The sequence below is a fragment of the Dipodomys spectabilis genome, unplaced genomic scaffold (genome assembly GCF_019054845.1).
Source record: "Dipodomys spectabilis isolate Male_0828 unplaced genomic scaffold, ASM1905484v1 ptg000586l, whole genome shotgun sequence".
Taxonomy (NCBI): domain Eukaryota; kingdom Metazoa; phylum Chordata; class Mammalia; order Rodentia; family Heteromyidae; genus Dipodomys; species Dipodomys spectabilis.
The window spans coordinates 289,076-400,759 of NW_024871263.1; the positions used below are offsets into that span (position 1 = coordinate 289,076).

General features: G+C 39.0%; 1 protein-coding gene across 2 annotated transcripts; it reads left to right on the top strand.

Annotated features, from left to right (window-relative positions):
- Positions 1-21,469: 21,469 nt before the first annotated feature.
- Positions 21,470-107,709, top strand: Heph (hephaestin). 2 transcript variants are annotated; one of them, XM_042670910.1, is made up of 21 exons: positions 21,470-21,628; positions 30,446-30,647; positions 33,193-33,437; positions 38,128-38,340; positions 41,087-41,269; positions 42,980-43,234; positions 45,820-45,988; positions 48,315-48,451; positions 50,501-50,632; positions 61,396-61,607; positions 62,626-62,776; positions 65,432-65,644; positions 73,269-73,482; positions 77,102-77,241; positions 78,756-78,887; positions 92,484-92,590; positions 95,968-96,193; positions 98,812-98,951; positions 99,779-99,941; positions 103,760-103,804; positions 106,722-107,709. In XM_042670910.1, the coding sequence occupies exons 2-21, from the start codon at positions 30,472-30,474 to the stop codon at positions 106,952-106,954; spliced, it is 3,486 nt and encodes a 1,161-aa protein (XP_042526844.1). In that variant the 5' UTR covers positions 21,470-21,628; positions 30,446-30,471; the 3' UTR covers positions 106,955-107,709. The 2 variants fall into 2 exon arrangements, with proteins under 2 accessions (XP_042526844.1, XP_042526845.1); XM_042670911.1 differs by lacking the exon at positions 21,470-21,628 and adding an exon at positions 30,255-30,321.
- The last annotated feature ends 3,975 nt before the right edge of the window (positions 107,710-111,684 follow it).

Sequence of the window (111,684 nt, forward strand, 5' to 3'; positions counted from 1 at the left end):
ACAAATTCCTACTTTTTGGCCTTTTGATTAAGATCAAATGAGAAACTGAATCTCATTGTGTGTATGTGGATTTTTCATTTCTTCTTTTTTTTAATATGTTTTCCTAAGTATTAAGCTCATAGCCTGCACACACTAAGCATGTGTTTAATCTCTGAATTGCATCCACAGCAGCTTTATTGTGATTCTAAATGCAATATTTCTTGAATCTACTTCTTTCTATTCTTAACCTCCACCATTGCATTTATCATCTTAATGTTTGTATATGGCCTTTTCCACAGACTGGTAGTAGGGTATCCAATATCTCTGATTAAAATTACTTTTTTATAATATTAAAAATACTAAAGGTGACAGGCACCAATGCCTCATGTCCATAATCCTAGCTATTGAGGAGGATGAAATTTTAGGATTATTGTCTGAAGCCAGACTATGCAGAGAAGTCCATGAGACTCAACTCCAATTAACCACCAAAAAGCCAGAAGTAGAGCTGTGGCATAAGTGGTAAAGTACCAGCATCAAGCAGAAAAGCTAAGGGACAGTGCCCATGTGATGAGTTCTAGCCTTAAGACAGACACATTCAAAATGCTAAAGATATACTAATTAAATCATTTTTAAGACAGGCACTGGTAGTTTACAATGTAATTTTAGGAGTCAGAAGGCTGAGATCTGAGGATTGCAGTTCAAAATCAGTTCAGGCAGGAAAGTCTGTGAGAGTCTTTCCTTCAATTAGCCACCAAAAAAAAGCCCTAAATGGAGATGTGGCTCACATGGTAGAGTACCAGCTTTGAGTGAAAAAGCCAAGGAACAGTGCCTAGGCTCTGAGTTCAAATCCAGTACTAACATGAATGAATGCGTTAATAGATAAATAATTTCCTTTCAAAATAAGTGTACACTTGTATGGTTTGTTTTCTGCTATGGAATAATTAGTGACTGCTTATTATGACAACTTGGAAAGCCTTAGACTGCATTCAAAAACCCTTAGCTCTTGCCCCAACATTACATAGCAAAGTTACTTTGCTTCTTCTGCCCTCAAATCCCCAAAGGCATTTGAATTTAGTGGCTTTGTCGATTTCATCTCCAAATGTCTTCTGAATTTCATTTCACTATCCCAGTCCAGTTGCTAAATCCTAGTTGCAAATTAAGCCCCATAAATTTTTCTAGGCCTTCTCTAACAGGGACATACCTCTGGTTTTCATTCATTACTTCTGTCTGTGATAGGCCCCTACCCTTCTAGAGAGATCTCTTTTTAATTCATTGTTCACCAAGTTAATTTTCATTAAGTACTCACTAATTGACAAAAAACCTACTTAGGTCTTAGTTATGATCTAACCTAAAAGACAGTTTCACAGGCATTATCAAATTGTTCCTGAGTGTTTTAACAAAGGAAGTGAAGCTTACCTATCAGTGGATAGGTGCAGAGGTGTTCTGTAATAGCTACAGAGGTGCAATAATTCCCCTGGAGTCTCATGTTAAGGTCAACACACACATACACACAAGAAACAGACACAGACACACACACACACACACACACACACACACACACACACACACACATGCAAAACACATCACTTTTTAGAATAGTTTCAGTTTTCTCAGATATTTGATTATCATGTCTTTGGGAGTGTTTATCTTTAGCAGCCATTGAAGTGACAACCAGCCTAAACTGTTTCTCTCTCTGTGTAGATCTCCATCTCCTTTGCCCTTCCCACTCTGGATTTCCAGGAAAAGAAAACTAGACATGTTCCATGGCTAGCCCCACAGGCCGAATTAGTTTCTGGCCAGATTATGGAAATCACCTTAGTGAGGAGTTAGAGCACTGTATAAAGTGTAAAGGAAGATCTTAGTTCCCTGTCGAGCCCCACAGAACTTTTAAGTAGGAGATTCCAAGCCCCTCAGCTTCTGCCCATTGGGAGACAAGCAGAAAATTGATCCCATCCTTTATGTGGCCAAAATTACCTACTTCTTTGGCTTGGATGGTGGGAGCAGAAAATGTGACTGTTTTTTAACATTGAGTTTGGCTAAAGGAAGGTTGGGTGTTTGTAGAAAGATTTTCTGTTCTTAAGTGATTCTTAAGAGATGGGAAAGAGAATTATCTTGGAGCTTTTTTGATTTCTTGTTTTTGGTGGGAGTTTGGGGAGTACACCGCAAAGATAAACTTAGAGCAATCACTATGCTGTCTTTCCTAGGGGCTTAGAGATCCTGTTCTCCTTTCCCCCATTCAGACACTTCCTGTGTTTGTTATGTCCAGGACTTTTTAGTTACAAGTGAGTGGATTTAGGAGGAAAGGGTTTCCTTTATCTGGTATGTTATCACACCATTTTCTAGGGAAAAATGTTTCATTACCTGTTCATCGTTGGTAGTCAAAAGGATCTAAAAGAAAATGAAAAGCCAGTTAAATTGTCTTATCTGGTTATCTATCAGTGCATGGAACTCCAGAGCTGCAAGATTTTGTTTACTTTTATTTTATTTTAGGACTCAAGCTTAGTACCTGATGCTTTCACTCATTGTGAGGCACTCTATCAGCTGAGCCATGTCTCCAACCTCTGTTTGCTTGTTTTTGACAGTACTGGGGCTTGAAATCAGGCCGGAGCTTTTTAATTCAAGGCTAGCACTCTATCAATTGAGCCACAGCTTAAATTCTGGGTTTTGGTGGTTAATTGGAGGAAGAGCCTCATGAAATTCTCTGTTTAGGCTGGCTTTGAACCACTTATCTTCAGATCTCAGCCTCCTTGAGTAGTTAGGTTTACAGACTTGAGCTGCCAGCATCTGGCTCAGAAGGAAATACTTACAGAAACTAGTCTCATACTTCTTTTTTACAGTGTACAGTCAAAAGATGATAAAACTTGCTTTAAATCACAGAGTCAATCAGAAGTGATGGTACTGGGAGTAGAAACTAAGTATCTGAACTCTGAGTTCTTTTCACAAATCCATGTGGTTTACATTCCTTACTATATTCAAATAGTAACATCTTTTATTTGTGTGCTAATCCTGAGGTTTGAACTCAAGGATTGTGCGCTGTCCCTGAGTTTGTTTGTTTTCTTAAGGCTAGCATGCCACCACTTCAGCCACATCTCCACTTCAGGTTTCTTGTTGATTAATTTGAGATAATAGTCTCATGGGATTATTTTTTGCCTGGACTGGCTTTGAACTGTGGTCCTTTTGTTTCAGCACCTTGAATAGCTAGAAATACAGTCATGAACCACCTATACCTGGCATAACCTTTTTAAATTTTTTTGGAAATTTTGTTGTCAAAGTGATGTACTACAGGGTTACAGGTACATATGTAAGGTATTGAGTACATTTCTTGTCGAACTTGTTACCCCTTCCTTCATTTATTTTTGTCCCACTTTCCTTCCCCTAATCCCTTCCCCAAGTTGTCTTGTATTGCTGTTGCATTGGTTTGGTGTAACCTTTTATATAAGTGTATATATATATATATATATATATATACACACACACACACACACACACACACACACACACACACACACACACACACACACACACACACATAGTGCCAGTCTTAGGGCTTTAACTCAGGACCAGGGCACTGTCCTTGAGCTTTTGGTGTTCAAATTTAGAGCTTCTACCATTTGAGCCACAGCTCCACTTCTGACTTTTTTTGGTAATTAGAGATAAAAAAAAAATCTCAAGAACTTTCTTACCCCAGTTGCCTTGGATCTGTGATCCTCACATTTCAGTCCTGAGAAGGTAGGACTATAGGTATAAGCCACTGGTGCCTGGATATCATATTATTTTTAGAAACTTACTCTTGTTTTATGTTGTAAAAAACCATAGGACACATGCATGTGAGCCTGGCTTGATATGATAACAGAGAGTACAAGATATATAATTATTGCTTTTTAATGATGATGACTAGGATGCGTTCAGAAGAGAGGAAGAAAAAAGCACAAAAGCGTACTTTTCAATATCAGTTTCAGGAAGTCATTTACTATACCATCAGGCAATCCATCAAAGACACCAGGGAGACTTGCAGTGTTCCAGCCTGAGTATGAAGCCAGTCTTGGAAGTTTGCTCAGTTCAGAGTTGATTTACCATTGGCTCCCTTTCAAAATCATTTCATTTCATGTCAGTGATGGTGATCTTTAAGTTTTTAGGTAAGAATATTGGAGTTTCTCTAAATTTAGTGAGCCTAGGAAAATCTAGAACCTTTCATTAAAAAAGTTTTATTTTCTCCTAACACTTTCATAAGTATTTTCTTATTTGATTTGGAGAAATCCTGGAATATATGTTTGCTGGGTATGGTTTGCTATTCCTTATTTAGCAGATGAGGACTGCAAGACTCAGGTTCTGTGGTAATGAAGAAAACAATAATTCAAAAGCCAGAATTGAATTAAGGCAACCTGGCTTTCCACTCCAGTGCAATGGCCCAGAAAAGAGAAAACAAACCAAGAACACCCAAATCCTACTTCTCAGTATATATATATATATGGAGAGAGAGAGAGAGAGAGAGAGAGAGAGAGAGAGAGAGAGAGAGAGGCAGTCTTCAGAATGATTTGGTTCAACTTGGGCAGCTGTTTCCTGTTCTGCTGTGGTGACACCCAGAGCAACTTCATTTAATATCACACTTTGCAAAAGTATAAAAGTAAATGCTCAACCTCTCTAGCCATAAAAGAAATACAAATCAAAACAACACTGAGATACCACCTCACCCCAGTTAGAATGGCTATAATCAAGAATGCTAATAACAACAGATGCTGGAGGGGATGTGGACAGAAGGGAACCTTACTTCATTGTTGGTGGGAATGTAAACTTGTTCAACCACTTTGGAAAGCAGTACGGTTCCTCAAAAGACTCCACATAGAGCTCCCCTATGACCCAGAAATCCCACTTTTGGGCATTTACCCAAATGATCACAAACAAGACCACACTAAAGCTACCAGCACGACTATGTTTATGGCAGCATTATTTACCATAACTAAGATATGGAACCAACCCAGATGCCCCTCAGTAGATGAATGGATCAAGAAAATGTGGTATATATACACAATGGAATTCTATGCCTCCATCAGAAAGAATGATATTGCCCCATTTGTTAGGAAATGGAAAGGCTTGGAAAAAATTATATTAAGTGAAGTAAGCCAGGCGTAAAGAAACATAGGTCCCATGGTTTCCCTTATTTTCAATAACTAGTATATGTCTGAGTCAAGTAGAAAAGCTCAGATAATTTGATGTTAGGGGCATGAACCCCAAGATAAGTATTCAAAATGTTCTTTTTTCCTTTTATGCAATTGTTTCTAACATATTTATAAGATGATTTCTTTGTTGCTTTGTATGTCCCTCCTCCACGGTATAACCCACGCTTTCACTGTATTTGATGTTGGTATAATTTGTGGAGGGGAAGGGAAAAAAATCGTTTAACTAGGGATACAGGTGGACCCATTGCAACAATGAGATGTACAAGTCCTTATGTGGAAAACGAACTTTACAACTTTGCGGGGGGGGTGAGGATCTGGTGGTGGGAGGGGGGAGTATGGGAAAGGATGGGAAGGGGAAAAAAAGAGGAGGCAACAATACTTGATAAGAAATGTACTCATTATCTTGCCCATGTAATTGTAACTCTTCTGAACGATATTCTCACAAAAAAAAGTATTAAGTCACTGTAAATAAAACCAGGTAGCTTTGTAAAGCGTAGACTGCCACTAAATATTACAAATGGATATGATACAGTCTGAAGCATATAAGTTTGAGACTACCATTCATAGTCCCTTAGTCTAACATTTGGGATTTGAGCTCACCTGGGATTGTGTTAAAATGAAAGTCAGAGACAGGTAATCAGGGACACACACAGGCCACCAGAATAACAGAATAACATATGTGAAGATGGAACAGAATGGTGTGAAAAGATGGAGAGAGGAGGAATGGGATTCCAAAAGGCTTAAGAGAGTCCAGTGAGATTCAAATGATAAAGAAAGAAGACAAAGATAAAGATGAGAAAATAATATAAAAATGGGACAGGGAATAAGATGAGTGGGAAGGATGAATGAGAAGACAAAAATGGAGGAGAGAAATATGTAAGTAAGAGAACAACACATTACAAATAGAGCCCATTTTAGCAGGGTGCTCATGCTTGTAATCCTAGCTCTCCAGAAGGCTGAGATCTGAGGATCATGTTTCAAATTCAGCACAGGCTTATGAAGTAGAGCATCAGCCTTCAGAAGAAAAGCTAAGCAACAGTGCTCAAGCCCTGAGTTCAAGCCCAGAAGTGGTACCAAGAAAAAAAGCCATCTTGATTCTTTTTATTTTATTTTTGTGCTAGTACTGGGGCTTGAACTCAGTCAGGGCCTTGTGCTCTTGCTCAGCTTTCTTGCTCACAAAACTTTGGAACCATTCCTTCAGTCCTTTATTATTTTAACTTCTAACAGAAAAACTGTAGAATCAGGTCTTGTATTATGGTTATCATGGTCACTAACAATTGGAAGTTATAGGTCTGGGGGGTTGTAAACAGTGAAAAATAACCTAACATTTCCTTGCATTTGTATAGCAATGGAAGTTACCACATTCAAACTTACAAAGCTCTTCAAGGAGATTATCTAATAGAAATGAGCTACTTAAGCGCCCAGAGTTTAAAAACATTTTCCTTTATTTTTCTAGTTGAAAGTTCTGAAAAGAAAAACTGAATATGGAGGCATAGAAGTCGATCGTGTGTGTGTGTGTGTGTGTGTGTGTGTGTGTGTGTGTGTGTGTGTGTGTGTGTGTGTGTGTGTGTGTGTGTGTGTGTGTGTGTGTGTGTATGTGTGTGTATGTGTGTGTGTGTGTGTATTACATTATCTTGCTCCATTCATCTACTGAGGGGCATATGGGTTGGTTCCATATCTTAGCTATGGTAAATAATGCTGCAATAAACATGGTTGTTCTGGTAGCTGTAGTATGGTCTTGTTTGTGATCATTTGGGTAAATGCCCAAAAGTGGGATTGCTGGGTCATAGGGGGCTCTATTGTAGTTTTTTTGAGGAACCTCCACACTGCTTTCTAGAGTGGTTGAATAAGTTTACATTCCTACCAACAATGCAGTAAGGTTTCCTTTTGGCCACCTCCCCTTCTAGCATCTGTTATTAGATCTCTCGATTATAGCCATTCTAACTGGGGTGAAGTGTAATCTCAATGTTGTTTTTTTTTTTATCTTTTAGGGTCTTTAATTATTTTAATCAATAGGTAGTCCCCAGGTGAGTATACTTTTCTATTTCTTCATCATACTTTATTAATCTCCTTCTAATGGCCAATTTCTTTTTTTTAAATAAGACTGTTATTGTGAAAATACTGTACAGAGAGGTTACAGTTACATGAGCAAGGTAATGAGTACATTTCTTTTCAATCATTGTTGCCTCCTCCTTTGTTTTTTCCCCTACCATCCGGTCTGTCCCACCTGCACAACTACACTCCTCCTTCCCCCCTGCCTAAATTGTAAAGTTCATTTTTCAACATAGTGTCTTGTACATCTCATTTTTACAGTGGGTCAACCTGTATTCCTATTTAAACATTTTGTTTTTTCCCTTCCCCTCCCCAAATTAGACCATCAAATATAGTGAAATCAGGGGTTATACCGTGGGAGAATAACAAAAAAATCACATGGATTTGCATTTCTTTTATGGCTAGAGAAGTTGAGTATTTCTTCATGTGTCTATTGGCCATTCTTATTTCCTCTTCAGAGAAGTTTCTCTTTAAGTCTTTAGGCCCTTATTTATTGAGCAGTTGTTTCTTTGAGGATTTTTTGTTGGGGTATATAATTTTTTGAGTTCAAAGTATATTTTAGTTATGAGACCCTTGCCCATTGTATGACTAGTGAAGATCTTCTCCCAATCTGTGGGCTTTCTGTTGATGTTGCTTGCTATGGCCTTTGCCATGCAGAAGCTCTGCAGTTTCATGCCTCCATCAGAAAGGATGACACTGCCCCATTTGTTAGGAAATGGAAAGACTTGAAAATATATTAAGTGAAGTAAACCAGGCCCAAGAAACATAGGACCCACAGTTTCCCTTATTTGCAATTACTAGTACATGTCTAGGACAAGCAGCAAAGATCAAAAGCTATGTCCATATGACTATATAAGATGATGTTAAGTGAAATGAAGCCCAAGACAGGGACAGAAGTGGTTTTTTCTTTTTTGCTATTTTCTTAACGTATTTACAGTATACTATGTGATTTTTTTGTTTCTTTTGTATGTTCTTCCCCCATGGTATAACCCCTGTTGTCACTGTCTTTGATTCCCGTGCTCTGCATCTTGTATATATACTTTTCTAATTTTGGGAGGGGAAGGGAAATAACAAAATGCTTAAATAGAGATATAGGTTGGCCCATTGTAACAATGAGATGTACAAGACACTATGTTGAAAACGAACTTTAAAATTTTTGGGGTGGGGGAGTTGGGGAAGTGGAGATAGGAGAAAAACAAAGGAGGAGGTAACAATGCTTGATAGGAAATGTACTCATCACATTACTCATGTAACTGTAACCCCTCTGTACACTATTTTTACAATAAAAACATATGTATAAAAAAGAAAAGCTGATTATTCAGGAGACTTGCAAGAAAATTTGCTTCGTGGCTCAGTACTTTCAAATACTACATCATTTTTTTCTCCATTCTAATGAATGAAGGGTTTTGTTTAATACTAAGTCACTTGTATGTAGGATGTGAATTTGGATTTTGTATTTTACATTGATAAGCCTTCCTCTTTTAGATCATCACATAGCACTTTTCTTCCTAGAAAATTCCCTGTGTTGATGAAAATTATCATGTATGGAGTCTTTCAGAAAGTGAAACTCTTCACCAAAAACCTCTCTCAGTTAAAACTTATCTGATAAAATGTTCTTTATTTACAAAAATAAATGGGAATTTAGGCCACACTTCTAATCTCAGCACTCAGGAGGCTGAGAGTGGATGGTTGAGAGTTTGAACCTGGAAAATGCAAGACTCCAGAAACAGGTAGCCACCCTAAACTTTAAACCAGTGCTTGGGACAGAGTTGCTGTAGTTGTATCCTCTAAATAGTTCTTGTTGTTTGGGAAGAGTTCCTTTCAGTCTTCCTTACTCAAGTCTTTCATGATGCATTAAAGGAGTGGTCTTTCTCTAAAAAATGATTTTTTCTGATTTCTTAATCTTTGTAGACTGTCCCAAGGTAGATATATTAGTGAGAAGTCGGCACAGCCAGGCAAGCCTTACATGAGGACAACTGAGAGTAACATTCTAAAATGAAATTCAGATTTCAGTAGCACATCATTCAAACCCCTGAGCAAGTGGAAGCAATAAAAAAAGGCCATGCTCAGATGAACAAATAACAAGTGTGGAATTAAAATATCTATTTCCTTAAAGCAAGCACTTGGTAAACTTTCATCAGGGAGTGAAGAAATGATGAAGGACAAGAACATTGATGAAATAAAGGTTGGTACCTCATGATAAATAGTGGTATATTTTCAGGGCCTACAAAGTCTGTTTATTTTCTGGAGGACCTACTTCCCATGATGGGATGAAATATTGGAGTTTCTGTAGAGGAATATTAGTCTATTTTTAGCCCAAGAGGACTATACAGTAGAAGGAGTGTGTGGACTAAATGGATGCTGGAAAAGGTGGTTCTGTGTAGACATGCCTGGTATTGAAGTTGTCACTTCAGTATATGCTAAACTTCCAGAACTTAGCTGAGTAGAAGCGAATAGTGTATTGCTAAGTAGGTTCACAGTGTTTGGAGAAGAGAAGGGACTTAATAAAAATTGGAAATTATGGGATGTGGTGAGAATTTGTTTAGCTGTAATTGTCACTATGACCATGAGGAAAGTTGGGCCCATGTGGTGGGCTAGTCTTGGACTGTTAATGCCAGAAAAAAAGAAGGGGGGGTGGGAAGCTATGACTATCTCAGAATTCTTAGTAGTGTATGGAGGAGTGGTGGCTTTACTACTGTGAGCTTTTGTTTTGTAATTGTTTTCAATTTGGTATTTCAGGGTCAGCAAGTGAGGTATGCTTTTGTGTTATATTTTTATTATTTTAGTCATTGTACAAAGGAGTTACTATTCAACAAATAAGTTTATGAGTACAATGTATCTTGATCTATGTTACCCCTTTCATCATTCTCATGCATCCTCCCAACCCAACCTGTCCCCTAAATTTTCCTAGTTTCATGGAATGTGTTGACTATTATGACTGTGTTCTCCCACATTTCTCTCTTCATTTATTCATACTTATGAAATGCTAGTTTCCTGGTACTAATTTTGTGGAACTGTGTGTTCATTTTTCTAAGGAATTATGGCATTTTAATTTTCCCCTGCAAATAACATACTTCAGTTAATACATTTGTGTATATTTTCATGTCACTCCATATGTGTTCACTTGTATATTTACAAATTAGTCCTAGAATCAATTTACAACAGAGAACATGAATACTTGTCTCTCTGGGTCTGATAGTTATCAATACTTATATAATGCTTCTTTCCTTGAGTTGTTATCACTTGAACAACATTTGTTTGTTATGATTGAAATGTTTATTAAAGACAAGTAAAATATTCTAATTTTAGATTTAATTACAAACACCACATTTTATTTTTTTATTTATTTGCAGTACAGTCACATTAACACCCATTTACTTCTTATACCTGAAAAATTTCTGAATTTTATGTCCTATATGGACATGTTGTATTTTACAACTCAAATGAACGTTACCTTTAACTTTTATATAAAGCCACAGTTATTGTTAGGTAGAATGTGTTTTACTTTAACAATGTGTCAAAACTGTCAATAAAAAAATACTGTGAGCTAAGCATGAGTGGCTCAAATTTGTAATCCTCGCTACTCAGGAGGCTGAGATCTCAGGAGGATGGTTCAAAGCAAGCCAACGCAAGAAAATGTGTGAGAATCTTATCTCCAATAAACCATCCCCAATGTGGAAGTGGTACCATGAGTCAAGTGGTAGAGTACCAGAACAAAACAAGCTCAGGGATAGTACTCAGGTCCTGACCTCCAGACCTAGGTCTGGTTAAAAAAAAAGTACTTCTTAAGTTTTATTAGTAAAATAAAAAGCAACAACAAAAATTATAGCCAAGTCTTTGCTCTCTGTGGAAGTATACCTGATGTTCAGATAGTCATTTCAACCTAATCCTTCATTAGTCCATTTGACTGTGAATCTGCTTTGTACTTTTGTACTGTGTGTGATGCCGTTATTATTCCTCGGACAATCCATCCAACACACAAGAATTATCTGCAGAGCAATATCCCAGGTTACAGGAGATCCTAGAAATGAGCCCAGTAAACCTACTTTAAAATGGTACTCATATTTTCCTTCACTGGACTTGGAACTCAGATCTCTGCATCTGCAATGGAACACAGCTTTTCTTTATACCACCAGAAGAAAGGAAGGAAGGAAATGTACCCTGCTGTGTGAGTTCATGTGGCTCAGTCCTTGAGAAGAGACAGACAGCTCAGCTAGATCACCCTGACACCAAAACAAATATTAGAAAGTGATTGACATGCCAGGCACTGGTGGCTCATGCCTGTAATCCTAGCTACTCAGAGGCTGAGATCTGAGGATTGTGGTTTAAAGCCAGCCCTGGCAGGAAATGCCAGGAGACTCTTATCTCTAACAAGGTACTCAGAAAAAGCCAGAAGTGGCACTGTGGCTCAAGTGGTAGAGCCCTAGCCTTAAACAAAAAGAAACACAGGGAGAGGTACTAGGGCATAGCCCAGTAGTATAAAACCCCTGCCCAGCATTCGCAAGGTTCTAATTTTGATGCTCAGCACCACAAAACATAAAATTAAGTTTTAGGAATATGAATATGTAGATATGTTACTCAGGAATCTGAGAGAGGGAAACTCATGAGTCTGCAAGTTTGAGACCAGCCTAGGAAACAGAGCAAGACCCGTCTTAAAGAAATGTTGGAGGAAAAAAAAAGAAATGTTGGAGGAATTTGAAGGAGGAAGCAATTGATGAAGACTGGAGTCAAAGATTTTTCAGGGAAAAATGGGACTTCAACTTGTTTGTGAAGGGTAGGAAGGATTTGGAATAGTAGAAATTGAAGTGAAGCTGAGTGAGAACATTGAAGAAAATATGCTACATTTCTAAACTAAGCTTTAGGTATAAATTGCCTTTTGGCATCTATGATTTTTAATAAGTTTTTTAACGTGAAAATACTGTACAGAGGGGTTACAATTACATGGGCAAGGTAATGAGTACGTTTCTTATCAAGCATTGTTGCCTCCTCCTTTGTTTTTTTCCCCTACCATCCCTACCCTCCCATCTCCACGACTACACTCCCCCAACCCCCTGCCAAAGTTGTAAAGTTTGGTTTTTCGACATAGCATCTTGTATATCTCACTGCTGCAATGTGTCCACCTATATCCCTATTTAAACAATTTGTTTTTTCCCTTCCCCTCCCCAAATTATACCAACATCAAATACAGTGAAAACAGGGGTTATACTGTTGGGGAGGGACATACAAAGCAAAAATAAAAAATCACCTTATAAATACATTAGAAGCAATAGCAAGAAAGAAAAAAAACACTTGTGTCCTTATCTTGGGGTTCATTTCGCCTAACATCATCTTATCTGACCTTTTCTGCTTGTCTCAGACATATACTAGTTATTGCAAATAAGGGAAACCATGGGACCTGTGTTTCTTTAGGCCTGGCTTACTTCACTTAATATAATTTTTCCCAAGTCTTCTATAATTTTTTTTTGTCTTACACTGTTTCTTTTTTTCTGTTACTAGGGATTGAATCCTGGGCCTTGTATATGAAAGTGCAAGTACTTTAACATTGAGCTATACCCTGGCCCTCATAAGCTACTTTTATGTCTAATCAATGCCTAAGAAGAAAAAATTCCCTGAAAATTCCTTCCAACTTGAAATCAGTCAAGGAGTGGTGGAGCATACCAATAATCCCAGCCCTCCAGAGGCTGAGGCAGGAGGATAACAAATTCAAGGTCAACTTGGGCTATCCTGTCTCATAAATAAATAGCAGAACTTGTATTTTCGCCTTTAACATTTCTTTGAGTTTAAAAAAATGTACTATGGTTTAGACTCAGGGCCTTATGTTTGTTAAGCCATGCCTTGAGCCCTCTACCACTTACATTTCATTGTGCCAAATTTACTACATCTATAAATGCATGAATCAATCCACCATTAATATATCTCCATAATACTGTGATAACATAATTTGTCCATAGCTTATTTATTACTATTGCAATGCCACTTTGAACATCTTTGTACATTTTTGCTCATTTTGGCGAATATTTATGAGCAGAAATACAGTGATATAATGATATAAAAATATATACAATATCTATAGTGATATAAACAATATATATATTAAAACATGGTTCTATAGTAGTTCTTTCAGTTTATGCTTCTCAAAGTACTAGAGAATTTCTTTCCTCACAAATTTTCACATAGCCCCATCAATTTCTAAATGCTTATTGAACTGCACAAATAATCCAGGCAACATTGGCTTACACCTGTAATCCTAGTTACTCAGGAGAATGACATCCAAAGGACCTGAATTATAAGACATCAAAGGCAAAAAAAAAAATCTTCAAAACTAACACACAAAAAGCTGGGCAGGTGCTGGGAAGGTGGCTCAGTGGTAGAGCGCTTGCTTTGCATGCATGAGGCCCTGGGTTCGATTACTCAGCACCACATAAGCAAAAAGAAAAAAGCCAGAAGTGGCGCTGTGGCTCAAATGGTAGAGTGCTAGCCTTGAGCTGAAGAGCTGAGGGACAGTGCCCAGGCCCAGAGTTCAGGCCCCCCCCCAAAAAAACAAAAAAACAAAAAAACAAAAAAAAGCTGGACTGGACATGTGGCTCAAGTGGTAAAGCATTAGTCATGAGCAAGAAAGCTGAGTCAAAGCATGAGGATTTGATTTCAAGCCGTGGTATCAGCAAAATAAACTAAACTAAAATATAGTGTTTTAAAAATGTCAGCCAATACAGTTGGTTGGTTTAAAATGCGTACCTTTTTTTGTTGCTCAGAAATGTTCATTTTCTAAGTACTACTGAGTTTGGGTATTTTTCCATGTGTTATGTGTTCATTTGGGTTTTCTTTTACTCTTTCTTTTGACAAGTTTTCACTGGATTGTCTGTTTCATAAATGTCTGATTAGTGATTGCTTATCTACTGCCCATGTGGCAAAAACGAATCACTTTTTGTTGAATTTCTACTTCTGAACTTCTCTTACTCCTTAGATTTGGTACTCTTCCTTCAGCTGACCTTCAGTGCTTCCTGTGATGCTAAGCAAGCAAAATGATTGTACTTCCATTTTACCATTGAAGTATCTAATCTTAGAGTGATACTGATATCAATTCCAAATATCATACAGATAGTATGTGGCAATAGCAGGACTTAGAGTTCTTGATTCTTATATTAATTTTGTGATAACTGCCATCACAAAGTATTAATGTGTTAACTGCTTTGCCCAATACATCATATCATTATTTTACTGCTGTGTTATGTTAATAGCCCAGGGGCTAGAGGAGTGGCTCAAGTAACAGAGTGCCTGTCTAGCAAGTATGAGGCCCTGAGTTCAATCCTTTATACTGAAAACAACAAAACCGCTGAACTCTGTGCAGGCATTGAAGGCTTTAGGGAATAATCATGAAATTGGGTTCTGCAGCTTTTGTGAAAAAAACTTTTATAGATAATTCCCTGCCTCCTGGCTTTTTTTCTTCCATATTTAAAGCTAGCAAATAGTCAACTGAATCCTCTGACAATTCATCACTAATAATCTCCTCTGCCTCCCTCTTCTGCTGTGACAGAACCTTGTAATGACATTGGGTTCACCTAAGTAATCCAGGATAATCTTTCTGTATTTTTTATTTTATTTTTTTATTATCTTTAAGTAGTTATACAAATGGGCTTCAATTCAGCATGTCAGTTTATGAGTACAATGCAATCTTCCTGCTTTAAGACCATATGATTAACAACTTTAATTCTATCTATGACTTTAATTCACTCTTGCCAAATAATGTACTATATTTAAAGGTTTCAGTGATTAGAGCATAAATCTCTGAAGGAAGCATTATTGGGCCTACTTCAGCCTCTGATCTATTATTCTCTCTCTCTCTCTCTCTCTCTCTCTCACTCTCTGTTTCTTTCTCTCTCTTTGTCTCTCTGTTTCTCTGTTTCTCTCCCTTCCTTCCTTCCTCCCTCCCTCCCTCCCTCCCTCCCTCCTTCCTTCCTCCCTCCCTCCCTCCCTCCCTCCCTCCTTCCTTCCTTCCTCCCTCCCTCCCTCCCTCCCTCCTTCCTTTCTTTCTTTCTTTCTTTTTTTTTTCTTTCTTTCTTTCTCTCTCTCCTTCCTTCCTTCCTTCTCCCTCCCTCCCTCCCTTCCTCCCTTCCTTCCTTCTTTCCTTCCTTCCTCTGAACCTAGGGCTTGAACTCAGAGCTTGGGTGCTGTCCATGAACTTTTGCTCAAAGCTAGTGCTCTACTGCTTGAGCCACAGAGCTACTTCTGACTTTTGGGTAGTTTATTGGAGATGAGCCTCATAGACTTTCCTACAAGGGCAACTTTGAACCATCATCCTCAGATCTTAGCTTCCTGAATAGCTAGGATTTACAGTTGTGAGCCATTGGTACCCAGCTACACTGTCATTTTAAAAGACTCAAAGTTTGCCAGAAAAGTAATAGAGACAAGATGAGTTAGTTTGGAAAATAGAGCTGAGTAGAAATTCACTTTCTCCTGCCTGGAGTTGATCCTGAAATTTCACTTTACTCATACTATATAGAAGAACAGTTGCATTGGAAGGATCTCTGCATTTTTGGCCTGTTAAAAGAAAGTCAGAATTTGAAGTTGTACATGCTTCATTGTTGAACTTGCTATAAAGTTATTTGTGCAGACACAGAAGGCCCATAAATTGTGTTCAGACACTTGCATATGCCTTCTACATATTTCTGGGCTCTAATCCAAAACCCCGAGTCAAAGAATCATGGGGTGTGAAACCTTGAAAGGGCCTCAAAGACCAGCTAATAGGATCCAAATTAAACTGTCAGTTTTGGGGGTAAAGTGGGTTTTTAGTCAATTAGATCATATCATGAATATGACCACTTCCTTCAGGTGGTGGTTAAGCCAGCCACCATAGTGGGATTTTGTACCACAGGATTCTGTGAATGAAAAAAGTATTGCATATGAGAATAAAGAAGAGATGGAGTTTGTGAAGCAGGATTGCATCGTAGGTGCCCTTCATCTGAAGGCTGCTTCTTTTGCTGTTATAAAAGAGTGGGACAACTGGGTACCAGTGGCTCACATCTGTAATCCTTGCTTCGCAGGAGGCTGAGATCTGAAGATAGTGATTCAAAGTCAGCCTTGGGCAGGAAAGTCCATGAGACTCTTATCTCCAATTAATCAACAACAAAAAAGTCAGAAGTGGAGGTGTCGCTCAAATGGTAGATTAGTATCCTTGAACAAAAATGCTTAAGGACAGCACCCAGGCCATGAGTTCAAGCATCAGTACTGGCACAAAAAAAAAAGTGGTATGAATGGCAGTCATTTTTACTCAGGAATCCTGAATTTTCCAGAAAAGACAACAATGAAGGCACATGTTTGGTCAGTCAATATAAAGAAAATTCATCTAGAGTTGGAATGACTTGTTTGGGAGCTAGTGAGCTTTCAGTTACTAGATATCCAAGCAGAGTTGCAAATGATGCTGTAGGCAGGTTTCCCCCTGCCTGAGTGCCAGGGATCAAATCCAAGGTGAAGTAGGTAAACATTACCACTGAGCTACAAATCCAGCCTTTATTTCAGGGGATTTACAATTTTATTTTGCCAAGAATTTTCTCATCAAGTACAAGTTGACCTGGTTTTCTTACCCAGAATATAAACCCTTTAAATGTAACCCTTTTAAGAACCTTGGGAGGCAACTGAAATACCGTCCATGCTTTTCTGATTCCAGACTTGAACTCTGGGCCTCATGCTCATTCAGCTTACGAATGGATGGAATTCTTTTTTTTTTTGTATATATTTTTATTGTAAAAATATTATACAGAGGCGTTACAGCTACATGAGTAATGAGTACATTTCCTATAGAGCATTATTACCTCCTCCTTTGTTTTTTCCCCACCATCCCTTCTCTCCCCACCTCCCCAACTCCTCCTTCCCCCCCCCAAAGTTGTAAAGTTCGTTTTCAACATAGTGTCTTGTACATCTCATTGTTACAATGGGTCAATCTGTATCCTTATTTCAGCATTTTGTTATTTCCCTTCCCCTTCCCAAATTAGAAAAATGTATATACAAGATGCAGGGCACCGACATCAAATACAGTGTAAACAGGGGTTATATTGTGGGGGAGGAACATGCAAAAGAAACAAAAATAATCACATGGTACATTATAAATGCATTAAAAACAACAGCAAGAAAGAAAAAAACACTCGTGACCCTGTCATTTTGCATAGCATCATCTTATATGCTCATATATACATAGCTTTTGACCTTTGCTGCTTGTCCTAGACATGTACTAGTTATTGCAAATAAGGGAAACCATGGAACCTATGTTTCTTTAGGCCTGGCTTACTTCACTTAATATAATTTTTCCAAGTCTTTTCATTTGCTAACAAATGTGGCAGTGTCATTCTTTCTGATGGAGACACAGAATTCATATATATGTGTATATATATATATATGTATATATATCACATTTTCTTGATCCATTTATCTAATGAAGTGCATCTGGGTTGGTTGTATGGATGGACTTCTATCACTGGAGCCACACCTCCAGCTCCTTCCCATTCTTCTAAACCAGTGTGGCACAAGAGATTTTGGGCATAGGAACAGGATTCAGTCAGTTGTTAATTTGAACAACCCAGGGGCATGGCAGTGCCATATACATATGCCTTGAAAACATGGCTTGTTGGCCAAACATTAATATTGTCAGGCCATATATATATATGTATATATATATGTGTGTGTGTGTGTGTGTGACATATATATATATATATATATATATGTATATTCTTTTCTACTAAGATTTTAGTGTCCTTGAAGTCCAGCCATCTCATTCATGCTGGCATTCATCATGCATACATGTATCCATCAGATAAATATTTATTTATTTCTATTTGTATTTCAAATTCTGTACTAAGTTAGGAGACTACAGTGGAAAGCAAGAAATATGTGATCTTTGACCCCAGCGCTTTGCTTATAGCCTGTGGACAAAGGCAGATAAAGAATTTCAGTCAATTATATTTGATGAACAGAGTGACTCAGCACATGACAGCAGTATGTAAACCAGACCCACAGGAAGTCAGTCAGGGAACATCTCTTGGAGAGGGAATTTCTAAACCGAGAACCAAAAGAAGAATGAGAGGAGAAATAGGAAAAAAGTGTTTGAGCTAGATGGGACAGTATATAAGGAGGCATGGAGGTAAGAGGAAGCATATAACACACTGAACTCTGGCAAGAGAGGCATACATTTTAGGCAAGGCCTAAATCAGTTGCACTGAAAAGATTAGAAGGGGTCCTGTCACTCTTAAGGAGTTTAATATTTGCTCTACTAGAATAACATCACTGTGTGTGTGTGTGTGTGTGTGTGTGTGTGTGTGTGTGTGTGTGTGTGTGTGTGTGTGTGTTGTAGGGGGAGGTGTGAAATGATAAGTCTGTGGATTCAGAGATGTGGTCTGGTCTGTGATGCCTCTGGATTCAGAGGGTTAGCTCTTGGAGACCCCTTCTCTACATCTTCTCCTTTCCCTTTGTTTTCAAGAACTGCTCAGCACAAGCTCATCTGAGGGTCCTGAGAAATCTGAGGTGCACAGGCTCTGCGGTGTTTGTGATGAGTACATGTGAAGGGAAGGCACACCATCTGGGAAGGTCGCTGGGTCCTCTCAGCCATACTCGTTTCCCCTCCCTGCCCTACAGTTGCTTAGAACAGCTTCACTTTCATCTTCCATTAGTGGTGAGTGTTTGCTAAGATACTGATGGGGGAATGGGTTCTGCTGCCAAGGTTAATTTGGGAAAAAGCAAATGTAGATTCCCTTCCCATTCTATAGAAAAGGAAGTGATTATCAGAGAGACAAAGTTATTTGTTCAGGATCGCTGAAGGTTCTTTAGTACTACAATACTACAATGTAAAGCCAGGATTCGTAATAACATTTTGCTATGAATTAATACAAGTTATATTATATAATTTCAATTTATTTATTAAAAATTAAAATAACCCTCAATTTAGTCTATTGCTATATGCCAATGTGTCAATATATGTTTCATGTGTATATTTATTTCAGTCCTCATTGAACAGGCCTCTAATCACTATTTTACAGAGATAAAAATGGAAAGATTAAAAATAAATAACCAGGCACTGGTGGCTCGTATCTGTAATCCTAGCTACTTAAGTGGCTGAGACCTGCAGAATCTCTGGTTGAAGCCAGCCTAGGTAGAAATGTCTAAGAGACTCCATCTCCAGAATAACCTGTCAAAAATGTAGGCTGAGCGGGGCGTCGGTGGCTCATGCCTATAATCCTAGCTACTCAGGAGGCTGAGATCTGACGATCACAGTTCAATGCCAGCCCAGTCAGGAAAGTCCATGAGATTCTTATCTCCAATTAATCACGAGAAAACTGGAAGTGGAGCTGTGGCTCAAGTGTTAGAGTACTAGCCTTGAGCTGAAGAGCTCAGGGACAGCACTCAGGCCCTGAGTTCAAGCGCCATGACAGACAAAAATATGTAGGCTGGAATGTTACCCAAATAGTGGAGCATAAGCTGAGTGAGCAAGTCCAGGTAGTGGGAGGCACCTGAGTTCAAGCTTTGGTATACGAAAAAAAAGTAAATATTATTCTAAGGTTGTCAAATCAGGAAATGCTACAGTTGAGATTTTAATCAAGAATATTTTATTCTATTTTCCATGCTTTTAAAAATGCCATATTTCAGACATTATGTTGTAAAAAGAAAGTCTGTCAGCAGCTGTTGAGCTACTTAATTCATGGACGAAATCTTGCCTGGTGTTTGTTTTATTGAAATGATATTTATTGACATACAGGTACAAATGAAGAGCTACAACTACAGATTGGAGTGGTTACAACTTACAGAAACTGTATAATCTGCAAACAAAATATTTATTGTGATGCTTACCAGAAAACCTTGCCAAGCTGTGGTCTACAGGAGTCAACTTAAAAATGTTTTCTAAGTGACCTTCAAGAGAAGTCATCAGAAATGCATCCAAGGTGTGCAGGAGAGGTGGATACTGTGTGTCCTCTCAGTGAAATTTGGTGAATAAATAATAGAGGCCAGGAAATCTAACCTAGCTGGCCTCCTGCAGTCTTACTGTGTTGACTCAAGAGCGTCTGTAATGACCTCTTTTTGCTGTGCTTCATGAGTCAGAGTAGAGCCCTATCCCTTCCCCTCCCTGTCATAAATGCCTTAGAGCCTGGACTTGGATCCCAGGTTAATGGGTTTGGATCCACCTTTTCCCTCCAGCTTCAAGGTCCACATCTGTGCCAGGCAGATAACCCCAGGTGCTGTGGTAGCCTTATCCAGCTTCCCTTGACCATGATCTGCATGATCAGGGCTGCATTGTGTGTGGCAGTTCCTTAGTGTCTGAGTGCCCTAAACTCTCTAGAGGTTTATGACCCAGACTTTGCCCTATCAGCTTTGTGAAATTTCCAGTCTTCTGACTATCCTCTTTCTTGGGCCCTGCTCCAGGCAGTTCATATGCATGAGAGGAAAATGTGTCCAGCCTGCCTGAAGAACAGTATCTCCTCCTAGTCAAGATCTCTTCACAAAGTAAGGATGTCAGGTGATAGAAACGCCATCCTCCCTGTCCTATACCTGGGCCTGATGGGTGGATGTGATTCCTTATCTTCAGGAATTACTCTCTACTCATTCTTTTTTTCTACTCTGCATCTTAGTAAAGCCTTCCTCTTCAACTCCTCACATTCAGACTGTGCCTTCTTCATGGAATGAATCCTAGGTATGTAATTTTACAGAGATGGGAGGATCCATATCCAGTTCAAGGATGTCATGTATAAATAGAAAGAGGCCCAGAGCAAAGGGTCTGGCCACAGCTTTATAGATCATTGGGAAAGAGAGCCAGGAGAGTTGGGATGTAGGTCACTTCAACCAAGCCTGAGACTTTTCACTGCTTTTTCTTTCTAGCAGGATCAGGATGGCCTTTGACTTTAAAATTCCAGACTCCTGTCTCACCCTACATTTTTAGGGCCCTTAAAAAATAATTTCTACCACTGAGCTAACACATTCAGCCTGCGAATTTCTTCAATGGAACTGTTTGAATCGCTTGCAGGCTTTGGCTGGCCACTGAGGGACCTTGCATTCTCAAGCCTGCTTAGCAAAGGCTCAAGCAGCAGAACAGAAATGCAGCCCACCCCCCTTGTAATTCCTCTGGAGATCCAAACCGGGATTTGGAACACACCCGGATATGGTCAAAGAACCATCCCAGGTTTTGTGCCAAACCGGGGCCCCAGAACAGGACATTCCAGTAGTTTTGGTTTCAGGAAAAGAGGGCACCCAGCACTGTCCCCTCCCCCACCCTGTCACCCCCAGTAACCCTGCCAGACGGGAGTCCCGGAGGATTTAATTCATGAGGAAGTCCCGGTAACCCAGGATACTGAGTACACAGGGCTGGCAGGCGCAGGCCGGGGTCTGCAGTTCAGCACAGTGGGCCGCTGACATGAGTATGGAATGAAGGGTTTTCTCTGGCAAAGGTAAGCTTTCTCTTCTCTTTCCAAACCGCATCACCTGGCTTTCTAGGCAAACCTTTATTCAGCTGGTTGCTGGAGAGCTCTAGGAGGCTTAGACTCAGTAGCCATGGCTGAGAAGTTTCAGGAAGTCTGGTCGGTGCACTGGGAAGTTACAGGAGCCCACAGGCTCCTTTTGTTCCCTGTCGCCAAAATAGCCAGGATCACACTGGCTGCATGGTTTCCAGGATGATCCTAGGTCTGAGTGTAGTTCGCTGTCCCGTAGAAACAGCTTGCTCATCTGTCCCCCATGTTGCAGAGGCTTTTTGTGTGAAGATTACATAAATGGAGAACTCCGACCCTTAACAGCAGCCAGGTTTGGATTCCTATTTTGAGGCAAAGTTAGCACAGAGTAAGCAAGTAAGTGAAAGCTGAGCTAAGCAAAAAATTTGAAGATAAGGACTCTTCTTTAAACAGGGTTTAGATTCTGGCATGATTTTGAACAAACCCCTTCCCTTCTGTCTGTTTTCTACATATTACTAACGATGGTTTGTAAAAGTTTTATAGATGTGAGTCTACAATATATTCAATTTCTCATTACTGATTATCAGTTGTATGCCAAACAAGCCCTTCCTGAGGCAGAAATATCCATTATTTGTGTTTGATATTGTAAATAATCCTGTGAAATAAATACCCCCATTTTGGCATGAGAAAATTGAGCACAGGTACTTGGAAATAATTTCTTGAAAGCCTTGTCATACCTGTTACAAGGTTAGGTTTGAATCAAGGTCTTTGACTTCACTATGTTTCCTACCACAAGGTAAAGAAAGAGCAACAACAACAACAAAACCCCTAAGACTTTGTACAAGTACTGAAATATTGTTTTAATGACTAAATCCTAAGAAAGCAGTGAAGTGAAAATGTTCATCTTGCCAGAGGCTTCTGTTAGGAAATCTAGTGAGATGTTGGAGGTTGGCTACAGGGCAGCTCAGTATTTTGCGGCTCAGATGAGTGGTCTTTATCTGGGTGAACTTTTTCGTCCTTGTCTAGCTGACTTTAAAAGGGAGATGGGGTGAGGGAGAGCATTATTACATTAAAGAACAACTTGTAAATTCTCAGGAATACAAATTAGCTGAGGAGGCCCAGGTGATCTTGGGGTGACCTGAAGGTAAGGTAAGGTAGAGGAGGCTTGACTTATGGTACCTCACCTTCTCTGGTTAAACTAAGGTCTTAGTGTACATGAACTAAACTATGCCTAATTCCTCGTGGCCCAGAAACTCTATCTTTTCCTACCTGTGAATAGTTCTTCTGTCTGACTTCCTTCTTATTTTTTGTATGTTTTTGATCGTAAAAATGCTGTACAGAGGGGTTATAGTTACATGAGCAAGGTAATGAGTACATTTCCTATTGAGCATTGTTGCCTCCTCCTTTGTTTTCCCCCTACCATCCCTTCCCTCCCACCTCCAAACTTACCCTCCCCTCCCCCCAGCCAAAGTTGTAAAGTTCACTTTCAACATAGTGTTTTGTATATCTGTTACAATGGATCAATCTGCATCCTTATTTAAGCATTTTGTTTTTTTCCTTCCCCTCCCCAAATTACAGAAGTGTATATACAAGAGGCAGGGCACCAACATCAAATACAGTGAAAAAAGGGGCTATACCATGGGGGAGGAACATACAAAGCAACAAAAAAAATCACATGGTACAGTATAAATATGTTAAAAACAATAACAAGAAAGAAAAAAGATATTTGTGTCCCTATCTTGGGGTTCATTTTGCTTAACATCATCGTATACAGTCATATGTACATAGCTTTTGGCCTTTTCTGTTTGTCCTAAACATATACTAGTTATTGCAAATAAGGGAAACCATGGGACCTATATTTCTTTGGGCCTGGCTTACTTCATTTAATATATTTTTTTCCAAGTCTTTCCATTTCCTGACAAATGAGACAATGTCATCCTTTCGGATGGAGGCATAGAATTCTATTATACATATATATTATATATCTATATATCACATTTTCTTGATCCATTCATCTACTGAGAGGCATCTGGGTTGCTTCCATATCTTAGCTATGGTAAACAATGCTGCGATAAACATAGTTGTACTGGTAGCTTTAGTTTGGCCTTTGTGATCGTTTGGGTAAATGCCCAAACTTCCTTCTCATTTTTAAAATTTTCCTTTTCATCTTCTTTTCTTGGCCACCTTTCTCCTTTTTTGCTCATGTTCGCTCTTTCATTTCTCTTTTTTTTTCTTTTCCCTTCTCTTTTCTTTTCTCTTATCAGTCTGGTTCTTCTCTGTGGGCTCAGCAGAGACAAACCTCCTTGCCTAAGTGAAAATTTACACTAGGATTTCTTATCCTTCATTTCAGTTGATCTTCATAGCAAACTAACGCAGGACCCAAGGCAGAAATTAACACCATTCAACAGATGAGAAAACTTAGCTTCTGGAAGTTAGGTGACTTGCTGAAAGTAGTGTAATGAGTAAGAGATGTGCTTTTCTGGTGCATGAATCCTTTCCACTTAAGAATGAAATAATCAATTGGTTTTAAACACAGATTATGGGTTCTCCTTTATTCTGCTCTTCAAGTATTCTATAAAACCAAAGTAAACAACATGAATAGCCATGACAAATTATTCCTGGGGCTGGGGGAAGAAAGAAAGGAAGTTGGTAATTAGAAGGAATGAAAACTAGTATTTATCAGGCACCTACTCATTCCAAGTTGCTACGTAACATTACACCATTTAAACAATGGAAAACAGTGCTTACACCTAAATTTTTCTGGCTTCAAGTTCTCCTTCCTTACATTGAGCCATGTTACTTCCAAGGAGAGACTTTTGTATGCATGAACAAGTGCCCCTGGGTTTGGAATGTGTCACTGTGTATTGGAACTTCAGAATATATATGTTATGACTATCCATACAATGATAAATCCTTGAGATGCAGGTACAGCTCAGTGGTAGAGCACTTCTCTAGCATGCAGTACATGACAGTTGTCAAATACATAGCCTACTAAAAGAAAAATAGAAACAAATAAGGAAAGATGGAAAGAAGGAAGGGAAGGTGGGAGGAAGCTTTATGATCATAGTATGTTTCTTTTTGTGTATCCCAGTACTAGGGCTTGAACTCATGGCCTCGTGCTCTCTGGATGATGGCTGATGTACTACCACTGGAGCCATATCTCCACTTCTGGCTTTTTGCTGGTTAAGTGGAGATGAAGAGTCTCTGGATTTTTCTGCCCAGTATGGCTTTGAAATTCCATCCTCAACTCTCAGCCCTGAGTAGGTTTATAGGTATGAGCCACTAGCAACAGAGTGGCATGTTTCATTTATAAAATTATTTCCTAATTGGTAATACTAAAATAATAATAAGCTGAGCACCAGTCACTCATGTCTGTAATCCTAGCTATTCAGGAGGCTGAGATCTGAGTATCCTGGATCAAAACCAGCAGGAAAAAAAGTCTGATACTCTTATTTTCAATTAACCACCAAAAAGCTGGAAGTTGAACTGTGATTCAAGTAGTAGAATGCTACCCTTGAGCAAAAAAGCTCAGACCCTGAGTTCAAACCCCAAGACTGGCAATATTGATAAAGTAATAAAAGCCACATTTTGAAATCTATGAGGCAGCTAATAATATTAAAGGTAAAGACTATGGATAGAGAAATGAAGCAATTTCCCAGGTCATACAGTTGGAATAGGGGAGCCAGGATTCTTTTAGTAGGTGTGATTCCCAAAGCTGTGCCCTGGATGCAAAATGCAGAAGCAATGCTTATCTCACAAGATTTTGAGAATCAAATAAGATGGCAGATATGAAAAACACACTGTAAAATGAGAACTACTAGGTGAAAACCAGGTAACATTGTTGCTCAGTTTCTGGAGCGTTAGCCCTTTGAACCATTAGTCACCACTTCAGTGTTTTAATGCTCATTCATTGTAGGCTAAAGGTTTGTACTAGTCTCTCCTGAGAACATTTCCAAGCTTACCTTTATTAGTAGAATTTTAAAGCTCTTATTGGAGGATAGTTTTCTCTCTAGAAAAAACAGATCAAGGCACAACTGCCTTGCTGATACTTCTTTGAGGACCTTTGGAGGAGGTGCACCTACATTCAGATTTGCAGTAAACAAAGGATACTCCCTTCCTGTTGAGGGTTCCAAGGAATTGATATTTGTGATACCATATATGAAACTATAGTTAGGTGTATATGAGTGGCCCTGTGTTTTATTACAGGATGTGAGTATTGGAATAGTGAGAGAGCTGGAACGAGTCTTTTTTGTTTACTTTTTGAGATAGAGTCTTGCTGTGTAGCTTACGCTAGCCTTGATCTTGCAATCCTTCTGCCAGTTTCCTGAGTTCTGAGAATATAGGCAAGTACCATCACACCCAGCTGGAATGATTCATTCATAGTTCTTTATATATGAACTTTGTGTAGTTATGCATTTATGTGTTTTGTCAGGTTATAAAAATTCCATGACTCCCAAAAGATAAGAAATATATATTCTATCTATATGTGTTCCATTACTTTAGACGGTGGATACAAGCCCTTCAAGGTAATGAAACTCACCTAAAGTCATTCTTCAAACCAATGGCAGAATTTGAATTAGAACCAGCTAGTGGTTTATTTGGTGGTATGAATTTCATTTGGTCTTAGATGTTGACATATTTTGAGAAAAATGTAAATTGCATGCACTACTATTTTTTGTATATTGAATACTTGGAATGCATTCTCTTTGTTTCAAGAAAAATTCAAATTTGAATTACTAAAAAAAAAAGAACCAGCTAGTGGGGAAAGGCATGCTTATGCCTCTTCTACAGTACTTTAGCGGTTGCTGCTAGGACCCACCTTCTGGCCCTTCTCCACCCTGGCTGGACCCTTTTTTTAAAATAAGTTTTTTTAATTGTGAAAATTCTGTACAGAGGGGTTACAGTTATGTGAGCAAGGTAATGAGTACAGCATTGTTGCCTCCTCCTTTGTTTTTCCCCTCTCATCCTTTCCCTCCCCGCCTTCCTGACTCCTCCTCCCCCCACCAAGTTGTAAAGTTCATTTTCAACATAGTGTCTTGTACATCTCATTGTTACAATGGGTCAACCTGTATTCCTATTTAAACATTTTGCTTTTTCCCTTCCCCTCCCCAAATTTGACTGACATCAAATACAGTGAAAACAGGGGTTATACCATGGGGGAGGAACATACAAAGCAACAAAAAAAATCACACCTGGCTGGACCTTTATGGCATAAAATCCACCCTGAAAGCATTTTCAATGTGGGAAGTAAAGACAGTATACCAGCCAGATACTGGTGGCCCAAATCTGTGATTCTAGCTACATCTCAGGAGGCTGAGATCTAAGCCAGCCCAGGAAGGAAAGTCCAAGAGACTTATCTACAATAAACTACCCAAAAAAGCCAGAAGTGGAACTGTGGCTAAAGTGATAAAGTGCTAGCCTTGAGTAAAAGAAGCTCAGGAATAGTGCACAGGCCCTGAGTTCAAGCCCAGGACCAGCACATGGACACAAAAAGACAATATACTAGGCAGCCCAGAAATGTAACAGTACTACAATGTCTGATTTGGAGAGGTGGCCTTCTGGAGTCGATAGGATTTAAGTTAGCCCTTGGAGTAGAAGTACAGAAAGTAAAGGTTTTCATGGGAGATAGTAAAAGTAAAGGAACCAACCAACTTACAGGAGAAAAAAGAGGATGAAGGAAATCAGTTGACTCTACTATATTCCAAACACTGATATGATTGGTGCACTTTCATTTCAGTTTTTTAAAATTTATTTCTCCAAGGCTATTATCATACTCACTTTACAGATGACAAAACAATTTCTGAGGTGTGAGTAAAACTCAAGGCTACACAAGTGATCAATGGGAGAGCCAGGTTTTAAAATCAAGATCTCCCTAATATCAGGACTTTCTCCAAAATGTGTGTGTGTGTGTGTGTATGTATGTGTGTATGTATGTATGTATATATGTATGTATGTATGTTTGTTTGTATATGTGTATGTATGTATGCATGTCTGAATGTATGTATGTAGATTTGGGATTAAATACGTGAATGATTGTTGTGCAGGTAGAAGCCTGAGTGATTGTAAGGAAGTCTATAGGTTTTGTCTTTTTGTATTCACAGTAATATCTAGGATTTTCTTATAGGTGAGTTTGCATATCCTTTTATTCTTTTGCCAATACTGGGGGTTAAACTCAAGACTTTGCTGTTGCTCAGCCAGCACTTGGCACCACTTGAGACATGCCTCCATAGAGCCCCACTTTTTGCTGATTATTTTGGAGAGAGAATCTCTTCAACTTTTATCCTTGAGCTGGCTTCAAATCTCCAGATCTCAGACTCCTGAATAGCTGTGGTTTCAAGTGTGAGCCACTGGTGCCTGGTATATCTATTCATTTCTTTAATTTTTTTCTGTAGTACTGAGTATTGCATTTAAAATTTTGATCAATAGCCTGTATTTCATGCCCTTTAATTGAATATGTAAGGAAATAAATTATATAAATCACTGAACATATTATTTATGTGTGGTGTTCAATGAATAGTAGCTGTCATCAGCATCCCCGTTGTCTCTATCTATATATGTTTGAGGACATGTTGGTTTCTTTTTTCTCTCACATTTGTTTTGCTGGTCCTTGGGCTTGAACTCAGGGCCTGGGCTCTGTCCCTGAGCCTCTTTGTGCTCAAGGCTAATGCTCTACTACTTGAACCACAGAGCCACTTCAAGCTTTTTTGTTTATGTGGCTCTGAGGGCTTCATGCATGCTATCCAAGCATTTTACCACTAAGCCACATTCCCATCCTCAGTGGTTTCATTTTTAACTTATGTTTTTTATTATCATTAGGTGGTTGTACAAATGAATTACCATTCACCAAATCAGTTTATAAGTCCCATGCACCTTGATCAATAATATGCCAGTTTTTAAGGTGATCATAATCATGTATAATTACATGTGGTTTTTCCTAGTTATAGCTGTAGCTGTGGGCCTGTGCATATTTTCTATGTGCATCCACATAAGTGTGTAAGTATGTTTGGGGGAAGGTAGATATAACAGTGATAAAAATCATAGGTGCCAGAGTCACATTTCCTGGGATCAAATCGCAGTTCTACTGATTGTTAACTAGGTGGCCTTGGGCAAATTAATTTACACACCTGTTTTGCAATTTCAGCACTGTAATATGGGGATAATAATGGTGTCTACTTCCTAGACTGATTCTGAGGATTAAATGATTTAATCTGTGCAAGACACTTAGAACAGTGCACTCCTTGGATGCACAATAAGTGCTGATTTATTATTATTATGAAGGCCATTAAGGCTCTGAGAGGCAGTGGTTGTATGAATGCAAATGTTGGTATCCATGCCTGTAAGAACGTGTGTGCCAATGTATGCAAATGTGTGTATTTGTGTTTATGTAATGTTTGTGTTTCTGATCTTACTGTGTATGGTTACAGCAGAGTGCCTCATGCCAGTCCCAGGAAGCCTAATTTCCTGATTATTATTCTGAAATGAGAAGTTACAAGTTTGGGTCTGATGATAATTTAGAGTTAGACCTGTGAAATGGGTTTGTACATAGCCTTGAGGACCATTTTAGAGCATTTCTTCTGAAAAGTTCAAAATACTTTCCTCACAAACTCATTGTTTTATTGTTAGCTTTTTGAAATATAACATGCATGTAAAAAGTACATAAATCCTAAGTAATACAGTGCAGTGTATTTTCAGAAACTGACCACACCCATGTATCTAGCATGTAGATCAAGAAAGAACAGTCTGTCTTCCCTTCTTAGTCATTGATCTATACCACCAGGATCAATGTGGTCCTAACTCAATTGAGGGGCCCTTATTCATGAGCTGCCTTCCCACCCATGTCACTCCTTCTTGTTTTGTGTGTATGCTGCTACTGAGGCTTGAACTCAATATTCGGACACTGTCCCTTAGCTTTTATGCCCAAAGCTGGTGTTCTACCACTTGAACTATACCTCCACTTCAAGCTTTTTGCTGGTTAATTGGAGATAAAAGTCTCAAAGACTTTCTGCCCAGGCTGGCTTCTAACTGCCATGCTCAGAGCTCAGCTTTCTGAGTAGCTAGGATAGCAGATGTGAGCCACTTGTGCTAGGCTCTGTTCTAACTTCTAATAGTAGGATTATTTTTCTCTGATGTTTTACTTCACATAAATTAAATTAAACAATATGCATACATTCATAGTTGGTTTTCATCTGTAGCCTCACATTTGTGAGGCCTATCCATACTGTTGTGCATAGCCATAGATTGTTCTTTATCATTGTTGTGTAGAATTTCGCTATATGAGGAAAATTTAATTTACTCATCCATTTGAGTATCCATGGACATTTTGGGTGACTCCATTTTGAGTGTATGTATATCCCAGTAAATGTCTTTTGATGAATTATCATTTCTTTCTAAACCAGTTTTTAGGTGATGGGAGGTGGCAGCACTGAGTCTCCTTCTTTGCCTACAGGAAAACGAGCAAGAAAAGTGAGTTGCTTTAGGCACCAAGTGAGTCAGTGTGACATAATCAGCCTTCTGCTACCTGTTTCCTGATTCTTAGCCCAGACTGCATTCTTTCTCCTATACAGCTGAAGGAACAGGATTCAAATTTCTCTTCTGAAGGAAGTGATCACTAATTATCAGTACAGGTAATTTAACTTTGCCTTCCAAAGTCCTGTGGGTGGAGATCATTAAACACTTGCTGAACCAAAAGAAATCTGGTAGGTGGAGAAAAAGAATGTGCTGATTGGGTTTTGCTTTTTCAGCCACTACATCTGGCTTTGGCCTCTGCAGTATTCCAGATGCAAGTAACGTCCCTTTGTTCTCTTTTTCTCATTCCAGCAGATTCCGTTTGCCTATTTCTCAGTGTTATGTGGGTCATGGAGCCAGTCCACTTCCTCTGGGCACTGCTGTTTATGCAGTCCTTATGGCCGCTACTGACTGATGGGGCAACTCGAGTCTACTACCTGGGCATCCGGGATGTGTACTGGAACTATGCTCCCAAGGGAAGGAATGTCATCACAAACCAGCCTCTGGAAAGTGACACGTAGGTTTAATCTCATTTGGTATTAGAGCTGAAGTTGGATAAGGGTACTCTTAAAGTTAGGCAGTAGCCTCTTCTCTTTTTTTTGTATGCTACTATATGGCCTTGAACTCAGAGTTTCTTTTCTTAATGTTTGGCCTTTTTTTGCCAAAATCTGGCACTTTACCACTTGATCCACAGCTCTACTTCTGGCTTTTTGGTGGTTAATTGGAATAAAAGAGTCTCATGGTACTACAACCCTCAGATTTTGGCTTCCTGAGTAGCTAATATTATAAGCACAAGTCACCAGCACCTGGATAGCAGTAGCTTTTTGATGATTCTTTCCCAGAGTGTGGTTACAGCCAGCTCCCAATTTCTGTCCCAGATTTCTCTTCTTTCATAAATCAGCAGGTTTCCTAGGAAGATGGCTGCTTGACTTAGAAGCTAACATCACATAGGGTATCTGTCCACACTGAAGTACTGTAGTGCTTTTAAAGTGTCTTAAAGACAATTCCATATTTTCTTGATTCCAGGATGGTATATACAATGTTGATTAAATAGCAATTGTTTAGCTTATAAAAACCATGATGTGTGGATAGTGTTTAAAAGATGTGTGTAGTGGAACTACGCATGCATTGTCTGATAGAACTACCTTGATTTTAGATATTTGAAAAGTTGAACAGGTAAACTGAGTCATAGAAGTAAGTAATGACAGTAATGGCTATCATTTAGTAATACTATGTGGTAAGTACCATAGAAATTACAAACTTTGTCTCACTTTATTCCTATAAAATATCTAGGAAGTGAACATGAATATCCTCATTTTCAAATTTTTAGAGTTGAGGATCAAACCACAGGCCTTGCATAGATCAAGCATGTGCTCTACCATTGATATTTACAGCTATTCCATGTTCCAGATGAGAAAAACTGAGACTCCTGGAGATCAAGTGACTTATCCAAGTCCCCATAGCTTGTATATGCAAGAGCTAGGATTTGAACCTGGGTAATATGAATGCAAAGCTTGTACTATTATCACCACTGTGCTGCTCACAGTATTCACCTTACTTGATTTTTAAAACTTGGTACTCCATAAATTCCTGTGGAATAAATGAATGAATTAAATAAATGCATTAAAAGAATCTTTTGTGCCACATGCCAGTAGCTCACACCTGTAATCCTAGTTATTCAGGAGGCTGAGATTTGAGGATTGTAGCTTGAAGCCAGCCCAGGCAGGAAAGTCCCTGAGACTCTTATCCCCAATTAAGCACCAGAAACATACAAGTGGCGCTGTGGCTCAAGTGGTAGAACATTAGTCTTGAGCAAAAAAGCTAAGAGACAGAACCCATGCTTGACTTCAAGCCTTAGTACAAGCACGCATGAAAAGAAAAATCTTTGTGATAATGACTCAGTTTATCTCTCCAAAGCCTCAGAGTTTTCCACAGTTGGTTGTAACATCTCTAGGAATAATTATAGTAAGAATAACATCTCTTTTTTCCCCTCCTCCCACCTTAGAGTGCTGAGGATCAAACCAAGGCCTCATACATGCTAAGCGAACACACTACCATTTAGCTCTGTGTCTAGCCCAAGCGCTATTTTGTTATTGACAGAAACTATCCATGTTGTTTGAATCAGAGTCCTTATATTAAAATTAACTTTGAAAGAATATTTTAATTATCTCCTGTTCTTAATTCTTTGAAATAAATCAGCATTTACTGATAAAATTATCTTAAGTTCTTTATGTATTTAAATATTCCATTTTTGTTTCTTGTGATTCTGAGAATCAAGCCTAGGGCCTCTTCCATTCTTAGCATGCAGTCTGTCCCTGGGCTCTACCTCCAGCCTGCCCTACATTGCAATTCTTTTAGTCACCAGTAACAACTGTCCGAGTTATTATGTTCATTTTCCAGATGGGGAGAATGTGCAGAGAAGTAATGTAGCTTGCTCTACATCCCACACATTTGGAAGTGGCAGAGTTGACATTTAATTCTTGGTGGCCTGGCTCCAGATGCTGTGGTTATAACCACTACCTATAGTTGGTATTACAGCAGTATGATGCCAAAGCCACAACAAATAAAAGAGTCAGTACTCAGTTTCCTTTTCCCCCTTACTATATATTGGATTGAAGCATTTGAAGCTGGCTTTATGGAGATTCAACATGCTCAATATATAAAATTTTATTTGTTTTAATGTACTATCTCCTACTCCCTTTTGTGTCAGTACAGACTTGAACTCAGGGCCCTGTGCTCATGCTTGGAATTTTGCTCAAGACTATCATAATTGGTGGTAAGACTGTCATGGATTTTCTTGCCCAGGTTTACTTTAATCCTTAGTCCTCAGATCTCACCCTCCTTAGTTGCTAGGATTATAGGCCTGAGCCACCTGGCTCCCCATTGTCAAACCATAAAACCTAAAGCTTTTGTGTTTTCATGAGCATATTGTCATTTCCTAAACCATGATGTTTTGTCCTGAACCATGAGGGCACATTTTTGTCAACCTCCTCTGGAAAAGAGACTTTTTGTAGTTTGAAAATAGTAGAAAAATTGGAATTCTTTTTTTTATTTTGCCCCAGAGTGGCTTCTAGCTTTCTAAAGTCTGACAAGAACCGGATAGGAAGCAACTATAAGAAGACCATCTATAAGGAATACAGAGACAACACATATACTGAAGAAGTGGCCCAGCCTGCCTGGTTGGGCTTCCTGGGGCCTGTGTTACAGGCTGAGGTGGGAGATGTCATTCTCGTTCATCTGAAAAATTTTGCCACTCGTCCCTATACCATTCATCCTCATGGTGTTTTCTATGAGAAGGACTCAGAAGGTAAAAGACCCTATTCTTTTTTCTCTTTTACTAACACATTTTTTTTTCTAATATCACTTTTCCTTTACTCCTGCCTGAGAAAGAAGAACTGGAAGAAAGAATAACAGTTTTTACAGGTCAGGGTCTTTCTATGTATCCCAGGCTGGCCTCAGATTCATAATCCTACTGCCTTAGACTCCTCAGTGCTGGGATTACAGGTGTACACCACTAGGCCTAACCAAGAAAAGGATTTATTTATGTATTTATTGTGCCAGTACTAGGACTTGAACTCAAAGCCTTCAAAGTGTTTTTCCTTAGTGTCTTTGTTTGAGGCTAATGGTCTGTCAGTTAGACCATGCCTTTACTTCCGGCTTTTAACTGGTTGAGGATGAGTCTCAGAGATTTTTTTCTGCCGTAGCTGGTTTTCCACTGCATTCCTCAGATCTAAGCATCCTCAGTATTTAGAATCACAGGTGTGAGCCACCAGTGCCCAGCAAGAACAGCTTTTTAAAAATATATTTTCCTTGAGTTAGTGAAGACTTTAGTCAGAGTAAGCACAACCGAGTTCTGGTATCAGTTCTGTTTTTCATATACTATATGACTGGGGCAAGTCACTGATCTTTATCAGGAATGTGAAGATACAATTCACTTTGTACCACAAGGAACTATTTGACATTTCCATTGAATATTTGAATATGCTTTGAAAAGGAAAGTGTGTTATGAATGTAAGGTGGTATTATGCCACAAAAAATCTTACAAAAAATTCCATGCCTGTAACCCTAGCTATTCTGAAGGCTGAAAAATGAGGATCATAGTTTGAAGCCAGCCCTGGGCAGGAAAGTCCCTGAGATACTTACCATCTAAACAAGCTGGAAGTGGAATTGTGGTTCACATGGTAAAGCACTGGCCTTGAGCAAAGTAGCTCAGGGACAGAGCACAGGCTCCGGGATCAAGTCTCACACACACACACACACACACACACACACACACACACACACACACACACACACACATCACAACATTTTGTTTTTCTTAAGGGGCATTATGCCAGACATTGGTGGCTCATACCTATAACCTAAGCTACTCGGGAGGCTGAAATCTGAGGATTGAGGTTGGAATCCAGCTGGCAGGAAATTCTGTGAGACTTTTATCTCCAATTAATGAGCAAAAAGCCAATAGTGGAGCTGTGGCTTAACTGGTAGTTAGGGCTGCTAGCCTTGAGCAAAAAAGCTCAGGGACAGTGCGCAGGCATTGAGTCTAAGCCGTTAGTACTAGCACACATACACAGAAAAAGAAAGCATTTAGTTTACTTTTCTGGACTCCCTTTATTTCAGGTCCCTTGGCCTGTAATACTTAAAATAGTAAGTGATGAAACTGAAGAAGGTAGTCAGAGAATCCTAGCTAATGATGAGGAAGCAGAGAAAAGGAAATTTTTATACACAGTTGTTGGAAGTGCAAAGTAATATAGTCATTACATAATTGTATGAAAGTTCCTCAATAAACTGGAAATAGAACTGTTCCCAATGTTACATATTTGCCTAAAGGAAATGAAATTAGCATGTTGAAGTGACACCAGGATGTCTGCAATACTAGTCACAATATTCAGAGTATTATATTCTCCTAAAGGTTCATCTGTACACAAGTAGGCAAAGAAAATTGTTATAGGCCTGGGGATGTGGGTATAGAGTGCTTGTGTAGCACATATAAGGCTTTGGGGTCCATCTCCATGATTGAAAAAATGTGGTGTACATACACAATGGAATGCTATATACCCTCTATTTTTATTCCAGTGCTGGGGTTTAAGCTCAGGGGCTGGGCCCTAACCCTTAGTTTTTTATGCTCAAGACTGTTGCTCTACCAGTTGAGCCACAGGTTCACTTCTGGCTTTTGGTAGTTAATTTCAATCTTTAGATCAGTCTCCTGAGTAGGTAAGATTACGGGCATGAGCTTCCTCTGACTCTATTCATTGTTAAAAGGAATAAAATTACAGCTAGATGCCAGCTACACTACAGTGCCTGTAATCCTAGCTACTCAGGTGGCTGAGTTCTGAGGATCACAGTTCAAAGCCAGCCAGGGTTGGAAAGTCTGTGAGACTCTTAATCTCCAATAAACTACCCAGAAAAGGCTGGAAGTGGCTCTGTGGTAGAGCACTGGCCTTGAGTACAAAAAGGCTCAGGGACAGTGCCTAGGCCCTGAGTTCAAGCCAGTGGCTCATGTAATCCTAGGTACTCAGGAGGCTGAGATCTGAGATTTGCTGTTCCAAACCAGACTAGGCAGGAAAGTGTGAGAATCTTACCTATAATTAATTACCAAAAACCAGAAGTGGAGCTATAGCTCCACTTGGCAATTAGTGGCCTCAAGTAGTAGAGTTATAGCTTTGATCTGAAAAGCTGTGGGATGGTTCCCAGGCCTTTTCCCAAGAACAGCACAGACACACAACATAGATTAACCAGGGGATGTTGTGGTATTTTAAATAAGTCAGACACAGAAAGATAAACATCATATGATTTCACTGGTGCAGAATCTATAACATGCTGATTTCATGAGAAAGATTACTCAACTGCAACATTGGCAAAATCAGATAAGAAGAACAAGTTCTGGTGTTATATGACATAACCAGGTGAATATGCTCATTAATAATGCATCATGTATCTCAAACTAGTGGTTTGATGTAGTTATACACACCTATAATGAAATCCCAGCACTTTTCAGGCAGAAGGATCAGCCAGACTCAGATAAGAAGGCCTGGTCTCAAAACAGCAAGCAAAACATAGTTTCTAGAGAAAATTTGAATTTATGCACAAAAATGGTGTGTTAAGTCAGGTGCAGGAGGCCCATATCAGTGATCCTGGCTACCTCAGGACACTGGAATCTGAGGATCACTTTGAAGCCAGCCCAGACAGGAAAGTCCAAGGACTATTATCTCCAATTAACTACTCAAAAAAACCCGGAAGTGGAGCTCTGGCTTAAGTGGCACAACACTAGCCTTAAGCAAAGTGCAGAGACAGCTCCAAGCCCAGAGTTCAAATCCCAGGACCAACACTAAAAAAAAAAAAAAAGAGTTAAAGGTAATAGATAAGGGACAAAGAAAGAAGACCTAGTTTGGCCATGAACTTCACATGACCTGGGGCTAGTTATGTCTCCATTTTCTCTTTAATGTGATTTTTAAGTTACCTTTAGACTAGAATTCTATGAATATTTTTTCTATAGCAGGTACTTGAAGAAGGCAGTTTTTTTTTAAACATAGTATCATTCTGCAGAATGGCCTAGAACTCACCTTATAGTTTCACACACTAAATTATAGATCCTCTTTCTTCTGCTTTCCCAGTGCTAGGATTACAAATGCGTACCTCTCCTCCTGATTCAAAGGGAGGGAATGCTGTCTTTCCCTTTGCTTCCAGGGCACCAAGTTTGTACTAGAGCACTGCAAGCTTAGTCCAAGTAACCTTTCGCTTAGCCAGTTGGCTTACACCTCTCTGTTCATTGCTTTTTTTGTGGTTTTTTTTTTTTGTGTGTGTGTGTGTATGTGTGCTGGTCCTGGGGCTTGGTTGCTGTCCCTGAGTGTTTGTCCTCAAGGCTAGAGCTCTATAACTTGTACCACAGCTCTATTTCTGGATTTGTGGTGGTTAACTGAAAATAAGAGTCTTGGACTTTCCTACCCTGGCTGGCTTCTGTAAGGGTTGCCAAAAGGAAATTCCCATGGGGTTCAAGGGAAAAGAAAGAGAAAGAGAGGAGAGATGAAAAGGGGAGATAGAGAGCAGAGGGAGACAGAGGGATTAGAGAGAGGGGAAGAGGAGAAGAGGAGAGGAGAGAGAAGGCAAGAGACAGGGGAGAGAGAGAGACCAGAGGGAGAGGGGAGAGGGAGATCGGGGGAGAAAGGGGGGAAGATAGAGCAAGGAGAGCTATTAGGGACAGAAAGGGGACAGGGCAGAGAGTGGAGAAGGAAGATAGGGGAGAGAGAGGGAGAAAGGGAGGAGAGGGGAAAGTGGAGAGAGGGGAGAAGAGAGTGGGAGGGAGAGAGAGAGATCAAAGTGCCACATGCACAAGATGGAGGCGTGTGGAGCAAGAGAGTTTATGTAGGGAGGAGAGAGATTGTATAGGGGAGGGCACATATAGAGGTAACCTCTGACCTCAGATCCTGGAAACCCAAATGGGAGAGAGGGGAGAGAGAAAGAGGGGAGGAAAGGGAGAGAGGAGAGAGAGAGACGAGGGAGAGGAGAGACAGAGACACAGAGAGAGACAGAGAGAGAGAAAAACTGCTATGTGCACAAGATGGAGGCGTGTGGAGCGAGAGAGCTTATGTAGAGAGGAGAGAGATTGTGTAGGGGAGGGCACATATGGAAGTGACCTCAGAGGATGAAGAAATGACCTCATATCTTGGGAACCTTGCACTTCCCCCAGCACCAAGAGGTGCTGGGCGGGGACTTCCAGGGAACCAAGGGAAGTGAGCATTTCTCCTGGGCAGACCTAACAGCTTCAAATGGAAAACCTCAGCCTTCTGAATAGCCAGGATTAAAAGTGTGATCCACCAGCTCTTTGCTCTCCACCCATTAGTGATGTGAAGTCTGGGATGAGAACACTATTGTGAACCTTAGAATCCTATGTTCCTCAAGAGTGGACTCAAGTATCCTATATGTTTGCCCTCTTTGGACTTCTTATCTGCCATGCTTCTTCTCATCTGAGTATTAGGAACATGTGATTTCATTTTTAGGATCCCTATATCCAGATGGCTCTTCTGGACACTTGAAAGCTGATGATTCTGTTCCCCCGGGAGGCATCCATATCTATAATTGGACTGTTCCAGAAGGCCACGCACCTACTAGTGCTGACCCAGCGTGCCTCACCTGGATCTACCATTCTCATGTAGATGCTCCACGAGACATTGCCACTGGTCTCATTGGACCCCTCATCACCTGTAAAAGAGGTACAGTTTCCAAGAATGAGCTATGCTATGTAGTTTGGGTTATCTGGGGGAAGGAGTCATATAGTTAAACTACTTTCATATTGGGCAACAGCTGGAGGACTGTTAATTCAGTACCCTTGTTTGTTAGCAAGGAAAACCCTGTCAAACTCCCTGTGTGGGGCTTGAACTCTGGGCCTGAGTACTGTTCCTCAGCTCTGCAGCTCAAGGTTAGCACTCTACCACTTGAACCACACTGCCACTTCTGGTTTTCTGGTGGTTAATTGGAGATAGAGAGTCTCACAGACTTTCTTGCCGGGGCTGACTTTGAACCATGACCTCGGCCTCAGATCTCAGCCTCCTGAGTAGCTAGGATTACAGGCGTGAGCCACTGGTACCTGGCTATACTATTTTTTTTTCTTATTTCATTACCTTTTCTTATTTAAGCATAAAACAAAATGAAAAACCATACAAAATATTTTTCTGTTTTCTTTGTCTGTGACTGTGTTTCTCAGGGCCTGAATGCAATCCCTTAGCTTTTCTGCTCAAGGTTGGTACTCTACCACTTGAGGCACAAGTCCTATTTTCTTTTTTCTTTTAATTTAATTTAATTTTATTTGTGAACATACTGTACAGAGGGGTTACAATTACATGGGCAGGATAATGCGTACATTTCTTACCAAGCATTGCAGCCTCCTCCTTTGTTTACCCTTCACATCCCTTCCCAGCCTGCCCCCCCCCCCCCCCGATGTTATAAAGCTCGTTTTCCACATGACAACTCGTACTTCTCATTGTTGCAACAGGTCCACCTGTATCCTTAAACGACTTGTTTTTCCCCATCTCCTCCACAAATTATACTGAAATCAAATATAGTGAAAGCAGGGGTTATACTGTGGGGGAGAGACATACAAAGCAACAAAGAAATAATCTTATAAATGCGTTAGAAACACATGCATGAAAGAAAAAAACATTAAAATACATATCTAAGGGTTCATTTTCCTAACATCACATTATCTGACCTTTTCTGCTTGACTCATACATATACTAGATGTTGCAAATAAGGGAAACCATGGGGCCTATGTTTCTTTGGGCCTGGCTTACTTCACTTAATATAATTTTTTCCAAGTTTTTCCATTTCCTAACAAATGGGGCAATGTCATTCTTTCTGATGGAGGCATAGAATTCCATTGTGTATATATACCACATTTTCTTGATCCATTCATCTACTGAGGGGCATCTGGGTTGGTTCCATATCTTAGCTATGGTAAATAATGCTGCAATAAACATAGTTGTGCTGGTAGCTTTAGTGTGGTCTTGTTTGTAAACATTTGGGTAAATGCCCAAAAGTGGGATTGCTGGGTCATAGGGGAGTTCTATGTGAAGTCTTTTGAGGAACCTCCATACTGCTTTCCAAAGTGGTTGGACAAGTTTACATTCCCACCAACAATGAAGTAAGGTTCCCTTCTGTCCACATCCCCTCCAGAATCTGTTGTTGTTAGAGCTCTTGATTTTTGCCATTCTAACTGGACTGAGGTGGTATCTCAATGTTGTTTTGATTTGCATTTCTTTTATGGCTAGGGATGTTGACAGCTCCTATTTTCTTACTTCTTATTTTACTTTTGAGACTTAAATTTTGTCATGCACCTAAGTGCTTGTGGTGCACATCTGTAGTCTTAGCCACTCAGGGTGTTGAGATCTGAGGACTACACATCAAAGCCAGCCTGGGCAGAAGAAAAGTCAGTGAGACTCTAATCTGCAATTAACTACTCCCAAAAGTGGAAGTGGAGCTGTGGTTCAAAGGATAGAGTACTAACGTTGAGCAAAAAAGCTCAGGGACAGTGCCCAGTTCAAGCCTAATGACTTGCACCTAAAACAAAAACCAAAACAAAAAATAACCAACATTGTTATGCTGGATGGCAAATCACTTTGAAGTGAGGCATATGGTATGGATTTAGGTATGGATTGAGAGTCCGGCCACCAAGTTTAGCAGAGGATTGAAAACTGAACTTGGGATGAGATATACTCAAGGAGTCATTAATTAGTCATGCCTGAAGATCACAGTGTTGCAGGTATGTGGCTAGGTTCAAGTACTAGGTTGAAGGCAGGCAAGGACAGTGGGAAGGAAATACTCTAGGTCTTATATGTTCCCACCTTTAAGTCATGGGTTCAAATGTATTGTTTCATCTAGAAAGTTAAGAAGTAGTATAAGGAGCCCCATCTGCTTTTCTGTTGCTGACAGATTTTTAAAGCTCCCTCTCCTTTCTTTCTATTCATTGTTAGGTGGCCCCTTGGAGCTTATATTGCTAAAGAAAGGACATTCCCAAGGGTACCATTCTTTTCTTTTTTATTGTTAAATAGTTTCCCACAGAGGTTTCAGTTTAATATAAGTTTATAAATACAGTACATCCTGATCAATTTTGCCCCTTTCATCATTTTCTCCCATCTCTACCAACCCCACTCATCCTCTTGAGTTAGCTGGTTCTATTTTCACATAGGTATGTTGAATGCATTGAATACTACGACTGTTATCCAACTCTTTCTACCTCTATTCATCTGCCCCTCTCACACTCTCAGCTTTCCAACCCATGGTTGGTGCATATTTTGATAAACTATAAGCTAGTTGTTCAAAGGAGTTGTACCATTGGAATCTTCCTCACTCCAAGTATACTATACTTTAGCTAATATGTTTGTGTTATATATTCATGTGATCCTATGTATGTTTTTATATATGTTCATAATTTATTAAGGGTACCTTTCATGTGTGCCCTAGGAACCTTGAATGGAAACTTTCCTCCTCGGCGACAAGATGTGGACCATAATTTCTTTCTGCTCTTCAGTGTGGTAGATGAGAACCTTAGCTGGCATCTTGATGAGAATATAGTTACTTACTGCAAAGATCCTGCCTCAGTGGACAAAGAAGATGAAGCCTTTCAGGAAAGCAACAGAATGCATGGTGAGCTAGGAGAAAGTAATCACATTCTGACTGTGGACCTTGGTCGAGAGTTTCCCCTAGACCCAGTATTGGGTGGGTGTTTTCACATAACTGGTCCTTTTGATATGTATAAGGATCCAAACTCAGTGACATTTCTGTTTTATTTTGTGAGGACACAGATTTTCAAGATTATGGATCAGTAAATGGTACAGCTAAAATTTTAACCCTTGCTTTTGCTTTAAAAATGATGCAGACTGAATTATCTAACTCTGGAAAGAAATGGATGCTTTCAAGTTATCCTGCTTACAGGCTTCCTATAGTACATTTGGTTTATGTCTATATTAAATAAATTAAAAACAAAGTAAAGGCACAGAAGCCCCAAGGCATGAGCAGAGAACTGGTTTTTTTTTGAAATAGAAATAAGTTGATTTTGTTTTTATTAATAAAGGAAGTAATTTGCTTACCTTTGCCAACAGGAGTAGGCTCAAAGTCAGACAGCCCCAAGGATTACTGAAAACTCAGAGGGAAGACATAAAATATGGTTTATACAGCTCAAATTTCTCTTAGGTTTTATAACAATTGATTATGATAGCTGAGGTGATTAGTCAACTAGTGTGACATTTGTCCTGTGGAAACTTCTGAAGGAAACCAGCCAGATAGGAAAGATGAGTCTGCAAAATAACCCCATTCCCCAGTGAGTTTCTATGATTTCTGGTTTTCAACATTGACTTTACCACATAATAACTCTGTGGTCTTCAGAATGAACTAATTTCACCTTTCTGACCCTAACTTTTCTCATTAAAAAAAATAAGACCAATGGTATTTGCCTATTTCCCAAAGCTATTTGTAAACTTAAATGAGAGAATGTCTAGTCAGCTCCTAGAGAGTCATCCCTGAAATCATAGCTCCTCAGGGGGATGAGATCTGAGGATCATAGTTCAAAGCCATCCTGAACAGAAAATTCCCTGAGATTCTCATTCCCAATTAATCAGCAAAAATGCTGAAAGTGGAGATGTGGCTCAAGTTGTAGAGCACCATCCTTGAGTCAGAAAAGCCAGGTGAGCACAAGACATTATGAGTTCAAGCCACAGTACCATCACAAAAAAATGAGGTAATGTATATAGTTAGCACAGCATGCTGTTTAAGCTCATTTAAATATTATCTTTTTTGATATATGGTAAGGTTTTTCTCTTTTTTTGCTGGTTATAGGCTTGAATTCAGGGTAATTCAGGGTCTGGGTGCTGCACTTGAATTTTTTTGCTTAAGGCTAGCATTTTACCACTTGAGCCACAGCTCCACATATGACTTTTTGATGCTCATGGACTTTTTCCACGTGACTTCAAACCAAAGTCCTCAGATCTCAGCATCCTAAGTAGCTAGGATTATAGGTGTGAGCCACCAGTGCCTGACTTCTCCCATTTCTATGTGCCATTTTCTTTCTTCTTCTTCTTCTTCTTTTTGTTGGTTGTGGGGCTTGAACTCTGGGCCTGAGCACTGTCCCTCAGCTCTTCAGCTCAAAGCTAGTGCTCTACCACTTGAGCTACAGCACCACTTCTGGTTTTTTGGTGGTTTATTGGAGATAAGAGTTTCATAGACTTTCCTGCTCGGGCTGGCTTTGAACTGCGATCCTCAAATCTCAGCCTCCTGAGTAGCTAGGATTACAGGTGTGAGCCACTGGTGCCTGGCTGTGCCATTTTCTAATACTTTATTTTCTTTGGGTTTCTTTTGCAGCAATCAATGGCTTTGTCTTTGGGAACTTACCAGAGCTGAGTATGTGTTCACAGAAGCATGTAGCCTGGCACTTGTTTGGAATGGGCAATGAAGTGGATGTCCACACAGCTTTTTTCCATGGACAGATGCTGACTACTCGTGGTCACCGCACAGATGTGGCCCACATCTTTCCCGCCACCTTTGTGACAGCTGAGATGGTGCCCCAGGAGCCTGGCACTTGGCTAATTAGTTGTCAAGTGAACAGTCACTTTCAAAGTAAGATCTAATATTTATGATCTTTAGAGTGTAAGTGGAGTCAGTAAGGTCAATAGGATGCTGGGCTTCTGGCTTGGAACAAAAAGAATATCTTCCAGGTCAGGTTCTGGGTATAGTGAAACACTAGACTTAAGTCAGGGTACTTCTTGGCACTGCCACTAACTTTCTGGCTTATGTTGGACACATTTTTCTGGATTTAGTTTCCCCCTCTTGCATACAAGATTGGCTAGGAATGGACAACTAGACATTTAAATTACTTTTTCTACTCTGAAAATTCTAGTAAATTGAGACCTGGAGGTCTGATAAACAGAAAGTGAAGGAGAAATTTAAGGAGAGTAGATTAAATAGTGAAGGAGAAATTTAAGGAGAGTGGATTTAAGTAAACATGGATTAATGTAGCTAAGTAATGACACTGTGGTTGAGATCCAAAAGCAGTAGGGGCAGAAGTTGCATTTTTTTCTCCCAGAGGGAGAATGGTGAGAGTAATGGCTTATTGTGCATTGCCTTTTTTATATAGTGCAGAAGTTTTTTTTTTTTTTCCCCCACAGAGCGAGAATGGTTAGAATGATGGCTTTATATTGCATTGTTTTTTGTTTTTGTTTTTGTTTTTTATAGTGCAGAAGGGTTTCCCCCCAGAGGAACAGTGGTTAGAGTGATGGCTTATAGTGTATTGATAGTTTTTAGAACATTGAGGAACATCCAAGGGGAGGAAAAACATGTGAGGCAATGGTAGAGTAGTAGATAAGTGGTTAGGTCTGACATGTAGTCTCACCTGTGATCAACACACTACAGTATACCCTTGGTACCCATATGTTGATGACTCCAGGGAGAATGCCATTGAGAAAAATCCATGGATGTTCATAATGCATAAGGTTTAGTAATATTTTTTCCCATAATGCTACCTGACTTCTGCTAAAGACATGCCACTTTATAACAAATCTGCAGTTTTCATTACTTAAATTAATTACACTATGCATCCATTTTGGCTTGTGAGGATCATTGTAAGTTTTGCTTTGCTGTTAAGGCACCATTTGCTCTTTGGGAAACAGATTTTTCACAGAATTAAATAAGGAGAGGGAAACACTCAGCACATCCCACCAGGATTTAAACACAACTGACAATAAGAACTGAGATTTTTCCAAATCAATTGAATTGTGTAATGCATGGTAGGCATTTAAAAAAATTAAAAAAAAAAACATTTTAACTGTGGTTGGTCAGAAGCACATGTAGTAAATCCATGAATAAGATAGACTTATTATATATGACTCTAGACAAGTCTCTCTCCATTTCTCTGGCTCATTTGTCATCTCTATAAAATGGATCTCTAAACTCCTCAGCTCTTACTTTCTAGAATTATTTGATATATGGTGAATTAGGGTATTGGATTAATATTATGTGAAAGTGAATATGTGAGCAGCTAAGGAGTTTGATTGGATAATGAATCTTGGGGTAGTAGGTTTGAGTCAATAGAGGTCAGTTAAATGTACTTTATCAGCTGAGGTTTGTACTTGGTCCCAAATATGTCTGGGTAAGAGAGTAGATATACTACAGTTAGTGGAACAAACATCAGTATTGGAACTAGGCAACCCTACATTCAAATCATTTTTCTTCTTCTTGCTTACATGCCTTTGGTAAGTCTTGAGGATACCTATCTCATAAACTGTAATGAGGTTTCAGAGACTTGTGGGGAATTTAAATCTTAGAGACTGAAAGTGTGATATGACCAAGATAGTGGTTAGAAAACCTCTCAAGGTTTGTACTTAAAAGATGAGAACTTAATTGTCAACAGTACCAATAACTAACTACAATCTTGAACAAGTCACTACATAATTTTGATTTCTCATTTTATTCATCTTCAATAGGGGATGTGAAAAGTGTATTTCACAGGATTTTGGGAAAGATGGATTGAGATAAAATGTAGAGCACTTGACATAGGACTTGACACCTCTGTTCTCCTCATCCTTCATGCCATAGACTTGTAACAGAATTTTTATTCTCCTTCAGGTATTGTGAGAGTCAAGTGAAATAATACAGCTGAAAGACCTGCATAAGTTCCTAAGGAAATATAGACAGTACCACCTACCTATTAATATTATGGCATTCCACATTTGATGACATGTTTGTTTCCCTCAGTCAAAGCTTGGAGTATCATCTCCACATGTGGCAGATTACTCGTTTTAGGAACTTCTCAGTTTATAAATATTTCTCCTCTTTTAAAATCAATGTTCCCATTAGCCCCATGATGTGCATTTCCCAAGGAAGAAAGCTCAGATCGAGGAATTGCCATGCCTGAGGACTTACAGATAGTGGTCATGGTCAAGTTTGAATTCAAGTTCCTGACATAGGTCTCTGAGATTGTTACAATGTGAGCCTTTTGTGGAGGCAAGACTGAGGAGGTACTGAATTCTTAACTGCTTGCTTTCTCCCAGTCACACACTTAAGCAGTGAGAGGAAGTGGTCTATTTGGGACAGGGTAAAGAGAGTAGTGGAGGATGTGAGGAGAGAATACTAGGAGAAGGAGTATGCTGAATCCTCTATGTAGGAATTCTGGTAGAGTGGGACCAGCCATGATGTTTTTCTTCCAGGTGGTATGCAGGCACTCTACAAAGTCACATCTTGCTCCACAGCCCCTCCTGTGGGCCACCTCACAGGCAAAGTTCGGAAGTATTTCATTCAGGCTAATGAGTTTCAATGGGACTATGGCCCTATGGGGCATGATGGGAGTACTGGAAAGAGTTTGAGAGAGCCAGGAAGGTAAGAGGCAGAGGGCCCTTCTCCCTACTCCTGCCCAAATGCCAATTCATCTTCCCCCAAATCTCATTTCACCAGAGGATCATACTTATTGGCTGACTGGTTCACTATCATCCATGTTCATATGGTCTTCTGGGAAAACTTACTCTCTGGTATAACAGGTAGCAAAGTTTATTTTTTTGTTTGTTTGTTTGTTTTCTTGGATGGTCATGGGGCTTGAACTCTGGGCTTGGGCACTGTCCCTGTGCTTTTCAGCTCAAGGCAAGTGCTATACCACTTGAGCCACAGTGCCACTTCCAAATACTATGTTTTTTTTGTCAGTCGTGGGGCTTGAGCTCTGGGCCTGAGCACTGTCCTTCAGCTCTTCAGCTCAAAGCTAGTGCTCTACCACTTGAGCTACAGCTATTGGATTGTTTTCCCAGTCCTGGGGCTTGAACTCAGGCCCTGGGCACTGTCCCTGAGCTTCTTTTGCTCATGGCTAACACTCTATCACTTTAGCAAGAGCACCACTTCCAGCTTTTTCTGTTTATATGGTACTAAGGAATCGAACCCAGGGCTTCATGCATGCTAGGCAAGCCCTCTACCACTAAGTCACATTCCCAACTCAATATATTGGATTTTTAATCGTTATTATAAAGGTGATGTACAGACAAACTACAGATTCATAAGTCAGATAATGAATACATTAAGTTTTGGACAGTGTCACCTTCTCTTGCTCTCTATTCCCATCCACAAGTTGCATAATTCATTTTCAACATAATGTTTAGTTAGTACCACTCACTGTTGCATTTGTTCACCCTTTGTCCCTCCATTTCTATGCTTCTGTTTAAAGTTTATTTTTTGGAAGTTATATCTCCAGTAAGAGATCCAAGCACTGGTTGAGGTTGATCCTGTTGTAATCCATGACTGTGTTCAGAAAGGAAAGCCATTAAGGTGGCTATACTCCAGCTGTTCTTCATTGTATCCATCACTTACCTCCCTGTTTTTTTTTCTGTAATCTATGTCTTTTATTTGCCATTCCTGGGGCTTGAACTCAGGGACTGGGCAGTATCCCTGAGCTTCTTTTGCTCAAGGCTAACACTCTACCACTCAAGCCACAGCACCACTTTCAGCTTTTTCTGTTTATGTGGTACTGAGGAATTGAACCCAGGGCTTCATGCATGCTAGGCAACTACTCTACCACTAAACCACATTCCCTGTCCCTGTAATCTGAAGGAGACATTTGAAAAGGGGTTTAACAAGCACTCTGTCTTATGGCTATTCCACATATTCTTTTGGAGGAATTTCTCCAAGTTCTCCTGGGCCATCTATGACTCAGATGTGGAGATGATATTGCAGGAAGGCAGTGCTTTACTCAGTTGCTAGGCTTTAGATTATATCAGTTCACTGGAAAACTGGTGAGGCCAGTTCCTTCACAAATGAACACTTGATAGATGATGAGGGGGAAGACCCTTGGATTCTTTCAACAGTCAGAACTGAGTGAATTTACAGGAAATTTAAATTGGTACTTGCATTTTAGGGTGGCATCTAGAATCTCTATGCTGGTTTATCCATTTAGTAGGCTTTCATATTCAACTGAAGTTTATTTTGTTGAGATTGAATCTCCCTATATTGCTCAGGTTTTCCTTGAACTCCTGGGCTCAAGGTCCTTCCCGCCTCAGCCTCTCATGTAGATGAGACTATGAGGAGAAGTCTAGGTGTGGGTGGATTAAAGGTGTTATGAAGAGTCACTCTACTAATTAAAATTACTACGTTGCTTGTCAGGTGGTTCTCTTCTCAGGTTCTCCTTGATTCAGGCAGAAAGACACCAGGCAAGGTGAGGATGGAGATCATGATTATATAAAGCTCTCTATCCATAGATTCATCATTGTCTGTAACAACAGCAGTCCATATAATAGCAGCACCTCATCACATCCTGTCCTCCAGTAGCCATACCCCATTCATCAGTGGTATCACCCCATTAATTTTTCTTGTCCTTCAAGGATGCCTGTTTATACCCTTATCTAGAAAAAAAGTGGCATTTGACCAAGGATGGCCACAAAAGGCCATGCATGCATACTCAGTCGCAAACTTAAGGTAGCACATGTGCACATGACTGAAGATTACCTCCTTGGAAATAACTTCAATGTCTTTGGAACGGCTCAATGAGAAGCTGTAAATCTCTTAGTAGTGGTGTCACCAGAAGCAGTATCTTCCCTGTTGGGAGTTATCCAGGACAATCTCAGAAATTCCCTTAACCATAATGATCCATAACCTGATGACACTAAGGGTGAAATGCGTGTCTGTTTGAAACTCAGTAAAATAACTTATTTTTGTCCTTATGTGCCAGTGGCTCAGATAAATTCTTCCAGAAGAACTCTACCCGGATTGGAGGTAGTTACTGGAAAGTTCGATATGAAGCTTTTCAGGATGGATCATTCACTAACAAAGTGCAACTGGAAGAAGATAAATATCTTGGAATCCTGGGTAAGGATGATGATGATGATGATGATGACGACAATGATGATTATGACGACGACGACGACGACGACGATGATTTATCTTTTTTGTGTTCCAGTCTTCGGGCTAGAACTCAGGGCCTGGACACTGTAGCTGAGGTTTTGTGCTCAGGGCTAGTGCTCTACCACTTGAGCCACAGTGCCACTTCTGGCTTTTAGTAGTTAATTAGAGACTTCACAGATTTTCCTGCCCTGGCTGGCTTTGAACTATGATCCTCACCTCTCAGCCTCCTGAATAGCTAGGATTACCAGCAAGAGCCACTGGTGCCTGGCTTATTATTATCTTTAAGTAGTTGTACAAAGGGGTTTCAATTCAACATGTCAATTCATTTATCAATTGCATCTTAGTAGGGTATGGAATTTATAACTCATGAAACTTACTAAGCAGAGCCAGAGAAGTGAGAAGGACTGAGAAATTTGAGCCTAGGATGATTAAGGGGCACACTGGACTTCAGCATCTCCCAAAGTGAGCCCCAAGAGATGAAAAAATGATTATGTATCTGTGTGTGTTTGAAAAAGGTTAAGCATAGTCAAGTAATATTCTTTAGTGTAGGACTTAAGACAACCTTGGATTTATTTTTCTTTATCCTGAATCTCCAGGATGGAAGTAGAGTATGCAGTGTTTCTCATATTTCCATTACTACTGGAACATTATGGTATCATCTGCTATATTAGCAGTATTGTTTCTCTAGGGCATTCTTGTAGAGCTATATGAGGCAATGAGAATAGTCAGACTCTTGGCAATCTGAAGCCAAGAGCAGATTGATATAGACAAGTTTGCTATGATGCGAGATAGAGACATAGGCTTGGACTCTCACTTTGGAGAAGTATGCTGAAGGTTGAAAGCACAGTATTAAAGAGCATAGAAAGTTTAGATGTGGTTTAGTTTCTGGGTGAAATGGGCGTAAAATAGATCAGACAGGATAAAATTTGGGAATGAAAGTAATGTAATGTACTCTGGAATAGGTATGTGCCAATTGATTGTAGTTCTGAAAATGGATACCAGGTTTTATGTTAGTTAGACAGGGAGCGGTTATGAAGAAAAACAGTCCTCTCTGGTAAAGAGAGATGGTGATGAGTAGGACGGACTTTTTAGTTGACTGGGGTTCAGTGTGGGTACCCAGTCCTTGAGCAGAGGTAGAAGTAGTAGGTGTAGAAACGAAGGTATTAAGTCTGACCTATAGTTAGAGCCAATATAGAAACCCAGAGCATTGCCTTAGTATTTTTGGTTGGCCTTGAAGTGACTCAAAATAGGTTAGAGGTGAGTAGTGTAGCACAAAACAATCTCAAAGTTATGGCTAGGTGGCTGAATCCTGACCCTAGAGAGAGGCCATAATAATTGTCCTTGCTCTGAATAGGGTTAAGAGTGAGGTGAGCTGAGATCTTAGATGAGACCTGTCAGGAGATACAGCTAAGGGAGCTCAGACAATGAAGTCAGGGGAAATGGGAGCAGACCTGACAGTCTGGAGAATGTCCTGCCCTTAGGTTATGACTCTGCAGCCATTTGAATTTGGTCAGTTCTACCTCTCTGGACTTAAATTTCTTCATCTGTGAAATGGACATAATGACTCCTGCCATGTATGCTTTAAAATGATTCTTGAGGGTCAATATGAGATAATTTTATAGTACTTTTAATAACTCTAAATAAATATAGTTGGAATGGATTGTTGTTATTCTGAAGAGTATTCTAGTATATCTACCTTCACTTATATTTTCTTTCCTTCTCTCCTGTTTCCTTCCCCCATCATTGTCATTTTCTTTTCTTTTACTTTTTTCTTTTTAACTGGTCATATTACTTGAACTTGGGCCCTGGACATCAGAGCTTTTGTGCTCAAGGCTAATTCTCTACCACTTTGAGCCACAGTTCCATTTCTGGCTTTTTGGTAGTTAATTGGAGATAGAGTCTCACAGAACTGTGATTCTCACATCTCAGCTTCTGAATAGCTAGGATTACAGGTGTGAACCATGGGCATCTGGCTCATTCTCATTCTCATTCTTTCTCTTCTCCATTCTTTAGGGCCAGTGATCCGGGCTGAGGTGGGTGACACCATTCTAGTGGATTTCCACAACCGAGCCTCACAGCCATTCAGCTTGCAGCCCCATGGGGTTTTTTACACAAAAGACAACGAGGGTACAGTATACAATAATGGTGAGCAGACAAAGTTTCCACAAATGGGGGCTGTTAGTGGGTGCAGATGGCTTGAGGGGAGAAGGGAGGTTTTGGAGGGAGAAAGAGTGCTATGTGTGATAGGGTTGACTGAAAGATGATGTCATAATGAATCAGAGCTAGGTTCAATAATAAGAGAAAGCCTTAAAAAAACATGTTCAGAAGCAGGACATGAGGCTCAGTAGTAATTTGTACCTAACATACCCCACATCCTGTAGTCAACTGTCAGCAACAAATTTAAAAAATATATTTCCATGTATTCATACTAGAAATTGCCATGTACATTTTGATGTATCTTTTTTCTGTGCTTATAAAAATGTTTATATTTGAATTTAGGGGATAATAAGGTTATGTATAGTTTGTAGGCATAAATTAATTGTAAGGGGTGTTTCAGAGGTGATATTTCCATACTGGTGTAAAATGTATTTAAATGAAATTCACTCCCTCTTCATACCAACTTAACTTCTGCAACCCCTCCTCCCCCTTTTTTTTAGCAGTGCTAGGAATTGAACTCAGGACCTCACACTTGCTAGGCCATTACCAGTACCACTTCAGTCCTGTTTTGTGGTAGTTATTTTTGAGATGTGGTTTTTGCTTTTAGTCTGGGCATGTGCAAGGACTGAAATCTACTTGTTTTAGGCTTTCTATTGTTGCTTAGATGACAAGTGCTTGACATCCATCTTCCCTTGAGATGGAGTCTTGTGGACTTCTTTGCCCAGGTTGAACCTGGAACTCTGATCCTCCCTATATCAGCCTCCATTGTAGCTTAGAATGGCAAGCATACACTACTGCATGCAACTATGGGTTGAGAAAGAGTTTTGTGAGCTTTCCAACCTGGTATGGTCGTACATCATTATCTCCCCATTCCGTTGTTGTCACGTAACTAGGATTACAATTGTGAACTACTGATGCCTAACCCTCACTCCTTGTTTTTTAAAAAATTATTTTTTTGGTGCAAGTCTTGGGGCTTGAACTGAGGGCCTGGGTGCTATTCCTAAGCATTTTTGTTCAAGGCTAGCACTCTGCCATGTGAGCCACAGATCCAATTCTGTTTTTTTGGTGGTTAATGGGGAGATAAGAATCTCATGGACTTTCAAGCTTGGGCTGGTTTTGAACTGCAACCCTCAGATCTCAGCCTCCTGAGTGGTGTGAGCCACTGATGCCCAGCTCAAAAATGATTTTTAGTGTACATTAGTTGTACAAGGAATGTTTCATTGTGACAATTCCATATATGCATCCAAAGTATCCTGTACAAATTCACCCCCCTTGTTACTCTTCCTTAACTTTCTTCCTTTAGAGCAGTTCTAATACATTTTCTAGTTCCATTTTCACTCATGCAAATAAACAACTTTAACCATATTCATCCTCATTTGACCTCTCCATTAGCCCGGTCCATTCCTGCTGCTACCCATCCAAACAGAGTCTGTTTTGCACTTCTGTCATTAATTTTTAATGTGCATTAATTGTACTAAGGAGTTTCACCATGGTTTTTCAGCTGTGCCTACATTACACTTTAATCAGAATAGCCTTCTCTATAGCTTTCCCTTTTCCTGCCCACCTAAACTCACTCCTGTCAGCAGTTATCACTGAAATTCCTAATTTCATATTCATGCATAGTTACAATGTATTTCAGAATTATTTACTCTCCATCTTTCTTTATCCTCCTGTTCCTTGTCCTCATTCCTCTACAAAGTCCAATAGGTAGAATAAATTCCTATTTATGTATATTGTTATATATACATATATATGCATATCTATGAACATGTATGTATTTTAGGTATTGTTTACACATATAAGTGAAAACATGGTATTTACATTTTGGGGCATGGTATCTTTTTCAACATGATGTCCCTCAATTCCATCCATTTTGCTGCAAATGATATGATTTCATTTTTCTTTATGGCTATAGAATATTTCACGGTACATATATATATATATATATATATATATATATATATATATATCTCCTATCTTTATCCATGTGTATGTCATCATTGAGGTCTTGTTCCCTTTATATAAGCAGCATTAGTAGATTTCACTGTGCTATTTTTACACGTGCGTGTGTGCACACACACACACACACACGCACACACACTTCAATCACGTTCATCTCTCAGTACCTTCTCCTTTCTCTTTTCTACTTCTACTAGTTTTCTCTGCCAGAAAATCCCCTTTTTGTTTATATACTTTTTCATTTTGCTGTCCTCAAAATCATATCTTTTTTCATATCATTATCATATTATAAATATGTTAGTGACTGTATGGTATTCTTTTTTTATTGTGAAAATACCATTTAGAGGGGTTACAATTACATGGGCAAGATAATGAGTACATTTCTTTTTTTTTTCATTTTATTTTATTTTATTTTGTGAACATACTGTACAGAGGGGTTACAATTACATGGGCAGGATAATGCATACATTTCTTATCAAGCATTGCAGCCTCCTCTTTTGTTTACCCTTCACATCCCTTCCCAGCTTCCCCTCGCCCCCCTACCCAGTCCTTCCCCCACCTCCCCTCACCAACGTTGTAAAGCTTGTTTTCGACATGACAACTTGTATTTCTCATTGTTGCAACAGGTCCACCTGTATCCTTAAACGACTTGTTTTTCCCCATCTCCACCACAAGTTACACTGACATCAAATATAGTGAAAGCAAGGGTTATACTGTGGGGGAGGGACATACAAAGCAACAAAGAAATAATCTTATAAATGTGTTAGAAACAAATGCATGAAAGAAAAAAAAACATTACAATACATATCTAAGGGTTCATTTTCCTAACATCACATTATCTGACCTTTTCTGCTTGACTCATACATATACTAGATATTGCACATAAGGGAAACTATGGGACCTATGTTTCTTTGGGCCTGGCTTACTTTACTTAATATAATTTTTTCCAAGTTTTTCCATTTCCAAACAAATGTGGCAATGTCATTCTTTCTGATGGAGGCATAGAATTCCATTGTGTATATATACCACATTTTCTTGATCCATTCATCTACTGAGGGGCATCTGGGTTGGTTCCATATCTTAGCTATGGTAAATAATGCTGCAATAAACATAGTTGTGCTGGTAGCTTTAGTGTGGTCTTGTTTGTAAACATTTGGGTAAATGCCCAAAAGTGGGATTTCTGGGTCATAGGGGAGCTCTATGTGAAGTCTTTTGAGGAACCTCCATACTCCTTTCCAAAGTGGTTGAACAAGTTTACATTCCCACCAACAATGAAGTAAGGTTCCCTTCTGTTCACATCCCCTCCAGCATCTGTTGTTGTTAGAGTTCTTGATTTTTGCCGTTCTAACTGGAGTGAGGTGGTATCTCAATGTTGTTTTGATTTGCGTTTCTTTTATGACTAGGGATGTTGAGCATTTCTTCATGTGTCTATTGGCCATCCTTCTTTCTTCTTCAAAGAAGTTTCTCTTTAAGTCTTTAGCCCACTTATTTATTGGGCAGTTGTTTCTTTGAGAATTTGTTGTTGGGGGATTTAATTTTTTGAGTTCCAAGTATATTTTAGATATGAGACCCTTGTCTGTTATATGGCTAGTGAAGATCTTCTCCCAATCCGTGGGCTTTCTATTGATCTTGCTAGCTATGTCCTTTGCCATGCAGAAGCTCTGCAACTTCATGCAATCCCATTTGTCCAACCTTTCTTTGATTTGTTGTGTTTCCGGGTCTCTATTCAGAAAATTTCGGCCTGAGCCAAGGAGACCTAGGGTTTCTCCTATTTCATCCTGTAATGTTTTCAGAGTGTCTGCTTTGACTTCGAGGTCTTTGATCCATTTGGAGGTGATTCTGGTGCAGGGTGATATATAAGATCTAGCTTTAGTTTTCTACAAATAGTTAACCAATTTTGCCAGCACCATTTACTGAAGAGGCTGTCTTTGTTCCATTCTATTGTTTTAGCTCCCTTATCGAAGATTAGATGGCTATAGGTCTGTAGGTTCATTTCTGGGTTTTCAATTCTATTCCATTGGTCCTGAGGTCTGTTCTTATGCCAGTACCAAGCTGTTTTGATTACTATGGCTTTACAGTAGAGTTTGAAATTTGGTATTGATATTCCTCCAGCAATATTCTTTCCGTTGAGGAGCGTATTTGCTATTCGGGGTCTTTTATTGTTCCATATGAATTTTTAGATTGCCTCTTCTATTTCCTTGAAGAATGAGGTTGGAATTTTGATAGGTATCGCGTTGAATTTGTAGATAGCCTTGGGAAGTATTGCCATTTTCACGATGTTAATCTTTCCAATCCAGGAGCATGGGAGGTTTTGCCATTTTCTAAGTTCTGTTTTGATTTCCTTTTTCAAGATTTTAAAGTTTTCATCATAGAGGTCCTTCACTTCTTTGGTTAAGTTAATTCCTAGGTATTTTATTTTTTGTGGGGCTATTACAAATGGAGTTGCTTTCCTAATTTCAGCCACACTTTTCTCATTGTTGGCATACAGAAAAGCCATTGATTTTGGGGGGTTAATTTTATACTTTGCTACTTTGCCAAAGTTTTGAATCAGCTTGAGTAATTTGGGAGTGGAGTCTATGGGATTCTTTAAATACAAGATCATGTCATCTGCAAAGAGGGAGAGTTTTATTTCTTCTTTCCCTATTTGGATCCCCTTTATGTCTGCTTCTTGTCATTGCTGTAGCTAGGCATTCTAATACTAGATTGAAGAGAAGTGGGGAGAGTGGACATCCTTGTCTTGCTCCTGACTTCAGAGGAAATGGCTTTAGTTTTTCAACATTAAGTATAATGCTGGCTGTAGGTTTGTCATACACAGCCTTTATTGTATTGAGGAATGTTCCATGGATTCCTAATTTTTCCAATACCTTCATCATAAAGGGGTGTTGGATCTTTTCGAATGTTTTTTCTGCATCTATTGAGATAACCATGTGGTTCTTATTCTTGCTCCTGTTGATGTGATGAATAATATTAATTGATTTGCTTATATTGAACCAGCTTTGCATCCCTGAAATGAATCCTGTTTTATGAGTACATTTCTTATCAAGCATTGTTGCCTCTTCCTTTGTTTCCCTTTCTCATCCCTTCCCATCTCCCACCACCCACCCCCCCAAACACTTCCCCTGGCCAAAGTTGTAAAGTTCGTTTTTCAACATAACGACTTGTACATCTCATTGTTGCAATGGGTTCACCTATATCCCTATTTAAACGATGTGTTTTTGCCCTTCACCTCCACAAATTGTACCAACATCAAATACAGTGAAAACAGGGGTTATACTGTGGGAGAGGGACACACAAAGCTACAAATACATCATCTTATAAATATGTTAGAAACAATAGCAAGAAAGAAAAAATATTTGAGTCCTTGTCTTGGGGTTCATTTCACCTAACATCAACTTGTCTGACCGTTTCTGCTTATCTCAGACATATACTAGTTATTGCAAATAAGGGAAACCATGGGACCTATGTTTCTTTATGCCTGGCTTACTTCACTTAATATAGTTTTTTCCAAGTCTTTCCATTTCCTAAAAAATGGGGCAATGTCATTCTTTCTGATGGAGGCATAGAATTCCATTGTGTGTATATACCACATTTTTCTTGATCCATTCATCTACTGAGGGGAATGTAGGTTGGTTCCATATCTTAGCTATGGTAAATAATGCTACAATAATCATAGTCGTTCTGGTAGCTTTAGTATGGTCTTGTTTGTGATCATTTGGGTAAATGCCCAAAAGTGAGATTGCCGGGTCATAGGGGAGCTCTATGTGGAGTCTTTTGAAGAACCTCATACTGCTTTCCAAAGTAGTTGAACAAGTTTAGACTCCCATCAACAATGAAGTAGGGTTTCCTTCTGTCCACATCCAGCATCTGTTGTTATTAGAGTTCTTGATTATAGCCATTCTAACTGGGGTGAGGTGGTATCTCAATGTTGTTTTGATTTGCATTTCTTTTATGGCCAGAGAAGTGGAGCAATTCTTCATGTGTCTATTGGCCATCCTTCTTTCCTCTTCAGAGAAGTTTCTCTTTTCTCTTTAAGTCCTTAGCCCACTTATTTATTGGGCAGTTGTTTCTTTGAGGATTTGTTGTTGGGGGATTTAATTTTTTGGGTTCCAGGTATGTTTTAGATATAAGACCCTTGTTCATTGTATGGCTAGTGAAGATCTTCTCCCAATTCGTGGGCTTTCTATTGATCTTGCTAGCTATGTCCTTTGCCTTGCAGAATCTCTGCAATTTCATGCAATACCATTTGTTAAACTTTCTTTGATTTGTTGTGTTTCTGGGTCTCTATTAAGAAAATTTTGGCCTGTGCCAAGGAGACCTAGGGTTTCTCCTACTCTGTCCTGTAATGTTTTCAGGGTGTTTGCTTTGACTCTGAGGTTTTTGATCCATTTGGAGTTGATTCTGGTGCAGGTTGATATGTAAGGATCTAACTTTAATTTTCTACAATTGATTAACCAGTTTTGTCAACACCATTTACTGAAGAGGCTGTCTTTCTTCCACTGTATTTTTTAGCTCAGCTCCCTTATCGAAGAATAGTTGGCTATAGGTCTGTGGGTTCATTGCTAGGTTTTCAATTCTATTCCATTGGTCCTGAGGTCTGTTCTTGTGCCAGTACCAAGCTGTTTTGATTACTATGACTTTGTAGTAGAGTTTGAAATTTGGTATTGATATTCCTCCAGCACTGTTCTTTCTGTTAAGGATCGTTTTTGCTATTCGGGGTCTAGTCAAAAGTATTTTTAAAACACACTAAAAGTATAAAGAAAAAAGCTGTAAAGTAAAGGAAACTTGCACAAGCCCCCCCGGTCTGCTCTTTTTAATGAAGTTAGTACAATTAACTAAGGCAGGATGAATAAGAGTTTGAGACTAGCCTGGGCTACATAATGAGACTATGTAAAAAAAAAGAAGAGAGAGATCTTGGAGACCACTGAAACTTTCAATATGAACTGGACATTAGATGATATTAGGGAAATATTTTAGGTGTGGTAATGGTGTTCTGATTACATGGGGGATGCTTGCTGATTTATTTGGGAATAAAATTTTATATTTCCAATTAAGCAAACAATCTATCTCTTTTCCTTTCCATATAGGTAGACATAGATGAGATAGTATTTTTTCTTAGGCTGGGGACTGAACCTAGGATGCCACACATACAAGTACTTTGCCACTGAGCTCTACCTCCTAGGTAGGTATAGATAAGTCAAGGATAGCAAAACATTGACAATAGATTCTTGGTGGTAATGTGGTCATTAAATCATTTTAAATTTCGTTTCTATTACTGTATATTTTTTGTACAAAATAGTGGGCTTCATTATACCAGATCATATATGTATGTGATAGACTTTGATCATATTCACCTCCTCCATTAATATGTTTTGTTCCCTCTCTCCTTTCCACTGTGATATGGAATGTTCTCTTTTGCTTATGGAGGGCAGAACCCACACAGCCCTTTTGGCCATGGGTAGAACCCACCAAACCTTTCTGGCTTTGGAACAGACAAAAACCACTAGGGTTGCAGCCCCATGGCAGGCAATGCCTGCCACTGTTGCATGTCATGAACCTTGTCTGCCAGTGTTACAGCTATGTAGCCTTCTCTGTTCTTGTCTCAGGAATTTAGGGAATGATTTCCAGGGCAACTGTGGGTGAGTGTAAAGAACTTTTATCATGTTGCTTTGTGTGTCCCTCCCCACAGTATAACCCCTGCTTTCACTGTATTTGATGTCGGTATAACTTGTGGAGGGGAAGGAGAAAAACAAATCATTTAAATAGGGATACAGGTGGACCCATTGCAACAATGAGAAGTACAAGTTGTTAAGTCGAAAACGAACTTTACAACTTTGGTGCGGTGGGAGGGGGGGGGAGGATTGGGTTGGGGGGTGGTGGGAGGATGGGAAGGGATGGGAAGGGTAAACAAAGGAGGAGGCAACAATGCTTGATAAGAAATGTACTCATTATCTTGCCCATGTAATTGTAACCCCTCTGTACAGTATTTTCACAATAAAATAAAAAAAGAACTTTTATCAGAGGAGAAGTATCTTGCTCAAAGGACACAGACACTCACGCATGCACATGTGCACTGGCCTTGGGGCTTCAACTCAGGGCCTGGGCACTGTACCTGAGCTTTTTTTTTTTTTTTTGCTTGTCTAGCTAGCATTCTACTATTTGAGCCACACTTCAACTTCTGCTTGTTTGATTAATTGGAGATAAGAGCCTCAAGGACTTTCTTCCCCAGGCTGGCTTCAAACCACAAACCTTCACATCTCAGTCTCCTGAGTAGCTAGAATTAAGGGCATGAATCACTGGTGACCAGCTGTGTTTCCATTCTTATATCTATGTTTCTGTCTAGGTGTCTGAGTCTAAGGGTTCTTATACCCTGGGCTGTGCTCTGATTGGTTGCCCCTATTACAATTAGATGTTTTGGAAGATTATTGGTTAGATCCCACAGTATTCTGATTGGTTGGTAATTCCTGATAAGGTCCCTTTTACAAATCCTTTCCCCTAGGGAAGGGCTAGGAAGGGGCACAAGCAAGGTATTTTAAAACAGTGTCTCCCTTGTATTTAGTTTCTGCTTGGTAGGCCAAGATGCTATCCAAGAGACTTTGGTCTTAACTAATTTATCCTTTCAACTGGCCTTCTTCCTTTTTTGCTATTGTCCATCTTCTACTTTCATGTCCACTTAAATATTGTTTAAAGTTTTCTTTGTGTCTGGATATTTAAAGAATTAGAAACCATGAATAAGTAAGCATAGGTAAGTTAAAATAATTCAGATGCATACCCCTTTGTTGTCAGTCCTACCTTAAAAGCACTAGTGTTTTTCTGTAGACTTTTATGACTATTTTTCAGGATATATTGTAAGGTGTGCAGTAGATATGTCAGAGAAATACATTAAAATTTTTGTCACTTATATCCAAATTGCTCTCTGGGCAGCCAACCAGACCTGAGAAATTCACCTCTTTCCTCACACACACATACCAGCAGTCTGGTAATCTTTTTCCTTTTGTGCTGGTACTTGAGCTGGAACTCAGGGCTTTGCATTCTTCCTATTTTTCCCCTTAAGACTGATACTCTACCACTTGGGCCAGGCTATCACTTCCAGCCTTTTCTGGTTAATTGGAAATAATAGTCTCTTCTGTTTGTCTACCTGGGCTGACTTTAAACCTTGATCCTCAGATTTCAGCCTCTTGAATACCTAGGATTATAGGTGTGAACCAACATCGCTAAGCCTGGGAGAGTGTTTTTAACATTTTTCAAAATGATAGTCTTGTAGGCAATAATATCTATAACACTCCAGGTATTTTGATTTACATTTATTTGATTGCTATGTTAATATTCCTTTATGTGTGGGAATGAACTTGTTCAAAGCTTTTCATGCATTTTGCCAACAATGATATTTTAATTTACTTTATTATCATAGAAGTGATACACAGAGGGATTACATTTACATGTGTCAGGTAATAAGTATGTTTCCTTTTATATGGTGTCATCTATTCCCTCATTCTCTCCCATTCCCTCCCTCCCATCTCCACCCACGAGTTGTATAGTTGACTTACATCCATGTCCAGTGTACTCCACTGCTGTACTTTTTCACCCTTTTTCTTCTGATTCTGTGCCCTACCCACACCCTTCCACAAATATGTATGTGAATGCGCCATATATAAGCTAAAGAATGCAGAGTCATAAGCAAAACAAAAAACAAATTAAGAAAAATGTCCTTTGTTTCCATATCTTTAGAATTCATTTTAGTATATTATTATTATTATTATTAGCTGTTCTTGGGGCATGAACCCAGGGCCTGAGCTCTGTCCCTGATCCTCTGTATGCTCAAAGCTAGCACACTTGAGCCACAGTACCACTTCCGGCTTTTTCTGTTTTTGTGGAACTGAGGAATCAAACCTGGGGCTTCATGCAAGCTAGGCAAGCTCTACCACTGAGCCGCATTCCCAGCCTGGATGTTATTTTATATACATATGAAGAGGCATTTGGATATTGCTCCTAAGACTATCCTCTTTGGGTCTCACTGTATGCCAACACTGATTTTTGAGAAGAGTTTTCCCATATATAGTTAATCTTGTTAGAGTGGGGTAGATACTAGCTAAATCATGTCTCAACAATATTGATAGCACTGATTACAATTTTAAAATATTAGCCTATTTGACAGGCAAAATGTTATTCAGGTATGTTAATGTATAATTACTAATGAATTTTGCAATTAAAAAGCTGTTTTGATTGTTTAGTGTTTCTGTTTAAGTGATTATAGCCTTAATGTTTTTTCATATATGCACACACATACATTCGTAACATATACATACCTAGCTCCTACATATATATATATATATATATATATATATATATATACACATATGTATATGTGTACAGAGAGAGGGGGGCTTAAAGCATTCAATAATACATCTGTTCTCAAATGTGAAATAGGCTATGACAGGTTATAGAAAGTTTTTAAATAGAGGTAGAGATATAAGAGCAGATGAATGTGTGGTTTCAAGTAAGTGGTATGCCAAAAACATTTCTAAGTCCCTTTTAATCCAGAGGTCTTATGATTTAAGAAAATTGAACTCTAACCAAGTTTAAATTCCCCCAGGTGAAATAGCAAGTAGTGGTAAAAGCAGAAATCAAAGTCTAATATCTTAATTCCTAGACCAAGTATCTTTTCAATATTCAGTATCCCATGTTGCTGCTGTTCCTGCTGTTCCAAAAATTTGCAATCTTTATCATATGTCTTTGGATCTGATAATCCTCATGATAGCCAGTATGAATAATGAATCTCATGCTTTTCCCTGCAGGCTCATCCCCCTCAGGCTTGGTGGCCAAGCCCTTTGAGAGAGTAACATATAACTGGACAGTCCCCCCTCATGCTGGTCCCACTGCTCAGGATCCTGCCTGTCTCACCTGGATGTACTTCTCAGCTGTGGATCCTATAAGAGATACAAATTCTGGCCTCGTGGGCCCCCTGCTGGTGTGCAAGGCTGGCGCCTTGGGTGCAGATGGCAAGCAGGTGTTGTAGGGGTCTAGCTGGGAAGGGCATGCAGCTGGGTTCCTGGATATGAATTAAAATGGATCTGGATTCTAGAGGAAAGGGAATAGAAATACAATCCAAGAAAGCCATTTTGTCAGAAATTAGTAATTGGTGACTTCCTGCTCTTTGGGCCTGTTATTTTTAAAATTCATAAACACATCTTCCTTAGCCTGGTATCCTTCCTATTTCTTATCTTCCTGCAGTCATCTACCTCACCACACTCCTTTCTTTCCCTTTGCTTTCCTGCCTCACCACTTCAGTGACTCTTAAAAGCTGCCCCTAATCCCTAAATCTACTTTGCTGTTTGTTTCACTCCTTAAAAAATTATAAACAGAATAGGTTTATTTAGAAGCAAAGAAAGAAAGCTGAGTTAGAAGTGCAGACTCTCCTGAGAGCTGTTTCTTTCCATTTGTATCCACTATTTCTAATTCTGTAACTATATTCCAGTTACTAAATCTTTACCACACTTTCTCATCTGTAAAAATAAAGGGTTAATAAAGGAAGAAGGTACCTTGTGTTTCTGTGAGATTAATGAGAATTATCCATATAAAATGCTTTGCACAGCATCTGGCAAATAGTAAGCACTAGGTAACTGCTAGTTGTGATAACAGTAGCTGTTATTATTTTTTTCTAATTATATTTGAGTTTCTCCCCTAAGCCATCCGTGGATTTCCCAGTCATCTTTTCCTAGTCCTCTCCCAGTGCCTGCAGGTTTTTCTCTTGCCACATTCTGTTCATCTTTCCCATTCCCTTTCTGACATTCCTCTCCTTATTCTTGTTCTTTCACTCTGACTTCCTTTTTCCATCTGCAATTTGAATCTCCTTGGGGGGAAACCTGCCCAGCAACAACTGCAGCTCTGGCAGGAGATGTAGGCTTAGCTTTGAGTCTGGAAAAGGAAACAGGAAAGGATCCAGCATCTGGATCTGCAACTACACAGTGCACCACTGCTGAACCCACTGTCATTCCTCCCTCTGCTTTCTTCCACGGGACCTGCAGAAAGGGGTGGATAGAGAATTCTTTCTTCTATTCACTGTGATGGATGAGAATGAGAGCTGGTACAACATTATCAATCAAGAGGCTGCTATGTTGGATTCCTCATTGCTCTCATCAGATGTCAAAGGCTTCCAGGACTCCAATCGGATGCATGGTATGGGGAATACTTTTGTCCTGGGTATAGCTAAATGTTCATAAGGAAAATCTAACCCTGACAACAATTATAAGTGATCCCTGAAACACTTATGCCATTGATCAGCTTTGTCTCAGATACAGTCTAGACTGAGGGATTCAAACTAAAAGAATAGATATTCTTAGATTTAGTGTATTCCTATGCTGTACCCTGTGTTCCATAGTATGGTGAGCACTACAAGAAAATACTCTGAAATGAGAGCTGTGTGCAAGGAATCTTCTAGACAATGTTGAGAGTAAGCTGAGTTAATACCCTTCAAGTATTTTTTTCATTTTGTTGTTTCTGGCAGAGAACCAAATATCTTGCACCTGCTAGCCATGTACTCTACCACTGAACATGCCCAGCCCCCCTTTTAGATTGTTTTCCCTCTCTTCTTTGGCATAGAACCAAATGCCTTACACCTACTAGGCATGTACTCTACCACTGAGCCACACTCCTAGCCCCCCTTTTAGATTGTTTTCCTTCTCCTCTTGCTCCCTTATCCCGTACTTCAACTAAGTATGGAATACTTTTTGTTCCCAAATGCACACTTTGTACTAAGCTGATTTCATACTTTGGTAAGTGCTGCGCCCACCACTTGAAAAGTCTCTTGTTACAGATTTGGCTTCAGCCTGTGCAAATTTGTCCATTCTCTGAGACTGAACTCAAAAATTACCTTATCTATGTTACCATTTCTTGTCAGTCAAGTCTTGAGTGAAGCCCCCCTCTTCTGAACCCCATGGCACTTTAAGCAGGTCTTTTTAATAGCAAGTTCCAAACAGTGCTTCATATTATAATCATGTGTGGCATGGCTTTTGACTTCTACTAGAGTATATTTTTCTAAAGTGAGTATTATGTGTTGCCTATCTCTATATCCTCTACACTGTTTAATACATCATAGATATTCCTTGAGGTACTAAACAACTAAATGAGTGGGTGGGTGGGTGGGAGAATGAATGGGAGGGCATTCATTCTTGGATGGGTGAACTTCAGTGGGAGCACCAGCACTTTGCAGTGAAATGCAAGTAATAACACCCATGGAACAAATGTAGAACAATCTAAGACATACTATAATTAAGTGCTAAATTGTGTAGAACAGCTTTTAAGTTCAGAGGAGGAGAACATTAATGAGGAACAATCAAATTAAAAGATTTGTAGAAGAAGGGAGCACTTGAGCTGGGGCTCAAAGACTGAATAGTTTTGCTATTAGAACATTCTAGGCAGGGGAAGCATAATTGAGTTTAGTGACATTCTTATCAACATCCTCAGGGATTATTAAATAGGCTGACTCCTGCGGAGTGGAGACCTTGAAAAGCTTGTGCTTCAAGCAGCCCTCCCTGTATTTTGTTGGGGATTATGGTTACAAGGTGGGAGGGGGACAAGAACATGTGTGCTGTCTTCTGGCTGCATCTCTTAGTTCACATCTCATGTAGTTCCATCATTGGATAAATAAGACAGTCTTCTGAACCAAGTTAATTCCCATTTATTGACCACTGAATTGGTACCGAGAACCATTCCAACTACTCAGGCAGTCAGACCATGAGAAATTATCTTCTTCCTGTTAGGACAATCTAGTGCATAGGATTTGCTGTAAATAACTGGTTTTGGGGGGTAAGTGATAGTGCAGAAATTTCCAGGCTAAATGGTTCGTGAAAATTCAAGGTCAGGGAGGGACTTCGTGTCACAGAGATGTTTGAGCTGGTTCATGATATCTGAATATCAAATTGCCATAGAGACCAGAGGTGAAGTTTTTTCCAGGTAGAGGGAACATCTGAAAAGTCAACAGGTGTTTTCTAAGCACTTTCAGTGTTTAACATCTGGAGGTAGAGGCAAATATCAGTGATGGGCTGTTTGTGAGAGAGGGTGGAAGCATAAACTTCAGGAGGGAGTACCAAGGACAAGACTTTCACAAGAGTTCAGGCCAGAGAAGATTAGGGCCAAAGCTTTAGCATTTGTAGAGAAGGTGAAGATGATACAGACTGATGGCTGAAGATAGAATCTAAGGGACAAGAATGAAAACAGATGGATAAATCGGGTGCTGCCTTTATGCTGTGATCCTAGCTCCTCAGGATGCTGAGATCTGAGGACTGCAGTTTGAAGTCAGCCTGGGTAAGAAAGTCTCTGAGATTCTTATCTCCAATTAACCAGCAAAAAGACATTAATGGAGGTATGACTTAAGTGGTAAAATGCCAGCCCTGAGTGCAAAAAAGCTCAGGGGCAGCACCCAGGCCCTGGTTTCATGTTCCAGTACACATGATAAGGAACAATCAGAAGTTGTATGAGAAGCAGAAAGTATAATGTCACAGAAATCAAGGAAATTTGTAAGAGAGTGGGGCTTGTAAAAGGTGGTGTGTGTGTGTGTGTGTGTGTGTGTGTGTGTGTGTGTGTGCAAACACATACAAGCTCTAGTAATGTCTGTTGTTAGGAGACTATGGTGGAGAGGAACGACCTGAGACCAGATAAGCCAGTTGGGCCCTCATCCACAAGATGGGAATTCAAGTAAAGTTGCAGATGAGTTGAGGTATATCTGCTCTAAGTTGTGGGAACTATCGTGTAAAGCTGATGCCATGTTGCTGGCCAATGCTTGAGTAGTCTGATCTCATCTCCCCATCTTGTCTTTTGTGTTTTGTTTTCCAGCCATTAACGGGTTTCTGTTCTCTAACCTGCCCAGGCTGGACATGTGCAAGGGTGACACGGTGGCCTGGCACCTGCTTGGCCTGGGCACGGAGACTGACGTGCACGGGGTCATGTTCCAAGGCAACACTGTGCAACTTCAGGGCATGAGGAAAGGGGCAGCCATGCTCTTTCCTCACACATTTGTCACAGCCATCATGCAGCCTGACAACCCTGGTAAGTAATGCCTTAGCAGCTCCCTAGGTCTAGAGGGAGTAGGGAGTAGAGGGTGAAAGGTCCAGGGTTGAGAAGAAGCAGCATTTGATGGATGCTGAGGAGGTTCCCAAAACACTTGCCTACTCCATCTTTGTGTTCTGGTTTTGTGGACTCTCCTCAGAGAGAACAGAGCAAGTAGAAGGTAAACGAAGTGCTTTTATGGAAGAAAAGGAGAGAAGCTATCCAGCTTCAGTGCAGTTTTTACAAGGTAGAGCATAGACATGGTCACAGAGACCTTGACATCACACAGCTTTTATAAGGAAGAAGCTCAGTGAGGTGCATCTATAACTCTCTCTCTGTCTCTGTCTCTCTGTGTGTCTCTGTCTCTGTGTCTCTGTCTCTGTCTCTCCCACCACCCCCCCCCCCCGCCTCTCTGTTGCTGGAACAGTTTCAGATCAGAATTCAAAACATAGGAGCTCCAGACCAGGAGCATTCACTGACTTGCTATGTAAGCTTGGTCTAATAATTCCCCTTCTCTGTAGGTAGATTCCTCCCTCCCTCCCTCCCTCCTTTCTTTCCTTCCATCCTCCTCTCCCTTCCATCCATTATTTGTTCTTTATTCCCCTCCACACCCTTTCACAAGTTTGATATTTTACTCCCTTTCTACCTCCACCCTTTATTTTCTGAAGAAATCTGACCAGAATAGTTCTTCAGATTCCCTTTCCGGCATTCCATAATGCAGCAGTATTTTTTTTTCTTGCACTCTCCAAGTGTATTCTTTTTTCAGCCAGTAGGTGGCAATAGTGTTTGTAAGAAAAATCATCAAATCTACGCAATTCCTGCTAAACATTTTAGTCATGTAAAATGCCATTCCTTAATGAAAACAATGCTTCTTAAAAGTTTAAAAGTGTCAATCTGGACCTGAAACACAACCTAAAGGTGATCTTCTCAGACCTTAAGTCCTCATTATTTCTGACCTGGAATATTTTCTTGATCAATTTTAGAAATGTTGACTAAGGGAGCTGAAAGAAACATTTTTTTTCCAGTGAGTTAAGAGTGAGGAATCTCTATGTAAGAGATCATGCTCTCCAACGTTAACCCTAAAGTCCAACCTTAAATTGAATCGCTTTTCTTTAAAGCCAGCCAGGCTCCCAAGCTAGGTATATATGCTTTCACAGTGCCCATACTTTAAATGAATGAAACTAGCCTTGAGCAAAAGAAGCTCAGGAATTGCATCCTGGCTCTGAGTCTAAGCCCCAGGACCAATACAAATACACAGTAAATAATAAACAAACAAACAAATAACATTGTGGTGGGTAGACTGGTGGAAAAGGGGAGGATAGATTTCTTAATAGTGAAGATGGAAGGGTTATTGTTGGTTTTGTTTCTGAATTTTTTAGCTAGCAAAACAAACCATTTCCCTTTTCCTTGCATTTCTAAACCTTTAAAAGTCTTTCTCACCTTAAAGAAGGAGATCCCAGAATGCAGAGAATCAGAACTGATCAGGTCTCTTTTCAATCATTTCAATTCACTTATTTTACTAAAGCATTTAAATTTAAGGCACAGATATCTGGACAAGGGAAAATGAGTTGCTCACAGTAGAGATGTTGCCTCTATATTTTCTGTGTTTCTCTTACTCATTTTTTCATTAAATCCTACTGATATTCCTATATGACCTTTTGAATCTGAAGTCTCCATTCTTTCCCTGGAAATTTGCTCCATGATTAAGATGAGACCACTGTGAATAGTTTTTTGTTTGTTTGTTTTTTTTAAATAGGTGAAGTACCCAATTCAGCAGACAAGCCAGGATCAGAATCTTTGCAACTAGGTAGTGATGAGCAGTGATACACACAGATATGTGTGTGAGCAGCTTGACAGGTGTTTTATAAACATCATTGTTCCCAAGTAAGGTGGTGAATGTCTGTAGTTCTAGTTATTCAGGAGTATGAATTGGGAGGGTAGCTTGAGCTTGTGAGTTTTGAGACCAACCTGAGCATATAGCAAGACCCATCTCAAAAGAAATCCCTAAATATCAGCATGTTATATGTTGGGTGGTTATGATTATGTTTAAAAACACATGTGGAAAAATACCCAGCAAAATGTTAGCAGTTTGTTTTTGGGGTCTATTGGTGATTTTTAAAATCATTTTTATTGGCAGTACTCGAGTTTTGACACAAGGTCTTGCACTTGATATGCAAGTGCTCAATAAGTTGGGCCACATTCCAACCCAACACATATTTTTTGCTCTAAATTTTAATAAGCTTATATTATGCTTAATAGAAAATGACATGCTGTGTTTATAAATATTCTTCTGTGCAGTATGCCTTAGCTCTTTCAATGGAACGACAGATACTAGAGATTTCAGAGACAGGGAAAGTGGCAAATAAAAAGGTTAGAGCTCTAATGTATTCTTTTCTACCAAATCCACATTAGATTTTTCAGCAGCAGAGATAAATTTGATTACTGGTGAAGCCACTTATTACTTCTTTCCTCTCTTTTGGCATTGGGATCTCTCTGTGCTCATTATTTCCATGTTTTCTCTCCTTTCTTGCACATTGTGGCCTGTGGCTAGGATGTGAGAATGAATGAAACAGCTCTTAGACATGGGAAAGGGAGATAGGTATGCCAACATTGTTCATAAGGCTAAAATGAGGTTCTCTGGAAGAGCTATGTAACATACTAGGAACTGAGGCAACCTTTTCCTGACTTTCAGTTTAAGGCCTTGCTAGGAAAGCAGATGTTACTCAAAATGAATTTTTACTTCCCTAGTCACAGAATGTACTTTTAAGAATGATTAAAGAGGTTCTAGATGAAGAGGGAGGGGTGGTGAGGAGAGCACCAGGGCCAGAAGGAACTACATGGGCAGTGGTTGGGAAGCAGCACCTGCCTAGAGTGGGTTGACTCTGCTGATTTCATTCAGGGGTTCTCAGCACAGCAGTGTGCTAAAAAGTGTTTGTAAATGTGAAGACATGTTTCCTTGTCACAGTGTCTGAGTATGGAGGATATGGTACTGGTATTTAGAGAGTAAGAGTCCAAAAGTCAACCTGGACATCGCCAAATGATTATTACTTTGGGAATGGGGATAAATGGAGGCTGAATTTGATCAGTGCATTCTATCTGCATGTGTGGAAATGCCACACTGAGCCACATTAATACATGTTAATCAGATTTTTTCAAGTTTTTTCTTTGTTTTAATTTTGATTATCTTTAAATATTATAAAGCATAATGGAATTCAATTCAGCATGTCAATTTCTGAGTATAGTTCATCTTGATCAATGTCACCCTTTTCATCATTAAGTATGATATATGCAGGAGAGAAATTCAGTGGTGCAACTCTTTTGAACAACTAACTTATGGTCTAAAAACATGAATACCAGGAAGCTGCAACTTGTGCTGTCAAGGAGGATGAGGTTAAGGGAGAAGGTAGATGAATGAAGCAAGAAGGAGGATGGGTAAATGTGGTCATAAAATTCAATGTACATATGTAAAAATAAAACTAGGAAAACTGAGGGGATCACTGGGGTTGGAAGAGATGGGCAGTATCAAAAAATAAAAAAAAATTGTTGGAAATAATTTTGCAGCATGTTTGACATAAGGAAGAACAATTTCACCTCAAATAGTGACAGCATCGCCAAGATGTCGTTTTTTTAAAAATTATTTTATTGTAAAGATACTGTACAGAGCAGTTACAGTTACATGAATAAGGTAATGAGTACATTTATTGTCGAACCTTGATACCTCCTACACTGCCTCTTGAACAGTGTCACTGCTTTCAGCATTGTTTTATTGAGATAAGGGTCTCCCTAACTTTTTACCTGGGCTGGCCTTATATAAATACTGAGTGCTAACCGACTGTATTACTGCAGCCTCTCAGCTGGCCTTAAACCACAGTTTTCCCAATCCAAGATGTCAAGTTTAAAGGAGAAAGGAAGTGGCCAAAGACCCAGTTAGAGGGAGCAGTCCGTGCTAAAGAGCACGGGTTTTATCTTCTAGGTTACAGGAAGCTGTCAAAGGTTTTGTTGCTTTTATTAAGGTGAGAAGAGACAAAATGGGTTTTTATTTCTGTAAGTTTTTTTTATTGTCAAGGTGATGTACAGAGGTGTTACAGTTACATAAGTAAGGTAATCAGTATATTTCTTGTAACCTTATTAGAGAATAGTCCAGATAAAGCCAGGTGCTCATGGTTCATGCCTGTAATCTGAGCTACTCAGGAGTCTGAGATGTGGGGATTGTAGTTGAAAGCCAGCTTGGTCAGGAAAGCGCATGAGACTTTTATTTCCAATTAACTACGAAAAAGCCAGAAGTAGAGCTGTTACTCAAGTGGTAGAACACTTGTCTTGTACTCAAAAGGGACAGCACCCAGGTCTTGAGTTCAAGCCCCAGGGCCAGCATTAAAAAAAAAAGACTATGGGCTGGGAAGGTGGCTCAGTAGTAGAGTGCTTGCCTTTCATGCATGAGGCCCATGGTTTGATTCCTCAGCACCACATAAACAGAAAAAGCTGGAAGTGGTGCTGTGGTTCAAGTGGTAGAGTGCTAGCCTTGAGCTGAAGAGCTGAGGGACAGCACCCAGGCTCAGAGATCAGGCCCCATGACCGACAAAAAAAAAGGAAAAAAGAGTAGTCTGGATAATAGTTTTGACTCGAAAGGACACAGAACCAATAAAGCACAGCAGAGAGATGATGAGAGGCTGCCAATGGATTGTGGCAGTGGAGAAGGAGAGATGGCAGAGCTAAGGAATACTGAACAGAGAAATGACATTGTGGAGAAGCTGAGGAAGAAGCAAGGATGGATGACCTTTCCAGTTTGTATAGTAGATAGATTGTCGTATCATTAGCCAAACAAACAAATGAATGGATTTGGGCTCATCCTAGTTTTAAATTCTCAATGAATTCTAGGTTTTTACATTAATTATTTGTGGGTAGAAATCCCAAGTGTAGAGGAAAAACTTGGGCTCCCAAGGAGTATTTGGATGGCTTTATAATTCAAATCCATAAAGCATAGACTAATAAGAAAGAACATTTAAGGCAGAAGTTGATGTTAAGGATATATAAGGAAGCAGAGAGGCCACAATAATGAGAAAGCAAAGGCTTGGTAAGTGATGCAGGAGGAGACAAGGAAACCAAGAGCAGAGGGTATGTTGAGAAAGAAGTGGTATAACTAAGTTTTCATATGAGAAAAGTCCAGCGATGTTGCTACACAAGGTCATATGACTCTCTCTCATAATGTTTCCACTTGATTATCAGACTTCTTTTTTACCCCAACCCTAATGAATGAGTTTTGGACAGTGTGTACAATCATCCCTTTGCTGACCTGTTCATTTACCAACCATATATTTATTGTATGCTTACTGTGTTGTCAGACTTTGATAGTGAGGTAAATATTTTTGCTGATTTTTGTTCAATACATACATTCATAAATGAACAAGATAATATCAGATAGTGATGCATGTTGTGAAGATAATAAAATGGTGGAGGCACCATATTGGAGAAAGGTGTTCAAAAACTAACTCTGTATGAATGTGACATGTAAATGAGGAGGAAGAGCTATGTGAACATCTCTGAATACACCATTCTAAACAGGTGCAAGTCCTGTAAGGTGGGAACAAGCATGGCTTGATCAAGGGTCAGGAAGAAAGCCAGTAATATGGTTTGAGCATAGAGATCTAGGCAGAGACTGACATAATAGAGGTCAGAGGTTGGTAAGAGTCATATAAAGATTTATAGACCATAGTCAGTAGCTTTGATTTTATCCTAAGGATGAGTGGAACATTTAAAGCAAGATGCCATTGTACTTTGAACTCTATTCATTAAAGATCATCCTACATACTATGTGGATGATGCTTGAGACAGTAGGAGAAGAAGCAGAGAGAATTGGGAAGCTCCTTCAAATTTCCAGGTACGAATTGATGGTGGCTTGCTTGGACTGGAAATGAAAGAATAGGCTTCCTGCTATGTTTACCAGATAAACTAGGATTCCTGGACTCAAGCAACCTTCTTGCCTCAGACTTTTTTCTTTTTGGTTAGTTGTGGGGCTTGAAATCTGGGCCTGGGCACTGTCCCTTAGCTCTTCAGCTTGAGGCAAGCATTCTATCACTTGAGCCACAGTGCCACTCGGTTTTCTGGTGGTTTATTGGAAATAAGTTTCCTGCCTGCACTGGCTTCAAACTGTGATCCCCAGATCTCAGTCTCTTGAGTAGCTAGGATTACAGGCATGAGCCACTGGTGCCTGGCTGTACCTCAGACTTTTAAGAAGCCGGGACTATAGGTGTACACTACTACAACCATCTCTGAAAGGGTAATTGTGAACAAATGTAAGGGGTAATGGAAACAGATCTCTTGAGAAATAGATATACAAAGAAAAGAAAGAACCTTTTTTGAAAGGACAGGAAGACTTAGTGCTTAACTATGTCACTTAGACATAAGTGAATTAGGAATAGAGAGGCCTAGCACATAGAGTAATTTGGGGCTAGAATAGTCAGGGAGGGAATTTGGAAAGAGATGAAATGAATTGGCTCTGAGAAAATGAGTAGACTCTCGTAGATTTGGAGGGTGATATGGGACAAGGGCATTCCAGAAAGGGGGTAATAACATTCCAAAATCAGAATGAGAGTTCGGAGGAACCACCAGAAAAAGATTTAGACTGGACTTACATCTGTAATCCTAGCTACTCAGGAGGTTGAGACCTGAGGTCATAGCTTGAACCTCTTGGCAGGAAAGTCTGTGAGGTTCTTATCTCCAATTAACCACCCCAAAAATGGAAGTAGAGGTGTGACTCAAGTGGTAGAGTGCAAGTCTTGAGTGAAAAAGCTAAAGGAGATCACGATCATCAGTCCCTGAGTTCAAGACCCAAGACCAGCGCCAACAAACAAATAATGAAACCAAAAAAGAAATAAATAGATTTAGTTAGAGTGGTAGTTCTAAAATTTGAATAATGTATGGGAAATGGGGCTGGGTCAATAGTTTATGCTAGCTCACAAAAAGGTTTGAAAGAGAGTTTTGTAGCAATAGGATATTCAACAGTAGGAATAATGGTCCAAGACACTTGGCTTCTTTTGGTCCACACTCTGAGCCTGAATGGCTTCAATGTAGTAATCTGGAGCTTGAGATTAGTCTAGGCAGCTCCATGACACAAAATTCATGACTGGTATTTGAACATTTCACTGTAAAATTCTAGGGTAAACCCTTTCATCAGTAGGTTGCTTTTTTGGTGCCTGTCCTGGGGCTTGAACTCAGGGCATAGGTGCTGTTCTTGACCTTTTCTGCTCAAGGCTAGTGTGGCTAGAATCAAACCTCTTCTGAACTTTTGCTTGTTAAATGAAAATAAAATCTCTCGGATTTACCTGCCCTAACTGGCTTCCTACCATGATCTTCAGATCTTAGCCTCCTGAGTAGCTAGGATGATAGATGTGAGCCACCAGTGCCAGACTCAAGTTGGTTACTTTAGTGGAAGACTACTTTAGCTTTAATTTAGACAGTGAAACTTTTTAGCTAGAACTCTTAAACTCTGAGCTTGTTATTCCATGAATGGATAGAAGATCCTTTTCCTAGACTACCTGTTCTCTGCTGTATGTCTAGGGAGAGCAAATTCTGCAGAGACTTCCTATGTATGTTCTAACTCTGGTTTTGTTTGCTGATCCTTCCTAAGGGACATTTGAGATTTACTGTCAGTCAGGCAACCACAGAGAAGCAGGGATGAAGGCAATATATAATGTCTCTCAGTGTTCTGACCGTCAAGCCAGCCCTCGCCAATACTACCAAGCTTCAAGAATCTACTACATCATGGCAGAAGAGGTGGAGTGGGACTATTGCCCTGACAGGACCTGGGAACTGGAATGGCACAACCAGTCTGAGAAGGACAGGTAAGACCTCAGTAAAGGGGATAGCCCACTTTTCATAGATGATGATACCGAAACTGAGTGGGAAGTGGCAACAACTATCTAAGTTCACCTAATAGGATAACAACAGAAATGAAGACCAGGAACTAGTATGCAGGTCTTCTGAATTCTAGTTCAATGCTTCCTATTTGTTTGATTATTGATTTATTTAGGTAGTACTGGGATTTGAAATGGGGGCTTTTTGCCTGCTAAGCAAGCATTCTATCACTTGAGCTATGTCCTTTAATCCTTTTTGCTTTTAGTTATTTTCATGTATTATCTCATGCTTTTTGCCTGGGCTAACCTTCATCTGTGATCCTCCTACTTTTGCATCCTGCATAACTGAGGTTATAGACATGAACCACAATACCTCATGTGTTTATTGAGATGGAATTCTAACTTTTTGAAAAATCTGTCCTTGAACTGTGAACCTCCTGATGTCCATCTCCTACATACCTGGGATTGCAGGCATGTACCATCATACCCAGCCCTTATTCTGTATTTATTTACTCATAGCTAGAGTAAAAGACCTAACCCACATCCTTGCCCTTCTAGTTAGTTGGAAGTGCTTACCCTGGGACTTAAATTTTATAGAATTTTCTCAAGGAATTAAATGCCTCAAGCTCAGTCATTAGCATACAGACTAACTTGTGTGTCAGAAGAGTCTAAAATAGCTGGGTACCAGTGGCTCATGTCTATAATCCTAGCTACTCAGGAGGCTAAGAGATCTGAGGATTGCATTTGAAGCCAGTCCCTGGCAGGAAAGTGTAGGAGACTCTTATCTCCAATTAACCACCAAGAATCCAGAAGTGGACGTGTGGTTCAAATGATAGCGTGTTAGCCTGGCCCCGAGTTCAAGCCCCAGGACCAGCACACATACAAAACTCTAAAGCAATCTTTAAGTAAGATGGTATTTTATTTATTTACTTAATAGTATATATAAGAATAATCCTGGACTGATAGGGGAACTCTGTCACCATCAACACATCCTTTCATCTCTGAGACCTAGAAGCCCATTATATCTGTAGTCATTCCTAGCATTCAAATCAGGGCAAACAGCATTGCTTTCAAATAGATGACCAGGAACTTATACATGTTTCTTTTTCATGGCCTATTGTCCCAAAGATATCCATAATGCCATCTTCACTTCAGAGAAGCCTGTAGAGATAGGGACATGTAATGTGTGGCTGGACAGCCATGTGCTCAACTAAATCCTATAACTAAGAAAAAAAGTAGAGAAGAGAATCACGGGGACAGATTACTAGTCTCTGCTAGTTTGCTTTACGTGCTTTCACTGTAGTTTGCCAATTCCTTTTTTTTTTTTTTTGGTTGTTTGAGGCTGATGTCTTCTTGCTAAAAAGTTGGATGCTGGTGACTCATGCCTGTAATCCTAGCTACTCAGGAGGCCGAGATCTGAGGATGGTAGTTCAAACTCAACCCAAGCAGGAAAGTCTGAGATTCTTACCTTTAATTACAAAAAAATAAGCTGGAAGTAGAGCTGTGGCTCAAGTAATAGAGTACTAACCTTGAGCAAAAATGCTCAGGGACAGCACTCAGGCCCTGAGTTCAAGCACACACATACACACACACACACTGCTTGATGTGGGAGTTATGAAAAGTGAATTCAATTTCCTTTTCTGAGCCTAGATTTCTCATCTACAAATGTATAGTCAAAAGAACATGACTGGAAAACAGAGGGAAGGAATGACAAGCTTCAACCTAAATCCTGATTATCTTTTAGAATGATATCTTTAGAGATAAATCCTTTTGCCTTTATGCTAGTGATTATACCTCTGAGAGCCATCTACCTTTTAGGCCTATTGGGAATGTCCAGTGATAAAGTGAATAACAAACGCTTGGAAAGCTGGACATCAATGATTAACATCTATAATCCTAGCTACTCAGGAGGCTGAGACCTGAGAATCACAGTTGAAGCCAGCCCAAGCAGACCAATCCTAGAGACTTATCTCCAATTAACCAGCAAAAGGCTGGAAATAGAGGTGTGGCTCAAATGGTATAGCACCAACCTTGATGGAAAAAGCCAAGCAAGAGGATGAGACCCAGAATTCAAGCCCTAGTAGTGACAAAATAGTAATAAAATAAACTCTTTGAACTGGAAATTATCTCATAAGGAGAGATCTGTAAGATCCCATTTCCTATCTGCCTTTCCCCCACCCTGGACCTCTAGCAGCTGAATTTGACCATCTTCTACTTTGTCCTTTAGTCAACATAGTTTTAGGTAAGCCCTCATTAAGACTGTAACTGGGGCCCAGCACTAGTGGCTCACACCTGTAATCTTAACTACTCAGGAGGCTAAGATCTGAGGATTGTGGTTTGAATCCAGCCCGGGTGGAAAGTCTGTGAGACTCTTCTCTCCAGTTAATCACTTGAAAACTGGAAGTAAAGGTATGGCTCAAAGTGGTAGAGCATGAGCTTTGAGCAAAAAAGCTCAAGGATAGTGCCCAAGCCCTGAGTTCAAGTCCCACAACTGACAAAAAAAATGAATGCAACTGGAGCCAAGAAGTTCTTAGCCAAGTGTTCTTGCCATATGATGTATACTACAAAATTTCTCTCTGGGTATTGAAAACCCAGAAGCTTAGATGCTGAAACTATCTTTTTCTTTCATGCCAATATTAGGGCTTCAACTTGGGGCCTCATGTGTTGCTCACTTAGCTTTTATGCTCAAGGCTGGTGCTCTTCCACTTGAGCCACACCTCTTCTTTCAGCTGTTATTTGGAGATAAGAATCTCTTGGAAATAAGAATCTATGTGCTTGAGCAGGCTTTGAACTGTGATTTTCAGATTTCAGCTTCCTGAGTAGCTAGGATTACAGGCATGAACCATCATCTCTAAGTTGACACTTACTGTCTTTAACTGTGGTTATTCTGTTCTGTAATAAATAGTATCTCTACTTTTTTTTTGGGGGGGGGTGGTCCGGTCGTGGGGCCTGAACTCTGGGCCTGGGCGCTGTCCCTCAGCTCTTCAGCTCAAGGCTAATGCTCTACCACTTGAGCCACAGTGCCACTTCCGGCTTTTTTCTTTTTTGCTTATGTGGTGCTGAGGAATCGAGCCCAGGGCCTCAGGCATGCAAGGCAAGCGCTCTATCACTGAGCCACCTTCCCAGCCCCAGTATATCTACTTTTAATTATCTTAATCACCCTCTCTTCATTATTGAGCTGACTCTATTTATATACCTTAATGAATTTTCATAGATTATTTTAATCAATTGTTTTTGTTAAGTAACTCATAAATTCTGACTGATAAAAGGATGCATGGTGTAATTAGTTAGCTCTTTTTGTTGTGTGCCAGCCCTGGGGCTTGAACCCAGGGCTTGGGCAGTGTTGTTGAGTTTCTTTTATACAAGGCTAGTGCTCTATCACTTGAGTGACGGTTCTTTTTATGTGAATTTCTAGTACTTCTATAATGAGTAATTTAAGATTAATGGGGGACAATTGTTATGCAGCCAATGTGTAGGACAGTCTAACATTAGAAGGATTTAGAGCCATATCTTTCATATGTGATATTTGAATGGTTTTAACTTAAATTACTCATATCTAAAAATGATAGCTGAAGTCCAGGTACTGATAACACTTTAATTCTTCCAGTTATGGTCATGTTTTCCTGAGCAATAAGGATGGGCTCTTAGGTTCCAAATACAAGAAAGCTGTCTTCCGGGAGTACACTGATGGTACATTCAAGAACCCTCAGCCAAGATCTGGAGCAGAGGAGCATTTGGGAATCATGGGTAGGGAACCTTCACTTCTGTCTTAGCCTCTAAAAGCCTGAGCTGCTTCTAGAGTTGCTATGTCCTATCAGGATGGACTGCCCCTTCCCCATTCAAACATTTGTTTATGATATACTAGAACAATGGCTCATTGTCCAAAGGAGCCATAAAAATAAGCACTAAAGGAGAAGCTGATTCTGCTGCAACCTGATCCAATGTTTTGTATAACTTTGGAGTATGAGGTCCCTCCTGCCTAGAGGCAGGAAACCTTAGGAACATCCAAAATGGAAAAGTAATAGGGAAACCAGTATTACCCCTATACTGCAGGTTAATTACCATGGTAGTTCTTTTGCTTTTGTATTGCTTTTGTAAGGCCCAATGAGTTTCTTTATGTTCATTCTGATACACAGGGATGCACTGGGCTCTGAAAAGACCTCAGCTCTTCAAAGTTCTATAAAAAAAAAAAACAAACTCATTTCTTACTGGAATGCTTGCACAGAACTTGGAATCTTGACAGCCTTGGTTTATTAGAGGTAGATCACTGGGGTGGGAGAAAGTGGGAGTAATTGAAGGCATAATTGTGTTGTTAGAGTTCCCTCATGATAAAGATGGTAACGTAAATATAAAGACTAATCTAAAAATGGAGCCATGCCTTTCACTCTCAGAAGGATCTTGGGTCAGGGCAGACATAGTTCACAAGTATGCCCTTTACATTCTTAGCATACATTAGATTTACAAGGGGGGATTCCATTGTCACATTTCTATGCATGTTTATACTGTAACCCAATCAGTTTCCTAACTCTATCAATCACTCTGCCTTAGCTCCTCCTTGCTTGCTACTACAAAGTCACCAGGTTTCATTGTTCTGTTTTCATACATGCAATCAATCTACTTCAACCATATTGATTCTCTTTCATCTTCTCTGTTATCCCAACTCTGTTTTTCAAATATCTACTCCTCCAACTAAGCCTGTTTTTTTTTCTCCTTCCCCCAGTCCCTACTGATCAACAATTTCATGGGGTTTTTTATGCTGCTTTCATGCATAGTTGCAGTGGATTTAAAAATTATTCACCCTTTTTCTTTACCTCTTCTTCCTTCATCTTTTCCTTCTAAGTAGTCCTTTAGTTAGATTCATGTTGTGATTACCCATATATATTTATACATATAAATATATGCTTATATATAATTGTGTATGCATGTATATATACACATATGTTCATGCTCATGAATATATATATCTCTTTTAGGTGTAACTTCCACATATAAGGAAAAACATAGGATAGTTTGTTTTTGGATCTTGACATGTCTCATTCAATATGGTGTCCTCCAATTCCATCTATATTTCTACAAGTGACATTTTGTTTTTCTTTATGGTTGTATAATAATCCACAGTGGGTACACACACACACACACACACACACACACACACACACACACACAAAACACACACATCTCTTGTTGATATGACTTTTATGTAGTGCTTCCTAGTCCACTCCCCCCACTAATGAATGGTTTTCTTTTTTTGCATGTATTAGGTCCACTTATCAGAGGAGAAGTTGGTGATATCCTGACTGTGGTATTCAAGAACAATGCCAGTCGTCCCTACTCTGTGCATGCCCATGGAGTTCTAGAATCTAATACTGGCAGGCTGCAGGCTGCTGAGCCTGGTGAGTAAGGACACTTAGTGAAGGGACAAAACACTTTTGCTTCAGTATTCAAGCTTATTTCTTTAAAATTTATTCTCTTGGGCTAGAGTATAAGGTAAAGTACTGGCCCAACAAGAATGTGAACTTGGGTTTGGTCCATAGCATAAAAAAACAAAATCCCTTGGTATAATATGCTGTGGTAGAATGCATTATTGCATGTGTAAGGTATTTGGTTTGATCACTAGGATCACATATGCAGATGAAGGTGTGTGCTCAATCATTAGTTTGAAAACACTACTAAACTTTCAGATTCATGTGTTTGTTAAAAGAGATTTCTAGCCTCTTGCTCCAAAGTCTGATTCAGTGCTTCAGGATTCCAATTTGTTAATTAAGTTGTCATGCTTTGAGTTCAGGAACTACATGTTGAAGACTACTGACATAAAGCCCCGGAAGGAAGCTTTTAGGAGAAGGGAAGTATGAAGGAATAAGCAAAAGGGAATTGTTGATGAAGGCTAATATGTAAGAGGGGTGGAAGTTGGAGTAGGGTAGAACGGATATATTTTCCAAAGATCAATAAGGCAAAATAGAAAAGGTTTGTGAGCAATTGGATACTGAAAGTAAGAAAGATAAGAATTCTTTTTTTTTGGGGGGGGTGGTTCGGTCGTGGGGCCTGACCTGAGCGCTGTCCCTCAGCTCTTCAGCTCAAGGCGAGCCCTCTACCACTTGAGCCACAGCGCCACTTACGGCTTTTTTCTTTTTGCTTATGTGGTGCTGGGGAATCAAGCCCAGGGCCTCATGCATGCAAGGCAAGCGCTCTACCACTGAGCCACCTTCCCAGCCCAAGAATTCTTTTTTTTAAAAAAAATTATTGTAAAGGTGATGCACAAAGGGGCTACAGTTACATAAGTCAGGTAATGAGTACATTTCTTTTTGAACAGTATTATCCCCTCCCTCATTTTCTCTCATTTACCCCCTTGACTACCCTTCCCTCCCAAGTTGTAAAGTTTATTTCCAACATAGTGTTTAGTAAGTACCCCTCTCACATTGGTTCATCCTTTGTATCACTGTTTCTGTAATTCTCCTTCCCTTCCCCAAATCAGATAAACTTATATATGAGACAAAGTATACAGAAATAAAAAACAGTGACAACAGGGAATAAAACAAAGGGAGGAAAAAGAAAAAAAGCAATAACAAAGCAATACACTAAAAAAACCTCTTGATTCCATTTCTTGGAGTTCATTTTGATAATCATCATTTTATGTCATCATACACACATATTTATTGAGCTATTGTGATCCTCTGCTAAGAATACCCTAGACATATTCTAGTTATTACAAATGAGGGAAACCATGAAGCCTGGCTTGCTTTACTTAATACAATTTTTTTAAAGTCTTTCCATTTCCTTATGAATGTGACAATGTGATTCCTTTGATGGAAACATAGAATTCATATATATATATATATACATATATATATATGTATATATATATGTATATATATATACATATATATATCTCACGTTTTCTTGATCCATTCACCTACTTAGGGGCATCTGGGAATGAATTGCACTGATAGCTCACAACTGTAATCTAGTTCTCAGGAGGATGATATCTGAAGATTATGATATAGAGCCAGCTTGGGAAGAAAAATCTGTGAGACTCATCTCCAATTAACCACCAAAAGCCAAAAATGGAGCTGTGGCCAACTATGAGCAAAATAGCTAGGGAGCAACACCCAGACTCTGAGTTCAAGCTCTAGTTCTGACACAAAAATAATAGATAATAGTTCAAATCATTATTATGTATGCTATCAAGCAGTGATTAACATATAGTGACATAAACTTTGAACTAGAAGTGAAACTTAGAGAAAAAATTCTACCATCATTTAAGAGTAGATAATTTACTGTAAATAGATATACAGTAATTCTAATCAATATTGCAATTGGATATTTTTGTTATGAAACACAATGTTCATATATCAAGTTCATTTAGGAAGACAAAAAGTTGCTTAGCATGGACAAGATCCTGAGTTGGAACCCCAGGATCACACAAAGCAAGAAGGAGGAGGAGGAAGAAGAAGAGGAGGAAAAGATTTTTTTTATATCGGTCATAGGGCTTGAACTCTGGGCCTGGGCAATGTCCTTCAGCTCTTCAGCTCAAGGCAAGCGCTCTACCACTTGAACCACAGCACCACTTCTGGTTTTCTGAGTGGTTTATTGGAGTTAAGAGTCTCACAGCCTTTCCTCTCCAGGCTGGCTTTGAACCACAATCCTCACATCTCAGCTTCCTGAGTAGCTAGGATTACAAGTTTGAACCACCAGTTCCCGGCTAAGACTTTCCTTTTTAATTTAATAAAACACTGACTAGCACAATCTAATAGTATGACATTATTAAAAAAGATACAACTAGAACACCAAAAAAGTCAACATAATATAAAAGACCTTGATACCAAAACAAGCTCTGCTTTTGTGATTAACAATGAGAATGTTACTCCTTACATCATTGCTCACCCCATCTTTTACTTTTCTACCTCCTCCTCCTCCTCCCACAGTAGCTCCACAATGGGAGAGATTAGTAATCTTAGTGACAACCCAAGATCTTAGCTGGTCAGTATCTTATTAGTAGGAAGGTTTTTCTTCCCATCTCTTCCCCTTCCCTTCCCATTCATCCAACCCTTTCTCCTTCTGTTCCTTTCTCTTTTGTGTACTGGTATTAGGGCTTGAACTCAGTGCCTCCACTTCTTTTGACACTCTTGCCATTTGAGCCAGTCTATTTCCAGCATTTTGGTAATTAATTGAAGATAAGAGACACTGGAATTTTCTACCTGGGATAGCTTCAAACAAAAATGATCAAATGTCAGCCTCTTGAGTAAGATTACAGTTGTGAGCCACCAACACTTGGCTGGATTGATGTTTCTTTATCTCAGAACTCCTAATTATGCTGCCCAGCTGCTTGCATTGTGATCTGTTGACCTGTGCCTGCAACTGGGTGAGCTGGATGTGTTTATTAACACAGGTTCATGGCACACCTAATTATCTTAGTTTAATGGAATCAGAAAGAAGAAGTCTTGATTAGGCCTCTACATCAAAGTTTTGTTCTATAATTCATCTGTTAGCAAAGTTCTGCAGCAGGGGTTAGTAGACATTAGCTTAGCTATTAAATACTTTGGTTCTCATTTGACTACCATTCTTCATCGTTTCCATAGTGACTCAAATGAGAAGGAGCCATTTAACTAGACTTTCTTACCATCATGGAATGACACCATCATAATAGCATTGAAATTTTGACTCTCATATTTAAGTCTCTCTCTCTCTCTCTCTCTCTCTCTCTCTCTATATATATATATATATATATATATGTATATATATATATATATGCTTAATATTATAAAAAGTTAGCATTTCAAGGGAAAAGGGAAAAGTTGATCAACATGATTTTAGGACAAGTAGTTATCTACTAGGGGAAAATAAAACTTGTTCTCTGACTATTACCACATGCTAAAATAAATTGCATATAGATTAAATGTAAAAGTATCTTAAAGAGAACTAAAAAATGTAAGTAAACATTTACTTGGATTCTGTGTGTGGATAAGTTTTTACAATTTGGGGGAAGGTAGGTGGTCCTAGGTGAAATCATCTTGCTTGCTTATGGCTGACTATCACTTCCGGTGGAGTTTTGTGCCTTTTCTTTGGCTGAACTGGCCTTGAACCTCTGGATCTCAGTTTCTTGAGTAGCTAGGATTTCAGGCATAGCCACTGGTGCCTGGCTTGTTTCCACAACTTTAAAATTCACTTTACTTTAAAAAAATTGTTGTTGCTATTCCAGTTCTAAGGCTTGAACTCAGGGCTGGGTCACTGTCCCTGGGCTTGTTTTGCTCAAGGCTAGTGCTCTACCATTTGAGTCACAGCTCCACTTCTGGCTTTTTAGTGGCTAGTTGGAAATAAGAATCTAATTGGCTGGGTATCAGTGGCTCACGGCTGTAATCCGAGCTATGTAGGAGGCTGAGATGTGAGGATCAAGGTTTGAAGCTAGCCCAGGCAGGAAACTCCATGATACTCTTACCTCCAATTAACTATAAGAAATCAGGAATTAAAGCTGTGGCTCAAGTGGTAGGGCACTAGCCTTGAGAAAAATGCTGAGGGAATGTGCCCAGGCCCTGAGTTTAAGCCCCAGGACTGGCATACACATACAAAAAGAGTATCATGGACTTTCCTGTGCAGCCTGGCTTTGGACTACGACCTTTGGATCTCATCCTCCTGAGAAGCTAGGATTACAGGCATGAGCCACCAGAGCCTGCCTGGCTCCTTTACTTTTCACTTGTATTTTCCTTTACCAGTTCGAGTATGTTAAAACAGATACTGTAAATAGTTTGTTTAGTGGATTATGAGAACATGAATCAGATTATATGGACAGAAGTATAGAAAGAAGTTGTGGAAATGAAAATCAAGAGTATCAACCACTTAGTTTTGAAGACTTGTCTGTGGAGTTGGAGGGGGGTTTCAGAATTTAGGATCCAGGGAAGATTTTTAAGTGTATTCTAGACTTGTCCAGTGCCATAGCCATTAATCACATGTGGGTATTAACATTAAAAGGAACTGGCCAGAGGAGATGGCTTAGTTCTGTAAATCTTAGTTCCTTTTGAGGTAAAGATGGAAGCATTTCAGTTCAAGATCAGCCAGGTTCACAAAAAGTTGTCAAGACCCTATCTCAGGAATAAATGAGGGATGGTAGTTCTTGCTTGTAATCCCACTATGTAGGAAGCATAAGTAGAAGGATTATCTGAGGCTAGCCTCGATATAAAGTACTCTATCTAAAAAAAAAACAAACTGAAAGCAAAAAAGACTAAAGGTATGGCTTAGGTGGTAAAATGCTTGTGTAGAAAGTAAAAGGCCCTAAGTTCAAGTCATTACCAAGAAGTTAAAATCAGTTTAAAAATTCAGTTCCTTGTTATAGTTGCACATGGGTTTGATATTGTCTTGCACAATAAATCTCTCTGATCTGCACCAACTTCAGTATTTTTTCTTCAGTGACAAATGATAAAGCCTCATCAAGTATCATTTTTCTTTATTCAGGCTCTGAATCCCATTCCTTCTTCCTTTTTAATTACCCTACTCCTTTGATTACTGTTTTTCTTACTCCCAATAGTTTCTACATCTCTGCTGGATCACTGAGATTAGCATATGTTCATGCTCTAATACCGTCAAACAGAGGGGTTTTCCTGGTTTATGGGAGGAAAGCAAATTTGTGGATTCATATGCAAGCAAGGCCATAGGTGTTATGAAGGTAGGTATTATAGCAGAAGAGTTTGGAGCAAAAGAAAACTGGAGCAAAAGAGGTTTTGGAGCAAAAGAAATTACTAACTCAGAGTGTGGAAAAGCAAGCTATTTGTTTATCTATGTTTTCATTGACACACAATAATTGTACATATTTATGGGTTACAATGTGCTACTTTTATCTATGTGTGTATTATACAATGTTAAAATCATGGTAATTAACGTATTCATTACAATCAAACATTTATAATTGCTTTGTGGCAAGAGCATTCAAAAATACCCTCTTCTAGCTACTTTAAAAGATACATTACATTATGGTACAAAGTTACAATTAGATAGGAGGAATAAATTCTGATGTGCTATTACACAAGCTTTTCTGCTGAACAGTGTAAAGGACCCATCTGAGGTTTCTTATAATGAATTCAAACTCATACCAGTCTTGTTTATTATATCTTTGAGGTTTTTATTTTTTAATTTTTAAATTGGCAATGTTTTTTTAAATTATATTTTCAGTGTTACTAGAGATATGGTGTAATGTGTATTAGTCATAGGGGGTTTAGATTTTCCTTTTCAGAAGGGCAATTTGGCAATGCATGTCAAGATTAGAACTTTCTATCCCCTTTGACTCATTAATTCCACCTTGAGACTTTCATTCCAAGGAAATAATCATAGATGTATTTAAAGATTTATGGGCAAAACATTATCCATAATAGGAAAATTTACAACCCAAATGCCCAATATGGGAAAAAACAGTTAAATTATGGTAAATTCATAAGATGCTGAATTACATAGCTATTAAGCTCATATCTGTGAAATATCTAATGATATTGGAAAATACTAATGATGTAAAGTTAAATCAAATGTCAGGCTTTAAAACTATTTCAAAATATTGTAATTTTATAAAATGAGAAAATATGTACATGTATGCATAAATACATATACCTATGCATCTATGTAAATCTGCATATGTACATATATCTATATGCAGCAAAAAGAAATAGCTAAGTATTGATTTTTATGTAACAGGATTTCAATGGCTTTAGTACTCTGTTTTTATAGATTCTGAAATATTCAGTATTGCACATGTTTTATTTGTACATAGTTTTAAAAATTTATTTTTAATCATAGAAGTAATACACGAGTGCATTCTCATAATAAAATATTCAAATGGTACAGATAAGCGGAATTCCCCTTTGGTCTTACTCTCTTCTCAGAGGTAACGCATATTTCCTTCTGGACCTTTCTCTCTACATTTATGCACATTTACACTTAAGTTACTTTATATTACTAATAAACAATGGCTATTGGTTTCTCTCATTTTCAAAAAAAAATTGAGTAGAGAAATATAAACTAATGAAAAAGACCAAAAGGACATGCCTGAATGATGTCTGAACCAGAGGCAGAGCAATATTTTGCTATCAAAAACAATTTAAATAGGGTATCAGAAACTGCAAAGGATAAAATATTACTTTAATTTCAGCTCCATCCTCAGTCCCAACTTACCTTTAGGTAGCCAAGTAGTCTTTATGTCCATGACTAACAAGACAGGTTGACTTTGGAAGTTGTTTTGAGATAATGAAACTAGACTGGAATGCAGTCCAATATGAGAAATGCCAGAGAAAGTGTGTGGGAAATAACATGCTTTAATTAACTCATAATCCTTCAAATACAAAATTTCTTTAATTACCAAGCCACCTGTTACTCTTAAGTTCTTCAGTGCAGCCAGACCCAATAGTTTTAGATACTTTTCCTTGATGAGGAAATGGGTGTTTAACATTAGGACAGGTGGGTATTAAAATTCACAGGATTGCTTTCCTAGCTTGGAACATATTAGATGTAAATGTAGGTTGCAGCAACAAAAGGAATAAGACCAGGTTTGGGGCCTTCAGTGAATATGGAGAAGTCAGACACAGCTATTTCTGTTCATTAAGCTATGATATGAAAGCTGGTTTTCAAAGTTCAAGTGCTAAGCTGAATTATGAGATAGATCAGGTCTCAGAGGCAGAAATATAGCAGATAAAAAGCTTGGAAAAGAGTAACACAGTATCAGGAGCTAAGTGAGGAGGTTCCTGGGGATATTATCAAGGTGGGAAACATTTGTGTATTTTTCCAGTGGTTAGATAATAACACTTTGGTTTGGCTTGTTTTTTTTTTTGGTCTGGTCGTGGGGCCTGAATTCTGTGCCTGGGCGCTGTCCCTCAGTTTTTCAGCTCAAGGCTAGCACTCTACCACTTGAGCCACAGCGCCACTTCTGGCTTTTTTTTCTGCTTATGTGGTGCTGAGGAATCGAACCCAGGGCCTCATGTATGCAAAGCAAGCGCTCTACCACTGAGCCACCTTCCCAGCCCCTGGCTTATGTTTTGAAGTACAAAACCACGTTAGACCCGGTAGGGTTCCCAATTGTGCGTGTATGTGTGTGTATGTGTGCTACCACTTGAGCCATAACTCTACTTTCAGCTTTTTGGGGGTTAATTGGAGGTGAGAGTCTCGCATCTATCTGTCTGGACCTCCTTTGAACAATAAGATCTCAGCCTCCTGAGTAACTAGCATTACAAATGTCAGACACCAGTGCTCAGTTTGACTTATTCTTATAGTTTTTGGACATCATGTTGTTTTATTAGGGCTGCTATAATAAAATATCACAAACGTGATGTAAACAACATAAATTCATTTACTTATGATTCTAGAGGCTTTTCTTGTTGTTGTTGTTTTTGAGGGCTGTGAGGGAAAGCTCTAGTTCACTCCTCTCTCTTTGGCTTGCAAATGATCATCTTTCCCCTGTGTCTCTGGTCTTTTTCCTTGGGTTTGTCTCTGTTTACAAAGTTCTCTTTATAAAGGCAGCATTCATACTGAGTTGGGGCCTGACTGCATTTAAAATTGATTACCTCTGTAAAGACACAATTTTCAAATGTGGTCAAAGTCTGAGCTCCTAAGGATTAAGTTTTTGGCATATAAATGGTTTTGAAGAGAAACAATTAAATCCACAGCAGAGATTATGCCAGCAGCAATTCTGATGGATTGGTGGAAATAGAAGCCTCCTGTGGAGGATTAAAGAGTGAACTGGAATTGAGGAAATGAAGACAGAAATGTTGACCAACCTTTAAAAAATAACCTTCCTTTGTGAAGGAAGGTAGGTACTAGAGAGGGTAAGCTTGGAAGGAGGAGAGTCAAAGAAGGAATAAGAGACTTCAGCATGGTTTAAAAGAGGAGTGAGGACCACCTGGCTCCCAGGACGTATAAGGTCTTTGAAAATCATTTGGTGTGATTCTAAGGCAGTCACAGGTGGGAATCAAAATTCAATATATCTAGCTGCTTTTTTCATAGCAACGTATTCTTCAGTATTACCTAAGGTTACATGCCAAATAATCTTTGGAAGAATAAAGGTTTCCTGTCACTGAATGGATAGAAGAACCCACAGAGCACAGATTAAAGTTCCAGGTGGGAGACGGAATCTGAGTCTGGCAGGACATAAGATGAAGTAGAATTAAGAGCTGTTCTAGAATCCTGTAATCCTAGTTTCTCAGAAGGCTGAGATATAAGGATCATGGTTTGAAGCAAGCCCAGGCAGGAAAGTTTGTGAGACTCTTACCTCTAATTAACCAGCAAAAAGGCACAACTAGAGCTGTGGCTCAAGTGGTAATCCTGAACAGAAACTCCACACAAGGGCACAGCACTCCGTCACATACACAAAACAACTGACCTAAACATAGTAGAGCCTTGAGCTAGAACAGAATCCTTCTTTCTCCTTCTGAAGATAGAGGGCTTGTTGGATATGAATATAGAAGACGAAAGAATGAGAACCCTTAGAGTTGGTAGTAAGATGGCTAATCTTGATTAGTCAACTTGATTGGACTGAGAATTTTTAGGAAGTTAGTATAGCAAACTTCAATGTATGAGAGAGCATTTCCAGAGATAAGTTCCTAAGGAGGATGAAATGTGCCATCATTTAGGCACAGATGAAATAAAAGGGAAACAAAACAAATGGAACTGTGATACTCACTAGACACTATATTGAAAATGAACTATAAAACTTGTGGGTGAGGACAGGAGGGAAAATGGGGAGAAAAGGAGAGAAGGGGTGACATTGTCAAAAAAGAAATGTACTTTTTTCTCTTGAGAAGAAATATTTTATTCAGTAATCATTTTTGAAGGTATTTTAAAGTAAATTTTTAAATATTTTTATTGTAAAAATAGTATACAGAGGGGTTACAGTTACATGAGTAAGAAAATGAGTACATTTCCTATGGAGCATTGTTACCTCCTCCTTTGTTTTTTCCCCTATCATCCCTTCCTTCCCACCTCCCCACCTCCTCCCTCTCCCCCAAATTCATTTTCCACATAGTGTCTTGTACATCTCATTGTTACAATGGGTCAACCTGTATCCCTATCTGAGCATTTTGGTTTTTTCCCTTCCCCTCCCTAAATTAGAAAAGTGTATATACAAGATGCAGGGAAGGTCAAAAGCTATGTATATATGACCATATAAGATGATGTTAAGCGAAATGAACTCTTTATATGACTTTTTAACTGTAGCCCCTCTGCTTATCACCTTTACAATAACAATAAGAAAGGAACAAAAAGAAACAAGGTGAAAGCTCCCAGATTAGACATTTTCTCCTGTATATTCTGGCCACCATGATGTGAGCTACCCCAATCCACCAAACCCTCATTGTTACTGTGAACTGACATCACTAAAACCATGAGACCAAATAAATCTTTCCTTTTTCAAGTGTTGATATCATACATTTTGTCAGAGGCAAAAAAATGTAACTAGATGGGAAGGGGAAACAAAGGAGGAGCCTACAATGCTTGATAAAAAAAATGTACTCATTATCTGGCTCATGTAATTGTAACCCTTCTATACAGTATTTTCACAATAAAAAAATTAAAATTAAAAAAATGTAACTAGTACAAATAGCAATGGCAGGAATTCTGGAGTTAGGCTGTTTAATTTCAGATTTCAGCTATACTGTATTACTTTTTAATTATATTTTCATCTTTAAGTAGTTGTACAAAGGAGTTACCATTAAACATGTATCACTGAAAATAATTTAGTTATTCATGAGCTTTAGTTACATTCCGCTATACAATGGAATTAATATCTATTTCATAGGGATTTGGATGAAGGTAATACTGAGATTTGATCTCAGGGCCTGATGTTGTTCAACTGGTATTCTACCATTTAAGCAACACCTTCAGTCTTGCTTTTGGCTATTTTTGTGATGGAATTTCATGGACGTTTCTGCCCAAACTGGCTCCAAATCACGATCCTTTAGATCTTAGTCTCCTGAGTACCTAGGATTAGAGGTGTGAACCACCAGCATTCTGTTCACAGGGATCTTTCAGATTAAAGAAATAAATGCATTGTTTACAAGCATTTGCCAATATTATTTTGTGAGTTTCTAGATGAAGTTACTCTTTGAGGGTGAAGATATATGAACAGATGGGCATGATGAGTGTGCTGAGAGTTTGAATTTTCACCAAGGGGAATGTGATATGGAACTAATGAAATAACAGGAAAGACAACATAGCTATGACTGGAAATAAATTTAAAGGAGCTGTAGTCCACAGGGTTGAGCAGCTATATTTAACATGCCCTTTTTTTAACAGGAGAAGAGGTAGACTGTAAAATAATCTAAGGAGTTTAGTGGCATTCTCATACCACTGAGCATAAGAATTACCTGGAGGGCTTATTAGCAATACATAAACAATGATATCGCATGTATGGGTCTAGGGGGGTAGCAGTGCTGGGGCTTAACCTAGGGTAACATGCATCTAGAAAGCACTCTCCCACTGAGCTCATTTTGGATTGTTTTTTTTTTTTTTGGACTCAGGGCCCTGTAATTGTTGGTAAACATTCTATTATTTAAGCCATACCCCTATCTAGCATTGTGTTATGATTTGCATTTTCACAGTAGATACTGAGGACGAATACCTTACATGTGATTTTTCTTTATTTGTTTATTCTGGTTATGGAGCTTGAACTCAGGACCCTAGTGCTGTCTCTTAGCTTTTTTACTTAAGGCTGGTGCTCTACTACTTGAGACACAGTTCCATTTCTCTCTCTCTCTTTCTCTCTCTCTCTCTCTCTCTCTCTCTCTCTCTCTCTCTCTCTCTCTCTCTCTCTCTCTGTGTGTGTGTGTAGTTAAGAGTCTCTTGAATTCGTATGCCCAGACTGGCTTCAAACCACAATCCTCAGATCTTAATCTCCTGAGTAAATAGGATAACAGATATGAGCCACTGAAACCTGGCTCTTATACATCTTTAATAAAATATTTGATTAGAGTTTGACTCATTTTAATTGAATTTTTTCATTTTGTTGTTTTGAGAATTATTTATTATTTTGTTATCAAAAGTCTCCATATAGTCAAGTTAAGAATAAGCAAATGATTTGAATACTTATTTCTCCAAAGCAGATATTTAAAAGAGAAGATACTCAACACATTACTCACCAGAGAAAAGCAAATCAAACTCAAAACAAGACAATATGTATCACACTCTAGAATGGCTAAAATTAAGACAAGAACACTGTAACTAGTTATCATAAGATACTGTTTATGGGAATACAAAATGACAGCTACTTTGGGAAACTGACAGTTCCTTAAGTGATTAATTGTAAGATATGCTTTATAAGGTAGTAATACTATCCAACATATAAGCCAAAAAGAATTGAAAACATGAATTAACACAAAAACTTGTACATAAATGTTGATGGCTATATTTTTGGTGTGGAGTTAGGCTTTTAATCTAGAGACACACAATTATCTCAAAGTAGAAATGACAAAGTGTCCAACTGATGAATGGATGAATAAAATATGTTCCTAAAATAGATATTCTTTAGCAATAAAAAGCAGTTAGGTACTGATATACAGTTGGGAGTAGTGCAGGTACATATCTGTAATCCCAGAACTCATGAGGCAGAGGCAGGAAAATTGTGAATTTCAGGCTGATTTGTACTCCATAGGGAGACTGTCTCAAAAAATGTACCAATATGTGCTACAACAAGAGTGAACCATGGAAACATAAAGCAGACGAAAACTACTAAGAAAATATAACATAGTATATAATTCAATTTGTATCAAAAGTTTAGAATGAGCGTGAATACATGAGTAGTTGTCTTTGAGTGGTAGATAAAGTGAGACATTTTCATGGTGGTGAGTCATTCTAATATAGATTATGGTGCTGGCTATAAAATTTTGTGAACATACTAAACCATTGAATTTTGCACTTTATTTTCTTATTTTTCCAGGTAATATTTTTAATTTGCTTGTTTATTATAATTTATTTAGTTTTTGTTAAGGAGTTGTATAAAGGGATTTCAATTAAATATGTTAATTGTGCATATTGATGGGTTATAGTGTGGTACTCCAATACATGTATGCAATGTGTAATGATTAAATTAGGGCAGTTTGCAATTTATAAATTATATAACATGTGAACTATTTCTCAAGAAAGCTATTATAAAATAATCTGGAAGTGATTGGAGGCTGGATTGGAAAGGACAAGGCTGAAGGCAGAGAGCCTTAAGAGGTTTTGTAACTAGTTGAGAAAAGTCTAAACTAGGGCAGTAGCAGTGGGAATTGCACAGAGAAGAGGATGTCTATAAAATATAGTGTATAGAGAGGGGATCAATAAGACTTTCTTTTTGGTTGGATGTTGAATGGATGAGAGTATAAGAAGACTAAAAGTTTCAGTGTGGGAGAATGATGTTATTTCTAAACACAGAAGGTACAGTTTGAGAAATAAGATGTTTTGTCTGTATGTGTGTGTGCTCATACCTGTTAAGCACTATCTCACTGCACTAGACTCCCTGCCCAACAATTTCAGGGTTTGAGCTGCTATCAAGACAATCTTCAAATTGTGCCTAGCATCTAACTGAAAATTTTGAGTTGGGGTTTATTATCAAGGGAGTTTTGCTAGAAGCATTTAAGATTTATCAAGACATAGATCATAATTTATGTCACAAAAGTGACTAGAAGCTTTCATAGAAAGAGCATAGAAATAAAGGCATAGGGGATGGATGGAGAGTCTCACTGAAATGGTTTGCTAAAAAAGTAGACCAAAACACAGCTATAAAAATGGTGCAGAATTTTAAACAGGGTAAACACCAGCAGTGCTGCCTTACCAAAGGACTGCACCTAGGCTTTTAAGAATTGGAAGAGTAGCAGAGAGTATTGAGGGTATTCCATGAGGGAAAAAACAACAACAATTACCAAGATAAAGTGGAGACTGATATGGGAGACATTAAGAGCTATCTGACCCATTACAGAAGTTTCAAGAGACCTACAAGTTGAGAGAAATTTCTGACCTGGTCCAAATTGAATTCCATTTTTTACTTGTTCTAGGTGAAGTGCTTATTTACCAGTGGAACGTTCCAGAGAGATCTGGTCCTGGACCTAACGACTCTGCTTGTGTTTCCTGGATCTATTATTCTTCAGTGGATCCCATTAAGGTAAAGACAACATTGACTACCTAGATATAAGTCTGAGAAATGGGAAAACTACATGGAAAAAAACAGATATAGGAAGAAGTAAGCCCTTAAACATATAGCATGGTGTTTGGAGAGAAAATCCTCAAATGTTGAATTTACTTTACTAGGAAGGGGGAGGGGGGAGGTGAACATAACGGCTAGCACCAGATATTTGTCCTGAGAATTTCCTTTCTCATCTCTTCTTTTTTTAATCATATTAAACAAATACATTAGCATTCAAAAAAACCCTAGGTATTGTTGCCTGGAAGCTGGAGTTCTAGTTCCAAATGTGGGTATTTGTCTTTGGAGTCATTTTAGGAAATTTGTTCTACCTCTGTTTCCTCATCTGGAAAATGGCTTTATCTATTTAGCCATTCATGCATAGCATGCCGTTCACAATCATTTATTGAATATGTACTCTATACTGGTCATTTTACTTGGTACTTTAGATGTTGAAAATGTAAGATGCATTTCCTAATTTCAAAGAGTATGGACTAATGAGTAAAAGGGAAGTGGAGATTCTATTAGATTGGAAGGAACATGCATTTTGGGCCTTGAAATTAGATATGGGATATGGTGGATAGGAGAACATTGCAGGGAGAAGAAATAGAATAAAAGAGTATTGAGTTTTGTAAGTGCTTACTGGATTTGAAAATAAGTGAGTAGTTCAACCTTGCTCTATACTTCCTGGCCACCATGATGTGAGCCACTGTGTTTTACTACATCTTCCCTGCCATGATGGACTAAAACCTCAGAATGATCATCACCAGATCAAGACTTGATTCCTGCTTATTATTTTGGAAATGGAGTCTCTCAGGCATTTCTACACAGGTTGGCTTCAAACTGCAATCCGCTGATTTCAGTCTCATGAGTAGTTGGGTTTACAGGCATGAAACCACCAGCATCCAGTGCCAAAAACCTTCTACATGTAACTTTACATCTTAGGGTATGTTTCCAGAGGACCAAAAACAGATGGTGCCACAAGTTAGATTACTTGCCAACCAAGTGATAGTGAGAACACCATCACTAATAGAAATGACAGATGCAATGGAGAACCATGATGAAGACGTAATCATAAAAGCAGTGGAATTTTGCACCAAGGATTGTTTCAAATACCCTAGAAACAATGCTAATGAGAACTTTTTGAACTTGGAAAAAATATGTTGATTGTGCTAACTAAAGAAGAACCAAAAGACAACTGTGCTAGAGGAAAGGATCAAAAAGCTCCAGAGAAACCCTTGACGAATAAGTTTCAGAATTGCATGAGGGAGTTTTTCTCAATAAGTCTCAGATTTGCATGAGGGAATTTTTCTCAGCAATGACTGCCCCTCCCCCCCCCCCCCACAATTCCAGTTACTTTATGTCAACATGCAGTAGAGGTATCAGAGGACAGAAAGCCTTAAGGAAGACAGAAGTTTAGAAGATTATTCATTTTGTCTTGTAAATTCTGAGATGAGTCTTAAAATGCTAGGCAAGTGCTTTGCCATTGAGCTATATTCTTAGTTCTGGATTAGATTACTGTTTTTTCTCTCTTATAATCCTTTTTATTTTTCAAATTAGCACACATTAGTTATACAAGAAGGCACTTCATTGTGACATTTGTACAAATACTTACAATGCATTTCAACCATTCTTACCCAAATTCAGCTCTCTTCCTTCTAGTCCTCCAAGAAGTCTTAATGAGTGCGCATAACTCCAATCATGGAAATTATCCTATCCTTTTTTTCTGACCTTCCAACATTGTTCACTATCCACGTCCCCTGAAAAAGTACCCCAAACTTGTGGTTTTTGAAAAGGACATTTTAGTATTGAATTTGTGACAGATGATAGCACTTAGTTCTTATTCATTTTTCTTTGAGCAGTTGCATTTTTTGAGTAGCTTTCAGTTGAAATAATTAAATGAGACTAGAATTCTCTATTTTGTAACACACACACACACACACACACACATATGTATGTATGTATGTATTTGTCAGTGGTGGGGCCTGAACTCTGGGCCTGGGCGCTGTCCCTCAGGTCTTTAACGCAAGGCTAGTACTCTACCACTTGAGTCACAGCGCCACTTCTGGTTTTTTTCTGCTTATGTGGTGCTGAGGAATCGAACCCAGGGCCTCGTGCATGCAAGGCAAGCACTCTACCATTGAGCTACCTTCCCAGCCCCTATTCTGTAACATATTTTGAGTAAAAAATATAATTTAAGAATTTGTCATACAAATCTATATGGATATGTAGAAGTATATTCACTATAGATGTTTTTTAGATTCATTAGAGCAAAAAAGTGGGGAAAACCTTATGGGCCTATCTAAGGCATATGCCATTGATAGTACATCCAAATGGATATCATAAAACTGTTCAGAATAGTGAGTTGACTCCATACATATAAACAAGGGATAACAACCTTTAAGATCTTTATTAATTACATAGAGATGAAATAAATTACCCCATTGTATGTGTATACATACCTTTATATCTATTATTTTTGAAAACTGAACAAGAAGCATCTACCATTGGAGATGGGAGATGAAGCTGTTACTTGGGATCTTTTTTATTTACGTCCTGTTTGAATTTTTCTACTAGCATGCACACCTGTGTCACATTTTAAGGAATAAAGTAATAAAAAATAAATTGTGTGTGTGTGTGTGTGTGTGTGTGTGTGTGTGTGTGTGTGTGTGTGTGTGTGTTCCAGTACTGGAACTTGAACTCAGAGCCCTGTGCTTTTCTTACTTTTTTCCACTCAAAGCTAATATTCTACTACTTGAGTCACAATTCCACTTTGGGCCTTTTGCTGGCTAATTGGAAATAAGACTTTCTTACCCAAGGTGGCTTTAAATCATGATTCTCAGATCTTAACCTGTGCATAGCTAAGGCCATAGGTGTGAGCCACTGGCACCTGGCTAAATTTATTTCTTAAAAATTAGTTCAAAGCTGGGTACCTATGGCTCCTGCCTGTAATGCTAGTGACTTAGGAAGCTGAGATCTGAGGATTGTGGTTTGAAAGCAACAGACAGGAACTGCATGAAACAGTTATATCCAAATAATCACCAGAAAACCAGAAGTAGTGCAGTGGCTCAAAGTGATAGCATGTTACCCTTGAGTGAAAATGCTCTGGGACGGTGCCCAGGCCCTGAGTTCAAGCCCCATGAGCAACAAAACAAAAACATAAAGCTAGTTCAAATTAGCTAAAGCATATATTCAATAGAAGATATCTCCCAAATGGTTGTGAGAATGAATTAACATAGCAAGGTGCTTTTATGATGTACTGCTAAGGAGCACAGTGGAATTAGGTGGGCCAACTCCCTGCAGATCACTTCCACACAGGACTAACTCCATCTCTTTCTCTTTCTTCATTCCTCATTTAGGACATGTATAGTGGCCTTGTGGGACCCTTGGCCATCTGCCGAAAGGGCACCCTGGATCCCCATGGAGTACGAAGTGATATGGATCAGGAATTTGCTTTGTTATTTTTGATCTTTGATGAGAACCAGTCGTGGTATCTGGAGGAGAATGTGGCAACTTATGGACCCCAGGAGCCAGGACTTCTTAACCTACAGGACGAGACTTTCTTGGAGAGCAATAAAATGCATGGTCTGTAGAAATAAAGTTACCCCTAACCCAAACAAATTTCACTGGTTGCAGGTGGCTACCAAATAGGCCCATCACTGTTTAAGGGGGTATAGATCCAGAAAAGATAGGAAGATTGGAAGATATAATGGAGACAAATTAGAAGAAATCTTTAACTATTGTACATTTTCACATAAAAAATGGATATATAATCCAGATTAGATCCGGTGCTGAGGAAAGAGGAAGGTAATTCTAAAGTTGCCATGGTGACATGAGCAAATTTTAACATATTAGAGAAGGCAAGATGGACATTTATGACTCTCTTTGTATCTTATGAGCTGGCTTCTTGGGGTCTCTCTGTTTGAAAATTCAGGGTTTAATCTCTTCATATCGTGCTGTTTTATTACCATTTGGATTTAGGGATCTGCTTTCTCAGTATAGACAGGTGAAGGCTAGCTAGTCTTTTAGTCTGCTTTTCAAAGTTTCCATTTATGGATGGGATAATTGAGAAGAGATAATCGGGAATAGCACACTGGGTTTATGCTATGTACAAGGAAGATCCTTTTTGATTCTTGAATGTAATTTTTGGGAGGAAAATTGTTCACCAAAGCCTTCCTTTGCTCTAGAGATCTGTGTAGCTTTTCACAAATAAGAGAAAGTCTTAAATAAGAAGGAGGACTTAAATGCAATGGAATGTATGAAGTGATCTCTTATCATACCTTCTAGTCCAAGATTTCTTTGATGTGAGTGAGGTGCAGCTTTGATAATGACTCTAATGGAACTCAAAAGTAGTATCTCATTGTCCTACAGATTTTAGCTATTTCCTCTTGATGAAAACATGAGTGATTCACATTAGCACTGATGATTCATAAACTTCACAAAGTGAACTTGTTAGTTCCTGTCAAATCTGAGAAATAAATGGCTGAGGACAAAGGGGAAAATGGGGCACAGGTAGACTGTGCTAATACCGGAGTTTGACTGATGCCCACTTTTATCTGTTTATGTGTCCATTAATCCAGATTCTTCAGGTATGACTCTAACTACCTGTCTATCTAGTAGATATTTATGGATATTTTCTGAATGCTAACACTGCAGATACAAAGTCAAATAATGTCTCCAAAGGGTTAAACAAATAATATTATTTTCTTCCTTTCTGGATTCCTGAACTAGAAAAAAAAATTTGCTTCAGATCAAGTGTGAGTTTTTTAATTACAGAGAAGGATAATTAGAAAACTGAATTTTAGTTCTACAAGTAAATGGGCTTGCTGCTACTTCCCTGGCAGTAGATTGATTTTCTACATATCATTGACGTAGATGGACAATAGCTCTCCTCCTTCAACAGCAGCATCATTTTGTCCAAAAAGGAAATAGTGAATCAATTTGCATCCCTTTCTGTGATCAGACTTGTCATGGAGAGAAAAGCTCTAGAATGGGCTGAGGTAAACCAGTTTAGTTCTTTCTCCCAAATTTCCAATTTGGTGGGCCTAGACATAGAGACAGACCATAAATGTTCCTTCCATTATTCCCCTCATGAGGAGAAAAGTAAATATTACCTTCCCTCTGTGAGAACATGGGATGTGGGAGGGAATTATTCTGGGCAAAGTCCTACCAGTGCAAATTAATATAACATAGAATAGTTGGGTGTCTTTGGAGCATGGAATGCAATTTGGAAAGAGAGAGGATGAGGTCCATGCATTAATATTATTAATTACATGAATGTGTCGTGTCAAGCTAAAAATTTATTGTAATCTATGGTATCTGATAATTCTGTAGCATCCTTGCATTTAGCTTCCTTCCGTTCATTTCCTGCTTGCTAGTAATAGTCTAGTTGGGGGAATGAAGCATTTTTTTGTGCCAGTCCTAGGGCTCAAACTCAGGACCTAGATGCCATTCCAGAGCTGTTTTTGCCTAAGGCTAGCTCTACCACTTGAACCACAGTTCCTCTCCCATCTTTTTGTTAATTAATTTGGAGATAAGAGTCTCACAGACTTTCCTGCCTGGGTTAGCTTTGAACTACAATCCTCAGATTTCAGCCTCCTGAGTAGCTAGGATTACAGGAGTGAGCCACTGGCACCTTACTTTAAAATATTTTTATATCTTAAAAGTAGCTAAATGTAGAAGAGTCAGAGAGATAGTACACAGGATTTCAGAAATGTATGGGAATGTAAGGAATGGGGGTATTGAGAAGAGCTTAAGAGATCAAGGAATTTTTCTATGACTAAAAGAAGCAAGGAGGGAAACTCAGGAATATAAGGACACAACGGACATGCATGGGTCATGTGAAGGATGGTGAGAAATGACACTACTTGGAGTAAATGTCTTGGGGTAGTGGGCAATAACTCTGAGAAGCTAGTTTGGGACTCTGTTTTGAGGACTATTATGTTCAGCTCCAGATCCATTAGTTTCCTTTTGGAGGATGGAGGGATCTATTACAATATTTTAAGTAGAAGAATAGTAGGATTAGTTATTTACAGAGATCACATCAATGTGAACAGTAGATTGGAGAGTAGTAGATGGATTAAAGATGATGTGAATTAGGAGCCTATTGCTGTCATCCAATTATAAGGACTAGACCCTAGGACAGGGACAAAGGGGTGTCCAAGGGAGATTTGAGAGATAAAAGAGAATTTTTTCTTTTACAGCCATCAATGGGAAAGTCTATGCCAACCTCAAGGGGCTTACCATGCACCAAGGAGAACAAGTGGCCTGGTATATGCTGGCCATGGGCCAAGATACTGACATACACACTGTCCACTTCCATGCAGAGAGCTTCCTCTATCGGGTGAGCAGAAGAGGGGGTGATGGCAAGAGTGCCATGGCAGCCACTGAGGATGAAGGGAATAGCAAGGAAAAAGATAATAATCAGTTAGAAGAGCAGAGGCCTAGTATATGGAGCATGGATCTGTGAGTCTCATCTGATTATTCCAGAATCGGCCATATTCTTCAACAGCTTAGCTTTCCCCTGTAATATTGAAGAGAATAGCTCATTAATAAGGAAAGGACATAGAAGAAATTGACATTATGGGTCTCTGTCAAGGACTTGCAACTCAATGAGTTGTGTGATCCTAGGAGCAAGAAATTTTGAAATAACATCACAGAATCACTGAAAGTTCCTAATCCATCAGAAGAAGAGTTTTATTTCAGGAGCTACATAGAATTATCCATGTATTTTGAAGATTTCCCTTCAAGACCTTGAGATCTAAAAGTGTTTATAATGTTCATGACAATGGGGAGAAACCTCATTGAATTCATTTCTAAAAGCATCATGAAGCAACTTCATAGAGGTCAGAGCATAAGTCAAATTCTCGAGATTTCCGCCAGTTGAAAGTTATGGAAAAACTAGTTTGGAGTCTTCTAAAAGAAATTGAAAAGCTTTTGCACTTTGTGGCACTTTAAGAAACAGTAGAAGAGAGTCTTCTGTTGATTTAGTTTGTGTGGGTGGATCCTAGGAGAGATGAATATAATGGGCTTTTAAAGCTATTCTCTGTTCTAGGAATTTTGGAATCCTATGTCCCTAATGTGAAATTAGAGACTTTTATTTCCTCCAACTTATGAGATGTAAGGTTCTCTTAAATCCAGTTCCTTCCTTACTCCTAATCTCTCTTGCAGAATGGACAGAGTTACCGGGCAGATGTTGTAGACTTGTTTCCAGGTACCTTTGAAGTCGTGGAGATGGTTGCCAGCAATCCTGGGACATGGCTGATGCATTGCCATGTGACTGACCATGTCCATGCTGGCATGGAGACACTCTTTACTGTCTTGCCTCAAAAAGGTAAGGCCTTAACTCCCTAAGATGGGTCATCTTCTAACACTTTAGCCTATAATCCCAAGAAACCTCTTGCACCTCTCCTCTGATCCCAGAAGAACCAGATGCACAAAGTATGTCCCTTCCCCAGGCATTTCTCCAGCAATATTTCTCACTTGGCCTCCGGAAACCTGTCCATCTCCAGAATACTTTGATACCTTTTGACCTCCCAAGGCTTGACCTAATCTAAAACTGCTTAGGCTCTATGCCTGGTGCAGGTCTACACACTTTCTATTTAATTTATCTATAAATTTATTATTTAAAGTACATTAAGACTATTGCTCATGAACTCCCCTTTCTTAATTTTTTTCTCAATTTTTGTCTGAGTGCTGGAGCTTGAACTGAGGGCCTAGATGCTGCACCCAAACTTCTTTTTGCTGAAGGCTAGTGCTATACCACTGAGCCACATCTCTATTTTTGGCTCTTTTTCTGAATAGTTTATAAGAGTTAAGAGTCTCATGAATTTTCCTGCCAGGGTTGGCTTTCAACCATGGACCTCAAATCTCAGCCTCCTGAATAGCTAGGATTACAAATGTGAGCCACAACACCTGGCCTTTGAGTCCTTTTTTAATAGAAACCCTTTATGAGCATGACATCCCAGTGGGATGAGGAAGGGAGGGAGATCTAGAGCTGCCAGTGGGTAGTATAGGAATGGAGCTTGCTTTATGCCACACATTGATGTATGGAAATACAGACACTACCCAACTCCTCCCTGCAAAGGCACTTACTGACCCAGGACATAGAGACAATATTGAGCATATGATCCTCTGCTTTCACCTAGAGTAGAGTAGGCTGTCTCTGCTTCCCTCTCCTCCTGTGCCTTTCTCCCTGCTCAAGGGCCAGAAGGCAGGAAGGCAATATCATGCCCCCCTCGGTTAACCACACCAGCACGTCCACACCTTCCCCCTCAATACTGTGTGGGAAGCTAGGAGTTATGAATCCCTTGATTTTATTTTAGTGCTGGTGATTGAACTTAGTACCTAATCATGTTAAGTGTGCATTCTACCTCTGAGCTATGTTCCCAGCCCTTAATGCATCTTTTTAACATTTTTTTTTGTAATTATTTCTAATGGTTACCTCTTAATTAATTGGATTTGTGAAGGTTGTGAAAGGTTATTTTTTCTTCTGTCCATCAAAGGCTAGAAACAGATATCGACCTTCAACTATTGCTTATTCCAGACAGAATTGGTTCTAAGGATGGATTTTTTTTTCTTAATTTTTATGGTGATGAAATAACCAGGTAAATGTTTTATCACTCACCTTTGTTTTTCACCAAACAAATAGAAGGATAGGCTGCATTGACTTTTGTGTCTTTAGGTTGTTAAACAATTAAGTGTCTCACTTTTTGATCTACTTGACCAAAGTCCAGCCCCTAACATTTTCTTCTTCTCATGAAGGACCTTTTCTGGAACCCACAGGAATGAAAGGTTATTTTTCATCATTTTTCTTTCTATAGATGTGTGTGTGTGTGTGTGTGTGTGTGTGTGTGTTTGCATGCACTAGAGCTTGAACTCCAGGCCTGAGCATTGTCCCCAAAATTCTTTTTGTTCAAAGCTGGCTCTCTACCACTTGAGACACAGCTCCACTTCCAGATTTTTGGTGGTTAATTGATAATATGAATCTCACAGACTTTCCTATCCTGGCTGGCTGTAAACTACAGTCCTTAGATCTCAGCTTCCTCAGTAGCTAAGATTCCAGACATGAACCACTGATGTAGAGCCTTTTTTATGTGTTTTAGAATATCTTATGCTTTGAAAAATGGTACTATTAAAGTGAATGTTTTGAGGTTGTCAACTAGTGACATTTTATCAAAAGAGTAGAGAATATGAAAATGTCTTCAGCTATTCAAATAGACTTAGTAAACTAGGGTAGAAAATATAACTCTGCTTTTTACCCCAGGGAAGGAACAAACAATTGTACATGATGATTTCCTGTATTATTAGTTTTGTTCTCTAGCATTCTGTAATATAAGAATGTGACTTCTACTGGCTACTCTTATAGTCATGCTAATAAGTCCTTTTATCCCTCCGTTTTCAATCAAAGTAATGTTTACAAGAATTGCAACACCAATGGGATGTGACAGAGGAGATCCAGGCCCTTAAGAGTCTGACCAAGGGATAGAGAAAGTAGCTGGGAGTCTAGACGCTTTATAGACAGACTATATTTTATCAGTCCTAGAGAATATAAGTTACATAATTCAGTTGATATATCATCAAGGTCTATAGATTTCAGATAAGAATATGTTTTCATATACTATAATGACTCATCTCAAATATGAGCCATGCAAAATATGAGACCTATCAATGTATATCATTGGGGTACTTGTATAAGTGTAGCCCATATCTCCCTATAACAATCATCCATCCCATAAACTTTAATCTATTTGGTTTTCTGTTTGCATATATCTCACTATGGTCTAATTCCATAGTCTAATCCCTTTTGCTAACAAGACAATCACAAGAAAGAGTTGAAGGAAGTAGGGAGGAAAGAACTAACTGTTGGAACAAAGCTGCTGATAAAGTAGCAAAGGATGAGAACTAGAGTTAAGGGAAAAGATTAGTATAAGTCTGGACAAAGGTAATTCTACTGTAAGAAGGGAGAAGAGATAAAAAGAGGTGAATCATTGTGCACATTTGGAGGAAGTCTTGGCTGATAGAGGGGTTTTTATCCTGTGGTCTCTGTTTCCTTTATGATGAAGTCTATAGAGTCATAGGAATAATATTTCCAGGAAGCACTAAGGGTTCAGTTGAAGGTATATACAAACAATACTAATCTTCCTAATTGTGTGATCTCTAAACCTGTGATCACATAATAGTGTGTTCTCAGCATATCAGCAGGTGATTTTAGTACTATTGGTAAGCTAGTGCCCCAATGGAGTCTGACCTAGCTATTAATTGTAGAGCAGAGAGGATGGAACTAGAGTGTTGGAAAAAATGTAGAAGATTTCAGGAACTAGAGGTATAATGGGGGAGAATAATATTATTTTTGAATAAAGAGTAACAGAACACTGAAAAGATAGGAAGTTACTATTAGATTTTGTATTTCTAAGATGGATTATGGGGGGGGGGGAGTTGATAGAACTGGAGTTAGCATACAAGTCATGAAGAGTTGAGAGGTCTAGAAATTATGAAATTGACTGTTGGATAGGTCATCCTAAGCTAGGAAGCAAAGACTTCCCCAAATTGAAGAGAACTTCAAGATAAAGTAATAAGAAGTCCTTATGATTTTTCTGGTTAAAAAAATATGAGCCTCAAAAGTGATATCTTTATTAAAAGGGAACAAACAGTGATTAAAAGGCACAGCTATTGGAGGGTGAGTAAATGGACCACAGAGAAGAGATTAGCCTAATTAAGAAACACAAGAAAGAAGTATACTGAGAATAAGTTGAATTGTGTAAGGAAGTACAAGGACAAGGAATAGAGGCTTCCTGAAGAAATAAGAAAAGGAGAAAAAAATTTTGTGTGTGTGTGTGTGTGTGTGTGTGTGTGTGTGTGTATTTATATATATAGTCCAGTACTAATGGGGATAGATAGAAGTAGTGTCAAGAAATATGTAGAGGACTACTTACATTATGGTTTCTTTAAATCTGTACTCTTGTCCACAGTTTGTGTGGACTCAAAATATATTAACCTACAGATATTGACTATGACTACGAACTAGTTCATTCCACTTCCATTTTCTTATTTCACGGAGAAATTTCCCCAATCAATGCTGGGTTTCCACAGGGAACCTATAGATTGACAGAAGCAGTGTGAGAACTAATTTCTTATTTTCTTTTTCCCCAGAACATGTAGGCACTTTCAGCACCATCACCAAAGAGACTGAAAATGGTAGGTGAAAAGAATGGATAGTCACATGTATGCATATGTATGTGTGTGTGTGTGTGTGTGTGTGTGTGTACTGTGTGTGTATGTGTGTGTGTTATCTCTAGCAGATGTGATACCTCTGGCTTGACTGAAAAGTAATCACCCTGGTATCAGAATCCAGAGATTTGTGTAAGACTTCAGAAGCCAGGAAACCAAGATTCAACTTCCCTCAACATGTGTATTCTCTCTGGTTCTTTCCCCCAACCTCTGGAGTCAGAGAAAACAACCTTGTCCTCAGTTGGAGGCTGCTTTCTTATCCTCTTACCTAATGTGTGAGAGAGAAGAAAATTCAAGTCCTGCTGGGGTAGGCATGAAAGAGTCACAGCAAAGACATGGATTCCCACAGGGACAATGTGAGACTAGAACAAACACCAGACGTTCTTCAACAGCTATTTTTATATTGCCTCTTTCCTCTTCATCAGTGGAATACTAAGCAGTTGAAGCTGTAGAAATTGCCATTTTTTTCCTTTAAGAAGATAGAGATTCTTATTCTATGTAGCATAGGTTCAAATTGTGCTTTTGTTTTTCGCCTCATTTGTCCCTACACTGAGAAAGATTCAGAAAAGAAAATTTGAGTTAAACAAGATCCTAGAGACAGATATGGTGATAGATACATATAATCCAAGTACTTGGATACAGGAGGGTTATGATTTTGAGTTCAATCTGAGCTACACTGTTTCAAAAGACCAAAGAAGCATAGGTTGGTCACAATTGTTACCCTAGCTGCGCAGGAGGCTCAGATCTCAGGATTGTGTTTTGAGGCAAAACCAGGCAGAAAAAGTCCGTAAGACTCTTATCTCAAGATAATTATTAAAAAGATGGATAGATGTGGCTCAAGTGGTAGAGTGCTAGGCATGGACAGTAAAAGCTCAGAATGTGAGGTCCTGAGTTCAAGTCATAATATGTGTGCATGTGTGTATACACAGACCAAACAACAAAGCGAAAACCAGAACATTTAAAGAGTATTTTCTCTGGAGGTTTTTAGCTGTACTAAAAACTTAGCATCTCATTTGCAAAGTCCTTATGATCTAAGGGCTAATGAATGGTTTGCCAGGGGACTAGCATATGTCTCTAAGATGTTAGAGTTAAATGGGTAAGACTTAGACCACATCTCCTTCACTTCAAGTAACTCAACTATTTTATATATATGTATATATATAAATCATACACATGTATCTGTTTTTGTATCTACATGTTTGTGTATATGTACATATCTTCTGTATATAGTTGTATATATGTATGTATTTTGTATACATGCATAGCATTTCTCATAAATTCTTACTTTCTTACAATGGGAAAAAAATCCTCAAAACTCTGTCTAATAAAACTCAATTATTTTCTCCAGGAGAAGCAGAGAAACAGGAAGTGATTTGTCCAAGGTCACAGAGGCATAAATGGTAGAATGTAAACTCAGGAACAGGATGTTTCACAGCTTCTGTTTAAACTCATTACTTTCTACCTTCTGTGTTCTGTTAGAGCATTCATTCACCCAATTATACACTCATCAAACAGGTGTCAAGTACCAATAATACAAAAACAAATAAGACATAGTTGCTATTCCCCAGTGTCTAAAAATGGAATGAGACACAAACAGTAATTGCAATGCTGGATGCTATTCACAGAAAGGGCAAACAATAATAAGAGCCAACATTTGTTGTGCATTTGCTATCTACCAGGTGCCATGCTAAATATTTTATATGTATTATTTTACCAAAATCTGACAATAATCATCTGTAAGTTATGATCATTTTTCCCATTTTTTAAAAATAGGAAACTGAGATCCAGATAGAACACTTTGCCTAAGTCACGCAGTAAGTAAATTGTATGAGTACAAGGAGAACAGGAATTCTGGGAAACAGACCATTAATTGTCAAATGAATTGAAGAAAACTTTGCTGTAGGATTTAAGCTGCATGTAGAGATGAAGAGAAGGACAAATGTATATTCTGGTAAAGGAGTACAGAGCAAAGACAAGCCTCAGAGGATTGTTATGATGATAAAGACTCATAGAGAATGAGTTCTGTGGCTCAAGAGTAACAGATAAGACTAGAAAAGTAGATTAGGAGCCCACTGTGAGGGCTGGAATGTCTGACTTAAGATTCTGAGCTTTACTTTGTAGGTCTGTTGGGGACTATGAAAAGTCTGTATGGCAGGAAGTAACAATCATCCAGAAAGATCTGTATGATATTGATGTGTCCAGAACACCACAGTGGCAGGCTATTATAATGGTCTAATGGTAAGAATGAGCATTGACAAGGTAGATGATTGAATCAGTCTTCTTTCTGGAATTTCCTTTATTCCTCTTAATTTTATATTCAGGAACCATGCAGACCATCTCCATCACAGGCCTGTGGATATGTGTAGAAATATATCAACGATTTCCTACTGTGGGTTTTAGGTCAATTCATGGATGCAGTGTGGCCTCAGTGATTCCCAAGGAGCCTTCTACCTATGATGTTTTATTTATCTGATTCGTTATATCTTTGTTGTTGCTGTTGTTTTGATGCCAATAATGGGGCTTGTGTTTAGGGTCTGGGTTCTGATCCTTAACTTTTTCTACTGAAAGCTGATGTTCTAACACTCGAGCCACACCTCCACTTCAGCCTTTTTGCTGTTTAATTAGAATTTTATGGACTTTCCTCATCAGGCTGGCTTCAAAGCACAATCCTCGGATCTCAGCCTCCTGAGTAGCTAAGATAAGCCACTGGCATCTAATTATCTATATCTTTGGGGCCTGTCTTTATCAGCTGGTAATTTGTAGGTTAGGGATCAGTTTGCTGTACTATTTGAATAACCTTTTTCCTTTAAGAAATGACTGCAAAAAGTGTCCCTTAGAATATTACTCATCCATGGGTACCCATTTTCTTCTTATTCTATTTCAGCTCTGATTCTAAGGGACATTGAAGATGGCAGTGTGAGAATGTTGGGCATGAAGCTCCCTGTAAAGGATGTCGAGATTCTGATTGCTGTTTTGATTGCCATGGGTGTCATCCTCTTGCTAGTTGCTCTGGCTCTAGGTGGCATGGTCTGGTACCAGCATCGGCAGAGAAAGCTTCGACGGAACAGGAGGTCCATCCTGGATGATAGCTTCAAGCTTTTGTCTCTTAAACAGTAATAACTAGAGTCTGGACATATCCTCAGGAAGCACATCTGAACTCCCCAAATCCCAGGAAGCTGTGGACTAGCAGCTAACTCTACTGTGAAAAGGGCATAGTTGTTGGAGGGGCAAGGATGGAATCAAAATTATCTGGGCATTTCTTCATTTATTTATTTACATGCTTTTACTTTTCTTTAGTTTCTTTGCTATACTTAAGTACTTAGGACTAGGTAAATCCCATAGTACGCTCCACAAAAAATTTCAACAGCTATAATAATATTTTTTAATTCTTGGAAGGTCTGGAAATTTCATAGAAAAGGATCCTTCTTTATGAAATAAACTCATTAAGTAGGTTTTTCAGCCTTCCAGAATGGAGGTAAGTTGAACTAAGGTCATATGAGCTACAAAGTTAACTCATAACTAAACTAAGGATTATGAAGAAGGATTATGAGAAGATGGAGAATTGGAGGTAGGGTAGGAATAGGGAATACAAATTATGATTTATTTTCTTTGGCAGTGGACTCTTTTGGAGAATTGTGTGGAAGGGTTATTGATGCCATAATTACCTACAACCTGTGGATCCAGATATACTCCAGAAAGCCACTCATTCAGTACTGTAAACAGGGTGGCAATGAAGGGAATTTTGAGTGGCCTCCCCATGTTTGAGACAGGAAATTCTTTATATTAAAGTTGTTAGAGCTTTTTAGAGCTGGGCCCTGGTGGCTCATGCCTGTAATCCTAGGAACTTATAAAGCTGACATCTGAGGATCCCAGTTAGAAGCCAGATCAGGCAGACAAATTTGTGAGACTCTTACCTCCTGTTAACCAGCAAAAAGCCAAAAGTGGATGTGTAGCTTAAGTGATTGAGCACCAGCTTGACTGAATAAAGCTGTCAGAGTACAAGTTCAAGTCCCAGTACCAACACAAAAAAGTCCTTGTTAGAACAAGTACTAAATTTAGTAGTTTTGATTATCCTTCTGTGGCTTTCTCCTCTTACTCCTTCTTCTTGCACAGGAGATTGAACTCAGGGCCTTGAGCTTGGACCCTTGTGGCTTTAGGAAGGTAGCTCCGCAATTGAAACAGAAGACTCTCAGGTTTCAGGAAGCACAAGTGTCTGCTGTCCTTTGTTGATACTGTAGATTTGTGTTTTGGAAGCTATCCCAAAGAACTCTCCAAGTTAGAGTGGTTGATATATTCTATGAAAGTAGCAATTACCACTAATTTAGCCAATATATACAATCAGCCTAATGGATAAAATGTGGGATATATACACAATCCTTTAGCCATAAAGAAGAATGAAAATGTTAGTGAGAAAATGGATGAAACTGGAGATCATCATGTTAAGTCAGATTCAGACAATTGTATTTTCTTCTTCTTATGTGGAATTTAGACTTGAAAAATAAAATGTATGGCACGAATGTCAAACAGGGGAATTTTTAAAGGGGTGGGAACCAGTAAGGAAAAGGAAGGTGGGAAAAGCCGGGGGTAAATATGATTGAAGTACATGTATGAAAATGCAATAATTAAACTTGCCAAAACTATACAAAAAGAAAACAAGAAAATAACAAGGCACAAATTTGATTAAAGTAAAATGAACAAAGAAAATTTGGTATATAGCGTGGAATATTGCTCAGCCATAGAGAAAATAAAAATGTTATTTCCAACAAAATAGGTGGAACTGGAAATCATCCTAGTAAGCAAGAAAACCCAAATACTTCAATATATGGAACCTATACCTAATAATGAGACATGAAATGCAAAAGAGGATGTCTCTGGGGGACTCAGCAGGAGGAATAAGAGCAAAAAGGAAGTGTACTGAGTGGTGAAGGAGAATCAAAGTCCTATTTATATGACAATGTAATAAAACCCACCCAGCAAACATTGAAAATAAGGAGGAAGTAATAGAATATAATAGAGGGGCTGAACATATTCAAAATATTTTGTGTACATGTATTGAACTATCAGAATGCAGCCCCTTAACACTTTCAATGTATGCTACTCCAAAATAAAAATTTTGAAAGTATATTATATATTTATATAGAAATACTTTGGACAATTAATATATGCTAATTAAAGAAAAAAAGAAAAGGAGTATTGATGCCATAGGTGACAAGTTTTTGTGAATATCAGAAAAATTGGGCAGAGGGTGATGAAAGGCTGAAACCAGACTCAAACCTGTTCATAAGACAAGGATAGGTGGGCACAGATCTGTTGGCCTTTTTTGACTGTGGGGAAATGAGAGGTCAACTTGCAGCTTTGAGGAGCACTATAGAAGATAGTCACTCTCTCAGATTCCTCACAGTATTCTTTTGTTACCTGCAAGGTTGGGCCTTTCTAAAATTTTGGTGAAAGACCACAGCTCAGAGGTATAGTAGGACCATGCACTGGTGGCTCATGCCTATAATTCTACCTACTCAGAAGGCTGAGATTTGAGGATTGTGATTTAAAATCAGACGGAGCAGAAAAGTCTATCTCCAGTGAACTAGCAAAACATTGGAAGTGGTGCTGTTGCTCAAGTGGAAGAAGGCCGCCCTTGAGTGAAAAAGCCAGGTAAGAGCTCAAGGCTCTGAGTTCAAGCTCCAGTACCAACACACATAAAACACAATGGGGTGGCTTAAGGTGGCTTACCCTGACTTCACTATCCTTAGTAGTGTATCACCTGGCTAGTGGAGAAAAAATGAGGCACCTAGAAAAGTTAAGATAACAGGAATGCATGATGATTTACACATTGGGAAGCACTCTTAATTCCTGGTTGAATTGGTCTGGGGTGCTATCTGTTTTATATTTGAGTAAACAAAGGCTTATGGAGATTACATGATTTTACAGTAAGAGCTCACCTAAGAATTGAGCAGGGACTCAAGTATTCATTTGTTGAATTCCAAATACCACTTATATTTTCCTTTATCATGAAAATCTTGACTATTCTCCGTCTTACTCATATTGATTGCAACTTGCCTGCATTCCTAATATTTTCTGTGCTTAGCAACCTCTTGAAGATCAACCGTAGAAAACCACAGGGTTGGCGCTCAGTTGCCACATAATGTTGAAGGTTGGAGTGAGAAACAGGCCAGAACCTAGCATTCATCTTATTTGATGAGGGTGGTGGCTTTCTCAAAAGCTTTACAGGAAATCTAAGAAACAATGGAAGGCAAAAGGGCATCAAATTGCAAAGTCAATGTAGTTAACAGCAGAAACCTTTTGGCTTGTAAATCTGGGTTTAATGAAAACTAAATCTACTCTGGGGTGCTAGTCAATGAGTGGTCATAATTACATAAAACTAAGGGGTTCTTAGTTTGGGTGCAGTTGTGAATCTAAGAGATTAATGCTCTTATGGGACAGGATGATTTTTTTCTGAGTGGGAAATTCTTGCTCAGATCAAGGAATAGCTCAGAATCTGAGAGAATATAATTTGTGTTGGGTTTAATTAGTCCAAATGCAGATGTAAGGAGCTACTTTTTTCCCATTTACTTGGCACTACCATCCACTTGCTCAACTCAGAAATTCTCAACACCATTATATCAATGAGTCTTATTTGCCATCTTTCCAAAATACTTTTAACTTATTTGTTTTCATTTCTATCATTAACACTCCAGTTTAAAATACAAGCATTTGTTACCTGGATTGTTGTGGTTTCTTCCTTATTATTTTCCTCAAATTCTCTCTAAGCTCTTAAATTGATTTTCTTCATAGAACAGTGACATTTCACAAATACAAATTAAGCTTCTAGTTTGGGCAACATGTCAGATTTATCTCTACCTGAAGATAAATAGATCCTGGAAATAATGAAAGAGAAACAATTTAAGAAGAAGGCAGACTAGACAGGGACAGCAGGGATGAAAATGTAATTTGGCAACTTGGTATAGTATGACCCTTCATACAGAAACAGCCAAGTCATGGTATACTTAAATTCTAAGAACTAGACAGAAAAACAATCTTGAAAAGAACCAAAGAGAACAACATTTTACCTGCTTGGGGAACATCAATTTGAATGACAGTGAATGTCTCTTTGAAACTCTGGAAGCTGGAAGTGAAATGGCATATTTTTCAAGGGATGAAAGGCAAGGATTATTAAAGGCAGGTGTGGTGGCTCACATCCCAGCTGATGGCAGTTTAGGTAGTAGGATAGAGAATTTGAGGTCAGTTTGGGCTATATAGTGAATTCAAGGCCAGCCTGAGCTATAGTGTGAGATCTTGCCTTAAATGAGAGAGAGACTTTCACATTGTATATCCAGTGAAGCTGCCCATCATGGATGAAAAGCATCCTTACACTAAGAAATTTTAAAAGAATCTGTTGCTATCAGAGTACCCAGAGAGAATGGCTAAATCAATTCTTTAAACAGAATTGATATGGTAAAAGTAAGAATCATGGGGTTTCAGAAAGTAGAAAAGAAAAAAAGGATGAGTGATGCTATAGGAAAATTTGAACAATACAATGTATGTTATATATAAGACAGTGGCACATACATGGTCTTCAATTACCCCCATATCATTCATAGAGCAGATGATATGCAGGACAAAGAATTGACATTACATTATATGTTACCCAACTACAATGGAACCAAACTAGAAATTAGGAACAGAACAACAGAAATATCTTTAACACTCAGAAATTTTAGAACATTAACTCATGGATCAAAGAAATTTCAAAGAAAAATTTAAAAATACATGGAACTAACTAAAAATGAAAATACAATATATTAAAATTAGAGGAAGTGGCACTGTGGCTCAAGTGGTAGAGCACTAGCCTT

Coding starts and splice junctions, on each gene's coding strand:
- Heph (XM_042670910.1), top strand. CDS start 30,472: ATGTGGGTCATGGAGCCAGTCCACTTCCTCTGGGCACTGCTGTTTATG. Junction 45,989..48,314: donor AGTTTGAGAGAGCCAGGAAG/GTAAGAGGCAGA, acceptor CTTATGTGCCAG/TGGCTCAGATAAATTCTTCC. Junction 103,805..106,721: donor CACCAAAGAGACTGAAAATG/GTAGGTGAAAAG, acceptor ATTCTATTTCAG/CTCTGATTCTAAGGGACATT.